General features: G+C 36.1%; 1 protein-coding gene across 1 annotated transcript; it reads right to left on the reverse strand.

The window, feature by feature from the left end:
* Nucleotides 1-12,653: 12,653 nt before the first annotated feature.
* On the reverse strand, nt 12,654-121,531 carry PTPRQ (protein tyrosine phosphatase receptor type Q). Its single transcript, XM_074901491.1, has 45 exons — nt 121,478-121,531; nt 120,916-121,027; nt 119,856-120,082; nt 115,827-115,896; nt 113,530-113,729; nt 111,996-112,245; nt 108,683-108,811; nt 107,762-107,908; nt 105,964-106,136; nt 103,359-103,569; nt 101,506-101,658; nt 101,205-101,384; nt 100,349-100,456; nt 97,564-97,845; nt 95,389-95,571; nt 94,613-94,714; nt 92,122-92,242; nt 88,180-88,340; nt 86,474-86,619; nt 79,617-79,782; nt 78,833-79,123; nt 78,273-78,548; nt 77,334-77,485; nt 75,379-75,520; nt 72,916-73,185; nt 62,615-62,947; nt 56,003-56,124; nt 52,040-52,226; nt 49,581-49,825; nt 48,881-48,947; nt 48,127-48,285; nt 46,665-46,887; nt 46,152-46,225; nt 40,437-40,536; nt 39,507-39,635; nt 31,773-31,799; nt 31,021-31,102; nt 25,795-25,885; nt 24,301-24,377; nt 21,893-22,027; nt 21,655-21,780; nt 19,320-19,468; nt 17,392-17,527; nt 13,598-13,721; nt 12,654-13,356 (listed from the first exon to the last, which is right to left on the reverse strand). The coding sequence occupies exons 1-45, from the start codon at nt 121,529-121,531 to the stop codon at nt 13,319-13,321; spliced, it is 6,930 nt and encodes a 2,309-aa protein (XP_074757592.1). The 3' UTR covers nt 12,654-13,318.
* Nucleotides 121,532-121,896: the final 365 nt, after the last annotated feature.

Consider the following 121,896-nt stretch of genomic DNA (forward strand, 5'->3'; position numbering starts at 1 on the left):
AGTTTTAAGCTGCTCATAAAGTCACGTATTTGAAGTAAGAAGAAAAAAGATGAGACTGGAAAAAAGCCATGTTATTTTCTTGAGATTTATGAGATTCTCTGACAGAAGATAAATGTGTGCTCACAGTGTCCCTGAACTGAAATTCAAGCAAGAATTTGATGGTCAATAGAGAAACTGTCTGAAGTGATCCAACTTTTTTTTTCTTTTTTTTTTTTTTTTTTTCTCACCAACAGGAGCTATCTAATAGAATTGCAACTGTGTTTTTATTTCTGAAAAAAGTCACCGAATCATCTTAGTTACACACAGCACGTTCAAGAAATGCATACATGCATTCACAGACCAACAGTCATGTCTGTAACTCAAACTGACACTGGTATATAGAGAGTTTTAAATAAGACTGAAGTTAGTCAAGATACTTAATGTGACTTTTCAAGAGCCCCAAAATTTTTGAGTAAGCCATGATTTAGAATGGTTTTATCAATTGTACCAGGCAAGGAATTGTACCTTGCAAGGAATTAGCTTTCTGACTGTGATAGCTTTTGGTTTTAAATCCCTTGAGATTATTTTCATCACAAATATCCAAGGTAGTAACATCAATTCTTCATCACTTGTTTGCAACTTAGTAGTATTAGAAAACAGAATTGATTTGTGTTGATGAATCCAAGTTATACCAATAGCTTTTTCCTCTGAGCTGTCATTGCACACTGCTGATCTCAACAAGCAGTCATGCTGAACTAAGACAACCAGAAATTCACTACGGGTATTCTCAAAAGAGATTGCCCGACAAGACTTGCCAAGTTCTCATTGTCCTGCATAGCGCTCCTTGTCCAGTTTACGATCATCGGTTCAGCAAGTTGGCATGTTAGTTCAGATCTATGTGATCTTAACTCTATTGTACCTGAAGCAAGGCAGTACTAGCAGGAACAGATTGGATTAATCTCAGCCATCCTTACATTCCTTTTTGCCATAAGAATTCATATGTGGTAGAATCTATTGAGATGAACCAAATGGTTTCCTTCAGCAATTATCAGAGTCATCAGACCTGTCTTATATATAGTCTATGTCCATCATACTTGTTCTTTGACACGGTAAGTTTACAGAAGTAGTTAATAAATTAGTGTGACTCTTCGAACTTTTAGTACAACTGAAAAAATGTCACATATAAGTAATATATAATATGTGAGAAATTCCCTGATGAGTCAGCCTAGTAGTCCATCTAGCAGAATATTCTGACTGTTCAGAAAGTGCATGTGAGCCTGGCCACTTCTGGTCATCCCCTCCCTTTGTACTTCCTCAGTATCAGGAACTGTCTAGTCAGGGATGTTACAGGGCACATACCTGCCTAGTTCTGTTAGTATCTGTTTACAGACAAGCTGCCCATGAATTTATCTAATCCCTTTCTGAATATCCCAATAGTGTCTCACCTCCCAAAGTATTTTTTGCAATTACTTACATCTGATAGTACTTGCAGGATCAGGTCCCAAAGGACAGGCCAGTGAAGGGAAGCCTAGATAGATAATCCTTCTTGGACTAACCATGAGAAAGGTGTCAGAGCTGCCAAGAGACATCAGGAAATGCATAGGTTAGCAAATGCCACTTAGCAGTAATGCCATCAAGGGCCTGATTCCACATGGGACTTATGTGCTTGTGACCCACTTTGGGTGCCTAAATTCACAAAGTAGACTTTCAGGCCTTACTACAAAATCTTGGAGATGTCTGAAAAGTATATGTGCCAAGTTTTTCTTCAGTAAATTTCCAAAGGTATCTAAACATTCTGGACATATGCAGAAATCCCTCACTGTTGGCACAGCACAGCAATTAGGTGCGTTATTTTTAACATGCTTCTGCCTGGCATATTGACAGGATCTAGAACAGATGGACTCAGAATACACTTTCTAGATTGGACCTTGAATATAGTTTAGCCAGGGGCATTTTATGTAGCAGTTCAGGACTTACTAGAATGTCATTCTTCTTGACAAGACTGTAACTACCTCTTAGTGAAACCACAAGATAAATGGCCATCTTGACAGAACAAGATCCTGAGTAACCTGATCAAACTTTGAAGTTGGCCCTGGTCTAGATGACCTCCACAGGTCCTTTCCAGCCTAAATTCTAAAGCTGAGAAAGAGTCTTTGTGAATAAGATAGAAAAAAGAAAAAAAACCAACCAACCAAACAAACAAAAAAACCCAAAAAAAAGACGGCAGAACTGATGCTGGGAAAGAAAAGATAGCATAAGCATGTTAGGACAAAATCAGAAAGGCAAAGAGCAAAGCAGGAAATCACTATCAAAAGACGTAAAAGGTAAGAGGAAACTTTCAATAAGTATTGCAATAGTAAGAAAACTAAGGAAACCTGAACAGAAAGCCATTGACACATGACTCTTTACTTAATGCCTCTGTCAATTCAAATTACAATTAAAAGATGGTTTAGCTGGTTAACAACAAGTAACAAAAGGAAAATGAGTCAGAATGGGACAGGAAAACCAAGAGGCAAAATAATTAGATTAATTTATATGTTAATACTGAGTTTGACCTCAGTGTACTTAGTTAATTGGCTGAACTGATTGCAGTGCAATTTCCTGGTATCTTTGAGAACTTGTGGCGATGAGTGAGATTGCAGAAGAGTATAGATGGGCAAAAGTAATGCATATTCTTTGAAGAGGGACTTGTAGCTGAGGAGTTCAACTGAAGCTTCTGTGAAAATACTGGAAAATCATGGAATATTTATGTGCACCTGGAAGAATATAAATTGGTGAATAATGCCAACATGGAGTAGTCTTGTTCCTGTTAAAAAATCTTTAAGACTAAGCTGTGCCAAATCAATTTATTGTCCTGCCATAGCAGGAGAACAATTCTCGTGGTTATGGGATAAGTGGAAGTCACTTACTTGATTTTAATGAAGTTTTTTTATACAGTTTCACATGACATTCATATGAAGACTAGGAAAATGAAATTCCTATGGGTATTCAACTCCTTGGTAACTCATAAAAGAAGAAATCTTAAATGAGGGACTTCCCAGGGTTCTGCTCTGGGAACTCATGTTTTAATTAGTAACTCAGATGATGAAATAGAGGAAATGCTGATCAAGTTTGCAGATATGACAGACATGGTGTGATTTATCAGCTTGTTGGAGGACATGCTTAGTTTTCAAGCTGCTTGTGATGAATCAGAAATATGGTCTTTAATAAGTTTCAATTTGATGAGGACAAGGACACCAATGATCACTTAGGCAAGGCACATCACTGCAGAAATATAGACTGAGTAACTAGGTAGGTGGTAATTCTACAGAAGCGGGAAACCGATGGTTACAGTGAATCGTAAGATGAACGTATATCATGCTGTTGAGAAAAACCCTCACACATCCTACTAGGACATACAATCAGCAAGGAGGCACATGAAGTAGTCCTTCCATCCTGTTCTAGGCTGTAAGACTTCAGCTGTAATTCTGTGCCCATTTTCAGGTACTGCACTGCATCTCAAAGCAGATACAGCTGGTACAACTAGAGAAAGCACAGAATGCTAACAAGAATGATGAGAGACTTAGAAACAAAGTAAATGTTGAATGGATGCGGTGGTATAGATTAGAGAAAAGTTAAGAGAAAGTGCTGGCAGTGATCAAGCAAACAATAAACAATTGCTGCAAAGAGAAACAGAGTAAACTGATGCTGGCTATTATGTGGGTAGAAAAAAAAAAAAATCCGTGAGATTTGTTACAACAAGGATTTAGGTAAGTGTCCCGATGGAAGGAAAAACACCAGACTGGCTCAGGTGCAGAGCAGCAGCTATGTAAGCCTCAGTTAGGAGTGATGTAGCCTTCAAGCAAAATATGACAGACTATGGGACTTCCTAAGATTTATTTTTTTTCCTTATTTTGCTATGAACTGCACTGTCACTGTTCCCTATTAGAAAGAATTCTACTTTGTTCATGATAACTGAGGAGAATTAAGGATGGAAAAAAGAAAGGGAGTCTAGGTATCGGAGCTCTTGCAGCGAGGGAGAAGATCCAGCCAGGCTCCTGTAATTTTTTTAATACTGCACTTGGGTGTTTGAACAGCTGCCTTCCACATTTCATGTAAGAGCCTGCCCCCCTCAGGCTACATTCCGTTCTGAATGAATATTTGGATATTCTTGAAGGCAGCACTACTGGGGCAAGACGGATAGTGCCCATGTAACTCCCTGGCAGCCTTAGCCCAGGGATCAACATATTTGCGTGAGATGTGATAAACAAGAATAAACAGATCCCTGTTCTGAATCAAGCAGAGGATGAAAATAAGTCAGTGTCTCCTGTGTATTATTTGACTGCTTAAAATACAAGCCTAGAGATTTACTCCCGGATTCTTTTTAGAAGGGAAAAGTAGAATTGGCAATTCCAATTGAATTAGACAAGAATTAAATGATAATTAGATGATGATTCCCTGACAGGAGGGTGTGACAATCACAAAGCTGTGTAGGCACATATACTTTGCCACTGTTCACCTGCACCATCAGTCCCTGTTGTCTCCTTTGTCCCATTCATAATTTATGAGAGTGCCTTTCTTAAGTGGCTGGTTTTCTACATGCTTTGAGTTTGAGCACTTGTCAGCTAAGGATTCTGCTGAACAACAGGATGTCCAAGAGTGAAGCACTGTAACACTTAAAATTCTCTAGCACAAGCCAACTCCTATTCTATGCCATCTCCTTTCTCAATACCTCTGTCTTTGATCTTCAGACAAAATTAAAAAAAAAAAAAAAAAAAAAAAGGCAAAATAATTTCACACACAGAAGAGCTTCATGGAATATGGAGTGGATTGTAAACCATCTGTTCTGAATACTGAAAATTTCCTGTGCCCCAGAGCCACGTGTGTTTCTGGTACACAGACAGGCAGGAGAAGAGCAGACATTTGGAAAGGCTCACATGCAGGAGGTGGCATTGCTTGCCCTGTGATCTCACTGCTCCATTGTGAAACAGGATTGGGCTGAGCATCTGGGCTATTTTGATGATGTGGGCCTCCACAGCTTCCACTGGCTCACTTCCTCCCAGAGTCAGGGGTTTGGATTACCCAGCAATGCCAGCAGACCCTCACTGCCAGTCATGTGATATTTCTTTGGCATGGAAACTTTATTTGAATTGCGTGTAAGCTGTGCGCAACACAAGATTAGCCTCTGCTGAAATATAAAGCCTAAAATTATTTTTGCAGTCCTTCTCTAAGAAGAATGATACATAGTTCTTTTACAGTGTATATACAGCGTGTTTGAAAATATTCTATATAGATCATAAAGAACTATTATAAAATAGTAATAGAAAATCTTGTTTCATTTGGTTTGTAATCTCTTAGAAATAAAACCACAAGGGATTTCTCACAGATTCGCTTCTTTGGAAAGATGAACTTTTTACCAAAAAAGTTCTTCAAAATACTGAACTCTGACTTATGGTTGGAATTTCTGTCTCAGGAAAAAGGGAAACACATCATATGATGTTGAATATCAGTGGAATATAGTCTTTCTATAGTTAATTGATACACTATTCTTTTCTCCTAAGCACTTTAGTACACGCTGTATGAAACACGTTGCTCACAATGGATTTTTGTTAAGTACAAAGTTCTTTTCATACAGATATTGGCTCTATTGACATGTTTTCTTCAAGCTCGTGTCTGAGTTTTAATCCTTCTGGAATTGACACCAACTGTCCATTTTGACACTTGTTCATTAGTTTTCTATCAATGGAAGCATTCTCCTTCTTTCAGCTGTTGTAGCAATTTTATATTTGACAAAGTCTCCGTACTGAACATTTTTCTTGGGTTTGGAGAACCAGATAATAAGACGGCAAAAAGTATTTCACAGCTCCATTAGAGCAACATGCCACTTGTTCCAGTGCACATTCAAAAAAAGAAAGCTTCAATATGACCCCTTGCAAGTTCTTTTTTTAAAAATCAGAATCAATTACTTCTGTATATCAAGACTTAATGGTTATGACTATTAATCCAAGTCATGCTTCCTTTTGCTAACTAGAAGCAAGCTAGTCAACCCGACCTGACTGATTTAGATGTGCCTATATTTTTAAGAGCTTGAGTATCTGCTTTGCATGCATGTGTGATAAAGGATGTGTGGATGTGGTATATCATAACAGTGATCACAAGTTAGAAAAAATGTTGGCATCTTAAGTTAATTCTTGTCATTTTTCTATTATTATAGACAAAGAGCCAAGAGATTTTTGCTCAAAGACTGAATAAGGAGGAAGATGCCTTTTGTGACAGGTACCTGCTGTGCTCCTAGGGTGCTCACTTGAAACCTTTCCAGAAAGGTGAAGTTTGCTCTCTGCAAATGCTGTCTTAGCTAATGCCCTCCATACTGAGAGGCACTGCCTACCACTAGTTCTTTATTGTCAAGATGAGAGAACTGAAGGGATGATGAAGGAAAGCAAAGCATGAGCACTGTGTGGCAATGATGTTGCCCACTGTGGCTTTTGACAATCTACTGGCCGTTTGTTTGCTTTGGGGTGGCACTGATAGGAGAAAGAATTTATTAGTTTGACAATATTTTTAGTTGTGATAGGAAGTGTGGAAAGGCATTTTGGGAGAAACTGCTTTCCTGACAGAGCTTCCAAATATAAATAGATAGGACACATAAATGTTAGGAAAAAAGGTTTAATACAATTGTTACTTTTTGGTGTTTTTTTTGTGGTTTTTTTTAAAAAAAATTTTTTTTTTTATTGGCTTAGGGAGTTGAGATACACAGAAATTAAGTGATTTGTTTCAGACATACAAAGTTTGTGAAAACTTGGAACTAAGGACAGATTTTTCTCCCATGCTAGCACAGGACCATCTTTCTCTGACTGCCAATTAGCTCTGGTAGTGATGTCAGGGATCCCTTCTGGTTTCAGAGAGAGCACACCAACATGCAGGAGAGGAATGTTTTTTCATCACATTTTGTATGGAGTCAGTATAACTGACACAATTAATCTCCATTAACCAACAACCTGATAGGTCCCAAAAAACAGGAGTTTAGGAGTGCCAGTAAAGGGTAAGAGGAATTGGAAGAGCAAAAAGAATGGGAAAATCAAGAAGCGATGAATGTATCTGCCTTCTTGAGCATTCAGTCACATTCTCAGTGTACAGTAATGTTCTTACAATAATGGCCAACCCACAGGAAGGAGGCATATTTTTGAGAAACTGCAATAATATGGCCATTATAGAACATTCTTTATCAAAACATCCTCATTATGGCTGTTTTATCAGGATGACTCAGTATTTTCTTAAGACAACCTGTAACTATTCAAAAGTCAGTATTTCCAAATTCTCATTGTGAAAGATAAAAAAAAAAAAGATATAAAGGAGAAAAATGTGTCAAAACTTTAAATGCGAACCATGAAGAGGGCATGTGTCTGTAAGTTTAAGGTGTTATTAATACCAATTAAACAGAGGTTTGGCTTCTTACTGTCCTAAGCAGCAAAGATGAGTTGTTGAAAATGGTGACAATGCTAGCTCTGAATTTTCTTGTTTATCCGTAGCAGAGGAAGGTTCAGATTAAAACTCTACATATAAATGGCAGTCAGCTTTGGGAACATTTTCTGGACTCCCTGACTGGGACAGTGCCTTGTCAGATAACTATCCTGTTCTCAGAAGGGAGTAAGATTACATGCTAGGCAGCCAGTCTCCTTGGGTCAATTCCTTGCCCATGCCGGGAGTGCAATAATGTGTTATTGCAGCTCATCCAAGAATCCTGTCCACAACATGCAAGCCCAGATTCACACTCTGTGTACTGTCTCTGAAATACTAACAGAGAATTAGTAGAATTCTGTAAGAAATATAGTTAAATGGACCTATCATGAATCCCAGCAGAAGACTGAGAAATGAAAAGGCACAGTTCTGTAACTGCTACATTCTGGATTCCGAGAATTACCAATATATTAAACAAACTACAAGTCGATAAACTTTATTCATCTGCAGTTATCTCCAACGGGTGAGCACATGCAGTCAAGAGACCAAGGGAGAGAGAGGGACATACGGATTTACTGTTTATGCCTCCTTTAGTGGGAGCAGATCCTCTTCTCTGCCTATACTGTCTGTACATGTTCTAGACTTGCAGTGTTAAAATAGTTGTTTATATATTTGAGTGAAAGCATTGACTAAATAGGAGTCCTTTTGTTCCTAGCACTAACTTGAATCACAAAGGATGTGACCAGCTGCCATAATAGGTGTTTCCTGTATTTGTTTTTTTTCAAGTGAGCTAGGGACATTTTACAGTAAAGCTTGTTTAAGTGCATTCTGCACAGATGGCAAGAGTGTCCTGTATCTGCTTAAAGGATGTGTCACGTTGTCCCAACTATGCTCTGTGCATTCTAGGACCTACTTCCTGCTCAGCAGGCTGCATGGTATGTAACAGTGAGTGGTAGAGCTTTACCTGCATCCAGTATCCAAGTATTCTTTTCATATAATTCAGAACTCCATCTCCTGCAACATATTTTAGAAACTTCCTTCAGCTCATTATTGACTGTAAGGAGTATTGGAATGGTTTATTCATGATTACAGTGGATAGCTGAGTGCAGCTGTCATCCTACAAAAAGATCACCCTGGTAACAGCAATCAACAAGCGGAGTAAGATGATCCAAATATAACTGAAATGTTATATTCTAAATGTTGTCTTTCAACTGAAATACAAAGTCACAACTTCATCACAAACTTCGCCTGATGGTGTGTGAAATGTATCGTACACATTTTTATTCAGTGCTGAAAAGCCATAGATTTTCGGTTTTCTTTACATAGTGGAATCTGAGAAAGGGCCTACATGATAAGGGAGCTGTGAGAATAAATAATTAAAATAAGTAATTAGTTCAGCATTGTTTTGGGGAAAAGTTATTGGGAAAAGAGAATCGCCATGCAAAAAACCAAACACTGGATCCATCTCACGGTCTTCAACTGACACTGAACAATGACTAGTGCAAAATTTGTATCGCAATTTATTATAGCAGTAAGGAAAACTTCTGGATAGGAAGCCAGTTTATCCTTACAATTGCACACAGTGCCTGTGCTGCAATGACATGCAACTGATACCACAGTTCAGCTCTGAGACCAACACAGAAGTAGGCTTGCACTTGTCTCATACCTCGTAACCATAGCCACATAGAGGACAGGGCAGAAAATGTATTCTGGGCAACTGCCAGCGCAAAAATGCAGCTGATATTCCATGATGTCATCTGGAAATCAACTCATAGGGGAAGGGATAGAGAGAAGGTTTGAAGTAAGACCACTACACACCTTACTCGAGAACTATGTATGCCTGCCTGTAGATCATGCCTGCAGTATTTGAGTTCAGGTGATTGTATTACTGTTTATCATTCCTTTGAATAGAGTCGCATACAGACAAGCAATACAGCATTAGAAAACAGAACAAAACATGGAGAACAGTGTTGGGAGGACTTGTCTTTTCAACATCATATGTAGAGTGGTGACATAACAGTCATGGAAAAGTCATGAAACAGTGGGTCACCTTTCAGTACATTTTCTCTCATTTCCTTAAAACCAAACCCAACAAAGATATGTCCACCACCATGTGCCAACAGTTCCCAGTTACAGTCTACTGCACTCAGTGCACTGCAGGTTTTGCAGCACTGAATGGGCATGTAGCTTAATTATAAAACAACCCTAAATTCATTATTACCATATGTATATCCCTAAAACAAAGAGCTAATTGGATACTTTTCATAGTTCTTAAACATTAATTTGGATCTATTTTTATTGTTTATTTCCATGGATAGACAATGATCTGTGTAATGCTTAATATACACGTAATACATAGTCTGAAACACTTTTTTCAAGTGTTCACTGAAACGTACTTTTCAAGTTTTATTGTAACTTGCTGTCAAAATATTTTCAGAAAAAATCTCTTCACAGGGCTTTGTGTCTCGAATCTCTGCAAATTCATGTCCACATCTAGGAGGATTTGTGACTTCCGTATGCAACCAGGAAAGCTCAGTAATGTCACCTTAGTATGAAACACGATTTATTGCTCTTTGCTACTTTGTCTTAGTAACTGCATATGAGCATCCTTTGTATTGCAGCAGTACACAGATTAATACACATAATTAATCTTTCACATAATGTTATGAAATCAAATTAATGAATAGTCGCATGTATACAGTAAAAGCACAAGTTTGCACAATTATTTTTATCAACTTCTTTAATAGTATAAAAAAAAGCTTTAAATTCAACATGAACGTGATGTTCTGCTGTCTTTCTATTACTTTCGTAAATAGAACAGACCAGAGATTGAGGGCACTGACAGTAGCTTCTTCTAATATATCCAACAGAACTGGCTATAAATATATATATGAAGAATGTTTCTCTGTGTATGGAGATATATCTGTCTCTATAGAAATTGCCTGAATAATTTAATACAATATGGCCTAATTTCAATACAATTTAATCATTCTATAGAATTTGTGTATTCTTCTCCAGTTTTTATTCATTCAGTTTCTAATTTTTAGAGTACACTCTTGCTATATTAGTAGCGCCAAGCAACTAGAAAATTGTGACAACATTTAAAATGAAAATGGTGTGCTGCTTTATATACATATATATATATAGATATAAATATATACATATATATACACACATACACACATATATATTCTTAAAATAGCAACTGGACAAATTCTGCTTGCCTCCAGCTCTCCAGTTCTGTTAGTAGCACCACCATAGGTGTCACTGCATAAGGGAAGGAGGGCTGGAAGATGAGACTGGAAATTCTTTCTTCATGACTGAACAGAGGTCTAGGGGAACTCCTGATATACAGATGCTCCTCTATCCCTCTAAATCATTGGCAGGCACACAAGGTCAGTGAAATACTGCTGTATTTATACTGAAAACCAGTTCTTGGAGAGAATTGCTTGGAGACACTTCTTTCCCTGACCATGTATCTAATGAGTTGTGGCCAGTTTACACTGAATATTGGCTTTTACCCTAAAGACAATACAAAATGTGTCAAGGTAGCATGTATCAGATTGCTTATATCAAATTGTACAATGAAATACTTTCTTTTCGGTTTTTCACTTTGCCTCTGCAGTAAAGAGAGTCACATTTTCCAGTACCTTACTAAGTTGCCAGATAAGCATGCTACTGAATGTCATGTTTAACCACAGGCAGGTCTTCTAAAGGAGGATGTAGAAATCTTTAACGTTAAGTATTTTATAAAACAGAAAACACTTAAGCACATCTGGAACTTCTGGATTTCATCTATAAGTTGCATAAGGCTTCTTAGCTTTTTCCTCCAATTGAAAGATGAATGACACACATAGAGATATTCCACCATCATGGATATAAGATTATACAAGATTATAACTCTATAATGTCAATTTATCACAGTGCTGCATGTACTGCTACCAAGTACAAATACAAATCATGAAAAACATCTGTAAGTCCCTATAAGCAATTTGTCAGAATACTTTAAAGTACATGTATAATAAATGAAGAACACATGTTTCATAGGAACCAAATGAAACTAGAGCTGTACCGAATGCTTTGCCAGACTCGAACAGCTGTGGACATCACCTCTCTCTCCCTCTATCCAGCTTTAAAAGGCATTGTTTTCTTTTTAGCTTGACAGGTTATGTTTACAATACCGTCAGTCTTCCTGAAAGACAGATTGCCCAAAATATCTCTGTAGATGATTTCCATCTCTTTAAATGCTGTCTTTTGATTTTCAGTTTAGATATATTGGCACTTTCTGCTAAATTACAAAAGGTCATCAATGAACCATCCTTGCCAGCTTCTAAAAAGACATCAAACACCTACCGTCATTTACTTATGAAAAAGTATCAGGTTACATACTGTACAGCATTTTCTGTGTGGTAGCTACAGTTAAGGGATGGAAAGTTTTGCTCATTTACTATTCTGTTCAGAGTGTGTGCACACAAACATACCCACACATATACAAGTTTCAAGGTTCTAAAGACGTTTTTCTGACTTCCCTGAGCTTGATGCCTCAACAAGGCTATGGATTTCTTCTGTCTAAACAGAATATAAGATGGCAACTCCAAAGTCTCTTTGCCATTATGTTTTGCAACTCAGATTGAAGTCAAAGCTTTAGCATTATTAAGAATGATACATATCTTTACACAGAGAAAAACACAGCATTCAGTCCTTCCCCCCAATAATATCAGCTGAATACTGTCACTTCTGTGTGAAACCAGGCCACATCGTTTAATTATATCTCTAGTCTTCCTACTCTACCAGTTTTTGATTTGCTTCTCAGATAAGAGCTTCCTGCTTCTTATTCCTGTTTCAGATCTATTTCTGACAATGATAATCAGTGGGAGTGCAAGATGTTTTCTTTTATCAAATCTCCAAATATTAGTTCCCATACTTTTCAGTGTCTACAGTGATTTCCCAAACCTGAGGAAGGAGCAACAACTTCTTTACTTGACAACTCTGAGTTACAAAAAAATATATTGTTATTAAATTTTGAGTAACTGTTCAAAATATGAAATGTTGTTATATGCAAGAAATGTGAATGAATTATAAACATTCTATTACTCAGATCAATCTAACATGCATTTTGATATATAATAAATTTATAGTTTTACTTTATCTGCTTGAAAATGTAGCAGGAATGTAAAACACTTTCCTCAGCACTGAACATATGCAATCACCATTGTATATTTAAAAAAACAACCCACTGATACTAAGATAGCTTAAATAGCCCCAAGTGTCCCTGAAGAGCTACTGTGTGCTGTGAAAAAGCTGAATAATCCTCCCCATGTCAGAAGGTGACTCTTCAGCTGTTCAGGATCATGAGCTGATATGCTACCACTCGTAAAAAAAGATTCAAAACACAAGAACATACAGTTAGGTAAAGATCATTGTGATGGTATTGGAATTAATCTGCAAGAGCTGACAACACTGAAACTAATCTAGTAAGAATGATTCAAGGAACTGTAGCTTTTACTTAAAACCAAAACACAAAGAACACAGCAAATTCACACCAAAATAAGTTCAGTGGGAGTATGAAATTTTTACATCATATTTGGCTTGTTCTTTTACAAAGAGAATTGGAAAAATGAATATATTCAAACACACTTTCTATTTAAATATGTACTGAACGCAGTATTCATATAACACCAGAAGTGCAGTCTGTGCAAAAGTACTCCAAATCATTATTGATCAGTGATCTGAACAAAAGACTTTAACATATTTATGAAGGCACATTGATAGAAGAAAAGGTATTTCAATCATCTGTTTTTGTTTTAATCATCAAAATAGGGGAATTCACTTTGGCCCCTGTGCTTAGAAAAATATGACTTTGACTTTCAAAATCTCATTATCTTTAACATTTAGTCAGTATTTACATGGTAGTTTCTTCCCATTCAAGCTCCACATCACCTACAAAAGAAACAGATACATTATGTTAACCTTCCTTGTAAACAGATAGTAACTACTGACAGATAACTATTTTAGCAATGACTATTACTTTGAGGGACACTAAAGAGCAGCAAAACGCTAAAGATTTACACTTCTGAAGCTCAAAAATCCATGTCAAAGTATTTTTTTCTGCTTCTTAGTCTGGACAAGTCAATGCACCTGCTATGAAACAATAATTTTGAGACAGTGTGTATCTCCTTACCTTCCATGGCATCCAGTGAGTCCATCTTTTGCAGTGCTGAATAATTTACAAAACATATGGGCTGGCTATTTCCCTTGCTTGTCAACAGATCCAATACACATTGATGCAAAAATATATATTGTGCCTGTATGATGTGAATTTAAAGATGTTTGATTAGGAAAAAAATGTACTTCCAATTAAAAAAAAAATTATTTAACATCTCAATGTTTTCAAAGTAACTGCAGTTTAAATAGCAATCTCGATATATCAGTGACCATATCATATATGCCTGATCTGATTTCATTCATTATGAGGCATAATGCATTAAAATTTGTCAAAATATGTTAATCCTTATGTCCAGTAATATATATGAAATTAGACTAATCATAACTGAGACTTATTAGTTGTTCTGCAATTCTACAATAAGCTGTTCCACAATTTTCTGTAAAGGTTCTATGAAAAGATGTTTGATTACTTTTTTCCACTAGATTCAGACTGAAGAAACTGAACCACACGAATATAATATTTAGATAAGAAAATATTTCTCTTTCTAGCATAGAGAAAACCAGCAGGGTGCACTCAAATGCCAAAGTTAAGTAAGTCTAAATCTAAATCTAAATGTTCTAGGACCATGCACTATTGCTAAGAGCAAAAAAATCACATTATTTTTAGTGATACTTCTTGAATTGTAACATCATGTTTAACAGACTATAATGCAAAGAATGAGCAACTAGAGCACTTCCAAGAACATGAAGTAACTCTGGGTAATGACTACTGAAAAGAGAAAAACAAAGTAAGTACATGTAAGAATGAAATAATGAATGAAATAAAAGCATGAAAACATAGAAAGAAAATAAACGGATTAAGTGTATCTTCACATAGGAGAAGTAGTGTGCATGCAGATGCAGAAAATGAGCCAGATCACAGTATCGCAGATTCATTCAGACTGAGAGACCTCTTGAGATCACCTAGTACAGCCCCCCCACTGCTCAAGCTGGGTCAGCTAAAGCATGTTGCCCAGGACTTTGTCCAGATGGTTTCTGAATATCTCCACAGATGGAGGTGACCAAAATAACTTTAACTTCCTTGACTTCTGCATGGGTAAACACAGTACTGTAATTTTTCTGCTCAATAATTGCTATTTTGTTTCAGAACTGCCTCAATTTTCAATTCAAGTGTCTCAGATTTACAAGAGAAATTTGCTTACATGGATACGTTTTAGGGTCACGGCTCCAGAGCCATAGGTAATTAAAACAGACTTTCACAGGCCCCTGAAGTACTCAGTACCATTATGCTCTTCAATAGCTTGCTTACTGAAGCAATAGCATGGCATTACTTCGAACTAGCCTTTGCACTTGACTTGGCAAGATGATAAACTTTAACAGATCCACTGAACAAATGTGGATTTCTAGAATGAAGGTCTTGGGCTTCAGCAGAGCTTAGACTGGTTATTCCAATGCAGAAGGCAGACTCTGAAAGCTCCATAACCTCCTGCATTCATACAGTTACTTGTGAGTATGCAGCAATGAAAATCTTTCTGGGTTTCCCAGGGGAGAATGAAGCAGGATACCAGTGGAATGACAGGTTATCTTCCCACTTAGAATTAATGACTTTTTTAATTGTTTGAAAGTTTTTTTATGATTGGAAGTGGGAGAAAAAATAAAAAAGTTCACTAAAGATTAGGTTATGTACTTTAAATGTAGTCCAAAGGCAGGCCTTGGTAATGTACAGACCACCAGGCAGAGTACCAGGATACTGAAATAGATTTCTCTACAGAATCTACATCAGGGAATTAAACAGTGTCTGGGTACATCTCCAGGTGGTGGAACTGGATCATCCAAACTACTTCAAATTGTTTGGATAGTCCCTTGCATAGTTTTGATCCACATGAATCAGCACTACCTCAAATAATTTCCAGGTAATTTTCAGGAGTCACTGCAGATTATGGAACATTCCCTATAAAGAGCCTGTGGGTGTTACATTAAATTGCACAGATGTGGGCCATTCTGTGCCCATTATCTACAGTAATAGGGAGTGACTCTGTTGGCAAAAGGAAAACTATTCTGAAGCTATAATCATGCAAAAAACAGGTCTGAGATCAACCAGGTTTTATTTATTTTACTCATAGATCTTACAGACGGTTTTACTGAGGGAACTCTAAACTGAGTTCTGGGAAGGAATTGCTCCTTTCTTTATGTTTTTTTGTGCTGATTGCATAAAATCTGAATCATAGTCTACTAAACTGTGTTTTATAACAGAACTGTCAGAACAGCTTGACTACTGAATCCACCATAAAACTTTACAAGATTTGGTTCCCTTTGGGGAAGTTTTGTTGCTATCTGCCTTTTGTAGTCCTGTAAACATGAACTAGAAATGACCTGGACAGAGAACAACCTGTCTCAGGATTTTGCAGACAGCATATAGATCAATACTTGCTCTGTTTGGAAATCAGAAATCTTCTATTGCATTTTGGAACATCTTTTCCTAGCCTCTGTCAAAATATGCAAATGAAGAGGTACACAAAAATGATGCACATTTTAAAAATGTACACTGATCTTATCAAATGTCTCCCTCTTTTAAGATTTTATTTTGAGGGTGCTCCCATTAAATTGTCTTTCAGCCTTTACCTTGTTTTCAGATTATTTTATTTCTAGTCAAAAGTGTAAAAAAACAACAACAAAGAAGTAGTCCCAAAATTCATCATCACAGGATACTGCTGGCAATTGTTTATCCGCATCAAGACTTTAAAAGGAAAAATTAAAGCAATTGGTAATCAGACAGCACCTCACAGGAAACAGCATGACTATCACCAGAAGGTCTCACAAAATCTTCTGAAGTGCAGTTGGTGTGGAGAGAGGTTAACCGCTCTTTGTATATTCTGACACGCTTTTTGTATATTCTGACATGATATAGAACAGCAGAATTGCATCCCTAATGGAACAAGTCTCCTTACATTAAAATAAGTTTAAATCTGTCAGTCATGTGGAAGTTCATCTTGAAAATGCTCACCCATACTGAGAAGTTGGTAACTCATGATGTACTCAAAGGCTTCAGGCAGCAGCCTGGGGTTAGATGTGGCCTGCAGAAGGCTTATGCCAGAAGCCTTATGCAAACACATCTGGATTTCCATTCCACTGGGCATTTAGGATTAGCTTTAAATTCTGCTTTACATACACCTAGATGTCCAGATACAGCAGAGATCGTCCTTACCAGGAGGTCATCACTAACTTATATCCATACTCAGTAAGTCTGCCAGAAATGCACTTTTTTAAACCCCAAAACCAACATTGCCTTGATTTTGCAAACTCTGAAGTCTGTGCTTAATTCTATCCATATGTGTAATTTTATTTGAAGAAATGTAAAAAGAATTAAGGAATCGTTAATGAGCTCAAAGGTAAATGAATATTTAAAAGTTTGGAGGACTATGCTACATGTACATACACAAAAAAATACAGATAAGTAGTAAATAGTCAAATTAAGTAGTACATGAGCAAATCCATTTTTTATTTAACGACTGTTCTTCACCCAAAACTTCAAAAGGAACTTGCTCAAACTCTGAGAAATTAGGATTTAGACTCTAAAAACTAAATATCTCAGCACTCTTTTCAGCACTTGTCAAGACTTTTTTGGTCAAATATACTTAAATAGGTACAAACCACCATGCTTGAAATCCAAATTTTCTATCAAATCAGGGTTTGGTAGAAAATATATTAGACAGCTGATTGTTTTGAGCTTTCTAGTCTTGTTTTGTAGGAGATCAGATGACTAACTTTTTAAAAACAGGAAAATAAAATAGATAAATATATAAAACTTACCAGATTCTGTACCATACACATTCTTTCACTTCTTAACTCAGCTACAAGTCCATAGATATCCACAAAATCATGGTCATTTACATGTTGGGTTAAATGGTCAAGTGCAATATAAACACCTGTTCTTCCAACACCAGCACTGAAAACATAATATACAAGATAAAATAAAGTTATCATGTTAATTTTTTAGGAGAAAACATTTTCTTAGAATATTCTGGTTAAATTAATTGTGAAAAGAAAACTTTGTGGAAACAAATCTTTTTCAGCATTTACTTTTGTGTTTGTGTGTGTCTCCTTGTTGAATGGGATCAAGTGGAATCTGGATTTGAACCATGTTCTGATTTTGATTTTACAAGGGGTTGCATTGAAGAAATGAGATATAACTAAAACAAACCCATATAAGTGGAAAAATGGTCCTGCAGCTTTTCTGTGAATTTTCTAGAGCTCACTAATTCAAGGAAAAAAAAAATCTCAATATTTTGTGAAACCACACCTGGATTCTCTGATGCTTTTGGTATCTGGGACAAAACAACATGGGATCTAGCAAAACATTTAAAAGAAAATACTTTTAAAAGGAGGATGAGCGTGCAAGACATGCTGGTAGCTAGTGTTGTTTTATTTAAAGGTTTGAAAATTAACAGGATTCTCTCAAAATCACTATCAGACTTCTCTGCAATTGGAGTAATAAATGCAGGGTACATCACTGCAGATAATCAGGAAATGTATAGCAAAACCCTCTTGAACCTGCAAAATCTCATGAGCAGAAAATAATGAATGAGTTTTCTGGATACAAGAACACATAATTCTGCTTTATAACCATCAGGAATTTGAGCACAGGTGGAGTATCTGGCCCATGCTGGCCCCTTTACATATCTATGTTGTGAAAAGGGGGATAGGGTTTGTTGTAGAGGGGCCCCAGAGAAAGTAGTGTCCTCAACACATGAAGACTCCGTAGTTCTCTCCTGTAATAGCCTCTCTGGCCCCTGCAGTAGAGTGAAATGTCAAACTGTCAGTGACAACAATACCAAATAAAATGATGCTTTATCACCCATTGCGGGTGGCACCTGTAGGACACTGAGGATAAATAAAAAGAACTCCCATGAATGATAATCTGATGGCTAGGGAAGATACTTGTGTCACCAAAGCCAGGTTTTCCTTCCACATATTTTCAGACTCACATTGAGTGAGAATGAAACAAAGAATCATTCGCAGACCTTTGAGTTCAGATCACTGTTTTGGAGTGTGCCCACTCATCCAGAGGGAACACTGACCTGTGTATAAAATGCAGGCACACATGACTTTCCTGAAGACTTAACCTTCCCCACACACTTACTCTTTGAAATAGCAGTTTACGGGTGTCGAGTATGAAATCAATGGGAACTATGACAGCTGAACACCTCTAATCACCAGACCATTTATTTAAGAGACTAAATATAGATTTTAGCTGTTTACAGGCATCCCAGCCTGAAATCTGGCATATGCAAACCTATTCCTATTCGTCATTCCCTGTGGCTCCCAAATAGTTTCTTCTTTTTGATATGACACATACATTTTAAATACAACTTTTAATCCTTATGTCTTAAAAAGAGCTATAATTATAATAAAGTAATTAAAACCAACATGTCATTTTCTATTCATCTTCTTATGATAAAGAGAAAAATTGAGATAAATCCAGCAGTACCTTATGGTTATTGTTGAAGTAACTATTTCACTGACATCATCTCAATGGGATTTCCATGAATGGAAGAACAGAAACACTTTGGCAGTCCTAGAAAGGACTAAGGAGCACTTCCAGAGAAACCTTCACTGCTGTCTACACTAGAACCACACCTGTGCATTCAGTTTTCATTGCTTTTCTGGCAACTTCCCTGAGCATTAATATGCACCTGAAATTCTAAGATAGTAAAGGATGATTTGGTGAATATGCTTACCTGCAGTGAACCACCATTGGTGTATTATCATGTGCTCGACTTGCACGGATAAGTTTTACAAAATGGATAATTGGTGCAGTAGTTTCAGGAACTCCATGTTCTGGCCAAGAAGTAAAGTTACACTGCCGCACCATCATGCAGTCTCCATGCTGAAAAATACAAAATAAGGCAGTTTTCACAGAAGAAATGTGATGGTAAGCTAGATGTAGCCTTCTCAGCAATTTCACTTTAAAAAAAAAAAAAAATAAGATGTACTTGTATCAAGGGATAATTTGTTGTGCACAGATCTTATGGCAGTTTTTTTGAGAGATGGCATCAAGTCCATCTTTCAGAAAGCATTAATGACTTCAGCAGTCCCTCTCCACTTGACTTCAGTCACTAGATCAATGTCATTAGCAGATTACAGGTTGAAGCTTCTATAGCTTGTTTAGAAGTTTAGTGAACTAAAATCACAAATTTATTTAGGAAAAAGCAACCATTCAAAGGCTGATCTAAGGTAGTGAAGGTAAACACACGTATGTTGGTAAACATGGATATATTTTCCAGGTGTTTGATGCCCTCTCAATCAGAGCAGCAGCAATAGTAACTCAAAGAAAAGAGCAGGTTATGATCTGATATCTAAATTAACTAGGGAGGACGTAAGAATAAAAGCACAGGATCATGCCAAAGGCCTGTCTAGACGAATATACTGTTTCCAACAGGAGTCAAGGAAAAATCTTAGGGAAAGTGATAAAACATTACAACAATGTACCTATAGTTCCACAAATTATCATTTCCATTAATAGTGTGTGACTTGTGAACTGTCTTAGTCAGAGATGGTATCTCAAAATTTAGTAGTACTTGTTGGAATTTTCTTCCACTAATTTATCCAGATTTTATGAACCCCTGTAAGTTTTAAGCATTCACAATATCATGCAGCAAGGACTACCACAGTTTAATCTGCTGTTGTGCAATCAACCAGTTCCTTCTTTTAAAAAATAAATTTTGAACCAACCACTTACGCTTTTCATTTTGCAAGAAACACTGAATAACTGTGAACAATTATGCATAGCAACTACTTTGGGTCTACGTTTTAAAAATTGATCAACATAAAAACAAAAGATAAGTGACTTTGGATGCAATGTGGCAACAATTTTAAATCATTTGCCTCACATATGCTTTTCACCTTCAATGGAAGATCATCAAGAATCCATCCATTTGTGAATGGAAGATAAAGCCAGCTATATGGCACATTTAATCACATGCTTATAAGGGACATAGCTTCTTGTGCAGGGTAGTTCAGCTATTGTAAATAGATCATTTAGCCAATTCAGGTTATGTTTTCTTTTCAACCTCACCCTGGTTTATACAGGTGATGTTGCATTTTGGTGGCATGTATTTTTACTCCAAATTGTTCCCCTTTCCAGTCTTGTTTACCCTATGTCTTATTTTACATGAAAAAAGTTTATCTTCTCTCACTCATTTTAAAATGTTCAGTTGTTGTGTACTATGTGCACAACATATCCTTATGGGGTGACCACTGAGACAATCCCCTAGCTGCTGTGTTCCTTTTGTCACATGCATGTGCCACAGGATGGTAACGCATCTATTTGGACAGCTGAGTTCAGGTTCTAGGATGTGGCAGCACTACATACAACACAGGTCAATGTTGAGAGTGCAAAAGAAGGCTGACTTCATCTTGCGTCATTATGCTCAGACTGCTTTCTGAGCCTACCTGCTGGTCTGACTTAATGCTAGGTGCTAATTTTTCCAAAGAGTGGAAACTATAGTTGTGGACCATGACAAAGAGGAACATCTATGCTGTACCCCTCAACCCCCTTACCAGCACACAGAGTGGGAGTAATACTGATGATTCTCATTTATATTGGGTGAATCTCCTGGGGGTGGAGGCCAATACAGCTGGTGGTACAATGCAAAACAGCTGCGCTGCGCCAGAGAATATTGCCCTTTAATCTGAGAGTGATACATTCAAAGGGATTTGTCTGATACCAGAATGGTTAGGATTACTCCTTTCTGGAAGAGACAACTGAGGTGTCCAAATAGAAACTTCACCTCCCACCAGACCAGAGGTTCAGTAACCTTGATAGGCCCTTCATAGCATGTTGGACAAGTATCTGAGCTCTTTGTGATAGAAAGTGGAGAAAAATCTCAGGAAAAAAAACCCCAACAAACAAAACAGGAATGAAAAAAAAATGCAGAAAAAACAGGCAGTATCATGCATACACATTACAAGATTAAAAGAATACTGAGGGGTAATTGGGTGGGATGGGGCACATCTCATGTTCTTTGAGGTGTTGGATGGGTTTTATTCAATCAGCTTCCAGTTCTGGCTTACCCTTTCGATTTTTAGATCTCTAATGGTCCAGTCTATTTGAATGTCTTCCATCAATTTAGTAATCACTATATCCCCAAACACAGTCACTGGTTTATTATCTTCTGGCCAGTACTGATGACATCTTATCTGCAGGGAGATGATTACTAATTAACAACTATCATATTATAATCTTGACAGAAACTACATACAGAAATTCCAAGTATATCAAATGCTGTTAATTGGTACACTGGTAACTTACCCGTCCTTTTTCAAAACATTGTGTAAGCATCACAAGTGTTTTTGATCTCGTCTCCCACACCATTCTCCAGAAATCACCCACTGTTCCTGGTAATGGTCCCTGAGTCGCAATAAACTCATTTGGACATAAATAACCCTAAGAAAAACAAAATATTTAATATGTAATGGTTGGAAAGGAAAAAAAAGTTGGCATGTGACTCAGAGTTGTGCCTGTAGCTACCATGCCTAAGGCTAAAACCTTGCCAGAAATACTAAACAAATTAGCATAGGCCTGACTAATCACTGCACGGCAGATGGCCTTGGAAACCTAAGGAAGTAATGGCATTTTTTCCACCACGTAGATCAGTTATGAACCGATGCTCTAATAAAGTTTGGGAGCCAGGGAAACAACTAACGAGTGGTCTGAGAGCTACTGCAAGATATACACCACATTGATGGCCTTGTCCTTCCTGTGATCATCAGGGATCTGCTGTAACTTAGGGATGGAGCTTACTCAAACAAATGATTTCTGATTAAAGGTCTTTGAGAAACCTACTGTAGGGGCTGACTTTTATTTTAGTGTGGCTTCTGCTGTTTAGTTAATTTATAAATCAATGTAAAACCTGGGGAGAAGAAAGTTTGTTGAAAAAAATCTGTGTAAATGCTGTCATTGCATGGGTTCTCATGGATTTTTTTCCTCAGAGAAACTAAGCATACCCTACAGGAACTCTTATGTACTACAGAAAGTCTAAAATAACAACAATAGCAATAATAGCAATAAATTTATGCTGTAGAGTTGCAGTCTATAATATCACGGAGTTCTGCTTATTGCTCAAAACAACTGACACAGTGGTTTATAGCACCACCGAAACTCCGTGTTGGAATTATAGCCCTATAATTCACAGCTGCCTGTTACTTACTCCATCTATAATATACAGAACAGGTGGCAGTGAGAAACTATGTTAATCCTCCCTAGTTTAAGAGTGAGGTGAGAAACTATAACTCAGGGGTGCAGAGCTCACAGTTCAGTTAATGGCTTTTTCTTGTTTAACCGATGAAAATAAAAGTAGCAGCCAAGTTCCCATTTGATAAAATTATATACAAGACCTCTCCTTCCCTCTCATTATATGTATGCATATGTATATACACCTAGATAAATAGGTATGTAAACACACACACATACGGTATATTTACATCTATATGCATTTATGTATTTAGAAATACACAAATATGGAAAGTGAGAGTGTATAAAGGGCAAAGTTTTAGCCCTGAGAAATGGTAACATTACAATTGTCTATTCACTGATGAACGGTGACCTAAAGTGGGATGCCTGCATGCAGTAAAGACATGCAAAATCTCTGCAGCTGGCTTTTGCTGCAGCTTTTGGAAGTTGCTGTTAGTGTTCCCTGCCTAAGCCTTAGCATGTCAGTTAGTGACAGGAAGGGTGAAGACTCGGCCATGCTCCAAGCTGTCTGGTCTCCTTCTCATTGGTTCTGTGTATAGTCCCAGAGCCAAGTAACAACACGGCATGGCTCTCCCTATCTGCTAACTGTCAGAACAAGGAGATTCCATATAAGGGGAATGAATAGCTTTTACTAATGAGAGAGAAAGATGTGCTCAGCTCTATTGCTTATTCTCTGTGAATGTCTCTTAGTTCCCTGGAAATAACTATTTCTACTTGCCTTTGTGCCACCTGCTTAGACCACAGTCTGCATGTCTTGCTATGTGTTTGAATAGTGCTTAATGCAAATCAAGTTTTGACATCAGGTAAGACCACCAGCCACTGCTACAACAAATTAAATGCATGTCACACTTTGAGCTTCAACCGGACAAAAATGAGATAAAAGACAGATGAAAAATTTACTGAGAATGCAGTTAGAAAATGGGTCTAGGAAGAAAGCTGAAGATGAGAAATACAAGATTAATTTCTTCTTCAAGAAGCCTATTAGAATTTTCCTCCATCATAACTTTCACAAAATAGTAGGGAGCATACCAATCCTGCTCACCAAAATGATTAGCCATTTCTATGAAACTTCTCAGTTCAGTTATCTTGACGTTGTCCTGTTCATATACAATAGCTCCACTCCTGAATGAACAGACCAAATAACGCCTGTCTAAACAATTGACCTCAGTGGGAGTTTCACTATTGTCTTTAATGATAATGGTATGAGACAAATTTATAGAAAATAATTTGCTGGACACAGTTTTGATTTATTCCTGAAAATCATTGCTTGGGAATGAAAATGGGATCATGTATATTTTTAACTAGTCATGTTCAATGACACAGGAGTCACTTGAACAATGCCATGGCAGCAGTAGCTGTAGTGAATGAAAGAAAAATTAGAATCCTGGTCTTCTTGCAAGTTATTTTTTGACTCTCTCTTCTACCAGAAAACAAACAGTAAAAAATGTGAGAGACGTTCTACTTACAGACACATAGCTGGCATTAATGTAGTCAGATCCAGGAATACCAGCATCAGGCATCAGCTTTACTCTGTTGTTGTTATCTATCATGGAAATAAAGTCTAGTGAACTAAAAGATTTGCTCAAAAACCATAGATGCATGTAACAAGTGCTCTGGAGTGCTAAGAGATCAAAAATACTGTTATTGTTGCTAATCTAGCAATATTTGACATTGTAGAACACTAATTACAAAGGGAATTTAACCAATTTCCATTACTGTATGGTCATTCTTTCATGTTCCAGACATATTTTAATATAATACTTCTCAATTAAAAGGATGAATGTGCCAAAACCTCCAATTTGATGTATGTATGGGAGGCTCCTGTGCCTAAAGGTAGCCTGTGTACTTTAAGCTATGTTGTTCTAGCACAGACAACCTCCATGTGAATCACTCAGCAGGGACAGGGCTCTGACAGTCTTTCCTATATACTTGCTGCCCATGTTACAGATTTGAGCCAGATCCTGGCACTTTTACATACTTTTTTTTTACATAAGGTAAGCTCATTATTAAAAAAAAAAAAAAAAAAAAAAGATTGAGTGTTTCCAATTTGGGCCCACAGTATGCATGCAGAAATGACAAAATCCAGGAAAGATGTCAAATGTAAGTAAATGCTGGAACCAAACATTCCATATTTTGATGTTTGGTCCTCAACTTAGAAAAAAAAAAAAGAAAAAGAATACAAAGTTAAATATTTATGGAACTTATCTGTTTATATTTCATTGTGTGTTATGAATATCAATTTTTAGTGACTGTAACTTAAAGTACGTCTTGAACAAGGCAGTAGATAGCAGGAACAGCTGCTCTAAAAAGTTAATAGCACAGAATATAGCATTATTAACCAAGGAATGCCATGCTTACCATCTCACATCACAGCTAATGCCTAAAATAATAATGACATTTCTTGTCTTACTAACTGAAAAATGAAGCAGTGTTGAGTATAGAGAGACAGACTCCTGTCTCCTATGATAAAATCTAGCCTTGGCTTATAAGTTATCATACAGTCACTCTGATCTTCTGTGGAACCTTTGCAGCACACGTACACATATCCATAAGAAAGCATACCCAGGCTCCTGAAGTAGCTAAATGCACAAACATGTGGATTTTATATATTTTAAAAAATTCTCACTAAAGGGAAAAAAAAAAACGAGGAAGAATGTTAAAGAGTTTGCTACATGGCTTGAATTACAAAGCTAAGAAACCATTGAGGCTACAGTTTCTTGCACCTGCATATTAAAGCTTGTGAGAGCAAGTTGAAAGCTACTTGCAAATAAAACTGTCTTTAAAAAAAAACACAATGAAAAGACCGATTACTTGACAGAAAATTATTTCATAATGTGATCATGATTGTACTGTCATTTCAAAGGCAGATCAAACAAAAATACAGTTGCGTTCCAGATATATATACTGCCCTATCAAAGGCAGAGAGCAAAACAGAGGAGTTGATCAGTAAAGATACATACATGGCTTTATGTTTGGGAAACGATTCTTAGACCTGTTCCAAGGCAGATCAGCATCAGTTGAAGCAAGGTCCTCAAGAAACTTGGGAAGCTCCTGTAGAGGTATAAATGTTTGTTGGCAAACCTTTGCATTTCACCTTCACTGAATATAAAAAAATGACACAAACACGCCGTAATAGGAGGAATTCTTTAGTTCTGCAACAGAGTGCATTTCAAAGAACAGCTGGAAGCATTACAGAGCATTCCACCTCACTGTCAACGCCAGTTAAACCAGCAACTTTGCAGCACTGCAGACAATGCTGTCAAGTTGAACAATTAAAGCTTACATAAACTTTCACCTTTACAAGTCTGGATAAAGTCAGCCTATCACCTTCAGTAGTTCTTTTCTGTCTTTCCATGTAGTCACATGCTTGGTTACCATGCCCTACTGACTCAGCCTTACTCTTGAATAATGCCTTTTCCTGACACCTGTAGCTTGGCAGAGTTCTTGCCACAGCATGAGAACTGATGAGAATTTAATAAGTTGAGACAACTGGCAATTAGCTATTGTTCACGGGACTGTTTGTGAAAGGGGTGGGAAGAGTTATTTTGGGTTGTACAGCAGTTTCATAACTGGTCATTAGTTCTATTACTGAAGGGCAGTGATGGATAAATCATTTATATTGAGGAACTTATTTGATGGGGGTGTTTGTGTATATAAATAGGTATAATTTCCAAAGCTGAGTAAAAGAGTGGAGACAACTTCATAACTTGTTAATGGAGAACACATACTAATGTGATGATCTCATAGTGGTGATAAGAGAATAGAAAACTCAGAAAAGCCAGAATTTCCAAGTTAATAACTACATTAATTGTAATAGATTTTCCCTTTGTTTGACAAATGTTACATGATGCAATTCTATTTCAACATCTAGCTAAGATACAAATTAAGAGATCCAGCTCTTGCTTTGAATGAGTAAAATACAAAATTTTGCCACTTGGGCTGAGTAATCCCTTCAAATTTGTCTTTTAATATTAACGGTTACTCTCTACACAGGCTACTTTCAAAAGTGGGGCAGATAGCCCTACTATCTGATTCAATGTTAATTATTTTCAAGTGCTCTTTTGCCCAGGTATTTGAGACTGTTTGTCTTCTATAAATAAAATTTAATGGGCAACAAGCAAATAAATAAATAAATAAATAAATAAATAAATAAATAAATAAATCCAAGAGGTAATGACAAATGGAAAAACCAGAGTGTTTTTTATGCCAGTGTTTTTCTTTCAAATTCAAATATTTTTAATTCAAATATTTTGCCAGCCTTATTTGATGGGTTCAGATATTAAGAATAATTTAATATGAGCATTAGAAAAATGGGATAATTTAAAAACTGATGTAATAATTCAAGTCAATAATTCATCTAATCTGATATCCTATTTTGTTCAATGGTTGACATCTGACATATAAGTGAGAGCTCAAAACCCTTGAACTGTGTTATATGCAATATTATCCCATGAGAAATTGCTTTCACCATCTGACAAAAATCCTATGGCCTGAAGCGTGAGGACTGCTTCACTTCTATAATTACATCCTTGATAATATATAACTGCCGGTGCTTCTGAACAGAAGGGGAAAGATGGTTTCACAATAAAAGCAAAGGACTTTCAGACAAGGGACCTGACTTCTCTTCCTAGCTCTGGCACACATTTCCTTGGGGAAAGAATTAGGGGAAGAATTGCAGAGAACAACTAGATGCTCATGTCCCTTTGAAAATTAACAAGGAACTAGATACCATCCATGCCCTTCAAAATCTCTCTAAATATCTATGTTTCCTAGGGATGAAAAGTCTATGATGATGCCCTTTCTAAAAAGGAAGTTTCTGACTTAAAATCACCTTATAAAGAATGGCTGACTTTACATTTATATCCATATGTCAAAGAATCTAAAACATGGTTAACAGACATGAAGTAAATAAAAAACTAAATGCAGGACTGTAGAAAAATATCTTTAAAGGCACTTGTTATTTTGAAATCTTGTCTTTGAATCAACCTCTGTCGTATTCAGGGCACATTTCAGAAGAAAATATGTTCATTTTCCTCTGCCTTTTGTCTCAATAATCCCTTAGAAAAGTAAAGCCCCAATCCTATAACTGAACCTAGAGAAAGATTCCTCTTCTCAGGCACAGTAGAGTGACTTCTGTGCAGTCCTGTCAGGATTTGGTAAGAACAGTAAAACAGTAAGGGTGGAGATGTTAAAATTCCACTCATTCAGAAAGCTGAAACTCTCCCACAAAATTTCTATCATTGAACTCTGCATGAAGGAAGAACATAGACGAAATGCCTATGACATTTTGCAAGTGTTATGGGCCATGGGATCCCATATCATATGCACATCATGAACTTTAACTTGCCTCATTTGCCTCATTCCTCTGAGTCTTAGCTTGCCAGTTAACTAGTATAGAAGTAGCACTGTTGTACAGTACTTTGTAGTAGAGAGGAAATAGAGAAGCAGATTATGTTATTTTTGTAATAATGCTTCCATATCTGAAAAAGTGCTCAAAAGCCTCATACCAATTCCCTGCATCAGTATGGATTTCACTCTAAATTATTATTTTCAGAATCTGGGAAAGAATTAATTGCGTGCCCAGATTCAATAATAATTTGTCATAGAAACCATATTCTTTGCACCCTCATAAAACTTTGAAATAATTAATTTGCACTTTGTTTACTGTAGTACTTTTATGGTACTGTGGTGACATCCAGAGGTATTTCCCTTTTTTATTCATGAACACATCTTATTGTAAAACACTTACAGAAGTATTTCTGTTTCAGTAATTTGTCAGTTACTAGAAAAACTTGATTTCCCAAAGGTACTGAGAGAGATATGAATCTGGAAAGCTGGAATTCTGAATATTAGCTAGATGCTGCTTGCCATCAGTTACTGTGGCTCCCTATGGTTTCTCTAAACTTGTCTGTTCTGACAAGACATTGATCCAGAACATATCCGAGGTCCAGATTCTTTTCTCATCATGTTTACACATGGTCATATTCACATGTGGACCAAGATTGAACCCTGGAGGTCTCCAAACACAGCAGCTTGGTCAATCCAGAAAATTAGATGATACCAGGAATGTCCCTGAATTCCAAGACTAAGTGAAATGGGAAGATGCACATTTATGCTAGAAAAATCTGAAACAGGTTTGTTGTCTACAAACTGCCTATTGTAAATGATCCCTAGACTACTTTATCTACCAAAACACATCTTGGAATTGTCCAGGAAGACTGCTAGCTAAAACAGTCCAAATTCAAGGCAGGGAATATACTAACAGTTTATTAGTGTAAATTATGATATTCTCATCTGCAGTTCCTCGTATACTTGAATTTACTAGTACAGAGACAGCCAGAAAGCTCAAGGAAGCCCAGCACCATGGTTTTAGTTATGTGTTTCAGATACAATAGCCCATGGGTTTATATCTTGAGCTCATCTCTCCTACACACGTTGTAGGATCCTTGAGTCACTTATGTGAAACTAAAATGAGGAATGCGGATGGAAACAAGCAGGTCACAAGGTCTGCTTGTTTGTTGTGTGAATTGCCTGTTTCTGTGCATTGTCATTTCTGATGTAACTTCAAGTGCATTGTTGATTCTATTATTTATCTGGTAAGACAAGTGCTACTGATACTATAGATATATTCTCAATCAGGGACTGGACCTATCCTGCAATTCTGCCTGCCCTTGGACAAGTCATCCGGGGAGATATCACTGCACTCTGAAGCATGGAAGCTGAAGCTCAGAGGGAAAAAAAATGGAAACCCAAAAGACATATAAAACTGCTGATTGTAAGTTGATTATATAATTCAGTTGAATGAGGCCTTAGATGCTTGTATTTTTCTAAATTTGAAATAGATCGACAAGATTTTGATTTGATAAAACACTGTTGTTTAGTTTTAAGGCATTACAATACTGTAAGGCTTATCCAATGTGAGTCACACCTAAAGAAAGTAATACTAGAAACTTTCCAGTGATGAACATTAATATGTGAAAATGTTATTGCCAGTAAAACTTTTCATCTGTTCAGTCATGCATAATATAACTATAATCACTCTTGTTCAAGTGAAATAACACTTCTGCTCTTAGAAAAAAAAAAAGCTCTCCTTACTTTATTGCTCAGAGAATTTTATGGTCCTTTTTATTATTAAATCCAGACCAATTTTACCTAAGGAGCATAACAAAAAAGCTGTAGGAAATACCATTAATCTTTTCACACTTTTGTTGGTTTTCCCTCAGAGGCTGAAATATTATAATCTAGCAAAAGAAAAGCCAATTGTTGAGTCTTCATTTTTGTTAATCCAACTGGTAAGCAATTTATGGTAAATCTATAAATCCATAATAATAAAGTCACTGAAGACTGACAAATAGTTTTTGTGAGGGCAAATGACTATGTGTTAAAAATTATGATGATGATGATAAAGATTCTGAAATAACAAGAGAAGATATTGTTGAGAAAAAAAAAATACAATAGCTGTAAAAATGTTACTTAAGGAAAACTGAAAATTCAGAGATTTAAATTTGAAAGTATCTATGCATTATATGTAATGTATATTTTGAAAGCTAGTCTCTTTTCAGAAGGGAAGACAGGCTTGCTGTGTTCATCTACTCACATAAGGAGATTGAGGCTATTCTTGAGAGCATGACAAGTATGACCTATTATTTGTAAAGGAACAAAAAGCAAAGTACCATGTTCAAACTGTTTACTTTCTGCACTGAAACCTATTAAAGAAAAAATATTTCTGAGTTCCATGACAGTATGACTGGGGTCTGAATGTTTCACAGAATAAATGTTAGCTATGTTTTGGGCATCATCATCTGTCAGAAGAATGAACTTATTTAAATCAATTAAATATACCTGTATATATGTTAGAAAACTCTTTCTAAACTGTTCTCAGGTAAACTACATATGCATCACTACATATGTAAAAGCATAAATATTATGGTGCTCTTGCAAAGATTGAAGTCTAAAGACGACCACCTTTTGCTGACACTTAAGTGAATAATTCCGATCAAGTTGCGGTGTAGACTTCAGAATCCAAATCAGTGTAATATTACTTTCTAAACAATCAACCTGGTAATTGGGTATTGATTATCAAGGCCAGAGTCCTTCACGGCCTTGCCTGCTTAAAATGGACATGAAATGTGACACATGAAACGACTGAGGGTCTTGCGATGTTGTGACAACTGCTAGCAACATACCGAAAATTCTTCCTGGAACTTTAGGTTGTTGTTTGTGCAAAGCTCTTCAACATGTTGCAGGAAGGATTTCTTGCTTATTGGCCTGAAAGTAATGACAGAAGAATTGGAAACCTATAGGGAATTTCTTTGTCATTCTTTTTACTCTTATTTAACTGCAGTTTATTAATAAACAATGTTTTTTGGTTCAATAGAAACTGATACTTACAGGCAGAAAATTATAAATTGCTTACAGCATGCTTATTTGTTTCATTTTCAGCCACTTAAAATAGAAGCATTTTCTCCCCTTGTTGTTCTACCTCACCAAATTTTTAATGTTGCTAATGTTAACAGTACTGGAGGGTAGGATTGTTTTTATAGGTAACAGCATTCCAAGGTGAGGTTTTGACACTGATGGAAATTTGTGAAGTTATCATTGCATTCTAAAGTACATAATACTTCTTTGTCGTGCAGAAAACATTTTATACATTGCAAGATTTTAGACATACAAAATATTGCAGTGACCTCATTCTCATAATGACATGGTTTTTAAACCCTGAGGAGTTTAAATATCCCTGTATTACTTCCCAAGCTAAAACACAGACATGCAGGCTTCACCCCAGAGAGAGAGAAAGCGTTTCTCCAGTTACCATGCAATTAGTCATGCTTTTATGATTTATACGCAGCTTGGAGTTTTTTTCTAATAAACATAGAGGAGGGAACCACACATTGAGACTCACCGATGACCACAATATAAAAATCTTTAATCAACTTACTTGATGGATTTTCTATAACTAAGTAACCTGCAACAGAGATTTTTGTTAAATATAGCAAGCTGAGAGTTAACTACTATTGTGCATGTTAATAGGTTTTAGATGAAATATTTGAGTAACTAAAGAACCAGATTTTTCTCTCATGGATTCAAATACTATTATGTGTCAGATATCTTGGGTGATTGTCTTGCTTAGTTTTTATCTCAGGTATTGGCAGATATGCACATGCTAGTTACAGTTTCTATCATTCTCTTCAGATCATTTTACAGTGCTCTCAGCTCATACAGCCCTGGGAAATCCATATTTCCAGCACACTTCATATACATTTACAGGCCTCAGTTTTTACACTATGTACTCAACATCATTCTTCTAAGAGCCATTTCAGAGCATAAAGATAGAATTCATCTGACTGAATACAGACACCTATTTCTGACCTAGTCACTGTAGTTTCCTTTTATAATCTATGAAGAGAAATAGGTGCGATTTCATCTCATTTTAAGCAGATAATCTAAAGTAAGTCATAGATAAATTATGCTATTGGTGTGCTTCTACAGAAACCAAACAGCTGTGTCTGTTTTTCTAAAGATTTTGAAAACAAATGCCTGTTTTCCTCTCATTTTTACATGTTCACTGCTCTTTCTGGTGCATTTTAAAAACTGTGCTACATATTAAATCTTTTATTTGATCCCACTGCAGGTTTCATGAAGATGTTACATCAGCATCTATACTCAGGGGACTTTCAGATGGCCTTGAAACTTGGTCATCATCATTGGCTCTGAACCCATTTTAAGAATGTCTTGGCATTATGGATTTAGAAGCCAAACTTTGGAAACAGACTCACAAAGCTTGTCTAGGAGACCAAGACAAGTAGTTTGAAGTAATATAGTTTAAAAGATAACTTGCCCCTTCAAAAAAGTTCTAAGTATACCTTTTAAGTGTCTGGCTCTCCAAAAATCATACATTCTTACATACAAATATTACAAAAACTATTTTATAATACAAATATAAATATCTACTGCTGCCATAATTTTAGTAGAAAAGGCAATTTGCTTTAAAAATCCTTTGGTTTATGAAGTTATTCCTAAATATTTAAATTTTAAATTAGATAATAAAATTAGATTAATACAATAATTGAATAATTTATTATTAAGCATCAGATAAGTTAATTTCAAAGCTACGGAAGATGCCTTTGTGATACATACTTTGTTATGACAGTTCTCTTCAAACAGAACAAACTGGCTATGAAAGCCTTGGGTCAATCTCACTAGAGTAAAAAGAAGTGTAAGGATTCAGAGAAAAAGGTTCAAAGTGCTCACTAGGACAGCTGAAGGACAGCTTCAGAATGAAAAAGAAGGCAATAAGATGGCAAAGCATGCAACTCTGCAGAATGTTTAGACATCTAGCTAGTGCTTATTGTATCACTCCTGTTTGTATTACTTGGCAGACAAAACTACTTTCTAGTAATACTGACAACATTATAGAGCTAAAGTTTCCTGAAGAAAACGTATTTTTAACAGTTGTGCCAATGTACTGCACACAAATAGATTCGTCTTTGAGCAGAAAGTAAACTTTTTAAAGGTTTTTTTCAGGACAAAATTATCAGTAGTCTCTGCAAAGAAATTACACTTTTTTTTCCTTTGAATCCACCTATCTTCACCACAGCACAACAGAAAAAAAATAATCTCCCAGTTGACACCCCAGTAATTTTTTGAACACTGTTGGCTTTCCTCTTCTCAAATTGATAGCAATTAGGGGCTTACTGCGCTTAATTTGCAGTAAGCAAATGCAGTTCATCATTAGGGAATAAAAATTTCATCTGTGCTGTATATAAACAACCTGGGTACATCATTTAGTGCTACAGTTGCTGAAGGTACGTGGCTCCAACAGCAAAGAAAAAAGGAGACCACCAGCACCATTAACACCACCTTACTGAACAATATATCCTTTTTTTACTTTCACTCAAAGCAGGGAAGTAAAGCACTGAAATAGCTCAGGAAATGAACTAAACACAGTGTTACGTAAGTGGCTTTCTAATTAATTTTTAATATTAATAACAGGTTTTAAAGACATAACTATATATTATCTTTCACAAGCAGTAAACATTTTTAAACAAGGCACCTATAGATTGACACTTTAACCTATCTGTGGGCATTTAAGTGAAGAACTTGATTTTTAGAACTACTGAAATCTCACACTTCTGTTGGTAGCAAGTGCACACTGCAGTGGTTTGGCAGCTCAGAAAATAAGATGATCTAATTTAAATGAATATATGAGAACTAATGTCTAACTTGAAGATCATGGCAAAGGTATTGTCTCTGTTGTGCAAGAATTTTCAGAAGGGATGAATTTTGTATGCTCACTAAAGACTTACGGCTATGCACAGTTTCAGCATTCTAAGGCTTCAAAAATTAGTATTTTTTCCCAGTCTCTTGACTTGGAATATGTAGTAATAATCTTACAGTATTTTATCAATGAACAAATACTCATCTACCTATAATCTTGTTCTCCACATTTCCCAGTCTTTTTTATAAAGCTTAAGAATATAAATATCACTAGAACTTGATAAGCACAATTTAGAATCAAACCATAAAGTTGCAGATTTCTCTATTTCAGCTGGACAATTGCAGATTGCCACTTCTCTGACTTTGGAACCAGGAAAGAAAAACATTCTCAAAGAATGCTTTATTGCCTTAAATCTGATTTTCTTTTAAAACAGTGTATTGTTTCATGTGTGGGATTTTTTTAAGTCTATCAAAAATCTGAATCTCACTCAGATTACTTATGATAGAGCTAGAAAGAAGCCATTTATTTGTGTTGGCAGTGGTAACTGAAGACCATATTGTCACACAGACTCAGCTTTCTCTCTGGGTCAATCATCTGAAATCCACAGGGAATTAAAACTTTGTCCAAATAGAAAAAGACAGCAATGAGTATGTAGGCAAAAGGCTTAACTCATAAGCACCATTGACACTTCCTAGGACCAACAGAGGAACTAATTTTTAGCAAGTTAATTGAAAGCAATATGGAGCTTAGCCCTTCCTAAATATTAAAGACCTAAGGAAAGAGAACACATGGTCATTTCTTCCGTTGTACAAAGACACATACATTCATAAACCTTGTACTCCTGGGTTACAAAGATCAGGAAGCCTGTTTTTGATAGTTGATTACTAAAGGGAAACTTGTTGAAGAAAAAAGCAAGGCAGGACCCATGCCTATCCCCATTTAAAGAAAGAAGAAACGGGCTGGTCTAGAGAAAGTAATGTGTGTGCAGAAGTGTCACCTCAAATACAGACACCTACTGGTGAGATCAGACAATCATTTTATACACAGTACTTTTCCATAAAGAGTCCTAATTACCTGGTATTTGCAAGGGTTACAGTGTCTGTAATTCAGAAACATTTCTTCTGAATCTGTGCTCCCTTTGCTTGACAAGCTGTCTCACACAGAATGAAACAAAAGCCTCAAAGCATCTACCACAAGGTGCAACTTCTCAAGGAAAGATTTTAAGAAATGGGGACCGACACGGCTTTATCCTTGCTGCAGAAACCACTGCAAAAGTAGGGTGTCAGAGAAGTTGTCTCCTAGGTAAGCACCTGGAACAGGGGAGTGTTACTTATCTCTCACCAAACCTGGTGCACTCTGAAAATTTAGTGACATAATCTATTCACAGCAGATGAATGTCTGCTTTGAAAAGTGAATTGCCAAACCCTATGGACATGTTACAAAAAGTAAGCGATGAGAGGCCCCAGTATATGTATACTGTGTTCTTAATGAACCCGTATTTAATCCAGTTTAGACTGATGGGCTATGTATGTTTTAAACAAGTGTTGTTTTTTTCTGTTATTGCTTGTCTCATATCATCTCCATCATCATGGAGATGAACGTATGTCCCAGACATTCAAAGTTAGCATTTTGGCTTCATAAATCAGATCTCATTTTCCACTTAATTCAGTAGGACTTAATTCCCTGCATGCCATTAATAAATTGCCTAACAAAGACTTGCTGAGAGATGATGCATGTGTACTAGTTAGTATTAGTAATTTTCAGACTCTGAAGTTTTTCAAGTAATTTTTTTTCTGATAAACATTATATTAAAAAATTATTACTGGGAACTGGAATTTGCCATGAATTTCCTGATTTCCAAAGAAGTTTCAAAATTGGCAAAATGGGATATCTGGCACTTTTAAATCTGATGGTTTTTTCTACTTAAACTGACTTTTGTAAGGCAAAATAATTCATAAACAAAAGTTATAAAAATGTGTAAAATAAAATTTTTTTATTAACTTATACTGAACATTTGCTGAGTTTTGGTTCATTAAACTTTTCAAGCTTTTGAATTTTTGATCTGCTAAGAATGATAAAAAAAAATTATTTCCAGTCATAGTCTCACAGAACAGAAAAACCTTTTTCTACTTTTTATTTCTCATGTGATACCAGCTGCACAAATTTTCTGAGAATATGAGCCAAGATCATAGGCCACAATCCACTAAGTATGAGAGAATGTCTGAAGAGACAATGTATGAGAGACAGACAAGAAGGATCTCATAGAACAGGCTAGAATATCTTGATTCTGTGGATGAACTGTGTCAGCTGCAAGTCCATGCCTTTACTGATTTATAGTAGCTAACATGATAAATAATATACTGGCTGAGAAATGACAAAACACCTGGTTTCCAAAGCATCTCCTTCAAATGAATACTGATTGGGATGATTAGTAGGTACAGAAAAAAATCTATACTGCTCTTTTATCACATAAGTTTTTCACACAAACTCCCCATCACCCTTTCAGAGTAGAAAGTATACTCAGCTGGACCAATTTTCAGCTGATTTACTGCTATCCAAGAAATACAGACAAGTCAGCCTGGAAAAGAAGTCTGCCCATCTATGTTTTTCTCATACAATTACAAGATGCCATGAACTAAAACCAGCATTCTGCAACACAACAAGCTTTGCAAATCACAACTGAGATAGCTGACTAAATGCAGCCAAGGTATGGCAGTTGGTTATGCAGATGCAGTGATGCACAGTCCCATTCCAAATGTATGGTAAATTTGTGAAGGTTACACTGTAGTCATCAACATGTAATAGAATAATTTAACATGCCAACATGTCACTGCTTTAACCACAAATCATGAGAATGATAAGGACAACACAAGAACTGGGACTCCAATTGACTTGTACATAGCTATTCCCCAAGCAACAGATATAAAAGTTCTTTTGTGGTGTAACTGTGGAAGTCTGAAAACAGGCAACAAAAATATTTTAGATGTTAGGTTTTGCAGGAAGCTGTTTGGTGCATGTTGCCATGCTTCTGCCAACTTCTTGAGAAAACACATCATTACCAGGAAGGATGAATCTATATGAAAGACAACATTAGAGACACCTAAAATGTCTCTTTTGAACACTGACATTACCAGAACAGGATGTTATGCATATTGAAACATTAGTTAAACCCTAAAAAAAAAAAAAAGCATAATTAAGACATTTTGAGCAGAGAAAGGATATCCTGCCCCTCATTACTATATGTATGTTATCTAGTAGGGTCCCACAGTACATTTACTGACTTTCAGTTGAAAAGGTGGCATAAATCCTGACCTGAGGAACTCAGTGCCTGCACTTCAAAATTCTACAATTTGTTGTAATGTCCAACAAAAGACCTAGGCAAGGAGCCTGCTGTAGCTTCAGTGCCGCTACTGTTTGAAAAATAATAATCTAAAATTGAACAGCTGCATCATGTACCTTACAAGAATGGCAGAAGAAAGTCTTTGCTTTTGGCCATTAAAGGAGTGGGGAAAGAGGAAAGAGAAAACTACAGTTGGAAGGACATGACAAATTGCAAACAAAATGTGAGACTGACTCATTAAAGTAAGGGTGATATAACTAAAACTGCTGAAGCACTGTTCCGTAAAGGCCTTGATGTGCATAAATCACATAATGAAGTGCACATAAGTATGAAATATTATCGTTTGCAATTACCCTGTAGAGTTTGAGACTGTACAAATCTAAACTACACATAGACAGAAAAGTGGCAGAACAGTACTCTGCAAACTGATAGTGGCATAGCACAAAACAGCTGCAATGTGAGTACAAAAGCAGTTGAGAAAAAAAGAGATCTTAAGTACATTCATTCTAACTGACAAAGGAAAGAAACAGCATGTTACTTATGTACTTATGTTACTTATGTACATTTCCTTCAAGAACAGGTTGATATGTTGTCATAATGTTTTATAATTTCCAAGTAAAAATTGTCCTGATTTATTTCAAAATAGTTGTGGAACTGTTGTACCTTAACATTAGGGACTAAAAATAAGCATGATTTCATGATGACAAACACCCCTGTTTGTCACTAGCATAGATGCAAAGATTGACATTTCATCTTATTTAACTATATCACTCAATATAGTACGGTAGCACACAGAGAAAACAGAATGGAAAATGTTGCTTCAATAATACAAAAACTTACTGGATGACAAATATCTCCTTGCGTCTAAAGAAAAATGAAGAGTATCTGGAAGTAAAATCCATTAACACTTTAGTATATAAGCAAAATTAGTGTTATTCTTATTCAGCTAACAGTTTGGAAACAAGGCCATTTTGAAGATCCATCAAGATCATTTATTTATACAAGTCACAGTTACCACAGTGCATTGTCAATTGTTCTGTCTTCAGAGAATGCTTTCTGCTGTTATTAGCAGGTACTAATCAACACTCTGAATAACATGTGCTCCACCCAGAACATACCACATCCATTACATCAATGATTTTCAGATAACCCATAGTACGTTTTCTCATCTGTTACAAGCAGCCATTCCTGTCTGCACTATTTTGAACAGGTTTGTACATACAATCAACTTTCTATGTACCACACACATAGACATACACACACTCAAACAAAACAGGTCAACAGCTACGTTTCATCTTCCAGCTACTCCTAGTCAGCAACAGTAGGATACCTGACTGCTAGGGCAAGGCTATGTTAGGCTTCTCATCTTTAAGGAGACTGCCTACCACAGTGTTTCATGGGTGACACAGCAGGGAAAATACAGGCAGGTAAAGAATGTTCACCAAACATTTCTAACTGAGTTGGATGTCACATATTATTGGGAATCATAATTCAATTTATTTGGTGAATAATGTCCATATTTCTGACAGTCAGAAAGAGCACGTTTCCTTCTGTGACAAGATTCATTGTCAGACAGAAAATACAAATTTTCTGGAATTGCTGCATACACCTTAAAGGAGCAGATGTCAAGACAGGCAGTGTTCTGAGCTCCACGGAAACCCAGATATTATGCAAATCCCTGTATGAATAAAAAGCTTTCTAAATGTCAATTAAACAATGAGAGATTTGTTCTTGAATAAGTTGATCAGGACTTCTGGGAGTCTGACTCTTTCAAAATGCTTATGTATGTTTGCAGTCTACGCAAAACGCTAGGCCATAAAAAACCCTCAGAAATTCTGCATGTTTAAAAATATGTATCTCTTTTTTTTTTGCTAACACAATTAAACAGTGATTTGCACTTAGATCTTTATCTTGTTGTAAAAAGAGCTGAAGATTAAGTGATTTTCTAAAAGCTAGTGAGAAGTGTCTTGACGATAGAGGTCATTCTTTGAAAGAGGATCTCAGTGACCTGTGTAAATAAGAACACCACAAACACTTCCAAACAAGCAAAGGTCAGAAAGGGGTCATGGCTACAGCCCCTTTGGACTACTGTTTTGCCTAAGGAGTATGCTTACCGTGTAAATCTCTCATCCTTCAGTTCCAGGTCTGCCACTGTGATGAACTGATCCAGTTTGAACTTAGTGTCAATAATTTCAGCATCTCGTGGGGAGTATGTGCCTCCCTCTTTTTGCTTTTGGCGAATTCTAAACAGAAAATAATAGTGAAAAATAAACTGGCAAAAGATTTAAAAACACATATGTCGATACTTCGCTTAGACAGGCTGAAACTGAAAAATGGTTGCCAGGAATCCCTTCTTGGCCTGCATTCTGCTCTCCCTTCCAACAGTGTAGTTTAGTCAAATCCAGCAGTTACGTTGTCTAAAACTAATATGGAAAGAATCTAGCCTATATATTCTTTTAGTTTTCTTATATAAATTCTCTGGCAATGTTTGAATGATGCAGCTGAGAAAGAACGGAACTTCTGATAAATAAGCAAACTAATATCATGTATGCAGAACTCAGTCTGCTTTTTTACATGGACATTTTGTTCACAATTTGAATTAGAAGTTGATTTCTCTTTCACATGTGATACTTCAATGTATTTACTGATAAATTTATTAGTAAAACAGAAAACAGAATTTAGAGTATTTACTTCATATCAAGCTGTCAATAGGGTTAGCCATCACACTAATTTCAGCCAGTTGATCTGTATCCTGAAGTCAATGGAGAAGTGTCTCTGAAAGGTTAAGATAGGCTATTGCTCTGATTCACCCTGTGGAAAAGTTGGTTTTACTCCTTCATCTACGGAGGATACCCTCACTAGACTGGAGCCTTTGTGAGTCCTTCCCTAAATTTCTAAATAAAAGACCAAAAAAAAAAAAAAAAAAAAAAAGCAATGCATTTTGAAATGACAGATTGGTTCCATGTATAGGAATGTTTCAACTCTTCTTTAAAACAGTTTTGAGTGCTTGCAAACATGGTGTGGCAAGGATACATAAATCTCACCTTGCAAAAGCGTATACAGCAGCCACCAAAAGAACAACTGAAAGTATACACAAAGTAACAGCAAGGATAACTTCTACAGATCTTCCTGACAGTCCTTCACCTGAAACAGAAAGTGGAAATCTAGTATTTCATAGATTCATTACAATTTTTACATTTCTGACAAGGCTAAATCAGGGAGTGACGAGAGACTGACACTCTTCTTTCTGTACAGCTGCATCCATTTTGTGTCAGTCAAAGAGCTGCTCAGGAAAGAAAAATGTAACAAAACCAGAAACAATTTATGTAAAGGTCTCTACGCATTGCTGATCTATGTAATACATAATGCTAATAGTATATGTCTACAGCTATATGTACAGACATCCCCTGGTGCTTTTCAATTTTACCTGCTAAACAGGTTAAGGTAGGTCTACACTGCAGTAACAGTCTGAACATTATCCTGAGCTGAGCTCCTGCTTCAGTCTCTGTGTGGCCAAGAACAGACACATTGCTCTAACAGCTAGGATCAATCAAACTCCAGAAGTGGAAAAGGAAGAGCCACAACTCTAAAGCTATGACGCTTGCAGCCATCATTCACCGGCACAGAATAAAAGATGCTTTTTTTGAGATAACTCTCCTCAGGGTGCTGAAGGAAGCCACCCAGTGATCAGGTAGATTTCTGGATTAATCTGCCTCACTGACCATTATCTCATACTCTTTATTTATGTAGAAATTGGTGATATTGCCAGAAATAACCATCAGCAGGTCAAAAGAAATCATAAAGGTCTCTATGATAAAAAGGTAAAGGTGTTGGTATGCTAATCAGTCCTTCCAGGTGAGGATGAAGGCTCATTCAGAGACATAAACCATTTAGGTTAGTAGTTTCTAGACCTCTTTTTTAACCTCTCTGATGCTAAATTTCTGAGAATTATTTCATTTACCACCCTTCCTGGTAATCCTGTCCCTACCTCAAAAACCGCAGCCTCTGTTTTCCTTAGTGAAAATAAGAAAAGCAAGGCATTACTACTGCTGGTATTGTTCACCTATGCTGACATCTACCTCCACTTGCTGATCCAGTGTAGAAAACCTAGCTCCTGTTCAGCCTTCAGGAAGGAGAGAGAAAGGTACTGCTTCCTGCCATATGATACATTTCCCACTCAAGGGACAGTATCTTCCTAAGGATACACTGGTAGACATGGAAATCCTGGCTTTATTTCTCTCAAAAGGCTTTGATTTTTGGATTAGAGAGTATATTGCAGATGATCTGGACTGAATGTACATGATTAAAAGTCAAAATTATCCTGATTTAGCTGAAGAAATTGTCTTAAACCAGCAGGATGCAGTTTAAGACAATTTTTTGACCAGTAAGATCAAGTGCATGGTTCTCATGTAGACAGGAATAATCAGCTACAATAATACACCACAGTAAACAGTAGGTTGGGTAGAAATTTATTAGAAGAAAGTGTGAGATTATTGTAGACCAAAACCAACATGAATAAGCAATATCATGCCTGTATGAAATAATAGACAATGGAATTAAGTGTAGTTTATGAACCACCTGAAATAATTATTTCACTGCATTAGTAAAGTTTCAGAAGCAACACTGGACACTACAAGGAAAGAACAATTTAGGCCAAGGAAAGACAATAGAAAAGGAAAGCAAGTATATAAAAAAATGTTGCAAGAAGAAAAGGATGAAAATGTCCCTGCCACTCGCTGATATCTGTGATAAGGCACAAATGTTAGTAATGTGGAAGGAGAACAGAAGAATCTCCAGAAGAAACTCTGTAACAGTTCTATACATTTTGCGCTAAACAGTGAAGTCAATGTTAAACCCTAAAGTTAACGTTAGTCCAAACTTTGACAACATTAAATAAAACAGTGCTGGCAGAATACCCATCAAGAATTAAAAACATACATTTTCTCCTACTTCTTTGCAACAGGGAAGGACTACACACGTCTGTAGAGATGATCATGGGTAAGGGAAAGGAGATGAAACAGAAGACATCATGTTGTATAATTTTGAGGTGCTGCAACCCAGTACATGATGATAACAAACTGCAATAACAGAATATCATAAGGTAGGTTTCTATGCAAAAGGCAGGGTCAGGAGATCCCATTTTGATTACTTCTGTCTCATTAGCTTTGTATTCCACATGGAAAAAGTCTACACTTACACAGGACTACCAGCTGTCCCACAATGATTTGCTGAACTAGTTATCAGAGTTTATGAAAGGTTATAAGCTGCCTTGATGTATTAGGAGTTTAAACAGAATTTGTCACCACATCTTAATTATCTCATGGAAAAATCCTGACCTTTCATTGCAGTATGGACGTTATTTTGCAATGTCAGTCATGGGTTATACGGAAGAAACTACTTCTCCAGCTCAAGAGGAGAGTTGTGGTACTCCAAGTATGGTTGAGTGGGAGCATCATATTAAAATGTATCCTTTACTATAATTAAAAAAATCATTATTGCAGCTGTGTATTCCAATAATTTCTGCTTCAGTGTTCCTCCCTAGCAAAATTCCTATTGTTTAACAAGAGCATCTGACGTCTGTCACAGAGAACTCTCTCATGGGTTTTCCACATTTTTTCTGCTTCAAACATATTTAACATGCAGTATTAAATTGCAGATACAAGGTTAGCTTTCCAGATCAAAGACCTGCCTATTCTATAAGTAGACTTAGAAACCAAAATAATGTAGGATTCTTCGAACTGAACACCTCTGCCAAAATTCAAGTTAGTCTTTTATATAATAAAATGAAAGTGTAATTTTGGAAAAACACAAATTTAAGTGATTATTACAAAAGAAGATAATTGATTTAAAACTGAATTGCAATTCTGCTTTTAAGCAGCATAGATTTCTTCTGAAAAGATGCTGTTGTTACAAGTGGAATAGAAGCAAATAGTCACAGAGATACCTAACAGATACTGATCTTTCTGGTATGTTTTCTGGGTTGTGCTCCTAGAGCAAGTCTGCAGTTCATATAATGAAAAGATATTCTATAAGAAAACACTTGGGCAAGGTTCCTCAGGTTACATGTCTCAACAGAAAATGTGTCTGAAAAAATCTAACTTCCTTTATTCACTTAAGATGACATTGGTAATGACATTGCCATTTGCTGTATCTTCAAGGCCACTCAACATCAGTACCTGCATCCCTTGCGATACATGAATTTGATGTTGATTTCACATCACTTGTAAGAAAGCATAGAAGGAACTTTTAATTATCTGTTCCACTTCAGTTTTGTTTCTTGTTGGATAGGCTCTGAAACTTAGAAGTTAAGGACACAACAATTTTCTGTAGTGCCCGTTTTAAAAGCAGTGCTTGAGGTTAAACTTTAGCACAGAAGGCACTGGATGGGTATAAGAAGACATGGATATCTGAGGTTTATTTTTAACAGGTCTATTTTTTTTCCTATTACATTTTATTCAGCATACAAACAGGTCTTGCTTCTTTATGATCTACACCAAATAAGAATGTGTCACAAGTTTTCAGTAACAATACAGAAGTGAATGAATTACACTATCTGCCTGCCACTAAAGCATGATTTCTTTAAACATTGCAGACTTTTCTGTTAGAAAGGAGAAAGTTGCCCAGTGGACTGGATACAGTTGGACTCATTTCCAGTAGACTTCTTTTCCCTGACTGGACGCACTGGCTTTCCCTTACTGGGCAAACTATTTGCTTCATTGGCTTAGAACTTTTAAACTCAGAACATATAAAGACAATTTTGTGTTGCACTTTCCAAAACATTCAGAGCTAGAAAAATAGTGCCAGATCCTTTCAGAATATTCAGGTAGTGAATTAGCATTTCAGTATCTTCAATATCAGATCGTGTAACAAATTTCTAACATGGATTAGATGAATAAGGGAGCTCATATCACAGAAGATGAATGCCAAATGAAAAATATGTGCCCACTAAAATTCTTCTGGGTACTTATCCAGTTGTCTTGGGATCCCTTTTCAGAAAGTCAGGGCTAATGCTTAGCTAAGCAAGTTTTGGCTTACCAATATATTAAAAGAATTTACAGATCTTATTGCGATCTGCTACGAGAGTCTTCATTCCCAACTTTAGGGGTAGATCAACACTGCCATGAAGGAATTTACTCTGGATTTGAGACACCATAACAGCTGGCCTATTGGCCAGTGACATCAGAACCATACGGATTCTATTAGACAATATTAATTAATATGGAGCTTTGTCTGAATCTGAAGGATGAAGGGCTAAAAGGGTCATGTCCTCAGATGAATGGCCACTAGGAGAAATGATCTGCAGTCAAGAGGTTTCCTACACTAGGCTCACTGGAATAGAACCACAGGATCAGAGAATTGTTAGGGTTGGAAAAGATCATCAAGTCCAACTGTTAACCTAACACTGCCAAGTCCACCACTAAACCATGTCCCCAAGTGCCAGATCTACAAGTCTTTTAAATACCTCCAGGGATGGTGACTCAGCCACTTGCCTGGGCAGCCTGTTCCAGTGCTTGACAACCTTTTTGGTGATGAAATTTTTTCTAATATCCAATCTAAAACTGCCCTGGTGCAACTTGAGGCCATTTCCTCTTGTCCTATCTCTTGTTACTTGGGAGAAGAGACCAACACCCACCTTGCTACAACCTCCTTTCAGGCAGTTGTAGAAAGTGATAAGGTTTCCCCTCAGCCTCCTCTTCTCCAGACTAAACTCCCATTCCCTCAGCTGCTCCTCACAAGACTTGTTCTCTAGGCCCTTCAAGCAGCTTTGTTCTCCTTTTCTGGAAGCATTCCAGTACCTTAATGTCTTTATTGCAGCGAGGGGGCCAAAACTGAACACAGCATTCAAGTTTTGGCATCATCAATACTGAGTACAGGAGGATAATCACTTCCCTAGTCCTGCTGGCCACACTATTGATACAAGCCTGGATGCTATTGGCCTTCTTGGCCACCTGGGCACACTGCTGGCTCATATTCAGCTGGCTGTTGACTGTTGACCAACACTCCCAGGTCCTTTTCTGCCAGGCAGCTTTCCAGCCACTCTTCCTCAAACCTGTAGCATTGCATGGGATTGTTGTGACCCAAGTGCAGGACTTGACACTCACCCTTGTTGAAACAAGGGTGTCATACAATTGGCCTTGGCCCATAGATCCAGCCTGTCCAGATCCCTCTGTGGACCCTTGCTACCCTCAAGCAGATCAACACTCCTGCCCAACTTGGTGTCATCTGCAAAATTCCTGAGGGTGCACTCAATCACCTTGTCCAGATCTTTGATAAAGATATTGAACAGAACTGGCCCCAATATTGAGTCCTGGGGAACACCATTTGTGACTGACCATCAACTGGATTTAATTCCATGCACCACCACTCTTTGTGCCTGGCCATTGAGCCAGATTTTTACCCAGTGAAGAGTATGCAATACTAGCTCTACATCCAACACAGAGGAAAACTGCACAAATGGTATAGTTTTTGGCAGTTCACCAAGCAAGATGAGCTATCCTGGCAAAATAGTATTTTTATTGGTATAACAATCTCTGCTAATGAGCTTTGTCAATAACGCTTCTTCATGTAACGGTCCAGGCTGAGGTGAGACCTCTTGACAACCTTAAAAAGACATACAAGGATACATTTCCTCAGCCATTCTGGTCCAACAAAAATAGAGATTATTTACTTCAGGGAAATCACTGTAGTAAAAAAAACATGGGAATTGTCTAGATTCTTTGGAAATAGAGAAATACATTAGTAAATGACACTTTTCTTACCTAATGTTTTGACAGGGTCAGAATAGTCAGAATCTGTAAACTGTCCTTTAACGTTAGTTGCTCTGAACTTAAATCTGTGAAATAAACCCAAGAAAACTAATGAAATAAAATTTTATGTGCATTTTCTTAAATATTTCACTCAGAAACTAAAAACTGTTTTTCCATTTTAGTATAATATAAGCTGGAATCATTATTCACTTGCTAAAGTGACATTATGACAGACATCAAGGACTTGGTGTCAATATTTTAAATTTATAATCAAACTATATTAATTAGTTAAATTTGGGCTTAATTCATTTAATACTCAGTAAGCAGCTTTTGTTACTTGAAACATTTAAAAAAACATTTGTCTCCCATATTTATGCTCAGACAAAAAATGTAAAATTACAGACACATGAAGTTAATTTCCATCTCTGCATTTTCATAATTGAACTACATGGGTTTTATGTTTGTATAAATGTATATTTCACTTAAAACTTTCTCTTGGACAAACATAGAGATAAATGTACTCACAGGTACTGCTTTCTTGGTTTCAGTGGGCCATTACATATTTTGTCTTGACTGCCTGGTATCATACATGTAGTATCAGCACCTATGACATAAATATCTTCTTTGCCACTCAGATCTTCTTTTCCTTCTATACATGGTGGGTTTGGAAAGCCTTCATTTGTAAAATACAGCCTCGGTCTGTTGAAGTAGGCATCATACCACTTAGTAACATTCCCATCATGCTGAGCTATTGTCAAGAAAAAAAAAAAATCAGATACAATTTACATTTTAACCAAACTGTAATTAAAGAAGTTAAATAGGAAAATAATTTTTTTAACAGCTTAGCATGCTATGGTTTCCATTTACACAACTAAGTCTATAACTAACTATATTTGCACTTGAACACAGATTTCCTCATTATCCACAATATCTGTATTTTGTTAACTCAGAATAAATCAACTGAATCACAACTAGATAATTCCAGAGTCAGTCTCACATATGAGCTCTGCCTGTAGAGGATATCAGTTGTGCAAGCCACTTTGAAACTGGGTATGGGTAGCAAATACAGTAATAGTGTTTAGTCTAAGACTTTCATAAATGAAATTATTATATTTCTAGAAGTCGACAGTACTCAGCAACTCAGGAGAAAAAATCTTAACATGGTATTTGTGTATCTATCAGTTCAAGAGAATCTTCACAGCAATGGCTATGAAGTAAATGTCTGTAGGATTAGTGCTAAAATGCAAAATTCAGAAAAAGGTGAGAGACTTGTGAATTCACTTAATGTGAATGCTTTACTTCTATACTTTGAAAGCAAGCAAAACAGGGGAATTAAATACCTGGAATTTGTCCTTCTTAGGTAAATTAAGCCTGATCATATGATGTCCTATCATGAAACTCCCACTCACATTGGTAGGCAATTACTCAAAAGAGTATCATGGCACTGTTCATATGAGTAAATGTTCATCAGTCCATACAAGGGAATACACATTGTAACCCACAGTCTACACAAGGGATTTATATAAATCCCTCTGCCCCCGTTATGAAATGGAAATATCAACTGCACATGACTGCATTCTTTTACAGGCAACACTCATTGCAACAGAAGAGTAACCTTGCCAAAAAAAAGTTTCAGATATATTTACCTTTCGCAATGCCAAATCTTTTTTTTTTTTTTTTTTCCATGAAAATAGGAAATAAAGAAATAGAATGGTAACAATAGAGCCAGAATAATATTGGTGACTTCAAACAGCATGGATGACTCTTTGTTGGCAAGAGTTCCCAAAACCCAGTACGCAGGCCACAGGTATTATGAAAGCTAGTTTGCTCTTACTACTGTTGCCACAGATAAAGTGACTCCGTTAGCTATTTTCTAACGTTAAATTACTGAGACCAAAAGAAAAGAAATAAAAAAGACAAACAGACTGAAAATAAAGAAATAAAAAAAACCTGAAAACAATTTTCAAAAGAACTTATAAAATTCTACCTCCGGCTTCCACAACAAGAACTTGTATCTTCTTGATAGGGCCATGATCATCACTGTAATAACAGATTGGCATTCTGATTGTAATTGTTGTAGCTGTCACGAGTAATGCCCCATTAGTATCATAAACTGGTGCTGGTTTCTTTTTAGGCCGTGGTGGTTCTGTTTTGAAACAAAGATATATCACAGAATTTTGATTAGAAATGTTTTCACTACAAGTACTTTGTTCAGGCACATAGCTGTGTTATGCAAGACAAATCATCATATTTTCAGGGACAACTTAATGTTCTACTTAACGCCTTGAGCCTCTAAAAACTGTATTCTGATAAATGCTTCTGCATATCAGTTTTCAAATTTTCAATTTTCAAAGAGAAAACAACAAAAAGACTGAGTCTTAGTTTTTTAATAAATTTCAATCAATCACTGTATTTATTTCCACAACTTTGATACTGTAGACTTAGCTATACCTCTGTGATATTCCTCTAAGCTGTTTGCTGATGGTAACTAAAATACTGAAGTCAAGTGATCACTTCACTGAGTCTGCACATGTTTACAGTATCAAAAAGAAAAAAAAAAAAAAAAAGCAAATGATCAGTTATATGCAGCAAAATTGGGCACTGCAATTGAAGTTAATGTTCCTACATTATGTGGCCTCTAAATAATAGACAAAGACACACAGCTGTTCAGTCACAGATAGAACAGTAATTTCCTCAGCATTTATAGATATTTCAGCTAAAGGGTACTTTATGAAACATACCTTTGATATCCATGGTTATTTTCAATTGAATTTTTGGCCCTGCACCAGCACCATTAATTGCATACACCTTAAAAAAACCAAACACTTGTTTTAATGATTATTTGTAATAGCTTCAAGATGGTCAAATCTGGATATACTTGAAGCAACAATGAATGCTGAAACACTCCTTTTGCCATTCACACTTTGCTAGAACTTCCTTCGTATTTCTTTACAATCCCAAGTACAGCAACACTTCATCACTTCTAATGTAGCTCTTACAAAAAGGAGAAAACCAAGCCCACTTTAATAGTTATGTTGCCTCCTCTCACGTCCTAGTCTCTGATTATTTGAAAGGACTTCATGCATGTACTTCGAGCAAGCTCACCCTGCAGAACTGGACTTTTCATCTGAACCAAATGAGCAATGCAAGTAGCAGAATTAAGGGATTTAGTCTTGTACCTGTGACAATGTGTCACAGGCTGCTTTGCTAGCACATGAACTGGTGGTCCAGAGTACAAAGCTAACCAGTAGTGATGTGTCCTGTTCCCACTCACTCTACAATCTTCATTGCTCCCTTCATTCCTCAGACTTGTCTCTCTTCACACTGAAGCTAACATTATCAGCATGAAAATCTCATACTCAGCCTAGGTTTGTGTCCCTATTCAGACTGATCTCTCACTCATATCAAAGAAAAAATGCAAAGAAAAGTATCAGTTCTTACGCTGACATTATAGGTATGTCCTCCTTTTAGTCCTTCTATCATGGCAGTTACTGACTGATCTGTTTTATCAATGACACTAAGGTTGTGGATCTGGATGGCAGCAGGGTCATCTTCATTGTAAACCATAGCTTGATACACCTGAATATTTCCATTCGGTTCAGAAGGCGGCACAAAGGTTACTTGGAACTTTGTTACTTCATCTGGTATCTTCTGAAATGTTATGTTGTTAGGTGGGTCTTCAGGCACTGAAATAAATATTTCAATGATCCACTTAATCAGTTTACTACTGTAAAACCTGAAAAATTACAAATTCTATTTTTTCTTATCAGTATTATCTCATAGGTATTTTTCTGGTTTTATCTAAAACATTTCAAATACTTATTGCATATGTAAATATTTATAGACAATAAGAAGATAATTATTTAGTGAAAACCTACTCTTAATGATAGCATTTAATGTTACAAATACTAAAAATAATGAATTGATGGCTTTCTTCTGATTTTCTACTCAGAAAGCCTGAAGGCATCATTATACCTTGAAATACATCCAGAGTAAACAAATCCTTGCATGGGTTGACAAGCAAGAAGCAAGTGTTAGTCTTGAATATCCCTTTCTGAAATCCCTCTGTCAACAGCAAGCTCCCTCTCAACATATAAACAAGCCACCATGCTCCTAAGAGTCTCTGATTATCACAGCTAACTCTTTAGGAAAAAACTTTCCACTAGCCAATGCCCAGACACAAACGCAACATGCTTTTTTCCCAAAGACAGGTTTTTGTCAAACGCTTATTCCAGTAGCTTATTCTCAAGACAGCAAAGGTATAAATCATTTCCTCCATGTCCCTATCTGAAAGAAAAGGCTGTAACATTCTTTCCAGGCAGCTGAATATTTATTCCTCTACCTTGCAGATAAGTACGTAGCATGACCTCTAAATAGTGAAATCGAGCAACTGAAGGTAAACACATTCCCTCAGCCAAGGATTTAGATGCAGCTGTCACACCTTCCAGGTTTTTTACACTAGCCAAAAAATGCTTACTTAGGTCTCTCTGGAGTAAATTTGTGTAAACTGGTCCTAACTCAGCCATGTGCTAGACTGGACAAACTAGATAAGACAAGATGAGATGGTAAGAATAACTCTTCTTCTCTAAGGTTACTGCACCTCCTAACATACCACATTTGTAGATAAGAAAAAGGGCTACCAAAACAGATAGCTCATAGGACAGACCCAGCTACCACCTAATTTCATTTTCTTTCATTTTTCCACAGTAAAAGACCACATCAACCTCCAGGAACATAAACAGGTCATGGAATCCTTAGAATTTAACATATTAAAAGCATTAGAGAGATATATGTACACACACACACACACTCATATCACATCATTAGGGACCCTGGATTTTCATACATCAAAGGAAAGATAAATGATAAACCACTGTGTAGTATGTCTAAAACTGAAATTAACCTGAGTACGAAGCTAAAAAAGCTGACCTGCAGCTAACCTCACTAGAGATAAGGTAATTGAAATTTATACACAGTTGACAATTAGTTTGAATGAAACAAAACTTCAATATCTTTTCAGAAAATATTTTTAGTTGTTTTGTTTGTTTGTTTGTTTGTTTGAATATCTTCAGTGAACAATTCAAAACCAGCAAAGATAATAGACATGGCATAACCAGGAACTATGTATGTGAAGCTAGAACTATATCTTCCCCATGTATATCTGTTTATATTTTCCTAAGCAAATGCTATCTACTTTTCTGTAACGAAGCCTCTCGGTGTCTTGAGGTCCTTACACAGTTCCACACTCTCATCTCTCAATATTATTTGTCTGAGTAACTTAATAGCAGCAGCAACTTTTGTCCCCATAGTATCTACTTCATTCTCCAGATAGATTTGAATCCGTGGAACAGCTGACTCAAACACAGATCCCTGTGGGCCTTCACTAGCAACCTCCTTCAACAGGATAATATAAAGATCGTGTCCTCAAGTCAGTACATGTACCATTTATAAATGGTAGGATTCACTTAATTTTTATATGTTCAAATTTTGCATCGAGACCAAGGATGTTGTATAGGGTTTTCAATAGTCTCTTAAGGGAAGCAGGCACCTGCACAGGGCAAAGTCATCCCCTCCTAAGACAGGTATCTTATATATATGCTCATAAAGATAGGACCTCTTTTCATTGACTACAGAAGTAACCTAGATGGCTGTGTTCCACACATTCATATTGTACATGAAGCAAGTTAAGATCTCTGCATTACTAAAGGTAAATCTTAGCATTTATTAACACCATCACTTTTTTTTTGTTGACTGCCACCTATATTTAAATACTAAAGACAAAACACTGTGAGAACAAATCTTCATTAAAAGTGCAGCATGTGTTCAAAATTCTAATTTATATGTCAGATGAAAGAAAAACTGCAAAGTTTGATCCATATAAAGTAGATAAAAATACAAACCTGCTTCAAAAGTTGAGACAATTACTGGAGAACTAGCCTTGCCTTCAAGGAGCGCAGCATTAACATCCCCCGTAAAGGCAATTATTACTACAGAGTACCTTGTAAATGCTTTTAAATCAGAGATTTCTAAGACTTTACCCTCATCATTTGTCTTCAGAAATTGAGCTTTATAATTGTCATTATCTACCTGTAAAATAATAATAATATTAAAAAAACAATCACAAGACTTGAAACAGCCAAAAGCAGGACATTATTAGTTGAATACCTTATTTAACTTTTATCTTTCTACTTTTCTAACCATTTACATAGAAGGGTTCACAAGAAGTCCCTAGCTACCAAGACTAAAAAGATGCACAGGGGAGTACGCTCCCATCTCACCCATGTGTTGCCTCTTTATTACTTCACACAGTATGGGATTAAGGAAATGGGCTGTTTGCTTGGTGCTGTCTTCCACCAAGCAAACATGAACCAGTTGGCAGACCCTGCTACTACTGGGCCAGGGGAGCTGTAGTGACCTGAAATGGGAATCAGACTAGGCAAAGACCCAGAAGATGAGCAGCTATATAGTAGAAAATTGTTTGGAAAACAAAAACAAAAAGAAAGTTGAGCAGCAATATATAATGTTGTACGACTGCAGAAAGTGCAGTTCCTCTTGGGATGTATTAATAGAAGCACTACTTATAAGACAGTGGGGAGGGAGTAATTCTCTCACTAAAAAAGCTGGAAAGCAGAAATAATTTGAGTTCAATCTAGAAAAGGGAGGATGGTGGGAGACATAGCAATAACTTCAAAATATAAAAAAAGACATTAATAAATCGAATATAATCAATTGTTTCTAGCATTCATGAAAACACAAACAGAAATTTTATCTGCAACAAAAAGAAGATCAGAATTAAAAATTACAAAAACTGCAATCATATACCTAGATATGTAACTCAAACTATAAGTTTAGTTAAAACATAGAACAATTTATTGAGGGTTGCTGACCAATTTTCAGCACTGGATATTTTTAAGAAAAAGATAATAAAGGAAGACTTTATGTACATTTGTTTCTGTGTTAGAGCAGGATATGGACTAGATTACATCTTGGGATCCCTATCATCCCTACACCTCAAATAATCTGTAGTTCTGTAGAAAAATCTACAGTGTCGGGCTTTATATTCTATTAATCACTTCTAATGTTAGCTTAAACATGGAGAAAAAGATAAAAATATAAGCTTTTCTAGTCTTTGATCAGGTATCATTTACAAAATTCTTTTTATGTCTATTCCCACCACTTCAGTTAATGATGTTTTCATTACTGTTTCTTCAGTGTGTAATTTGAAAAGAGGATTAGGTAGCTGTACAGTAGTTTTCCCACTGGATGAAATCTGTATTAAATGCAGCTGCTAAAACATTAGAACAGTTCAAGCATACCTTTTATTTGATAGATATGCATCTATCCCCACTGAGAATTAACCTGAACTAAACTTTCTGATGGACTAAACAGACATTCATTTCCTGGGATGGCCATCAAGAGCTGAAACACTTTTTCCTATATGACTATCAAAAATCTGGCATATAAATATTTATACAAGAGCCAAAAGACAATCACAGCACTACATCATTAAATGAATTTATATTCTTCCTGAAGTTTAATGGATCAGTTCCATCTTCCTTCATCATTTTCAGCAATATTTTATTCAGGACTATTTCTAATTACAGTAGGCAGCAGTACTACTTTTAATTATAATAGGCAGCAAGGCAAACTACAATATGACTTGGAGGAATAATAACGAGGGAGTACTTTTTAGTTTTTCCGACCTATAAAACCTCAAGGAACATCCTAGCAATTTAAACAGAACCCTAATACATTCACTAATGAATACTAATTACTACCTTTTAAGAAGAAAAACATCACAGAGTAGAAATCTGCAATTTTTCTGTTTCTGTGAGACTATTTTCATAAATCCTTAAAATAATCAGTTGAGAATTAAAATGAGTAAAGTTATACATACAGGAAGTTTGTGGAATTTGAAGACTTCATAAAAATTTTCCCACTGGGACAATAAAATATATACTCAAATTTTCACTGAAAAAGATTGTGACAACTTTATTTGCCTTTAAGAAGGAATAGATTTGTCCACTAAGATGATTATCTACAGAACTGACACCTGTAGTTACTGGTCATTAGACAGACAACATCTGATTACAAGTAATCCCTAAATATAATGCTAGGTATCTGAAATTTGGAAAAATATTTGGAAAAAATCGCCACTTTGTAAAAACAAAACCAAAGCCCTCCAAAACAGACATTTAAAACAGGTTTTTAAGTTTCTTCCAAATGGTGGCAGGCTCACAGGAAACATTCTATAGTTCATCTAACCTTCAGAATTTTTCTATTAATTATATTGATACGGTACTTAAAACATTTTCATAGTGTAGAATCAGATGACACTCTATAATGAAGAAATTATCAGATAGGGGAGAAATTGTTTAAATACAAATTGATTAAATATTACACACTAAAAAAATCCAGCTCTGAAAACTGAATTTGGAAGTTTTATCAAAAGCATGAAAATATTTTTTTCTGTTGGTGCACTATAATGCTGTTTAGCCCAAAGTGTCAGGAACTTTTCATGAGGAAAAAGTCTTCTAAAACTTTAGTAAAGGAGAAATAGAATTTGCTATGTAGATTCGAGTGATTTACACTGGGCCAAGGAACTATTCCTTCCCTGTTAGTATTCCCCTTGTTATTGTACATGCTTCATCCTGTCATACTAGTGCTGTGGTAAGTGTCTTCAGAACAGATTGCACTCTACATATTGTACAATGAAGTTAGAGGAAGAGAAAATAGCAGGACTACATATTACTCTCTCTTGTAACTTTACTGAGGCGCTTAAAAATATCTGGTATTTTTTACTGATCTTAGAAATTCTGATTGCAGAAAAATCTCAGCATTAATATTTGTATATATTTGTAATCTTATGACCAATTCAGAAACACTGAAAATATACACATTATAGTCTTACTTGCTTCTCAGAAAACTGAAAGAACTTTCTATTTAAAGCCTTCAAATAGTTTGAAGTAGCCTTCAATTTTTTTCCCTATTGTCTAACAGACTGGTTCAAGATATCTGAAGCTGCAAACAGCATGTTTTACTGGGTTAAGCCTGGTAAACTGCTTTCCATTTTCACTGATAGCCCTGTTTATAATTTCTGGAAGAACAGGGTACCCATATCCTACTTAAAACTTCTCATGTGCTCAAATTTAGAAAGTTTCATATCTTGCCACAGGGCAGGAAATAAGGTTTATTAATGGTTGTTTTAAGAAGTATTGTAAGGGTAGTAGAGGATGAAAAGAGAAAGGCCACTAGAGCTTTTCTCTTATGTCAGCCTTTTTTTTTTTCTTATAAAGATCAAGGAGAAAGAAGTGTTATTGCTGTGTTACCAAAATACAGCTAATTTGATGGACAGAACACCTAGCAGAAAGTGGGAAATCTGGTTTGACTTTAAAGTTTGCCCTCTGATGTGGTGTAACTTTGCTAGGTTCTCCAGTACGGTTTGTACAATCATGACAATGAACCTTTCCTACCTCTGAAAAAAAAAAAAAAAAAAGTCATTATTATTATTTTTACTGGTAAATAGCATCATTATTGTTAGAAAGAGGTACACCTCCACAAAGCTCAGCTACTGTTGTCCAGTATACATTCATAGCTACACTTAATTTTCCTCCGAGACCTCTTATTAGCACACATTTTTTTAATACCAAGTAATAATTTATCTCCTATTAGGAAATTTATAAATGTACAACTAATTCTTATGTGGAGTTTACATGGAAATTGACACAGTCATATTGCTTTTCAATATCTTGTTTTTCAGTCCAGTTTATGTCTGTTCTGTAATTTCTATAAGAATATCTGCTGTGGTATTTTTAGCACCAAACATCTGTATAATTGCCAACAACAAAACAGCGTTGCCTTACTGAGGTAATGTCTACGAGGTAGCATGTTGGTCCAGTAATGATAACAGGTTCACTCCAGCTGATATTAATACTGTGAGGAGATGTAGCTAAAACGGTCACATTTTCTGGAGGACCGTCTGGAGCTGTAGAAAAAAATATGTATGGGAATCATGACCAGAGAAGTTCACAAAAAAAACCCCAGTAATTTTAGTGGTCAGTAGAGATTATTTTTCAATTTGAAAATAAAATCTTTCACACATTTATCATTATATTCTGCCTAAATAATGATAACACTTTTTCCTTCTCATATATAAAGCATACAGTGTGATTTAGAATCACATCTTCCATTGCAATTACTATAACTTTTCTAGAGTATGAACTGCCTACAACTTGATCTTAAACTGAAATTATAGGGGTTTTTAAGTACAAGTTATTTATATGTATTGTAGATGACACAAGCAAAATATATACAACTATTTAGACAAATAGAAAAGCATAATATATTTGTTTATGTCAAATGAATTATTCAAAGAATAAGAAACTGTGAAAACATAAGGTCTTCTGCAAGCTAGAAAAAATTTCCAGCAATGTTGGAAAGTATTAGTACAAATAATTTTATCCAGAAAAAAAGAAATTTCAGGTTTCATTTCAACTTTTTCTTAACATGTTGAGAAACTCTGGAAAACACACACCAAAAAGTGATAAGAATTGTAAGCAGGCAATAATGTTCACATTAAGAAACGGGATTTTCCTAAAATTTCCTTTTGTCAAGGTGATATGTGAATTGACATAGTTATTTCTTATTAATGAATAAGAAACTAATGAAAACATAACAACAACACAGCATTTCTCAGTAAGTAGTATTGTTTTTTCATAACAACTGTGGTAAATTTCAGCAAAATAAAATTTGGAATAAGTGAAAAAGTGACAGCATATTTGTAGATAATGCCAGGACTTGGCTCCATGATGCCTTTTTTTGGGGAGGTCTACTACAAAAAAAGACAACTGTGATACATATCAGTGAACAGCCTGTTACAGAAGCCACAACAGATTCATACATATTCCCAGAACCTGGCTTCATGATGCCTTTTTTTTAATCTACCACAAAAATACAGCAATGATTAACACATATCAGTGAACAGTTATAAAAAAAAAACTATAAAAGTTATCATATCTATCCTAATGAGAAGATGCAGTCTCTTTTCTCAAACGTGATTAATGCATGAATATGTATTTTTTACCATCAATCATTAGGTGAGAGGGCTTACTGAGGAAAACTGAAGTGTATCCAAGGCTACTTAGTTTTTTAGGTAGAAACAGGTTAGGAAAATGAAAATGGAATGAGGTATGTAACTGTTGAAATTATGTGTGAAAGATTAATGAGGAGAAATCATAGAATCTTGCACTATGAAGGTGAAAATTTTGCACCACGGTTGCAGAATAAAACAGGAAGAATTGGGAGTTGATAGGGTGCTATGAAGAGTTTAGGATGTTGGGTAGAAGAGGTAGATTGCTGTGCTGGGATTAGCAGGAATATACTAGACTTTTTAGGCAGGATTAAATTAGGTCCTTGGAAGCAGTTCCCAAAAAAACTGAATAGCATGGAACAACTGAATGAAAAGTGTTACTGAATGAACTATGAAAGCACATGGGGAGTGGTGAAAGAGGAGACAGATCAGAGAAGGCTGGCTGTTGAGTGGGGAGCTAGAATAGATAAAACAAGATACAACAGCACGCATGGTCCCTAAAAACCAAAATTAGCACAAATTAAGTTTATTGTACAGGTAATGTGTGTCAGACTTGTTGCTCAGTGTCTTTTAGTGTAAAAAATGCTTTCAGTAATGATGGCAGTAGTATTACCTTTATCACCAGCTGAAATTTCTGAAAAACAGTACAAAATGACATATATAGCTTCTTGAGCCTTAGTTTCCAAATCAACCATTTCCAAATACAATTTTCCATTACTTTTTTTATAGCATCAATGAAGCATTTAATCTCTCGATATTTTTTTTCAGAAGCCACTTTACATTTCTTCATTAGACAAAGATGGTGTGAAATAATTTTAAAGCATAATCTAATCTACCAGTTATCCAACATGAAGTAATTTATATGGATAATTTCCACATGCAGTTTATATTTGATGCCTTTTTAGAACTTTGCAAGAAAATTCTAATTGAATATGCTGCATTTAAGATACTTATCTAAACTACATCTAAGCATTAATACCTGGTTTATTTTCATCATGAAAAGTACAATATCAGACATTAACTGAATGATACTGAAATTTAGAAATATTTTCTGAAATAACCTGTGCAATTAGAAACAAAACTAGAAAATGAAACGTGTCTATGTGTTCCACGTCTTGCAAAAAAAATCTTTCTAAAACCTGTGTTTGCTTCGGTGTGTTACTGCCACGTTCTGATTTAGGTTTGTTTGTGAAATGAATCTAGTCAATATGAGGCCATGATATCACTATACCCTTTCCCTTATAAATCACAGCAATTTACTCAGTAGAAATGACCTAGTCTTATTCTCTCATTCCCCCATAATCCAATCACTTCCTCTCATAAGCACTTTTCTCCTGGTTTTCACAATAATGCATTTTCTGTAACTAATAACCATCATTTCCTGATTATCATGCTTCTATCCTTGCACAGGAATGTGGGTCTTATGGAGGTCAGGGTCATCTTTCCCATCCATCTGTGTCCTGATGCTAAGGCAGCAGTTAAGTGTGTTAGCTTGAAGATAAGTCTGGATAGCCCATCATTTAGCATAACCCTCAAAAATAAGACTGAATATTCCAGTCTTCTAACAGAAATTCGTGCTTGCCAGTTTGGTTAAGACCAACTCTTTTATTCTTTTTCCCAACAAAAATTGTGTGAGGTTCAGGTATTTCATTTTATAATTACCTAGGTTACTTTTACCTATATTTAAACATTTATATCTTATATTAGGCCATATTTACTTTCCAATGTTTAGTTCTGAGAGAATGAAAGGAACAAAGTAAAACAAGTTCTCCCAGAAAAAACCTGCCAGAAGAAGGGGCATACAACAAGAGATGAAATCTCATTGCTTTTCACCACACAGAAACATTTCTTTAAGTATAACAAGCAACTGGGTATCAGCATGGATTGTGAAAGAAGGTGCTGAAAAGAAAAGCATAACCCTCTGCCCCATGCATCTATGTCCTAGCCTTCATGGGACATTCGAACATCTGGGATTTTCCTTTGTGTCCAGTATATCCTGGCATTAGGAGATTTGGCAGTTTACCAAAAAGCATTGCATTGTGTAACTGCACAAGATCCAAAATAAGGTCAGTGATCTCACTGCCATTAATTTTCCGCGTAACACTGACCCTTCAAAATGTTTTTTCTCTTAGAAAGCACAAGTTTGGCCAATCTTATAAATGTAAAAGTAAAACTTGGGATAAGTGCAGGTGTGAGGGAACAAAGTTTCCCTAGCTATGGAAAACATCTCTTGCCCTTTCCCTTATTGTGACACAACACTGATCTTCTGTACTACTAACTATACAAATCTAGGTTATGTTGAAAATATTTCATCTTGCAGTGTAGATTTGACTCTTGGGTAATCCATCAGCTAAGTAATAACAGTTCCATCAAACTATTTTATGAGTCAGTAGGACAATTCCTGTGAGGATAATCTGCAAAACAGAAGGCTGAATAGTTTATCTGTGCGTTATGAGAACTGGACTGTACTGAACAACCTATAACATTTTCCACAGAGTAACACTATAACCACACAGCCATCATTTTATCTGAAGCTTGCAAATGAGCTAAAGAATCTTTAAAAGAATTCCTGTAGCCTTAAATTTACTTTCATAATGATCAACTGAAATAAATAGCTAAGAACTTCACCTTAGTCACTGGATATTCAGAATTATTAGGTATTTCTGCTTTAGCACACAGTCAAATCCTCAGCACTTATAAAGAATATTTAGGGTTTCTGTTATGTAATTTTTGCTGTTATTGAAGTTTCATCTCTTTATATTCTGGGCAATGAGTCTAACAATTTTCAACTTAAATGCTGCAACTTCCTGAATATGAATATAATAACTGTAATATTTTCTTTAGGCTTGACAGAAGCACAAAGTACTGAGGACCCAATTATTTCTGAAGAAAAATCATTTGACTATTATTTCACAACCAATGTAACTTTCCCTTTGGCAGAAGCAATGTCTTACAAAGGTATTTCTTGAAAATCAGAAACAGTGTCTAACTTCTGCCCTCAAATCTGCAAACACAACTCCCATTGATTTTATAGGCTAAGTATTCAGGCTATTTTACATAGCAGCTAAGCACCCTTAAGCTCTAACAGACCATGTATATTGGCTGTGTACCAGCAGGCTAATCGAGAAGATGCTTGGCCCTGTCCATGAGGGAAAGGAGAGGGGGATCGACACCTGTTCTCTGGATACACTCTGCAAGGCTGCCCAGAGTGCTGGGTCAATTTTTCGTGCATCCTGAATTTCTCTTCCCTGATACAGGCAGTACCCTTTGCAAAAGAAAGAGGGGAACTTAGGTTTTTAGTCTGTAAAACAGTATTTCTAAAGACTAGTCTTTCAAAAGTGTCAGGTCAGACCTGTTCTTGCTAAAAATCAGTCACTGCTCAGGAAGGCTCCCAGCACTGCTGAAGCACACTGGAGCTGCCAGCTGGCAACTCAGCTGTGACATGTCACCTTCTTCTTTTTTTCCTCCTCAGCTGACTGCCATTACCCCACAAAAAAGACCAGCACAGCCATGATATCTGGAATAGTGCCCATGTTTCTTTGACTTCATGTCAGTGTGTTTCATAGGCAGCTCATCTCTTGATGTGTCACTGATTTAGCTCACAGGAAATTTGTTGCTGCCCACTTCCCTCACCACAGACATAGGCCAGCAGCCCCAGACACTTGGGCTGGAAGAACTGGTGGAACTTTCTAAACTACTATCCCACCACTGTTTGTTAAACCAGCTAATAGAGCACATAGGACATACTGCTGAGAACAACATCATCCCCTCAGTGGGACTCATAAGAAACTAGTTCTCACTTAAACCAGATTAACACTGTCCAGAGAGGAAATAATGAAAAGCATCCTAACTTTATGTGATTATATGTGTTTTCATGATCTGCCTCACCATCCAGTTTAAATCCCTAACCTTCCTAAACTCAGCAACAATTTTTTGAAAATAAGTATTTGTATATGTCAGCACCTGAGATCTATCCATCTAATAGTAAGAAATCTCCTCAGAGCTGTTGGCTCAAGAATTGCACAACTTCCGTTAGCTATTTTCTGCTCTACCTGGGGTTACATGGTTTTCTGATATTTTTTGTCACTTTTATTCAAAATATTACATTAATTTACAGGCATAGTATCCCCATAAGAACCACTGGACAAAGAAAGTTAAGTGCACATGAAAATGTCTCTGCAGCTGATTCCAGTAGTTCTCAGTCCAAAGGACTGCTTCTGCGCTTTATGTGAAAAAATGGGCTGTTGTGATATTCACTATCACAGTGTTCAAATCTCTTTGCCCTTTGGGGCTTAGCATGTCTCTATTGCAATTTGTCATCTGCAAATGAATATGACAATATTTCTTTACCTAATAGAAAAATTGTGATACATTTAAGGATAAATGGATGTATTACTGTACAAAGAGTGCACAGATACTATGTGTGGCATTATATAAACCCCTCCTGAATTCATATCACACGATTGTGAAAACATGAGTGGAACAAAATAAGTATGTGGACCACTGAAGTCCTCAGTACACAGCTGTTTAAGTCCTTGGTATCTCTATCATGATTACTTTGAAAGGGGAAAGGAGTGAAGGACCTGTGATTTAGTCAGGCCACTTATGGTCATTCTCAGTTGCTCTACATGGGGCAGAGGCTGGATATCAGATGTGCTCTGACCTTGGCTGGCTGTGGACTGGGAGGGGTCATAGGTCCCCATGACAACTGCCTAAATAATTTATGTTTCACATCCCTTTCTCTCAAATATCTAGTGATGACTTATCTGTGACAACCAATTCTTCTCTTACTTGGAAACTGAAATCCTCAGCTGAAGCATGGCAGTTCTAATATGTGTCATGGCAGTCCTGTAGGTGTTACATGGCTATTCTGATTTTTAATCACTTTAGGTAGATATGGTATTGGAAAGAAACCTTAATTTCTCTGAAACTACTTCTTAAATTCTATTGCCAGGAACATACACCTGAATTTCAGGAAACTGTTATGATGTTACTGAAGACTTTTAGTCAAAGAATTAAGAAAAAGACTGCTTTTCACTGACACACCCCACATGTGAAGATGTATTGAAAGTGGCATATCAACCCAAAATAACCAAAATTTAGACTTACCAATTCTAGACTGGGAGTAGGGCTGAGGAACAAGATTGTTGTTGGGTAAGCATTAAATATAGTAGAGCATACAAAAGGCATTAAAATCTGAAGCAGTGTCAAGCATGCATAGCTACAACATGATTTATATCATTTCAGATGTGAAGAGTTACAATAAATCCTTATTCACCACTATTGTAGGTCTATGAAGAAATAACATCTACTAAGTGTTCTTGCTTATTTAGGTAAATATCACATTGTTATAGCATTATGACACATATCAAACATCCTTACTTACAGCCAGGAAGTGTTTGCGTAGAAATCCAAGGTGAAGAACTGCCATAACCAACATTCGTACTGGCAGCAACTGCAAATCTGTACCATCTGTATTTTTTCAGTCCATATACTGTCTCTTCTATATGGCCATCCACCACATTTTCATATAAATATTGATACCTCTCATATTCAATACATTCCTTAGTTTCCCAGTCACTGCAGTAGATGGACCGTAGCTGTGTGGTAATCTTGTAGTTTTGAAAGTAGCCAAGGATAGATTTCGGTGATCTCCAATTCAGGGTCACACTTGTTGATTGTACATTGGAAAAAACAATATCCCTGGGAGCACTAGGAACTACAAATTAAAACACTTGTAAGATATCTTCATTTGAATGAAAAGTGATTGCAACTATAACCCTTTTATTCACGTTGAAAAATTATTTTAATAAGTCTGTTCAAAGACCAAAATTCAATTTCCTATGGTTAATAAGGAGTAATTCCTCTGGTGTAAATCCCACTGTACATATGTAGGTGGCATACATTTACTATAGCTTTTGAAATAAAGAAAAATACTTCTAGGTGCGGCATGCAGGGGCAGTCTTGAGAGGTGTGACATTGCTGTTGCTACATTTGGGGCTATGTCTCAACTGAGGGCGGGAATATCAAGCAAAGTTATTTTTGGCCAACCCATAGCATCTTCTACTGCTGTTGATTACTGGGATTCCTCACCTCTCACTTTTAAATACCCATTTGTCTCCTTCTCTCTTGGTAACACACAAAATCCTCAAGCAACACCTCAAGGTTTCATAAGCGTCCTGTTTCACCTTCTGTATGGAAAGTATCAATATATGTGATATGTGTGTCTATCTTTTATATAAGTGCTTTACAAGGTGTTGAGCAAACAACAAATTAAAAGAATGCCAACAGGAAGAGCTAAATAATACGGCAATACAAAGCAAAAAAAAAAGAAACTTCCCATGAACTTTGCTTCCATGTATTTATATACGTATGTATATGTGGGTATAAAGAGGTTATATTCATGTGCATGGAGACAGACGTAGTGCATGTATGTACATGCATACACATACGTGCACATTTATCCAGATCTATATATTAAGGCAACAGTGTACTCCCAGCTCTCACAGACTGGATGGAACATATGGTTTTGTGCTATATCACATAGTCATACAGTAAGCTAATATTATCCCTAAGACTCTGTAAGATAATACTAATACTCTCTATAGCAAAATCTGTGTGGAGAAATCAGCTCAGAAATCATTTTGTGCACTTAGCTTTAAAGAGTGCTTTAGAGTCTTTGGGGGAAGAAGTATTGCTGGTAAAAGAAAAACACATGATATATCCTCAAACTGAAATTGAAGATGCCTCAAGGTTTACATAAAGAATAAAAGGATCCCAGACCAACGTTACTGGGTAAGAAAGAGAAAACCTTCCATTTTCTTTCAGCCCTGTGGGAATATCTGATCTATGCTTTCATCTGTAACAATGTGTTTATAAAAAAACATTATAATATTAAAAGCTGAAGTCTCTCCACTAAGTATTTCTGTTTAACAAGAAATGTGAATTCTGAGTCAAACCAAGGTGTGACAACGAAAAGGTTGAGAAATTCAAATCCCTTCAAATGAGCCCAAAGCAGGTGGAGCCTTCAGGAGAGGAGCCAGGCACAGGAATTGTGGATGCTTCCCCTGTCTTTCTGCTCAGCTCTCACACACGCGTACACAACTGCGCAGCATGCAATAACCCCATATGCTCCTACTCTGCTACACACTCACCAGACACAAAACAAGAACAAACTGTCCAAGAAAAAAATCTTCACTAGAGACAACTTTCATCATCATACTCCATGCTATCAAAATTAAAGTTGTTTTGTTGTATTGTTATTAGTATGAAGAGAAGGACAGAAAGTAGTAAATAAAACCAAAACAGGAAGTAACATTCCTGCTTGATCACGGTTTTGGAGGTGTAGTACTCAATTTGTCCACTTTCAAAAAAATAAGCACTAAAATATTTTTGTAATAGCTGTAATAGCTCTACAAACTGTATTTGCTAATTGTGTAAATTACAAGAAAGGGCTTAGTTTGACTGTTAATTAATGGAAAATAAAGGCAGAAAAATGTTCGATAGTTGCTATTAAAAATATATCTATTTTTCCTTAAAAAGTCCTCTACTCTGTTGTAAAATAAGCTATTAGTATCTGTTAAGATACTGCAAAGAATATGTATCCTACACACTCAATTATAATGAGTGAAATAAAATTTAGCACCCAGTCTCACTCTGAACTTGAATTAATGCATTTTTAAGACCCAGTATTCCAGGAATTAAAAAATAAGTAATTCCAAAGACATTACAATACATAAAAATTAAAATAATTTAAGAAAATTCATTTCTCCTCCTTCTCACTCAGAAGAGATTGCTCTTTTTTTGATAAGGGATATGACCTCACCTTCTCAGGCACACAACTACAGAAACTCTTGCTGCAATAGGAACAGCCAGCACTGGCAGATTTGGAATAAAAGTGTGAAAATATGCAATATGGAGATGATGGAAACAACTGGCTCTAATGCCTCTTAGTCTACCTTTACTAATTTCCATCTGCTGAAAAGTGATTATTAGACTATACTCCAGTTTAAATGAAAGACTGGATCAAATACTGAAACAGGGGCTTGGAATAAAGTAGATAGTAGATAGCAAGTGGTTGCTTGCTGGTGCCAAGAGGAAGGCGGAAATATATAACTTCACTTGCACAACTGTGCAGCTGGCAGAGCCATGGCTGGCACAACTGCAGTCTGCACATAAAACAAGGCAGGTTAAAGACACTAGTCAAAGGTAGAGAGAGCAGTGCCCATGTTCTAGCCTGCATGGTGAGCTTCCCTTCTCAAGGAGACTACTCTCTTGCCCCAGTTTCAACATGGATGATGCCATCAGAAAGAACTGAGAGTTATAGACTGAGTCCATACACATTACCCCACAAGGCTGAAGATAGTATCTGTGATTATCCTGGTGAGTATCACTACATGAAAACCACCATTTTGAAAGATAAATTTGCAGGTACCATGATAACAGACAGATTAGACAAGTACTTCTTCTTTCATAGAAAAGCCTTTATTACTAGTTAATGTTGTCACTTTTCCAGTTTACTAAGACTCATATAAACAAAGTATTTCTAACCCACTAAAGGGTCAGCTGGCAGAAGACATACAAATATTTTCTCTGCCAGTGCCTAGACAGACCTTTAAATGGAATCAGCGCCTTAAACGTTAGTCAGTTTAAAATCTAGTCTCATTTTATCTCATTGCTTACAGAGACAAATCACATATAAGCGTAATCTCTTTTAGAACAAATGAGAAGACGTGATCTGAATCTTGAGCAAATCAGGTTTGCTCTGAGGGCCTCAGTGAGGAGCAGTGACACCCAGTGGCGCAGTGTCTCTTGCACTTGATGACTGTGTTCAGTGAGACAATTTCAAGACAACTATGCTATTGGATTACAGATACAAAGAGGATTACAATTACTCTAGCATGGAGAATCAGATTTCCATTCCTCAGGAATGACTAAAATTCCCCTAACTTTTTCTGTCCACAGATGGTACTGATTTGAACAAACCATTCCATGCTTCCTAGAGTAATCATGCAGCTTGTTTAAATTTTCTAAACATGACTCAACGATGATGAAGTGATCACTGTTCACACTAAAAACAATTAAGCCAAAAATTGCATCTTTTTCAATTATTTTTCCGATTAAATTGGAACTGTAACAAAGACTTATGTATCTGCTTTCATATACTGCTGCTTTGGTATGTGCCTAACAGGAACTTCATTATTATTCCTGGTTTCCAGAAAGGTGCACTTTAAGAAAGGGCATGAAAAAAGCTGTGTTTGTGGTGGTGTAGAACACTAATTGTCTAGGACTGTTCTCTGATTAGCTAGCTGGCATTCTAGTATTAATCTCACATTTAAATTTCCCAGGAATCAAGGGTAGGACCCCTTAAGTCTCATCATCATGTGTCGACATAGCACCTAGGCATATGGTGTAGTTGGGACTGGTCAATGTTAGGTTAATAGTTGGACTAGATGATCTTCAAGGTCTTTTCCAACCTAGATGATTCTGTGATTCTGTGATCACATAACTGACAGTCTTTCCCTGTTTAATTATATTGCATTTGCTGTAATTCAGCTAGCTCTGGGAGTAGGGAGTTTTTCTAAGTCTGAAATTTTTGATGCAATGTACTCCATAATTTTTCATTTAATAGCTTTTAATTCAGCTTCTGAAAGCCAGCCAGGGAGCTTGCAGGAAGGCTGGCTGTGAAATGCTGGTGAATTCAGGTTCAGGACTGGAGGAGGAATGAGGTATTTTCAGGTTCATCCACCATTGTTCACATGATGGCCAAACTCCAACAAAAAGTGCCTGAAGGCAGATGCACATGAGATTTTAAGCTCCTAAAGCCTATTTACGTGCCTGAACTCCCACTGAAGTTGACAGGAAGCTAAGCACCTAAATAGAAGTTACTTTCACAGATCTTGGCCCCAGTTCCCTATGCTTGTCTGGCTGCAATGCTAATCAGCCCTTCCAAAGCTGATGGACTGCTCTCACATTAGGTTTTTATTTGAGAACCTAAATGAAAGGAAATTCCTGGTAGAAAAAGAACCAGGACTGTGCAAGGACTCAGACCAAGTTGAACTGGGCCAGTGAAACTGGTTTAAACCAACAGAAATATTTGGTAGAAAAAATCTTATTCGCAATGCAAAGATAACCTAAGGGCAGCAAACACAAGCAAAAAAAATCTACTGAGAAAAGAGAGAAGTTACGGCTTTCTGTAAAGACCTCTCTGGAAAGCAATGACTACAGCTGCACGGGCGGGAACAGAAGACGGTAATATGATACAGCATAGTTCCTAACAAAGTTAATAAAAAAACCTCTGCCTACAGAACAGCTGCTTGTAGCTGGAGTTTGGATTAAAGAACAGCGACAGCCTAGAAGTCTGTTGGGTAGTATTAAGAGCATCAATAGGAGGAAAGTGAGGAACAAAGTAGAAGAGATAGCAGTGGGTACACAACAAAAAGTCTTCAGAAAATGGAGGTATCTTAAAAATAATATTCTGTATTGAGTATCTATATTAATTTCTGAAAGCTTAGTTACCAAAGGAGTTCCCTGGGTTAAACTGATAAACCTGATCATGACAAACAGTACTCTAGTAGAGACTGCTAACTTCAGGGGGACTCATCATGATATAAAGTCCTGCTCAGTATGAATAAGGACATCAAAAATAGGTCCCAAATGATTTTACTAGCATAAAAATGTAAAAAACTGTAGACTTTTTCCCATGACTTGGGACTGATACTATCAGACATGCTTTAAAAGAAATTGCACAGTTGAAAACATGTCTTTAAACAAGCCTCTCTGGACTGTGTTTCTTAGTCCTTAGCACATTAGAAAAATCAGTCTCTAACCATGGGATCTAAACACTGAAAAGTCAAATCCTACACAGCTAGGGAGAAATGCACACCTTTAAGCTAAGCTTAGAAGAGTAGGAAAAAGCTGTCAGTACTCAAGTCTTAAATTAAATAAGAATACTCAGCCTTCCAACAAACTTGACTACTGTCTACTTTTCAGTAAACAATATATTTGACCTGTAAATGCTTTCAATGTCAGCTTTCTTTCTATATGATACCACCGTTTCTTATACAATAACGCAGAGTTGACCTACTCCTTACAAAAAAAAAAATTGCCTTCATCCTACACTATATGATTCTTCTATTTTTATCTACCTGCTTATAAAAATAACATCAATACAATTTCATTGGCAGCAACCAGGTGATCACTGCATTTGACTAGTGAAGATTTACCATCTACCTCAAAGCCATTAATTTACATTGACACAGCAACTAATCAGAAACTCTAAAAAATCTACTACATTACAGAAAGAAAACTGAAGTCTAGAAAAATTCAGTTTTAGTAATCTTGGAAAAAAGGGTTTCAAAGATTCTTAGTCATTACTGGCTTCACAACTTCTGAATGCTTTTACTTTAATAGTGTTTGGAAACAGGAACTTGCAGCACTGATGACCACCTGAAACACACTGCTGTTATCTGTAGTGGTAACAGGGGACATTGAAGATCTTCGGTTTCCAACTCTGTGGCTCTGCAGAAGGTTGATTCCTCTGGATAATCAGGCCAACACACTGTACTGCACATCTCGCTTGGGGCCCTAAGGACCACTTTAGGGTATGGGCTTAAATATTTCTTCCAGTGGATTACAGTCATCTGTAGTCATCTCTTCACAAATTACTGAGGAAATTCATGTAACTCAGAGCTGCCATGAGCTGACACACCCTAAGAAAAGGATTTATGGTGAAGGAAACAGAGCATTTCCTTGGATATGAAGAAGGCTTTAAAGCCCTGTTATGTTTTGTGCTCCTCACAGGCCTGGATGAAAAAAAGGTCCACATTTTCCAATGGCACCTCCACCCTGGAGATACAAACCCAGAATCTTTGAAGGTTCCCCTGTGCAGAGAGTAAAGACATTTTGTGCACAAGTAACAACTTTTCCATCACCAATCCTTTTAGGTACTACCCTCCTTCATGCACAAGGCATACTTCTGTGTATAGATGCAAGTTAGTATTGGCCAACAATTAAAAAATGTTTATTGGAAAAATTTACAGGCATATTTATTTTAACTGTAAGTTATGAATAAATCTCTATTTAGCAGAAAACAAATGATAAGGACTGTCACCACAGTACAATGGGGGCCTCAATCTGTCCCAAGACTGTTCAGTTATAATATTAAGTAGGACTAGCAGTAAGGAAGGAAAAATTACTCTGTAGGTCTTAATACTGTAATCAATATGATTGATATTTTCAGAGAATAATAAAAAGTTTATCAAGAAAAATCTAAATTAAAAAGATTGAAAGCAGGAAAAATTTTCCTATGATTATTCATGCTCTGCACCCCCAAGTGGCTTTTTAATTGTTTTGGTTTTATTCTTAACTGGATGACTACAAACACTTGTCCCAGACCTGTGAGTTAACCGAATTTTCACAGCTTTAGTGTGCCTTTTGGAGAAGTTTCCTACCATTTCATGGCTCTTTCTCCCTTCTAAAAACTCACTCAACCTTAATGAAATTTAATTTTAATATGTGAATTGTCTTGAAAGTAATCCAAGGATACCTATTCAGTCATAAAATCCTAACATATTTATGCACTCTGTACTTGCTATGTTATCTTTCATATCCTTTACAATATATTTAATCACAAAGTAATATTACCACTACAAAGCTGACAGCTTTTATAACATACTGGCAGGGGTGGTTTACCATGACAATGGAGCTAGATTAGACACAAACCACTACTAATCTCCTCATAAATTTAATCTTCATGATTCATGTTTAATTGTACCCAGATATGAACATATTTACCTCAAAAAAAGGGCAAATAATCTTGCTAAGAATGTAAAGGTCAAACACTATGCAGCGAGACACTGAGCCAAATTCATTTTCACTTTATGTCAGAAATAAATGCATTGTCAGTGACTCAGTGCTGGCTACATATTCTGTGACTAATCTTAGACCACCATAAATAAGAAGCTGACAACAGCTATAAAACTGTTTCCATTCCCATCCATGAATCTCCATTTCCCAGTACCCAGTCACCACAAAACAATTCATGCAAACACACAGTTAAGGAAATGCCCTAATAATAACAACTTTGTTGGAAATATGACTAAGCATCAACATGTAAACCAATGCTAAAACAGTAAGAAAGGGTCTGTGTGGTGTATGTGGCAAAAAAGACAGATATTGTAGTATAAATCCTTCACTTAGGAAAACTTCCAGTGATAAGACACATATTACAAAAAAAAATGTTTGGATTTTTTCTCCTGCTAGTACAACTCTATGTAACACAGACCCACAGACCACAACAGACTAGCAGTCTGTCTCCCAAGTGGCTTAATACCACAGCTCCTCCAGGCTTTTGTCAAGCACTAATTAATAGGCAACACTAAATTTCTCAGATATCCCAACATTAACTTTCCCAGGTGTCAGACTTCTTTAACATTACTAGAAGCTTTCTCCCATCCTCCAAGAAGTGAGGTGCCTGGGAAGCCTCCTGCTCTTCTCTGTACCAGAGGGTATCAAGTCTCCCATAAGACTATCTCCAAAACCTTTGTGTTTTGAACAAGATCAGTTTTAAACAGCATCAGCACACCTGTCTGCATACCCATTCTCAGTCTCATTCTTGCTCAGGCTCTGAGTCAGGGTTGGCTGTTCAGCAGCCCTGATTTAAAAGAAAGGGTAGAGAGTTACAACTGCAGTGTACTTAGGTGCACTATCGCATGCATCCATGTTCAGCACAGCAGTTAAACTCACTACAGTATTTTCAGCCAATGCCGTAAGACAAGAGTATGCTCATCTCTAATATTTAAACAACACTTCCTTCAAAAGTGGATTTTGAACCCTGCTGATGGACAGCAGTTTCTGAGCGAACAAGAGTGCGGATGACTCAGGCAAAAGTCTTAAATCACCAAGGAGCCAGACAGAAGGGGACCAGCAGGGATCACAAAACAGAAGAACTTGCAGGGGAGCTGTTGATGACAAAGCCAATTTAGAGAGAGCATTTTTACCAGAAACAGGTATGAATGTGCCACCTTATTGTTCAAATAGGGGATGTGGCCAGGCTTTAGCGGGATGGACTGTATTACAAGGAGGGGCAGTCATCAAAGTACAACCCTGACTATTTTCACAATGTTGTCTGCATTACACCATCAAGGGACTGCTCTGCTTGTCTAGAATGAAAGCAGCAGTAGTTAAGGGGACAATATTGACATGGTCTAGATTCATTCAGACATGCACATCTGCAAGTCTAATTTTAAGAAGCATGGAAATCAAAGCTCAGAGTGGGGCACAAAGGCTTTGTGAATAGGAGAGATCCAAAGGCTGAACCTAAAGAGGTGCATGCCACTCAGAAAGCTACCAACAGGAAGTCTAAGGGTATTTCTGATGTCCTCCAAGTTTAGATGTCTGAGTCAAGTCTGCATAGTAGAGCTGCCTTAGCGTACATATAATCCAGAACCTAAATCCTGTTGCCGACACAGACTCTTGTATCTATTATTTGACAGAACTGAGCAAAACTCACTCTTTGGGTTGAAATATATATGAGAATGAGTGCTGCAACTCATCTTTTAAGTTATTCGATAACTTAGTAATTCAAGTATTACAAAAGCTAGGTTTGGTTTCTAAGCATCAGGGGATACAGTCATGCTCCTCCATCCCACTCTCATGCTTCCTAATGATTCAGCTGTTCTGAATTAGAGAGCTCCTCAGCTCCACTGCATGAATTGATGTCACTGAAGAGGAAACAAAAAAAAGAACTAAATGCAGTGACTGCTCCTCTAGTTCAGTAGGAAGGTGAAGTCTTTTTCTGGATCCTGTTCTCTGAACATTATTTTTTATTTCTATATTAAACTATTGCTGAAGAAGAAAAAACCAAGAGGAATAATCCCCAAACCAGAAATCACCCCTAACTGGGGAAGAGAACTGAAACAGGCATTTGCTTCCTGGACTAGGAGTTGGGCTTCCCTCCACTTCCAGTTTAGAAGCTAGTCATATAGCTACTTACACAGAAGCAACACTGTATTTTGCATAGAATTTGATCTCCGAGTTTCAGGTGCCAAATGAAAGAACAGTCAAGATTAGGTGAAGTGTGAAGTGTGCATGGAGAGAGAAAGGAAGGCAGACTGTGGGTGACAATTTCTTATTCCAGTGCCAAAAAAAAATGCCTATATTCTTCTTTGGATTTAGCTTACAATTTTCTTTCTTGTTAAAAAATCCTATCCATCAAGAGTTATGACAAAGTCTGCTTGAAGAAGTTAAATTCTTCTCTGTTGCACAAATTCTGAACAGCTTTATCGACAATCAGTGAAGTCACAGCATTGGCCACTGGCGGAAAAAAAACAACAAAACTTTTGCTCCCCCCAAATTTTTCAGATTTACAGATTAAATATGCTAAGGGCAATAGGAACAAAGCAGAGATTATCAGACAAAAAATAACAGGTGATCAGAAATGAATAAAATAACCATTCAAAGTCAACATAGAAAAAGGTACTCTGTGCTTTTTTAAATGGCAATTGATTCTCATCACCAAGTGTATCCTAAAACATAAGGAGGAAGCCCTAAGCCCTGTCTCTCCTGATCCACTATTAGCAAGAAATTTAAACAAAGAAGGATTTAGTTGCCTAGGTATTTCAGGCTCACTTGTTTCATAGTCATCCTTTAAATTAAACAAAAGAATTAACTTGAATAATTTGTTACCTTTTTCTGGAAGTGTACTGGCATTGCATATCTGTTCTTCACCATCACCAGCAGATGTTGCAGCTTTTATTTTAAACTGATAAGTAATATTGGAAAGCAGGTTTCTAAAAGTATGCAGTGTATCATAAGATGAAAAATTCACAGAATTTCCTTCAACTGTTACAATGTAATGAGTAATTACACCGTTGGATGAAGCAGGAGGGTCCCACTGCACTAGGATGGATTGCCAACTTGTTGCAATACAGTGAACATTCTGGACAGCATCTGGTACTTAAAAGATACACATGCACCAAAGATTAACATTTCCACACAATTAAAATGGTAATCACAGAACAATATAGTCAGAGAAGCAGATCCAGTGTTCATAGAGAGGGTCAAACATTTCAGTGGCTGACAAATTGATAAAAGAAACACATTGAGAGAACAAAAATATGCCTTTGTCCTCACTAGATGGTTCACTTCCAACTACTATGAACGTGACTGAAGAGGCCACCTATCTGGCTTTTTACTCAATTTCACATCTGCTCACATTTTCCCCATGTTTTTTTAATCAAAGTGTAGTAAGACATACCCAACAGTGTGAAACCCACATACATACTCCACAACAGTATCAACAGCAGAAGTTCCCTATTTGTTAGCTTTGTTTCTTTTAGGCACTTTATCATATCTCCCTGCCCTTTCAGCAGAGGCACAACCTGCACAGAAATCATTCAGCAGGTTTCAGAGCTGTCACATCAATGCTATTACCTTACTGTACCTCATCGCCTTGCTGGTTCCAGTAGGAGAAATTTTGTTTAATGTTCTTAAAAATTTAATAAAAGGTAACAATTATTATACTCATGCTGAAAATAGAGCAATTATCTGTGAACAATTAATTAAATAGAACAATGAATTAAAGTATCTCAGAAAGGGTTAAATTGCTGGCTGTACCAACTAAGAGAAAATGAATACATAGTGAGGGGTGTCCCAACCTACTTCCTCTATTGAACCATGTCCAGGAATCCATAAAATAGTGAAGAGACTGTTTGTCTGGGACTGTCCCCCAGAAATAGAGGGAAACATGTTCATTATCTGCACAGAGGCAAACGAATCCCTTTAAAATGATCAATTTTCTTCTCAGAGTTCAAAGAAAAACCTTGTTTTAAAAGGCCGCATCTGCAGAAGACAGATTAACTGGCACTTTTAACAAAGACTAGAGACAGAATCCTTAGAGGAACTCAGTGATGAACCTATCCAGCAACTGCCAAAAATCTGGGTTGGAGGGAAAGGAAACAATGCTGCAACTAGCTGAGCATAAAATCTGAGAAAAAGCTGTAAAATGACTAGACAGTGCTCCTGTGGGCAGTGTCTCTCCAGCATTTCTGAAGATAGTGCCATGAGTATGGAATGTCAGTGATGAAATGAGACAACTGATGGATGACCACAGCTCTTGGGCAGGACAATCTCCAGCTGCAGGGATCCAACAGCCAACCTGAATCAGTTCAGTGATGGTCCTGATTTCTCATGGTGTTGTAATTGCTGGGTACAATAACTGCACAATTTTTCCCCAAATCCCTGTTTTATCAGCTCTGGAAAGAATATTTTACTGGAAGTGTGGTCTTGAAAACTGTAGTCACCATATGGGATCTTTTGATACTTCCTTTGTCTGCTCCCATTGCTGTCAGTATAAAGGAACCTGGGAGTTCAGATACAGCCTCCAAACCCATGCTAGTCCCCCAGCACTGACAGCCCTTATAAAGTATGTGAGCCTAGGGATTGCTCTGGCCTGGCAAAGGAGCTACAGTTTTGCACAGAGGCCAGTTTACAAACCCACAGAGCTCCTGAGCTCTTTTTAGGGAATATTGAATATTCACTTTCACATGATACAATTTTTCATTTTGAAATAATCTGCAACTTCAAAAGATATATAGAAGGCACAAGACAAAACTGAACATAATTAAGCCAGCTGTATTGCGTAGTGCTCCCCAGTTGTCAGGAAGAATAAGATCTAACAAATTAGGATATTTAATTAGTGGCTAGCTTCCCTTCCTAAAATAAATTATTAAAAATGTTAAAAATTTGTATTTGTTTAATATAGTTCATTTGCCAATCTTTGTCCAGCTGCTTTTGATACTGCTAAAGTTTCAGTTATTTTCAGAGGGATCTGAATTATCACTTTGATCTGCAAAGACTGATATCTATCTAATTTTCCTCCCTTTATCTGTGATGCTATTAAAAGATTTATAGTAACCATATAAGCCTCTCATTTCAGACGAGGACATTTCTAATTCTACACTTCCGACATCAAACTTCAAACCCAGCCTATCCGGTACAATAGGAATGTGAATTGGTGTTACACAGGCAGAAGACAATGAGATAGTGTTATGTTACCTTTTTTTTGGAGAGAAGAGGAAGGCTGTTGTTCAGCCATACAAGGAAAATATATATAAACAGCACTGCAGCTTAGAAAAAGTCACATCTAACCTGATTCCATTGTTGTAAACTGCACAGCATTACTGAACTGATTGCCATTCCCAAGCTTGGTAAATGCAGAGACACTGATAAAGTAGGGGCTGAATGGCTCTAATCCAACAAGGTTTGCCTCATGGTTTGAACCTGAAATGTTCTTAAGGAAGGAAAAATTATTAGTAAGCAATTAATCTGTGTAAACATTGTGGGCCTCACTTTGAACCCACTGAAATGAACAGGAGATTTAGAGCCACAGTTTCAAAGAAAAATAACATAGGGTCAAATTCTTCCCTTCCCTTCTCCTCTCCCTCTTTCACTGTGACTTGTGAAGAAGATATGCCAAAGGATGGCATCATAATTACCATAGCATTGTTAGAACAGATTGACTCCACATATGCCTTTTTTTACCCGTACTGAAAACTCTTGTCACCTCCACACCACCACATCAACCCCCTCTCACCTTCTACTTCCTTACTACACCTCTGCAGTGAAAGAGGTCATGGGTCATAGCTTCTCATTTCTTTTACTTTATCTAAGCCAGACACACAGACTGATGAAGAGCTTCAAAAAAAGCTAAAAACCACAGTTCAGTTCCTGGTAGCTGTTTTTCCAGAGCATGTAAGGCATATTTTGTGCACATGTTGAGAGGAGTATAATAACAGCAGGGAAAGACCTGAATTTCAGCAAGAAAACCTGGTAAACATCTTGTGGGATCCAAGTTATCAGAGAATTACAGTGCCTAACTACAATATTTCTATGTGGATTTCTCTGCCTGACTTGCTGCCACAATTTAAATCTAATTTCTTGCCCATATAACATTACAAAACATGAAGAAATGTAAGGCATAGCAGATGCATTCAAATGCTCCAGCCAGTTTCTGTATTCTAATTGCATTTGAATCTGCCTTAGATTAACAGTGGAGAATAATCTTTGGTGGTCTCCAAGTGTGCCCAAAGAATACGTTTCCAAAGGCAGATGGCTGTAGAAACCACTGTTTCTCTTTTGTATGTGCATTGTGCTCCCCCTCTTCCAAGGATTATGGAAGACACTGGGGTGATGCCAGCACTTCATTGCACAATGGGGAACAACAGCACACTGAATAATGGGTAGCACAGTAGGCCACCCCATGGGGACTGATTTCCACAATGCGTATGTGTAACAACAGCACAAGCCGTTTCCTTGCATGTTAAGTCCCTGCAATAAGAACAGTATTTATTGCTCAGGAGTTGTAGTAATGAAACTCCTCACAGTCCCACACCTACCTTACGCTGCATGTCTTAAACTCACTTCTCACTACAGCAATGTCTTTTCCCTACAGCTTTTCCAAGTATCTCAGGTGAACAGAACTCACTATATAGTTTCTAAGCCTGAGACGCATCCCTGGCCCCAGCTTGCTGCCTTTACATTTTGTGGCGCAATTCTTGATGCCATTGAAGCAACCAAATTTAAGCAGATATAAATGCCTTGATCCATTTTTCTATAGAGTTTTAGAGCATTTATTTCAGTTAAAATTTATTCAGTTATTCTTATACTGCAAAAATTAAAAAATGCAAACCTCTAAACAGTTTTCAACCATTTTTCAAGATGACTAGGAATGTCTGTTTTTCTTTCTGAATACTGAAAGTCTGCAGATACTAAATAGCTAAACAAAGGTAGCCACAAAACAAATAACTTCTGTCATTTTCTAACATCAAGCTTACACTGAAATATTAACTAAAGATTAATAAAGCTCATCATTACTGAAATATTAGCAGCTCAAAGCAAATTAAAATCTAAGAAATTTTCTGATTTTAAAAATTGAATTACAGGCATGATGTGAGAGCAAGTAAAGTGTTTTAAGAAATAAGAATTTAAAGGAGCTTCACAATACTAGAAGCATAACAGACATTTAAAATATTTGTCATATATTTTGTTCCTAAAACATGAAAAAAGTATTTTAAAAAATTAAACACTGTTAATTATAAACATACCTGATAAAACAGTTTTTCAGTGCTGTTTTGATAGATCTTAAAACTGTATCTCATAATGACACCATTTGGCTGAGGACTTGGATCCCATTTTAGCCACACAGAATCTGCAGTGTAGTTGGTAATGGTCAAGTTCTGGGGTGGAGCTAATGGCACTGCAAAAGAGAAATGCTATTGAGTTCCAAATTACAAATAATTCAGGCAAAACCAAACACTCTGGAGAAGCAGAAAAACATACATACTTCCGTTACCATTTGTATCTGAACTCAACAAAACAGTACTTCATTGATATTTTAATATTTTTCTTTGTCTTTGACATGAAACAAATTGTATTAATCTGGAAGACATGTTTAGTCAGCAAGGGATCTTAGCGATCTAACAGATCTATTCATCACTTAAACATCCCTATTGTCAGAATTAAGGCATTTAACAAAACTCGTATTACATATATTACTGGAATGTGATATACTTCGCTTCCTACATCATATATTGAGCGCAACTCGGTATATATTTACAAGATATGTCATTTACCATGCAGGTGGGAGGAGGTCCATATATAGGAGACCTGTGTGAATGTGTCAGAAATATAAATGTTTTACCATTTTTCAATTACATGGGGGAATGAAGAGAAAGGTATTGTTGCTCGCTTCAGAATCCCTGAAACTTGGCAAACTGTAACACATTCCAAAGGGAAAAGCCATTTCTCCTTGGAGGTATTTTTGTAATTCTATGCAGAATATGACCTCCTCTTGCAAGCTGTGGCTGGAGGAGCACTCAGAAAATACTTCACTTGTAGTGTTTCCTTCTTCTGAAAACTCTTCACAAACCAATGGCAAATGAGTCCTTCATTTCAACTGTCTCCAGAGCTGATGTTCAGACCTAAGATGGATGCAGTGACACAGGGCCAATATTTTAAACTAGGTTACAATTGAGTTTGCTCACCCGACTCATCTGTGTAGAACTGAAGCATGGCAGATGGACCAGGTCCTTTTATTGTTCTTGCAGCTGCATAAATGCTGTACAATGTGAATGGTAGAAGGTCTTCCAATATGATGAAATTATTGATGGTAGAGAATGAGCTATTCCTTTCTGGCCCAAATAAATTTAAATCATAACATATTATAATACCATTTGGCTTAACGGGAGGGTCCCATGAAAGCATAACTGAAGTAGTTGAGAGATTTGAAAATGTTTTGATTATAGGAGTTGATTCTGGGACTAAATGAGGAAATAAGAAAGACAAAAACAAGTATAACCTCAGAAAAATTAGAGTTACAATGAAAAATGTCTTTTAGCTATCAGTTAAAAGTTGTGCTATGAGTAGAAAATTCTATTTCATGGTCTCAATACAGAAATATATAGCAGTTGTTTTTGTCACTGTATAACAAAAAAGCTTTAAGTAACATGAGAAAAATAAACACAACAGTATTTTTTTCTTTTAGAAAGCTATTTGGGTTTTTTTCTGCATTTCCTTAGGAATGAATAAAATATCATTATCTTACCATCTTCATCAGTTCTTATATGCAGATTTAGAGCATGCAGTTCAGAAGATCCTTTATCAGTGGCTGGCGTAATTTTCAGAATGTAATCAGTGTATTTCTCCAGATTGTCAAAAACGATGCTTGTGTTGTAAGTAAGGAAAGACAGTATCTTACTGGTTCCCAGTTGCAATAAACTTAGGGAAACATGAAAGAAGACTAAGCCATTTGGCTGGGATGGTGGAAGCCAGCTTACATTTACAGAAGATGAGGAAATGTTTTGATAGACCAGATTTTCAACAAAACCATCTGGGACTATGAAAGACAATAAGCAAAAAATAAATGCATGGATTACAGTAATAAAGCATCCAAAACCAAAGTAGAAATAAATGCTCGAAGTATGATTAGTCTGTAATTTGTAATATTTTCTGCAACTTTAAAAAATCATTTATTATCAATAAAAAAAATCATAAAATCATTTACTATCAAAAGCAAAATATTTTGAAGGTATATATGAACAATCATTTATGTTAAATTTGTTTAATAGAAGAGTTTTAATGATGGTTTAAGACAATATTTTTATTGCTCATATCTGAAGAAAAAGCTTGAGATCTACATTCCTAGTATTATAAAGCAAAGACTCTGATCAAAATTCTTCCTTGCCAAGAAAAGTACTGCAGTACTGAAAACAGTACATCCTGGATTTTTTTAACTTTGTCATCATAACAATAAAATCATTTTAAAGTTAGAGAATATTTAATAAATGGAAGCACTGATATATGCTGCATTAAAAAAGTTATTAACTTACTATCCTGATCTGTATACACGTCTATTATTTCACTGGTTTTGTTTCCATCTCCAAAAGCTGTGCTTGCAGTTAACCATAGAGTATAATGGCTGTATTTTGCCAAGTCATCCAGAACTGCAGAATGGGACATGCTGACATCGCTGTCGTTACCGTAACTTGTGAAATTCTAAAAAAAAAAAAATAATAAAAGCATCGCCACTGAAAGTGTTATTTATTTATCACTTTCTCTTTCTAATTTCCTATTTAGCCATCATCACCACCAACAGATATGATTCACCATGGTGTTCACGAGAAATAAACTTACATGACTCCTAACAAGTCCTGATTTTTACTGAAAAACTCAAGTAATTTATTGTATATTTATTTGTCTGTTGTTACTCCTTATAAGTACTACAGAGTACGTAATTGATTACTTCTGTTGCTTGTAGTTGTTGAATGCCAATCCTTTTACAAAAACAAATGAAATCTGTAATATTGCAATGTGTTTATCCATATTGCATCAAGAAAACAACAAAGTATCTGCTAATTGCTCATAGATTACACGAGAATCACACATGTGATTGCCTTGCCTGATCTGCATGAAGTAAACCAAAGGACTTCTCTCACTTTATTCCATTTTTGAGAGTAGATCTTAGAGAAAATTATCTGATTTTTTAAATTTAAAACTTCCAGTGGCAGAGATCTCAATGCAACACTTGAGAACTTAATTCTATTAGTTTTCCTTTCCATTAAAAACATGCCATTATTTCTAATGCAAACATTTATACCCAATGGATTGCATTAAAGTAAAGGAACTGACAGAATTTCTTTTCTTTTTGCAGTTACTTGCTAACAAAAGGATTGCAACAGAACAAAATTCCACTTTTTTTTGAACTATAAAAAAGGCTAGTGCCCTAGATCAGCCCATCTAAGAAGTTTATTCCTGTTTGGAATGAACAATCCTGGAATCTAAAAAGAAAAAAATCATACATCAGATTATTTACATAAGATCAGCTATACCTCATAACTGATTGTGCCAAATCACCCACTGCTTTACAGGAACCTGACTTAGATGATCCCCATAAATTCAGCTCCAGCATTGGGTAGGAAGACAAAGCTTCTGATTCGAAGAGTCAGTATCATTCCTCTCTGGCAGCCACATTGCCCCATTGAGCAGATGGCACGGGCAGTGCTTCTCAGGATCAAACATTGGTTTTGTCCAACATTTTCATGGTGAGTTGGATTTTGCCCAACCCCCTGACGAATTGCCAGGAACACATTTCAGTTATTTGGCTTGCCCACTATTTTCGGTGTTAGACCTTATTCGCAACTCCATCTCCTTAAAAAAAAAGCTGGCTTTACATTAAATGCTTTCTTTAAGAAGAGAGGCTGTGACAGCAGACTTACAAGAACAGGAGGAAGGTGACTGCAATGTTTGCATATTTAAATTCAAAAATACCATGTATAAACACAGGCATACTAAAACTGCATGCTAAAAAAATGGGTTATATTTCTCTTGAGGAAAGTTCATACTGAAGAAGTCACTGTGATACACTCTACCAAACAGTAACCAATTTAACAATTTTTTTGTACAGGCAAAATTATTTTATTTCTGCAAAGAACAATAGGTGGCACTCTCATTCATTTCCCTGAGATTTTTACACCATCTGCAGATCTAGTTTTGCCTACAGTCACTAGTGCTCACGTAACCTAAATATGTAAACAGTTTGTTTTATAATGAAAATGTAAGCCTTTGTTTTGAATGCAGAACAAAAGCTGCACAAATTGGCGGTACAAATTTCTATATCCACTCCTATTAACAAACTTAAAGCAGACTGTTATGTTTGTCTGAAAGATTAGGTTAAATCAACATCAGCCAAAATGCTTAAAATTTCCACCTTAATATATGACTTCTAAATGTAGATGGAAGCTTATGCTATCTTCACATAACTAACTGAAAAAGGCTGGGAAGAGCTTTGCTTTACACTTGAATAGGGTAACATACAGGAAACAGAGGATCAAATTCTAAGGTAGTTAATTAAACTTTCTGATGCGCAAGCACAGTATGACAAAAAATAGCTTCTGACTCAGAAGTGTCATTCTACTACCCTCACGCTGTTATTACTATATTTTAATTATTAAAAATTAGCAATTTATAATAATAATATCTAATAATAATATCAAAAAAAGACCTTAAATAATTCTCAGAGTTTTCAAGGTAAAAAGTCAAAGGTACCACATCAAGTTTTGATTCTAGATTTAAGGGGAGTATGAACATCTGAAAATCCAACTCTTAGTTTGTAAAGCATACCTTTACAATTTAGTCAGCTGTCTGGCAGTTAAGGGCTCAGTGAACCAGCAAGAATGCTGTAACAACAGGCGTTTCGGTGGTTCAACAAAAACCGTTTTAAGAAGTAGTCCCCTTACTATGAGGAGCCCAATGACTGGGGATTACCTCAAACTTCTGATATGACAAAATGTTAGAAAAGAATGAACATGTAATTAAGAGTAAGGGTGAGCAGGAAGAACTGTGTGGGTAAGGACTGAGAAAAGATGAAACTTGCACTAATTGTACCCTGGGGATAGAACACTATAGGAAGTTTTACAATTAACTGTGGCTGCAGATGAAAGCAAACAGCTTAGGATCTTTGGCTACAGCTGAAGAAATTCTTTCTTCTGTCCCTTTCTTCATCCATACATGAAAGAAGTTTTGACATAGCAAAGTATCAGATTATTAAAAGCAGCTAAGTGTAAGCAATACACACAGGCCATGAAAGTGTCAGCAGAACGTAGTATCTTCTTCACCTCAGGAAGTGGCAGAAATTTCCAGTGGCATAAAGCTGTAATTAGTTGTATACAGATAACATAGTGCTACTGTTCTTCATCGTTAACCTTTTTCCTCTGTTCTGTTTCCTTCTTTAGGTTCATTGCATTGCATTGTTGTTCTAAGTTAGAGTATCATATACTTAACCATAGTAATTGGGGGAGAGTGGCAACACTCAGGGCTAATCCAAGCCATCCCTCCAGGAGCGTGACATACACTGTTCCAGTACTAACCTGAGTGAAGATATTTCCTTTTTTGTGTGCTGTACCATTCTGAGGCCATCTTTTAAAAAATTTGCAGTGTATTTTAGGGAAGTTTCCTTTTTATCCCTATTTTGGTTATACTGGTGAAAGAAAATTATTGTTAAGTTAATATAGCATATTTCTTGCATACCTTGTCTGCATCCTGAGGGCAGACCAAGCCTAATTTCACTCTGAATTGTATCCAGCCATGTTCATTTAAGTTGGCTTCAAGTACAGGGGTTGGGTGATTTGGGTTCTAATGTTCAGTCTCTAGAAGGGCATCAGGCTTTTTTCCCTACATACCTCCTGGTTCCCCTGTCTGGTTTGGCAGAGCAGAGTGGTTGTCATCTGTACTGAAATTCCTACACTGGAGAATCTTCTCCAGGCGACAATTTAGGTTTGTAATTAGCACTTTTCCCACTTTCTTGCTAATCAAAGCACAAGTATAGAGAGACTGAATAAAAGAGTTTATTCAAATCAGTGATATCTCTTACAGATCAGTATTTAGCAATAAGACAACTACTTCCACAGATTCTTTTACTTATTTCCTTGATAAGACTGAGGCATTATGGTTCACACACTGGGCAGTATGATTCCTTTAAGCACCATGCCAGGCACTGTGGAGCAAAACCTGCAAAGCTGCTATTGCAGTGAAAACTCGAACTGTAGGAATCCAGCAGTGTCACAGAGAAGTGATATGAACAAGTGGTACAGTGCCATGTCATCTGTGTATGACATGAACACCATCAGAATATGTGCCGTATCTTTTCTGCACTGGGGCAGAGTAGTGAACATAAACCAAAAAGTAGCCTTCTGCCTAGACCTATGGCAGCAGGAGATGAAAGATAAAGCTGAACTTGAACCCAGCCTAGTGCAAGTGATAGCTGCTTCTATTTGGCTACCAGTCATTGCTCCCTCTCTGACACTTTTTCTTTTACAACCTGTCAGCATCCCCATAGAAACAGCCCACTCATCCACTAAAATCCTCAAATTTAATCTCCATCACTAAATTTTTCCTTCTGCTGTTTTGGTTCTGAATCCTAGGTCTGAGCATCTCAGGCCTTCTGACTGGACAGCCGCAGCATGATTTTTCATGTAGACCTGTAAAGCAAAGAAACTATACATTATTTTTCTGTACTATGAAGGTATGTAACTTTTTTTCTTGTAAAAGAAAAACTATTTTTCCTGCAAGTTTCTGCATCATATCAAGGAGTAAACTGCATCCTTCATCTCAGGTCTTTTGTATTTTTCCCCCTAAACGAAATGCTTTACTCTACAGGTACTGATTTCCTGTTTCTAACATACTCGTAATCAGTGCTTTGTCATATTTAGGTTTTCATATGCCTGAGGAGTTTGAGAACATGTGAGGAGAAGTGAGAACTTGAGACAACAGAATAGCACCAGTTTTACTATGACTTTTATATCCATTTCAGATTATGACAGCACTGGAAGATGTTAATTTGCCTGAAATTCTTCAGCCATGAATGCCAAGGATGGCTTTTCAGGCATCTAGAAGATATGATTTCAGATCTGAACTTCTGTTATTGGGTCCTGACAAAGAAGCAGATGAAAGACTGGCAGAGAATGGCAGCCTACAGCAGTGTGTCTGAGAAGGTGGGGTTCCTAGAGATGTGAAAATATAATTTACTTTTAAATTCTCCTATATCACTTCCCAAACTGAAAACCCAGTTTGGATAATCATAAGCAGAATGGTGACCTAGATGCAGAGTATCCCAACCAAGGACTATTTCTTTCCAAATGTGTGCAATACAAAACTTATCAACAGACCCTGCAACTACATGGTTATACTTCAAGTTGCTCATAGTTGTAAGCTGTTTGTGTGCATGCACTCATACAGCTTACAACAGACTGTATATGGCACATATATATTATATATATATATATATATACATATCAGGCTGGCTTTCACATATGCATTTCTCTGTTGTAAAAAGAGTAATATAAAATATCGGACAGAAGTGAGCAGGGGAGAGTTGGGGTTTTTTTCCTCTTTGAAATCTGTCTTGCACCCACAGGAATGCCAAGGTACACAACAGGAGTGCAATGCAGATACAGTAGTTGCCATGTCAAATAGTGAACAGAAAGGCATGTGAAGGGCAGAGGGGTTTAAAGGGAGCAGACAGATTAGGAGTGGATCATGATTTGAGAGATTAATGGTGATCTCCCATAGCTAGTAAGAGACAGATGCAACAGCAGCTGAAACCTATCTTCTGATGGCAGAGGGATGGGTCAGAAATCAAAGCTGAAAGGATGAAAATTGTAGTTTCCACACCTAGAAGTGGAGCTACTGTCAGCACTTTTCTGCCATCCACCATGTAACTTCCACCCATGCCACCATACTCTCCTCACCCAGCTACATCACATGATAATGAAACTGGACCCTCACCTTGCTGGGCCAGTGCTACTGAGCTCCATCTTCCCTATACTGGTCCTTCATTTCCAGAGTCCTGGTCACTTCCAGATGGATTTTAGCTCTCAGTGTATCAATTTCACCTTACTCTTTCCCCTCAGAGTTTCCCCTTCCTAAGGGCAGGAATAGCCCAAGTCCGTAGTCCTCCTCTAAAATCACCTGAGTTGTCCAAGAATTAGATAAATGTAGACACTCTTCACGGGATGGGCTGGTTCAGGTAATGCACTGGAGTAGAGGTTTCTCTGGGGATTTATTTATTAGGCTAAGAAAAATGCTTTTGGTATAGCAGTGTGTGCAAGCAGAATCTGAAGCTCTGAACTGTAGCCCTGATTTTAATCTCATCAGAATGTGAATTCATGGCATGGTCCTGAAACTATGCAGACAGAGCCTGGAAACCACACAGCTTCACAGAAGTTGGAGACGTGTATACACTGAAGTATGTCAGCAATTATTTGGTCCCAGGTATTTGTAAAATTTGTGAATATTTTTTCTAGATATCCTTAAACACATGCATAACTCACACTAGTCATATCTTGAGCATAAATTTATGCAGTTGAGGTAATTTTTCATGCACTAGTTTCTTCATAGATTTATATTTCTTTCTTTCCTTCCACATGAGTAAAGCTTGCGACCAAAACCTGTAAAGGAAGCTGATTTCTTCTTATTATATTTCTGTATCATAATATATTCTTAGGAAGGAGAATAGAAAAACTATATATACAATTAATAAGTGTGGTGCATAATTAAGGATGAAAGTAGCAACAAAAAACCCCTACATGGAAATGTGCAGATTACCAAAAAATTATAAATAACATTTTATTTGTCTTTTATCCTTTAATTTAGGATTCTCAGTACCTTTGTTTCAACATACTAATCAGTAACTTCCTTTTGAGAGCAACAAAAATGATATAATAATGTTTCACTACTTTGACATTATCTTCTTATTTTCAGTACTGTACAAACATGCATTAAAAAGTAAAAACAGAACTGTTACACAAATTTATTCACAATGATAGATTAAACTAAAATAAACAGTCTAAAAGACGTGCAATGAATGTAATGAGTCTTGTGTCTATGTTGTGCATATATATGTATTAGATGTATGTGTGTGTATATACATGTACATATAAACTGCAATATGGAGTATTACACAAAACTTGTTTGCTTTAATGCTTAATGATATGAATGCCCAACGAGATGCACAACACAACACGTATGATTACAAGCAGTGCTTCTTTCTTTGTAAGTTAAAAAGCTGCCTTGTGCTAACAGAAATATGAAAAAACAATATATTGATAACTATAAAATTGTTTTAAACTTTAATGAATTATTAGAACACTTTATTGATTTATACAAAAGAATAATATAAAAATAAGCTTACCTGCATGAATATCCCTGAATTATTTTTGAAATAAACTGAGTAGTACAGTATATTTCCATTAGGCTTTTGAGGAGGAGACCAGAACAGCACTATCGATGTGGATGTAAGGTTTCTATACACAACATCTTTCGGTGGATCACTTGGTGCTGGAAAAATATTAAGGTTTAGCATACCTAACTTGAGGTTATGTACATTTTAGTGCCTCAGAAATATCTGCTATAGATTTGACAACATCTTATGTCAAATTAAATATATTTCTGACTATGGTATAAAAAAATGCTTCTGGAGATTATGAAATAAAATAGTAGATGTAAATAAATTTTTTAAATGTTATTTTTTCAGACACATTTGTATTTAGCTGTAGTTGTAAACGGATACTCTTTTCTTATATAATTTGTCCTGTACTTACTGCTTTGGGTACATGGAAAGTCTAATATGGAGATGTTGAAGGTGACTGAGTTAGGTCTTGATGCTCCATATATAGTCAATAGGAATAACAAGGATTTGTTTTAGAAAACCTAAATTAAAAGCCTTGTTCTCTCTTTGCTGATTATAGACAGAATAGGTAACTCAGATGATACTCATGTAGGTAAACCAGATGATATTTAAGCTTGCACTTAAGCAGATGATATCTGCTTTTGACTCTTGTCTCAGCCTATTAAACATACAGGAAGGGCTCTGCAAGCCCTCAATTATCCTCTCCTCCTATCCTGTAAAGGATAGCAGCATATGGTCCTTCTCAGTAGCACAGTGATACAGGAGACTCAAATTCAGTTCCTTAAATCAGCTTAAGAGAATGTAAATCTGTAATTTTTGTCATCCAAGAAAGTGCTCTACACAACATGCAGTAGAGTACCGAACACTAAATTATCTTATTTCTCTTGCTTTGTGCTGTTCTTGTTTGTATAAAATACTAAAATATTAATTGGAAGGGGAACTCCAGTATCAGTTCCTAAAAATCCTGCCCTAAAAGGTCAGTTCATGTTTCCATAACAGCTTCTGTAGCAAAGACTGGGAATACCTATGACCTGGTGATTTAGACAATCTTCTGAGGGATGGCTTAGATAGATGCTAATCCTGCTAGTTATTGTGTGTTGGGAAGTCTGTTTATCTATGCAGGATGATGCTGAAATATGTCGGCATACTATCCATTTTGGAACAGATTGTAGCAATATAATTGATGGGAAAACCAGAAACAATAATTAAACTGAATGACTTAAAAAGCACAATATGTAGTATGATCACTTATAAAAGTCATCTATTGTGTTTGAAGTATAACAGCATTAAAATAGAATAAACAAATCAGTGTTACAGATTGTTACAGATTCAATTTTCAAATTAAAACAATTTCAGATTTGTGAAAGAGACTCTAAAGAGTATTTCCCTATCAAAAGTTGTGTCACAGCAAGATAAAACAAAGAGTTGTTAAAATACATTATAAAATTATTCCAAAATTTTAAATTAAATTATTTTAATTTGACTGTATTAAAGGGAAATGCAAAGTTTTGCTCAATAAACTAACAGAAATACCCATCGTAATTTTATAGATCCATAGACACATGTACACATAAAGACAGACACACAGACAAACAGACAAGTAGAATGTCTCTTCTTGACCAGTCAAATGCCACTTCTACTTCAGTAGCTTTACAAACTTAAATTTAAAGCTGAATGAAATTAAAGATTCATACTATATATAAGCTTACCTCCTTCAGAAGTTCTGAATGTTATAGTATCACTTTTTATGTTGCCATCTCCAAATCTTGTACTTGCTGTTAGGTAAGCATTATACTCATAGTTATTTTCCAGGTCTGTGAACTGCAATGATGTTTCTGTTACATTAACACTCCTTTTAGACATTTTATTCCTAAAGAAAAATTATTTCATTAATTATATATACACACCATTTCTGTATGTATGCAACTGTGGCATACAATATAAAACTGAAAAATGCAATATTGTGGTAAATTCAAATTATTTTAGGCTTTAAAAAAGACGGGGATAACTTTATCTTTTATGTTGAAAAGTTCACTTTTGTCCTGTTGCATCACAATAAGGCTCTTAATTTTGCTTTAAAAAAAATCCAAAACAAGAAACCCACAGAAAGATATTTGTAAATTACATCAGCAAAGACAATGATTATATGGAATATCAAGAGGACCATGTCCATCTAGTAAGTGCTATCAAATAGTTATCTGGTACCCTTGGGAAGGACACTGTAGGGCATAACTGAACTGTCTCCCTGGACAGGAATAGCGAAATATAAAAAGATTATAGCAGGGAGCATGCCCTACTGTGACTCTGTGAAATTGGTCAGAAGGCTGAAGTTATAAATGGAATAATAGAAGATGATATGGAACAGGAATTAGCTGGTGCTGAGTTAATTCTGGTGGAATGTAGCAGGGGATCAGAATGGAACTCTAGTCAGGTCAAAACGCGCCTAGAAAGACTGTAAGATGTAACATTAATAAAACGCTGGTATTAGCATAGGTATGAGATGTTTATCAGAAAGTAAGATAAGATACAGCAATAACTAACATGCATTCAAAAACTCTGCTTTTCCTCATTAAATTAAGTTAATCTTTTAAGAAAAAAACAGCAGGAAAAAAAGCTAGCTAATGTTCCATTCCTGCAAAGATTTCTATGTGAGTGGGTGCCCTGTGTCTTTAACGGGATTTTGTACAGGGATGATAATTTGACAAGTAAAAGTGAATATCTTGTTCCAGGAGCTCTTCACAAACAAGAGAACAAGTTATAATTCCAAAAAAAATAAAGGGAAAGGCTGATTCAAAAGTATTAGATGGGCTGATTTTCATCCTTTGATAGATGAATTAATGTCCCATTAGCAAAGATCACCAATCACTAATAATTAATGAAGTTACATTAACAAACAATTGGAATGAGAAAATATATGAGAATGAAAAAACTAAATTCTCCCTATCCCTTTCAGATTTTGAGTGGAATGTCTCTTGACATGGGAAAGGCTCTTGGTATGAGAGAAATTTAAGAACATTTACATATTTCCCAAACTTCTGATATTTTGAATAGTCAGTAAAGAGATCAAAAGGTTGCATCTGCAGTTATCAAAAATTCTATACAAAGAAAAGACAACTTTGCCCAATATATTCTTAGTATGGAAAAATATAGCTGGTTATAATTTAAGCAAGATGAAAATCCACAGCTTAGTGCTGAAAACACTTCTACTCTCACTAACTACATTCTTATAACATCTTATTTGCCAAAATATGTTTCCACAATCAGGCATAGTTAGGAAGAAGAACAAAAGCTTGGGGTGTTTCAGGAAAAGTAGTTTTTTCTAAACAGAAAAACAAAGATTGCAATCAAAATAATAAGAAAACACTGATCAAAGTGCATGCAGTCTTCACAGACAATGAGAAAGAAAAGTACCTACCAGAACAAGATAAGCCAAGGAATTTTAATGCAGAACAGTAAAATTGTTTTAAATGATGTCTTTCAGAAATCCAGATAAAAGAGGTTCTAAGAAATCATGTACTTTCACTTGACAAAGACAGGAACTATATTTTCTTAAAAAGCTGTACCTCAAAGTAGATTTAGTCAGTAATTATCTCACAAAAATTTGCTGAAGAGGATAATGCCAAAAGACAATAGCTATATACAAGTTTAGCAATTTTGTTAATATGCCTTTAATAGTCCAGAATTGCAGATTCCGGGAGTATGGGTTTGTAGACTCAAGGCATACAGAAAGTTGCTTTGCTACCTGCTAACGCCCAAAACCACCTTGTCCTGTGACCATAAAAGATAGCAACAATGAAAACATTACAGACATATTTTCTATTCTAGTAGTTGTGGATTCTTGTTCCCAACCCATTAAGGAAAAGTTACCAAATTCTCTACAACTGTTACAATACATTTAAGAGAAGGAACATCTATTATATAACGTCTGTATTAGTCTTCTTTCTGCTTTATTGAGAAACTCTGGGATTAACAATCTTCCCCAAAATATATTGAATGCCTTTCAAAAGCAGCAACTATGGCATGGCAGTTTGCCTTGTCAAATCTTGACAATTCTTTTAGATACTTAAAATTGCCCTCCTTCTCTCCCCGCCTCCCCCCCCCCCAAAAAAAAAAAAAACCCCAAACCAAAACCAAAACCACCAAAACCCACAACCAAAAACCTAAACCACAACCTCCAAGGAAGGAGTGAAGTTGTGGCCCCTTTGAAGGCAATGGAAGTTTTTCTCCAATGTCCTTGCCTCAAGATGATACCTAATGCCTCTCTAATTTTAGATATGGCACAGTAAGGACAGATAAGACAGAGCAAGGAGAATACGGAAGCAAAAAGGACAAGGATTACTGCAAAAAGTTATGTGGATGCTTAATTCAAATATTTAGAAAGAAATTAATAGTTTTTAAAAAAGAATTCTTACTAACTCATTTGTCATAATAAAAAAGCAGTAAGCTTTCAGGCAATATAAGGATGAAAAGTTGTATGACCTCAAGCCTTTGAACAAGCCTGTATCAAAACCATAATCCTTATCATGAAGTAACTCTTTCCTAGCTAGAGCACAGTTTTGAATATAATGTTTTCTGTGGTTGAAGAGCACCAGACCTTGACAATACAGTAGAAGTAACGAGACAAGCCAAATTTAACTTTTCTGGATAGAAGAGCTCACTCCTGTTCACTTTATCACCAACTTAACTAGAAGCTATAATTTAAAAAAAATCAGTAGGAACTGAGGCTAAACCCTATCCCAAAACTGTCAAGTAACATTAGAATAATAAATGTAAGCTCAATAGAAGTGTGTTTATAGCAACTACTGATTGGCATATCTGGTTCACATCTCATAACATGCACATTAGCACTTGCTTCCTGCACCTTAGTAGTGGCAATAAAATAGTACAGCATAAATGTAATATACTAAAAGTGATCAATAACAAAATCTTTTAATTCCCAGTAGAAGTTATACATAGGTCTCTGAAGAGATGCCACATCATTAGACCAAACTGTGTTATGCAGAGAATAGGACAGAAGTTGCAAGTTTGTGACAGAATTACTTTTTAAAGGTGAAAAAAGATCCCAAGAGAGATGACAGAAAAAAAAAAATAGGGAAAAAGAAAGGGCAGATAGAAAAAAACCCAGACCACAGTAAATGAAAAATATCTGCTAAAAATACTTGTTTTCTATGAATATAACAAATACAAAATATAATAGTAGACATAACTAATAGCACATACAAAGACTCTTAACATTGCTCTTGCACACTTTCTACAAAAGAAAGCAATCTTTCTCTATTTTAAGACTACTTCAAATCTCCTTGACAATTTAGCATAGGCTTTTGCTCTGCCTTACAACAGGCCTAATCAGAATTTAATGAAAACAGTCACCATGGTCTAATTTAAATTTGAATTCATTTACTGTAACATAACCTGTAAAAAAAGTTGAAAATGCTTACAAAATATTTAATACCCCAATTTTCAGCTACATTGCAACTGACTCAGATACATTATATCTGAATTTGTATATACAAAAGGCTAGTATTTTAAATACTGGATGAGTATCTGTTCTCGAAAAATGTGTAATCAACACATTGTGTAAGAAAAACCTAACATTCCTGATAGGTTACAGATTAATATTTATCCTCAGAACTACTTCCAGAAAATCTTACCAGACGTAAACTGTGTAATAGAGGATAATTCCATTTGGCTCCAGTGGAGGTTTCCATGACAACTTCACAGTGACACCCGACAACTGTTTTACAGAGAGGGATTCTGGAGGAGAAGTTGGAGCTGTAAAATGAGAGAATAGGACACAACATCTTGTTAAACAGCTAAGATCGATGGGATAAGCAGCATTCTTAAATAGGTTTTTAATTATTTGTGATGGAAAGTGAACTTTGTACTACGCTGGCATAGTATCCGTCAACAAAGGTAACACACAGCTTCTTTTCCTTTTTCTGACAGATGATAAAAGAAGATTTTGCATGGTGGTGTACGAACATCTGTTTCTGTGATTCAATGGAAAAAGTACTTCATGAGAAAACAGAGCAATGGGTAGGTCACAGCGATTCCCCTACTGTCCAAGTACATTGCTGTAACTTTTTTTTCCCCTTCTAATAAAAGCATGAGCTTTATAGGTATAACCACATGTAAAATATAGCAAAATAGTTCCCCTGAGGAAAAGAAGATGCTCTAAAGAATTATATAAAGCACCAAAAGGTGGGAAAATGGATAAGCATGGCATTGAGAGATGATAAAAATGTGGGATAGTAGGCAGTGGTGAAATCTATTTTCTGCATCAAACAAGGACCACATTCATACATTTAAGATGTGACAAGGGCAAATATAAAGATAGGCATTGACTGAGACCCTTAAAATTAATTTTATGATGAACTCTACATGACACCATGTCACGACTGTGTAAGGAAGCAATGTAAGTAAATGTAAAGGTTAGACCATATTTGATTTCATTCTGAAGTTCATATAAATATTGCTGAGGAAAAATATACCCTTGTATGCATAAGTGATACTGCTTTGTAATAGCATGTTGTTGAGAAGTAAATCTTTTTCTTTATCTTGATTCATGGATATATGTATCAGGAAAAAGTTATATTAGAATTACTTTTGTTTTTCTCAAATTAAACCAAAGAGCATCATGCACTAAATATTCAGGTCATAGCTGTAGTCATGCATGAAAATTGAGAATATGAGCATAGCTATTAGCAAATCTATGAAACATTTGGTCTGGACCTTGGAACACTGTGTTCCTGTGAATAAAGAACATGTGGTGTATTATAAATATTGTTGTTTTTCAGTTGTTGTTCCTTCTTTCACTATCTCAAAAGCTGGCATAAGGGTTTTAGAACTCTGTACATTTAAGAAAAAAAAAAGATTTTTCATGAACAAAGGTTCACTGAATTCAACGAATGTCTGTATTTACTAGCGAAAAATGGCGACAGCTGTATTTAGTGTTTTACTTGTTACATTATCCTCAGTGGCTATATAATAAAAGATCTGTCATATCGTGAATGTCATGTCTTTTTGGCATGCCTAGTTCATTCTAAAGTTCTTATTCAGAGGATATTTTCTGCTGAGGAACAGTATCTATATTTCTCTGAATAAAAATACTCTATGCAAAAGATGGACTTGTCAAAATTAGCTGTTCCCAGTGTTCTCCAGCAACATTACTCTTGAACAAAGGTTTATTACAATGTGAATGTAAGCCTGTCAACATCTTGGCAATTTGCAAAGATCCATTATCATCAAAAGCTGGATCTTAGACGATCAGTGATCCCTAAGTCATGAAAAGAGACTTAATTTGGGAATGGCTTATGGGATGTTTGTCGTCTGTTTAGTCTAGGTTCCCAGAGACTTCCTCCCTAAGCAATGGAGAGGGACAGACACAGACTCCTCCAAAACATGAGTCACAGCACCTAAGTTAAGATTCTGCTTTGAATTTTTTTCAGGATTCCCCCTCCAGAAACTATAGAAGGGACTAATGATAACTTCCCACAATTAAATTGGGTACAGAAAGTACAAATACCATTTTGCGGTTCTTCTGCAGTAACCAGCAAGGGATGCAATGACTGTTCTACCCTCAGTCTGCAGTGCAGAACACTCCCCTGCTCAATTTGGAAGTCCAGTACTAAAGATAATGGACTTTGAGCATTTTCATATTAATAATTCTACATCTATATATGTGCATCTATACATGATTTTATTTAGAAGAATCAAAAAATCTCCATAAGAAAGAACAAGAAAGTCCCTGAACCATTCATGCTGCCTTTTGGTGGTTTTCCCTTTTTCCAGCTCTCACATGTCTGCAGAACCAAACACAACATTTAATTCTACTATGTGGTGTATTAGATTAAAATAATATTAGTAAATCAAGATTCTTCAAATTCATAAGATATTAGTAAGATCAAATGTCCATGCACAGCAAGCATGCCATTTCACATAGTTTGTGATGGTAAATACATTAAATAACAGATAGATATATAGATAGATTGATGAATATGTTTGCATGTAGATAGATATAGACATCAGTACACAGATATAATTGCAAAAAAAATATATAAAACTTATATCTGACCTGATGTATAAGATTAGTTTAAGGCTACAGGCAGGAAATGATACATTTCAACTTCTGTTCTGACTTACCATCTTCATCAGTCAGTATATGCAGAGGTGAACTACGAAGTCCCTCCCCCACTGTGGTACTAGCAGACACTTCTACAGTATATTCTGTATATTTCTTTAAATCTAAAGAAAGAAGAATAATTCAACAAACAAACCATTCAGTGGGCCAAATTACATTTTTTTAATGGAAAATAAGTAGTTCTGAAGTGCTGAATAAGCCCATCATTGACATGGATCTATGTCTTTAGAGACTGAATTAAGCATTAGGAAAACCTGAACACAAAGCATTCTGCATGAACAAAAGGAGGAGCAGAGCCATAATTATTAGTTTATATTTCATATTCCTAGAATACTTTACAGTGTGTCCTTGGCTGTACTCTGATAATTTACTGGTTAAGGTACTGAGCTCCCAGCATCAACTGCTGTATCATGCCTCAGTAATAATGACAGAATATAGAAAAAGATGCAAAGGTGAATGCAAAGGAAAGGATTTATTTTTATTGAGAATAAGATCAGAAAGATATGTAGGTGGCTCAAGTGTTTACTTTGTTACAATGATGGATATGTAAAGAAATCTGTTAAAGTTCCTTGTAATTTAAACACCTAAAATACAATGTTAGACTCTGCCGTTTGTGGCCCATTCCAGCACACTACAGCAGGACACAACAGGCTACTTCTCAGGACAGGTAGCGCATAAATTTATATAAGAAGGATCATGTCCAACCAATTAACTAAGTGTTGATCCTGTCTCAGAACAATTTACTGTTGCATTAAGTTCCAGATCATTTATTACTGGCCTGTAATATGTAGAGTCAGAAGGGTAGTGTTTATGACTCTTTGCTGGGTTCCATTAGCCCTCTTGAGATATATTGTATATGCCTGTATGATTCCATTGGGAATGGATGGTGGGAAAAATGATAATTCGATTTCCATGGATGAGATGTTCCTATAGGTTATGTTTTCTGGTGCAGAATCAGGAACTGGAAGACAAAATTCAGACTCACAGAAGATTTCAGTCAGTTTCATTGATTTGTTAAGCATTTTCTTAAACTGGTTTAAATTAAATACACTGTAAACATTTGGATTGTTATCCTATTTTTTAATGAAATAAATTTTAAAAGACATTGAATCGGAAGATCAAAACCACATGACAGACACATAGTATAACAAGGTATGGGTCATTTAAAAATAAAAACATTATGGAAATCATCTTAACATGCCAGACAAAAAAGGATCTGGAGCATGACACGAAACTTTCCTTCTAATACCCTATAATTATCACTGCAATCCTCCAAGTTAGCTATTGTTAGGAGATTTTGATTAAATTCTTCATTCAAAAGGCTAAATAATTTATGCTTAAGCAACATCCATAAAGGGGATAAATGCCGTGAGAGACAGTAAAATCAGCCCACGATTCTGCCTAATTTCATGGTAGAAAGGTAACAGAGAACTCCCAAGAGCTCTTCAAACACACCAGCCCATTAATAGGTTGTGTTTCACTCAAAATGCTCTATTCTCCAGATTCTCCCTTGGTTTTATTCTTCTCATCTCAGAAGACATTTTTTGCAGCTTCTCATCTCTATCACAGGAATTCAAATTTGTGTTCTGAGCATCAGAGGAGTTAGGCACTGAGAAAGAACTAACTTCCTTAAGAATAAAACTTGGACATAAGATCAATGTCTAAGTTAAAGTGAGCGATAAAAAAGGTTATGTCTAAGGACATTTTATCAGTTGGGCGGGTGCCTACATACCTAAGGTATCTGACCAAAAAAAATCCTCAAAAGTACCACCAGTGCTTCTATTATGACTACTGTTTCATGCAATCTGAAAACTAGGTGCTTGTGTCCCCATTCCTTAAGAGCTTGACTTGGTAGGCAGGCTTAGACCACAACTACTTCACACAACAAAGATCAAAGATCATTTCAGAAACAAGGAGAAGGAGCTCATACTAATTCCGCTGTGTCTTAACAATTGAGGAACCAGAGTTATCTCCCTGCCACAGCATGTCTTTCCTTACTGAAAAAAATGTGATAAACAAAGCATGTTTAGTTTCAGGGCTAGCTCTAGGTATAGACAAAGTAGGCAGTTGTCTAAGGCAGCAAATTGGTGAACATGGCAAAAGGCCCCCCAAAAAGGATGATCATCACACCAGTGCTACCTGGATATAGTTGAGTCCTAAAGGAAACTAACCTTCATGTCTGTCTCCCCAGCCACCTTTCATTCCTGAATCTACAGCTTAACCCAAACATCTATTCCTCTATGTAAACCATTATCCTGTTTTTCCTCCAATCTCTCTCCTGTTGAGCTTCACTGAAAATTGACTTTCTGTTGATGTTTTATGTTCCCTTCCCTACCTTTTCCTACCTCACAGCTACTTATTTATTTCAAGTCTCTTCCTATGCCCTGTTACACCTCCTTAATGCTCATCCTTCCCAATCTTCACTTCTAAATTTACTTTTGTTTCATAGAAAAACTTCATCTACTCTAATCCTCTGCTATTTTGTTTTATCTGTACCTTCTCAAAAAAATTTCTAGTAACATAAACAACTTTGCCTGCTACAAAATAGCACCTGTCTGCAAATTCTGATTTTCTAAAACCATTAGGACTGAATTCTTATAAAATTTCAGTTCATAACTTGAATTTCAAATTGCACTCACTTTCTGAAAGCCCTCTTTTCCTATAAAAAATTATTTTTCTGCAAGACACAGGGAATCCCCAAGGACAAATAGTAAAATATATGAAGTCCATCAGGCATAAAACTTCCCACTGTCTTCTTTACTTCTCAATCTTCCTTCTGTTCTCTTACTTTTGCTTTGAATATAAAAGACAAAACAGGGTTCAAGCTTATTGCTTTGCAAAGGAAACACATACTTTTAAAATTAATTAAATTGATCTCCTGGACAAAGGTCACCATAAAGCAGTTGACTGTGGAAAATACACATTTAAAAAAACCCCAAAACTATACACTCACCAGTTTCAGAAGTTCTCACTAGAAGTGGAAAAGATGACTGATTTCCATGGCCAAGTCTGGTGAATGCCCTTACAGAGATGTTGTAGAGAGTATATGGCTTCATTTCATTTAGTGATATAGTTGTAGATGAGGCATTTTTAATAAATAAATCATTAGAATCATGGTACAGAACTTCATAGTGAGTTATGAGACCATTAGGCTGCTCAGGTGGTAACCATCTCAGATTTATTTCTGTTGCAGTTACATTTATTAACTCCACATTTTGGGGTGGGGAGTCTGGTTCTGTAATACAGAAATCAAAGAGAAAAAAATAATCTCTGAGACTTTCAGTTAATTGAATTAAGAATGATCTCATCAACCTATTGAAGCTAACATTTACATTAGCTAACTGTACCAAAAGGGCTACACTCACTCATTCACTCTCCTTCTCAAAGCCTTACCACTTTTTATCATAAAGATAGTCTTATAACTTTTTATCAAGACATAATTTCAGTATGTCTTCTTTTTCACTCATAAAACCAGGCATCATTTTGCATCCCAGACACTAGGTTTTCTGGATTTTCTTTTCTCATCAACTTACAAATCTATCCAAAACTGCATTTATTAAGAAAAAAAATAAATCTTCCGTCTGCTGCCCTCATGCAGATTGATCCTTCAAATACTCTCACTGTCTTCCTCAAATTCAGGTTCTTTAAACTTAGCTGAATACCATCTTACTGCTTTCTTCTTAAATGACCCATCTTACCTCACTCAACCAACCACTGAACCAAGGCACTGTATGCACTGTAACTAAATTCCCTTTAGTTTACTGATACAGCTGCTAATTCATGACCATGAAGACCCCAGTGTAAATCTTGCGTGCACTGGTGTGAAAGTCATGCACAAAACAAGCCCAGTTTCAGGGTGTTGGCTAAATCTACTTGCAACATATGAATTCACGTGACTCCAGTCAGCTAATAATGCACAGAAGTGTTGAAGGAGTGAGTGGGCTGCACTTAGGAATAAAATCATCTCTGAATGTCAACCTTGATTCCTCTGAAGGCTTCATCACTTTACCACTTAAACAGTCTGTCTATAAAATTTCAAAAAAATGTACTAAGAACCCAGGATTATGAGATTCAGTTTGTGTACAAATACATATGTCCATGAAGGAAAAGTGTTAACTGTAGCAGATCACAACTCTCTGGATGACAAGACTGTCCACAAGGATATTTCCCATGTGAAGAAGCTTAATTTTCAATTGAAATGCGTTTTGCAATTTACCTGGCATGGTAAAATATTTAAATGCAACAGCCTAGTATCTTCCATCCTAACACAAGTTATTTAAGACAGATGTGAACCTTTTATTTAGAGATATCTCTTTTTTCAAGAGTCAAACAAGCTGTCACTCCTAGGTTGCCTAAAGTTAGGAGACATGAATCTCAACCTGAATTACCTCAGCAAAGCCAAAGAACAAGAGGAAGACAAGAGTAATTACAGATAGCCTTATAAAAAGGCAGGAATTATTGGTGGTTTTCTCAATAGCTTCCTCAAGGTTTGCACACATCTCTTACCAATGGATAAACTGTTGGCCTGAAACTCCACTCTGAACAATTTCTGTAATGCTCAAAGACAAGGAATTACAAAGTTTCAGAGAAAAAGATATTTATATAGGTAATTTTCTGTTCTTGGGGTATGCCTTTCCTCCACAAAACACTAAGCATAAAAGCACACAACCTTTAAAAATTTACAAGCATTTTACAAAACACCTTTTACGAGTTTTGCTGTTTAATTTGGTATTTTGGTTGGTTATTCAAATTATCTAAGATTCATAAATCCCCGTGATTTTTAATCCTGTAATCCTTTGCTCTTTTATTCTCAACTAATTATTTTTTCCTGTATTGTACCATATTTGGCAATGAGAGGGATAAACGACAACTGGACAATTACCTTCTTTATTACTTTGGCAAAAACTTGAAATGACTTTGCTGAAACCAGTGAAAATATAAACCTGATACAAATGAGAAAAGATTAAGGTTTAATACTCATGACTCTGCTCTGTAAATCAAATTCCTGTGTTCTCTTTGCAGAGGCCAATGGCAACTCCAGCTACTGCCCCTGTGCCTTCATGGGTGGAGACTGCTTTGTAAGCAAGCAAGGAATATCCAGAAATCTTCATAAAGTAGTATTATACCCTACACTAAAACTACTGATTGGCCTTAAAATTAATAAAGGGCCAAACCTGTACAAAAAAATATAACATCATTCAGTATAAAAAAACCCTCATTCTATCAGAAGCTCTGCTTATAGACAGCAATATGGCCTCTGAATTGTTGAAAGTTGCTATTTCCAGATGCTTCAAAACTAACCTAATTTCCATAACAGAAAGAAAGAAAGAAAGAAAGAAAGAAAGAAAGAAAGAAAGAAAGAAAGAAAGAAAGAAAGAAAGAAAGAAAGAAAAAAGCTGGAGTCCCAAAAATAATTGATTCTGGTTTAGATGGGGTCTAGGGACCTAGGGACACAGTGTTTTCAGTGAAGGAACCTCAGCTTTGCAGCTTTCTTCTCATTTGTCTATCAGAGTTGAAATTAGTTGATTGCTGATCATGTTGCAGCTTTCATCATTATTTCTAGCATTTACCTAAAAACAGGCTGAATGAAGTCACAGACTGATAGAAGACTAATAATTTCAACAAACACTGATTTTATTTGTACACTTTCTTCCCCTCCTTATGTATGTGCCCAGTCTTCTGAAGAAGTGCAAACTTCAATACAAAAATCAAATCATCATTGCAAACAATGTATTTACCGTCTTCAGGGGTTCTCACAAAAACATCATTCTCTTCGGACAAAGCACTTTCTCCAATTGCGGTAGAGGCTGCAACTCTCATTTTATAATTTGTGTACTTTTTTAAACCTAAAAAGATGAAGTAAAAAAATCTTGACAGTTGACTTCTTAAACATATTTTTTTCCTCATAGCTACTTATAAAACTGTAAAAATGGTTACTGTTCTGAGAGTTTTTGATACACATTTGTCATCTAAAAGACAGAATATGTTAATCCTATTTATTTGGGGAGAGTTGAATAAGCACTCAGTCAAATCAACAGATTTTCAAATGTCATCCAGCTTCAACCCTGTAAATAGCTTTAAGAATTTGTCAAAACAAAGGAAGTGCCTGTGTACATCCTAATATGTGCTTTCATTCTATATGCATTAATCTGAAACACCATGGGGGATGCATTTTCTTCAATTACTATCAAAATTATCACCTTAAAAGAATAAAATTATTAATGTCAGACAAATACTGAAAAATAATTCAAGTATGAAAAACAATTAATTTAGGAATATTTTCTTATGGAGAGGCTGAGGAAGAAATTCCAAGGAGGAATCAATTTCAAAAATTACTACTTGCCACATTTCACAAACTACTGCTCACCTTACCTAGTCCTCTCCTCCCATCTCACACTCCCTACATACCCCTCCACAGTAGACAAGTCTGACAGTAGTGTCCCAACCTGGCCTTTGCATGCAGCTTGGGGGGGGGGGGGGAATAGGGGAGATTTGGACCACCTAACTTGGAAACATTACATAAAGTCAGAAAAAATAATTTTGTATAATATATTTGTAATTTTTTCTACTTTTTAAAATCAACTGACACTGTACCTGTCATAAGTAAGCTGTTGTTTGAAGTTGTTGTGTGGAATGCTCTATTTGTATCCAGTTCCATTGCATAAACAGTATAGTGAATGATTTTCCCATTGGGATTTGCTGGAGGATCCCAATACAGCAAAACAGATGAGGAGCTAATATTCTTGTAAGATATATTTTGTACTGAGCTTGGAACTTAAATGAAAACAGAAAACTATAACAGTAAGTAAATAAATGATTTTTTAAAAATTTAAATGTTCAGTGAAAGAAGTCAATGTATGTCAACTTTCAAAATATGAGAGTTACAACATTTCACCTTGTTCACGTGTCCTGACTGTAAGAACTGATGGTGGTCCTTCTCCAACAACAGTGAAAGCAGACACACTGATTGTGTAGTCTGTGAAAGGTACGAGGTCCTTTATAACATATGACAGTTCTTCAGACAAGATGTTAATAGTATATTGATTATCTGTGATTAAATGGAGAGAAATAGTTACTTACTTGTAAACTCATTTTTAAATTTTGCATTCTAAACTCACTGTGACACAGCAACCTGGGACTATTTTATTGTAAAAGAATGAACTTTCATGGCAATTACAAAAGTAAAGAGTTTACACTCCATTCCTTCACTCAATCAAGGAAAGGCTATTATAGGTCCATTTTCATGTGTACAATAGATAGATTAGCCTAGATGAAAGAATGAATGGGCAAGAACTAAAACCACGAGGCTTTTTCTGACAGCTGTCTCCAAAAAGAATTGAGAGAAATCCCCTAGGAACTAGGAAAAGGCATATTTGTATATGGCCTAGTCTGTCCAGTAACTGCTTAGAACCACGGCTCCTAGGTTGATGGAGTTTTTGGGTTTGTTTTCATCTTTTTTTAATTGAGAAAGGCAGATTCCCTCTTCCTTTCCCTCTCAATGATGCTATAATATCTATACTTGAAATGGCTCTCCTCACAGATCCCTTCACAGTGGTATTTTTAGCAGAAGAGTTGTGGTCAGCAGAATGAAGAAGTCATACATGCCCAGACAGTCTTTGGTGCATCTGCAGTAAAGTTCAAAGGCAGACACAATCCAACTGTGCTAGTCAAAATCATCTTATAAAGCAGCCATTATGCCACTGCAACATGAAAAAATGTGGGTGCTTCACATATCTGTGTATCAGGCTCAGAGTTTCACAAGACCAGCATGAAAATGAAAGCATCTAAAAATCAGCAGACCCTGTTGAAAATTTAGCTGTCAACAGCTTTAACTACTGCAATTACTATAAAATAATACTCTTATGCTAGATTACAACAGATGCTATCTGAAGTCAATTCTTCAGCAACACAGACATCTTTTAGCAACTCAATACCTCAAGCTGAATGAGGCCGTAAAAAGAAGATTCACATTTAAAGCACTGTAAGTTTTCTCGTATGACAAAGAAGATTCTTCAGGATTAATATAGTACAGAAAAGATCCACTGTAGTTTAAACTAATGGATTAAATTCTGGTTTTAGATACTGGTGTACATGGAGCATTTGGTGACTTTAATAAAAAATTCAAAACATAAAAAATTGACTTTCTCCCCACTGTTCAAAATTCACTGTAAAAATTGACTGGTATTTTAAGTCCCTGCCTGTCAGCTGAGGTCTGCTTAATGATTTGCAAATATCCATACTTGGTAAAGAAACACTGGTCCATTGATAATACAGAACAAGTGTACACACTAATGACATCACCATGTCATGGGGTCATCTCCACCTGTTTGTCACTCATATAGCAAAGTTGTAACTTTTTGACCTATTTACCTTCACTGACATTTGAAAACCTATTAGTCAAAAGGCTTAGAAAAATCAAGGTCTCTGAAGGGCTTGGAGATATGTTAATCCCTGACAATCACACCTGCTTTGGCAACTGTAATAACTGATTGTCTATGCAGCTTGGCTGATGGCTTTCGGGTGCTCCTTTCACTAGGAAGAAGGTCAGCTAGGTGACAAGGGGCTAGTTCCTGCCTGTGTGGCATTCCCATTTGCTTCAGAAGGTTATTTGGTAGTAAAATAATCTGACTCCAACAAATGACCCATTTATAATTTGCTTGAACCATGTGCTAAAGATCATATCTGGGACAATGATGGAGGTCCTTCAGAACAAAGGAGCAGGTAGAAAAATACCCTAAAATATCTTACCCATAGCAGAATGTAATTTTGCAGCTCCATTTATAGGAGGCAAATTATCACCAGATACACTTGTAAATATTACTGGGGAAGCTGTCTGAATGCTGGAAAACATTTCAGCTGAACCTTCATATAATTCATTGGCTGTTTCCATTGAATTCCATGTGGGAGAAGGTTTGATGTTTTCATTTATCATGTATGGTTGCAAAGAATCAATCAAATACTAGAAATTAGAAATATAAAAATAAATCACAAAACTTGTAATCACTAATTTAATGACATTTATATACAATATAGAAATAGTGTTTGTGTGTTTGTGCATATATATATATATATATATATACACAGACTACATAAATGTTGGCATGCAAACATTATCTTTCCAACAGTAACTTTGCAAAATACAATATTTTCTAATGAAAAAGACTCAGCTGCCAGTAGCCTACAACCTTTTATTAATTTTTATTGTTCAAATAAACACCACATTCTTTTTTTTAACCTTTTAAAATATGTTTTTTTATAGTAAAGTGGCAATTTTAGACCAAGGTCTTTAATGCTATGTCCTTGAAATTTTATTGAATAGACACACGTTTGAGCTTAGGAGATTCCACTTGTACATGTTCTGAAACAGGGTTGCAGGCACTGAAAACAAGAGGGCTTCAGATGCCCCTACTAGGCCCTGAAGAAAAGGAGTAACAGGTTGACTAGATCACTGAGAGGGAATAATGGGACAGAAGCTAATGAAATAAGGGGAGAGGGAAAATAAGGGAGTATATATGTGAAAAGGGAAAGTGAAAAGGAGGTAAGTGATATAGAGGTCCATAGGACAGAAGGAGCAAAAGACAAATGTTGGAAAGGAATGGCAGTAGGTATAAGGGGAGCAAGAACTACAAAGGGAGGAAAAACAAAAGCAGAAGAGAAAAGAGAAAGCGATTAAAGCATAGGTACAGAATGGTGTGTAACTCCTAGATCATTATGCCCCTTCAGGATCTGGGACAGAATCCAGCACTCCAGTGTCTCTAAATTGTTCTGCTGTCATCTGTGAACACTCCCCACTCACACATACAGCCCACTTCACTGCCAGAAAGAGATGCTTTTACAGTGATGTAACTAATACACATTAGCTCTCTCCCTACAGACTCTGGGTGGAGAGAGAGCAAAGCAGCTTTTTTACTGCTTTAACTATGGGGGGGTGTTAACCACAGGCAGAGATATAGCATCGGTCTGACCTAAATACCAACAGGCAAAAGCTATATATGCCTCATCCTCACCAGCATTTTAGAGCAAAATAGTAATCCATGTGGAAATACTTTTTGGCTTCTGAGGCTTTTCCAGATATAAGACAACAGCTTTTTATTGCTACTAGTTATTGAGTACTGTTAGCACTGTGGATCTGACAGTTCAAATCCTGTAGATGTTCAAAGCTTGTGTTAATGGGGTTCTAAATAAAGTAATATTTATTATGATTTGATTTGGTTTTTAATTAGAAAATTAGATTCATAAACTATAATAAAGCAGCAATGATGCTACACTAAGAACTTGAAAATTAGGAAATCCCATCATTAAAACATGTCTGTGCAGACAACTTCCCTTTTTTCTGTGTCTGTACTATGATACGATCTTTAATTACAGAGTTATATACTTTCATTTTCCAAGGATGTCTGCCTGGTTTAATGAATGGATCTTTATCCTCATTTTTTTCCCCGTTACTCCTTATTTATTGTTTGGCTCCAGGGCTCTATTTAATGTATACCATTCAACTTGAAAATTAACTCCTTCATTCAGCTCTACATCAAAAACTTAGATTCTATGTCAGATCCAGAAAAAGACACCATTATCTGAAAAAAGGAATTTTGCAAACTTTGGGCAACCTATGTTCAAAGTTCAGACCAAAAAGCCCTACCTCAGAAAGCACTCAATCCTGAGTTCAAGGTTTGCTAGGGGTCTACAGTTCCGTACTGCATGCTCAGAGCTGCCCCGTCTAAGCATGTAGAGCATATTGGCACCCAAAATCCAGAAGCTAGACTGACTGACAGCATACATCCTCTACAAGATCTGATCCAATAGATGTGCACAGATTTCCTTAGTATACAACCATAGCATGGAGTTCAGCATGTAGTGTCAGACGTACATTCAGGGATACAGATGGGGGCAGAAAGTCTAGGGCTGTTTGCCTTGCAAGCAGAGAATTTAACCAGCCTTGGGAGACTTCTGTTGAATTGACTTGTCCATAGGATTCATACCTGCATCTTCTAGGAGTCTGCCTTAGTGGCTATGTATCAATCTAGGCACCTAAATCTTACTGCTAGGTCACCCTATGCTGCAAAGAACTCAAGGGCTAGAAAGCACAAGACTGGGCTATGGCTTCTGTCTTCAGTAGCTAAGACAGTTTGGATCATTCTACAAGAATCATTTATTGTTTTCCTGTTGTAGAAAGAGCATTGTTGGAACCTCTTTAAAACCCAGCCAGAGAAAGAGGGTAGGGTGAGGAAGGTGGCTTTTGAAAGCATTGTCAACTCCTCTGTGGTGGCTAATTCCGCATTCTGTACCTATCAGATAAGGCAGAGAAGCAAATTTAATCTAGCAAAGAAATCCATATTAAAAAAACCCTGAATACCTTATTTTTTCCTTCAAGGACAGTGTTTTCCAGAATCACTTCTGTTTCCTGCAGATGTACTTTAACTCTGTACTGGGTAATGATTCCATTAGGTTGTCCTGGCTTCCTCCAAGCAATTTTTATATATGTGGCCTCCACTTCTGCTAGATGTAAATTTGATACAGCACCTGGGACTGAATATTCAAGAAAAACTTGATTTAATTAAACATTTGTGCTTATTACAAACTTTTTCAGCACTGCATGCAAAGTACAATAAGCATTTAATCAAGTTTCATGTCCTTATCTTTTGAGTTAGTCCTGTGCAGGTAGACAGTTACTTCACATGCTTTCTAAGCAAACAAGTTACACTTCTAAAAATAATCACACAGATTTTTTTGACATATATGACTTATGTATGAATATGGTCAGATCCTAACAAGATGTAAATCAGGATAGGTCCACTGAAGTCAGTGCACTGGAAGCAAGCAGACCTTTGCTAGCTTCCTATATAGAATCTCAAGTATACCAAAAATGAAAGCTTAGTTCTAAATTCATCAAAACCTGAAGTAAAAAGCTGGAAAAAATAATGAACATGATACATCTTGCTCACTTCCCTTTTATAACAGATTTTGGTTCAATTTCTTCTTTACCTATGCAGTAATAATGATAGTGTACTTTGCATAGGACTGCCAGAGACTAGATACATTTATATTCAATAGAACAATATTCATATTTGATATGAAAAATATTCTTTCCTAATATACCTCAGAAAAAGACAAACTTGAAATTACTTGTATAACGAATATTTGTAGATTTGGCATTAAAATGAGACATTCTATGTCACTCTAAAAAAAATACCCAAACCCACCAAAATCCCCTTTGGCTTCTGCCAGTGAGTTTAGACAGATGAGCATGATTGTACTGAGGCAGGCCATCCCTGGAAATTGTCTCTGAGAGCCGAGAAAAGCAGATACTTCAGGAAAGAATATGATAAATAAGGATAGGTGTTCCTCCTGCTGCTACACCTTGACAGCAAGCATTGCAGCAATCACTGACTGAGAGATTTTCTAAATTTGTGCTGTGTGGCATAAACATAATACAGAAATAACCATCGTGAAACTGCCTGCCTATTACACACTGACTCTTAATTTTTTCTGGTTGCATCCTCAGATGCAGATCCTGCACAATCTCACACACATGTAACATAAAACTGCATTTCAATACAGCAAAGGACTCACCTGGTGAGTCAACTACTGGCAGCCAAAACTCCCAGACAACAGAGTAGATGGCTCAGGGGCTGAACTGCCCCAAGACAAGATCTTGATGTTGGGTCTGCCTCAGAGCTGTGGTCCCTGGTAAAGGTGGCTTCATTAGAGACTGGTGTGGGACCTTGGATTTGGTGAAAATTAGTCAAATGAGATGTTTAATAAAAAAATTTGGGCTGAACTAACGAGCCGTGGGGAATCGTGCGCTGTTGTTTCTTTTCCACTTGCTGCCATCTAATGGGTACTGGCGGGACCTGCAATTTAATTACCATATCTAAAAATAACTACTTTCATTCAGGCAGAAACTACGTTTCTTTCAAATCTGTGAAGGCTTCTGATAGCGAGTAGTTTAGTGACAGCATATGAACTCATCAAAAAATGGAGAAATAAATCGATGTGATAAATTTTTAGCTAATTTCTTTCATTAGCTTTTTATTTCTCTCTTATAACACACCCCTTCTTTCCTTTGCAAAGTACCTAAAAGCCTCTGAAGGGAAAACTGAAACCAGTTATCATTTATAGTCTGTTTACTTCACTTCTCTTTGCTTACTTACCATCTGCAGGAGTGAAAACTGTAAGGTTAGTCTTTGGCCCCACCCCAGCACTTGTCTCAGCACTGATGTACACATCATATGTTGTAAACGGCACAAGGTTACTAAATGCAAATTTATGATCTTTTGTGCTGTTATCCAGAATATGACCTGGAATGAAAAATGACGATATTTTAGCTCAAAAATAAAGAATCCACAGCTACCTTCCAGGATGATGAACGATGAAAAGCCAGATTTGTTTGTGAAAAGCTAATTTGGCATCAACTTCACGGAAATAGTACTGAATATCTGGGGGAAAAAAACAAACAAACAAACAAACAAAAAACAAACAAAAAAGCCACCTCAAGAAGGCACAAGTTTTAAAAGGAAGGGGAGGGTGTGTGTTTATAAATTAATTTCTATTGCTTTTCCTATGTCGTCCCTAAAAACATTACTATACAGCTCATTAACTTCTTATGTAACTACAGGCAATTATATAATTTCTTTATACATATATGTCTGAGTTAAAAAAATTACAAAACCATCAAAACAAACTCATACAGTTGATTATATACTACGCAGGAATTAAAATCCTCCAGAAATCTTTAACAGGAGAAAAGAGTAAAGGTAAGATACAGAATTATTTGGATAAACACCCTCATTCAGCTGCAAGCTTAGCCTGTCATCTCTCTGAAAGAGTGAGGAAAGTTAGCTTCCTCCACTCTTCAGAATATCCCGTGTGAATTTAATTGCATATTCTTCCTCACGATGGACAGACTTTTCCCTTAAAAGTAATCTAAAAACTATTAAAAATTCTAATAGTAAAAAGTATACATAGCACTGCTTTCAAATATTCATTTTTGATTGGCAGGGACACTAAGAATGCAAGCGTAAGGAAATAAGCACAAAAAAGAAAAAGAAATAAAGACATTAATTCAGACTTACCAGATGGTCCATACAGCTCAACTCTGTAACTAAACTTTCCTGTTACTATGGTTGGTGGGTCCCACATCACTGCAAAAGACTTTGCTGTAATGTTGCTCTTGGCAAAATTTTGTGGTGGATCCTCTGGAACTTAAACAATATTGGAAAAAGTCTATGAACATAAAATAATTTATATAGGATTTCCAAGAACCACATATCATATAATTCTTTTTAAAGATAAACATTAAATATTCTGAAGGGAAGCTACATTAAAAGCACATCCCATCAAAAATGAATTAATTTTATTTAATTTATTTTTTAAAGTAATGCTCACAAAAGGTATCAAGAGAGCTGGTAGTATGCAAACAGTCCTTAAAAGACAAAGGCAGAGATTCTACCAAGTTTAGCATGGAATTCATCATGACAGCCATTACATATAGATGATGTTCAAATATGACTGTGAGGCTTAGCAATACAGAGCTCACATCAGGTACATTTTTTCTTCCTTGAATAGGTTCTTCTTTCACATAGACAATATTTCATATTGAAGATTTCTGACAACAATAATGATATACATTGCTATCCAAAAAGGTAACCCTGGAACCAATTAAGCTTGCAAAAACATTACATACATGAGTAATTTTCTATTTTCATGAAACTATTCACATATATTAAATTACTCCAATACTCAAGTGATTATGCAATCCGACCCCTGCCCTTTCTAAAGTATACCTTACTGCACTGATAAATTAATGAGATATTATCACAGAGATTAAAATCTGAATCCCAAAACAACTAAAGGAGGGGGAATTTTGTACATCCATATGGAGTAAAAACAAACCTGATTTTAAAAATGCTGCATATGCAAGTAAACTTATGGGAACTGCTTGATACAAATTTCTATGAAAATCAGGTCTTGATATGTCATGTGTGAGATTTAAGCCAATATGGAGATATAGACTGACCCTGTAAACAAATATGTAAGTTAACTAACATATTACTCTTTAAAAAGTCCTACAGTCTTTTGTAAAAACTAATGTACAAATGCGAGAAATGAAAAATCTGATCATTCCTGAAAGATATGCAATAGATTGGTCAGTAGTGACTACTTATGCAAATTGTATCAGCTACAATTGCACACAAGTATTATCTTATGAGTCCACTTTTTTTTCAAGTTTAAATCTTTTTCTCTTTGTAGAAGTATCCTCCCCTTGACAGTCATCCCTGCAAAGGAAATACCTGCATGCTGAGGTATTTTTTCAAAAAATATTTTATATTTCGTAAACAAATACATATAATGAAGCATTTTAAAATACTTTAAATAAATAGCCTCTTTTTCAAAAACCAAAGGAAGAAAAATATCTTTGTCAGGAACACAGGAGAGCTTCAGCATATCTCATAAAATTCTGGCTGGAGGGAACAGAAATAATTGTAAGCATTTTTAAGTGGAACATCAATGAGCTATACAGTAAGGACATATATCATCTTCTTCTGTGTGACGAAATGGGCATGACAACAACTCTGTGTCATGCTCCCATGTGAGTAGGAAAGTGATATTTGAAATAAATGTGCTCTCCATTCTCCCACCTGCTATCACAAACTATATCAGTTCCTCTCCCTCAAGCCTCATCTCAGACACTCCAGTGGAGGAATGAAATGTGAGGTTTTGGCCGTATGAGAAACTGGTAACTTGGAGGGGGAGGCTAGTGTGGCACTAAAAAGACTCTTGTAAGAACCAAGACATTTGGAGAAGGGAAGTTCATTTCAATAATCACAGAGACACTTGAATGATGGTCCTTGATACTGAAGGAGGAACTGTTCACAATAATTGCAAAGCAACATTCCTAAATTATGATTCTCCTATATAGTCTGTATAGATAAATACAAAATTTAGCATGTAAAAACACCTTTCCCACTGAGGCAAATGAAAGGTAAAAAAATAAAAATAATGAGGAAAAACATCTATTAACTCCTAATGCCTTCCTAACAAATCACCAATCAACTCTATGGCCAGGCCCAGAACAGGGTTCTTTGGCATGCAGGCATACAGCACTCTCAAGGGAACAGTTTAACAGGCACCTAAATGCTCATAAGGTGAAGATCTAGTAGAGGTGGATCCAGAAGCTTGGGTGTACCAGTGTGGTCCTAAGAAGAAGGACCTGCTACGGCTTGGGCCACGAGGGCTGACCGTGCCGGTGGCCCTGTGCACACCATGCATCCGCCCACAGTGATCCCTAAGCCAACCTCCCTCTTCCCAGACCCTGCTTTAATGGACAAACCCTGGGGGTACAGGCACCCAATACACAATGACTGAAGATCTTATCTTTCAAACAGTTGACATCTTCCTAGGTATGTGGCAGAACTAAATTCCATTGTGTAAACTTTTCATCACTTACCAGTGCATTTATCCTAGGATGTTAACAGGGTTAAAACAAACTGGAAATTAGCCCTGAGACCATTAGAACAGAAACTAGACAAAACTTTATTAGCCCTAGACAGAACAGCAAACTAAGGATATTTTAATTCTAGCAAAGCAATTCAAATGAACAGTGCTAAGAGGCAATTAAATTTCTTTCAATCTGAATAGCGCTATGAATTCTGGATGTATGAAAGGGGAACCCAGTAACATCAAACTGTGTCAGGCAAAAGAATGATGCACTAGCAAATGGAAAGCCAGAATAACATTCCTTTAGAACACCTTTTTGGTATGGCTCCACTATATGATGTTTGCCCACTACCTAAGCCATTATAGAACTCCTGCTCCCGGACAACCTTTGTTTCCAATTCTAACTTCTCAGTGCATTGCAGATAAACCAAAATCAACTTTCCTAGTGTTTAAAGATTTCTTCAGCACTGAACAACTTTCTGCAATAGGTCCAGATTGAGGAACCACGGGACAGGAGTTTTCTTTATACTGTTTATTTTTCCACAAAGGCAAAGAAGCTCTAAGTGTACACAATACACCTGCTTTTTGAATACTATGCCTGACACCTTTTCCCTGAATCTGTACTTTTAATTCTCCTTCCATTAATTGCAGTTCTTAAATTACCCTCAGTTTTTCATAAAATTTGATCTGTCCTGAGCATACTTTGGTATCTCTGACTTTTAATAAAAACTGAACTTCCCCTCACTATACATTATTAGATATATTAACAGTTATATACACTTACAGTTGATTCCCGCAAGTAAAATTAAGTAATTATGCAAGTACAAGAGCATAATACAGATAAAGATATATTCAGACTAAAGTATCTTGCAACATAACTGCAAACTGGTATTCTGAAGTTACCATATAAATCAGAGAACTTTATTTCCATTTGAAAGCAGTATATACCTGATTCTGGTGTCCGGACAATTGCACTGTCAATGTAGCCTGCTTCAGTGGTAACTGCAGAGACTTCAAAAAGATAGGTAGTATATGGCCTGAGGTTAGTTATAACAAAACTAATTGGTTCATTCCAAACAGAGCTCATTTGACTCAGTGCCTCTGTAATTGGTGTAACCGTAGTCCGTGAAGGAATTGTGGATTTGCCAAAAGTCGTTGAAGGAGTGGTAGTACTCCACAAAAATGATTCACTGTTATCCTACAAAAAGACAACATATGAAACACGATAAGCTGCATCTATAACCTATAACTGTAAATATACATAGATCAAAAAAGGCAGACCATCTCTGAAATTAAATTACCCTAAATTGGTTCTCTTTTTATACTTCAATCTCCAAATTTAGGTTACCTTTTCATTAGTTGACATTCTTAGTACAGTTAGTGAAAGTATTACAGTTTCTTGCCTTATCCTGAAAGATCTCAAATCTGACTGAACAGAAGTAACTCTCTATGATTCATTTAATTATTCCCAGATATCATTTTCAATGTTCAGTCTCTCTCTGAAGAAGTCCCTGAGTGAGGTCCTTCTACATCACATGTACATTATATGCATGCACATGTGTATACATATATAGCATACATATATCCAATTATCATGGATAAGACCAGAAAAGTGTTTCCTCATCCATACTGTCAGGAGACACACAGTAACCAATGCTTATGACTCAGTAGGTGCCAGTCTCCCTTCTCAGTGCTGAATTAAATCAGCCTGATGTTGGGAACCTCTATGATGTCTAAAACGATCTTCAAAATAAAATCTTGACATCCAAGTAATCATAAGACTCTGCTCAGAATAAAGAGGAAAAGGAAAAGAAATACCAGAAAATTTTCTTCAAGAAATTCTGAAAGGTATAGATTGGTTACAGGTTTGAATCCAATGAATAGTCAAAATTCAGAAAATTTTCAATTAATGCTTCTTGTAAGAACAACTCAGACTACAAACATCTTTTTAAAAATCACTCTGCTAATGACGGGTCTTTTTATTTTGATATGAAAAGTATTTAAACAATGTTGGAATGTGATACACAGAATAAAGCACACATTTAAAATATAAAAAACATTATGATACTATATATAAAAATATTAACATTATTATATGTCAGCACTGACAAAAAAACCCCACACCAATTCTTGCTTTTTCTAACTGAATGCTGTATAAAACAAAATGTAAAAATCGAAAGCTGAAAAAATTCAAAATTATCTATTTCATTATTTTCTGTTAAAAACATATCAAATTGAACCTTTTTTAACATTTTTACTTTGATTAAACTGAGCTTTTCAAGGAAAAGCATTCCATTTAAATTATTTTGAAGAGAAATGTTTTTCTTCAACCATTATATCCTGCCTTGGGCCTAAGTGTGTAAAGTATTTGTGTTTGTTCTGAAAAGCAAGCCTCCAAATTTTTTATGTCTTAAAATTCAAATGTAAAACTATATTATGTGGCTTGAGTCTATTTCTAATTTAAAAGGTTTATAGCACTTACATTACATTCTGGTAACCTCCCAGACAGAAGGTCCTCTACTTTAACCAAGACATCTTTCACTACAATTCCACTTCTTGCATGTTTCACACTAATCTTGAAACTAGTTATCTTTCCATTTGGTTGACGAGGGAGAAACCAGATCAGATTTACAGCTGAATAATTTAAGGCTTCAACTGTGAGATTCACTACTTTACCTGGAGCTTGAAAACAAAACAAACAAAAGCAGTGAGACACACTTTTCTTCTCAGCACTGGAAAAAAATAAAATCCCTTTTTTTGGTAATGCCATTTCTAGCTTCCAAAGCCTGAAGCAAATAAGTAACAACCATTCACAAACACATGTGAAGTGTTGATATGCAACCAGCTCATTTCCAACCTAATGTGAGAAATACAATAATTTCAGTCTCGTAATAATATAGTAATTGGTTTGGTCAACTTAAAAATATTATTCCTAGAAGCAACTCATCTACTGTGTCAGAAGCAGCAAATTTTTGACCATTTTTGTTTGTTTAAGATCATGTAATAGCATGGAGTGTTTTCTTTCACTTCACGTGTGTCATCTTTTCAGCTGGATATCAATTTTGGTAGCTTTAATAGATCAATTTGAATATTCACTATTACTGCAGAAATTGTATTCTTTGTATCAGTGATGGTTTCCAAGGCCTTTTGTCAGAGCATCTGTACTAATTACAGAACAGAGGAATGGGATGCAGCATCTAAACAAGTTTTCACATGTTGTCTGAACTCTCCTGTGAATTAGAGCACTGTGGCTCTCTCTTAGTCCTGTCTGCATGGCACAGTCAGCAGCAGTTCCTGCAACAGCTAGACTTAGTACTAAGTAGAAAATGGTTAAGCTGCCTCAAAAATATACAACTGTCCACAATTACAGATCTTCCACAGGTGAATTCAGACAGGTCCTCCAAGCCTCATACTTAGTTCTTACTTAGGCCCTGCTGAATCTTTTGCTGACCTTTCAACTCCTTCCGCCTCCTCCCAGACTACAGCCTCTATATTTAAATAATCATATCTTCTGGCTAACTTTCCTACTTTAAACTGCACCTCTACATGTTGATCAAGATGTTGGGCTTTCTTTAACCATCAAAGCAATAGCTTTTTTAAAAAAAAAAAAAAGCTGAGAAGGTAAAAGTACAAATGTAGTATCAGTGACACATAACTCCCACCTAGAATTCGAAGCAATCTTCCAATTACATTTATAATAAGGGATTTTAGCTTTAATAAAAATCTAAACAGAAATGCATCGAAAAGTAAAAATCTAATGTTCTCATATGGAGAAATGTTAGTGTTATCCTCTGTCAAACATGAGTAAATAAATTTCATGGAAATACGGTTCTCTACCAGCAACAACGTACAAAGAATAATGAAGGATAATGACTTTCCATTGCTCCATGTGGCAAGCTTACTACCCCTTCTTATATTTGTTTTCATAAATCACTGCATTATCTCAGAAATCTCATGCAGAGTGATGATTTCCTGGTATTAACTGAGGTGTGGCATTCTGCAGTTTGCACAGCTACAGAAACCAACCAGGATTCCTAAATACAGAGGGACAGTCACTGCCATGGCAGCCCAAATACTATATTCCACTGAGACTGATTCACCCTAGCATAACTGGCCTGGTGCCAGCTCTTCAGCCAAGGCACAACTGCTCCTGAAGCATAAGTGAGACTACAAACACTAAATTAATAAAGATTATGCAAATACGAGTGTAATTATTACTTTTTAATCTTCAAAACCATAAAGTAAAATTTTCATTTCAGCCATGTATTACTTTTTTTCTCTTCAGAATTAAAAAGTAAAAACTTAGTAAAATACATTCTGTGCTGGGCCTCTTAGAGAAGGCAGTTGACTCCAGCACTAAACAAATATGGTTTGACATAAGTAGGTAGTGCCAGTGTTGATCGCACAACAAAGTCTGTCTCGTACTGCTGCAGGCAACAGCAGATGGGTCCATATGATAGGTAGCTCTGTTCAACCTGTGACCTTGCTTACTGGAAGCAGCCTACCTACAAACTGGTACAGGAAAACCCCAACAGAAACAGACTTTGCATATAAGAAACCCTCATATGTGCACACCCTAAATGCTGTTATTAGCAAATAGGACCTTTAGCAAATATGAGCAAATTGCACCTTTTCCACTGAGTAAGAGAATAAAAAAATAATTAGGATTTTGTTCTAAATGCATCAGAAGTTGTTCAAGAATAAAATGTGCATGGATACTTTATTTGAACAAATTAGAGCAGCTTTAATTAAAGTAAGTAGCAGCCTTATTAAAATTACCACTTTCTGCAGTCTGAAAAAGAAAAGGATCACTATATACTCCAACACCAGCACTGTTCTCAGCAGCAACCTACAGAAAAAAAAAAAAAAAAAAAGCGCCACATTAGAGAATCTATAGGATATCTAGTTCCGGGGACTATGAAAATCTTAAGGATACACAGAGATTCACCTTCTAGCTTTAAAAACTATACACACGAACATGCCTTTTATAGCTGTATTGTTTAATTCCTACTCAACATATAAATGTGAAAAAATAAAGTGGAAAAATTATGAAATGGTGTAAGAAATTGAAAAAACCCTGTGTGAATATCCACACTTCAAAAGTGCTGAGTCCCTATTTTATGCTAAAGTCAACAGCAAGAATGACATCAGTAACACTCCGTTTCCTTACCACAATTCACTTAAACCAGCTTCCTCATTCCTATTATACTTGTACTATAACTTAAAAGAGCAAAAAGGAAAATAGGTTCTCTTTTATTTCTTGAACTCCTGAAGAATAGCAAAAGCAGGTCAGCCTCCTTCGGAGCAGAAACCTGAGGAAAGCATGTCTTTTGGCAGAAAGACAACAGGTCACAGAATTGTGGATGCACTTTATGGTGGATGTGCCTCAATGCTCATGATCATAGCAGAGTCTTCCCGTGAAAGGGCAGTACATTGAGACTTTTGTAGAATTTATGGAGATAAATGCAATAACAATGCAATTTACTCTGCAATATAGGACTTACTGACAATTCAACTCAGTGATGGGCCATGACATGCAATACTTACAAAGAAAGAAGAATGAAGCCTGACTCCTTATTTTGAAAAAAAGTGACAGAGACAACAAAAGTAAAACATAAGCAAAATTCCAACAGTGATGGTGAGGGGTGTGTGAAAGAAGCAGCAAAGCGAAAAGCTCACCAGGAACGTTAAAGCTGGCAGAGTTGTACCCTCCCATCAGTGTCAGGTAACAAAGGCATGATGGAGGTGCTGAGCTGGTGGTGCAGTCTATGGGGAAAGCAGGGTGAAAAGGGGCAGATATGCAAAACTATGTGTGGATCATAGTAAAAGCAACAGACAGCATGCAGGTGATAATGAAGGGCAAAGAGAGTGGAAGAAGCCAGCAGGCCAGAAAGAATTGTTCTAATTACTTCTCACGACTAAACTGGGCATCTTTCAGAAGACTGTAAAGCTATTTAAACAAAAGTACTAAGCCACAGCAGACAAACTACAGCAAAGGTAACATTGAAGACTTAATCTAGGATGTAAAAGGATGTATATACTTATGACCACTTCCCAGGGCAGTGCATGCTCTGCTTGGTGAAGGAGAATCTGTACCACTGGGCATCTCCTTCCCTTAAGCCATACAACCACCTCCTCCCCAGAACCCTACCTACTTCTGTGTCACAGAGAGAATAACTTGAAACATCCTTCAGCACTGATGAATTCTACAGTAATTGCAATAGCTGAGGAAATTACCTGGAAATCTTCAGGTGCTTGACAGGCAATCAGAAAATTCTGACAGTATTAAAATTGCATTATATACATCTAAAAGTATGTCCTCACCTGAACACTGACATTTTGTTATTTCATCTCAAAGTACATATTGTAGAAAGGGTCCAGAAAGGAAAAATAGTATTAAGACAGGAAATCCCTGTCTCATACGTGTAGTTTCAAAGGATCTTAAAGTTACTCTGACATAAGTATGCAAAAACTTGCATGGTAAAGGTGTCAGCTACACACACAGATTAGCTTTGAAGATAAATCAAAATAAATGCTTACACAATATACTGTTAGCTTCTAGAGATCACTGCCACAAAGAGCCATTATTTAAAAAAAGCTTGGAAACATTTAAGAAGGACAAGATTATTATGCAGATAACAAAACACTATCCAAAGTTCAAGGAGCAGCAGTTCACATTTGGAAGGAGTATTAATTTTTAGGCTCTGAAGTATATGGCCACTAACTATTTAAGTTTAGGAAAAAACCTTGAATGCATATTTTTACAAAAATATCAATGATAAGATGTTCAAAATTATTCATAACTCTCCAGGATTTAACAAATTATCACTTGTAACTGCTATTTCTTTAAAAATGCTTTTTTCATTAGACGTAAAGAAATTAAGACTGGGCTGTTACAAACAGATTGGAAACCCATATTCAAAGCTTATAGGCTTTGTTGAACTCTACTGTCACAGTATTACCAGAAAGAATTTCACAACAGGACCAAGCCAGGTACCCTAAAACAATAAGAATTTTCACCTATGCAAAAATTAAGGACTACTTTTAAATCACAACAGAGTGAAAAAAACAAACAAAAGAACCACAAGAAATTGCTCATGAGAAGGAAAACATGTAATGTTTCTTTTTGGTCACATCTGTGACGTAGAAAAAGTGTTTCCACCTCAGTTGTTATTGAATCTGCAAGGTTGCTCGTGGGTCAGACGGTCAGGGCGCCCACCAAAGCAGTAGGTAATGTAACAACCCTTAGCTTGCCAACAGATTTTTATTCACTCATGAGAAAAGCCGTGTGGTCCCTGCTAGACAGAGGTTGTTGGGTCACAAGTAATTTTCCTGAGTCAAATTCTGCTCGAAGATCAATGTGTCAGGCACCAGCCATATATTTATATATATACATATATATACGTATTTGCCCATATATACCAAAAAGGGGCAAGTTATTGCTAAGTAAAACAAATTACTTCAAACATTCCACAGTTTTCCCGGGGAAGATTCGTATATGGAGCAAAGAATGAAATTTGAAAAACCTTTAATGGTGAACCCCACACAAGTGCTACTGATCTACTCAGAATTGCAAACTGAATTATCTTAATTAAATTAACAAACTTCATCTGTCTGAAGAGATTAATCTGCTTAGAGCCTAGGTGATAATTCTTTTCTCAAATAGTAGCTGAACTATTTCTGTGTGGTGCTATTTTTTTTTTTTTTTTTTAACAGATGACTGGAGGCAGGACATCAAAGGATAAACATTTCTCCAGCTGTGGATATACTGGCTTTTATCAGCATGGTCATCACAACTAGATTCACAGTGAGCAACTTTCCCACAATGGCAGGCATAATTACATTTTTCCTTTCTTAGACACAAATACCCCCCACCTTTACAAAGAGTCACTGCACAGCCCGATTCCTAGTCTGGTCAACTTCAGGTTTTTTTATAGCTTTGCACTGTATGGTATTACATAATATGTAATAAAGCAAATCAAACACATAATTTTATTTCATTTTTGATACTGAGAGGAAGCACCTCTCTTATGAAAGAGTAAGTCAGGTGAAGACAGCTTGGCAAATATTGCCAAAAGGACAGCAGTTCCTTTCTGTTCACCTGAAATCATTTATTGTTGAAAAGTTCAGAGATGGATGAGGAGTGCCTAAATGTAAACAAATTTCACACACAGAAGCCATGAAAATACATGTACTGATTTTGGCAGTAGATACTCACTGTGAACATCTAGGCATTTAAATCTATGGAAAAGGAATGGAAAGGTATGCCATTTTTTATTTCAGGAGATAACACTAGGTAAAACTCCCAGTGCTTAGGGAAACTAGGCTAGGTGTTTACAGGCTACAACTAAAAAGATATTCAGGCAAGAAAACTCCTTCTTAAACTAATCAAAGAAAGAAATATGTACCTACATGCTTTTCTGGATCTGGTTGAGATGATTTAGAAATCTACACATAATATCCAAGGTGCACCATGGATTTGAAAGATTAAATCTCAATTAAGATGAAAAAGGATTTTAATTATTTTGAAAATTCTACTCTTTGCTTTTTATTTTTTACCAGATAATGCCATATGTCAATAAGAATATCAATAGAAAAAGCTACGTTTTGTACAAAATTTTGATTGGTAATTATTTAAAGTAGACATAAAACTACTACTGTAAACAAATACCTGGCTAATATATTTTGTTATATGGCAACAACAATTAGCAATGTCCTTCAGAAAACACTATATGGACCTATCCTAAACTCACACGATTTAAATAAATCAGAATTCAAAATATTAAAAGGCATTTGTAAAGCTTTTACCGTAATTTCATAAGTTGTTCCAGGGTTAAGACTGGTAAGAAGAACTTCCAAACTATCTGGCTTTGTTGTGACCTGTGTATAAGCTGTTTGCATCCATGGGCAGACCTCTTTATATTTAACGATATAGGAGAGAATTCTCCCATTTGGATGCAGCGGTGTATTCCATGACAGAAGAATCCCAGCAGAACCCACTCTTTCACCTGCAAGGAACACAGGGGGCCCAGGATCTAAAAAAAAACAAAACAAAAAAACCAACCAAAAAAAAAAAAAAAAAAACCCAAAGTAATTGGTTTTGGTTTTTTATATATATATATACACACACAGAAAACAGTTTTTAAGTTTCCACATAATGGAGACACCTTCACAGCTTCTATAAAGAAATTAAATCACCTGCCAGCATAAACCAGTAAAACTACAGAAAACTAATGTACTGTTAAATGAAAAACTTTTTGCTGGCTAGAGTCCTGTTACAAAAATGATTAAATGAATTTTGGAACACCAGGAACATTCTTCTACAAGAATGTAAAACATGTAATGCTCAAGACCTTCATGGACAAAACAAAGTTTAATGCCAATTTAATATTTGAGATATTTTAGCATGCTTAATTTCAGCTCCTTTCCCTAAAACCATTCAATAGTAAACTGCACTCTTACAAAAACACATCTGATAAGGCTACATTTTTTAAAAATGTATTCGAAGTCTACCACTATACATACAAATTGGGGTATGAATGTACATGACACAGTAGCAAATTTTAAAAATGCTTATAAATTGTTCTCCTTTAAGTCTTTTTCTTCTTTTCTTCTTTTCTTTTTTTTTTATTTTTTATATTGTCAGGCTGATGGATGAATACAACTACAACTCACAACCAGGGCTGCTTCTTAAAAATATCTGATAGAGAAACTCTCATAGAATACCTGTATTTTTTATGGCTAACGAAAAAAAAAAAGGACAGTTCAAAACTGATTATAATTTCTCAGATACTACTGTGCATATAATACATACAAAAAAGCACCGTCAAAAAAATCAACAAGATTTCATCAGTCATTATTAACTCACTTGTCACGTTTGTTGTCACTGTTCTACTCGCAGGTAAACTGTACACTGAAGAAGAAACTGCAGAAACTGTAACATTGTATGTTGTTCCAGGAGTAGTATTAGAAAAATCAGCCTGAAATAGGACATAGATTTATTTAAGTCTTTTACCAAGAATCATGGAAAGGAAAAAAATCCCCAAAAGTTTAAGCACTGCATTATTGAAAGTGATCTATTAATAAGCTTTTAGAAATACACAGTATTTATAATAGTAAAAATAGTAGTTTACATCTGTTATCTACAGTACAGTATTTTGCCATCTTATTTAACTATCCTCTATAAGATTTGTATAACATTCAGTATTAAAGAACAACAAAATTAACAATTTTATCTCCTATCAGTGTATCTACAGAGGTTTTTCTGTATTATCCTTACCAAAGCAAATATGAAGCATTATAAAATTCCTTTTTGAAAGAATAAACACAAAAGCAACCTAAAAAACCTACAGGTTTTTGATGCTTAAGCTACCCCATCTTTTGAAATAAACATAATTAACAACTTTTTAGCAAGCATTTATATAAAATACCTGTATATTAGCAGTTCCAATAAAGAACAAAAGCAAAACAACCAGAACAACCATTATTTCTGTTAATATTATTATATTTTCAGACAGCAGAATCAAAAAGTGCTCCTATTTCTTTTTGATGGCTTAGCAGTGAAATGTTGCCTGCATTAATGATTTAAGCACAGATCCTCCTGGCAAGTGCACAATTAATGAGTCTGTATTACTCAATAGCTCTGCCCTTCCTTTGTTAAACTATTCATGAACCCCTGGATGACTGGCTGTATCCTTCTAGCAGACTTAAAAAAAAAAAGTAAATTCACCACACGCTCTTAGGTAACAAACTCTGGACGCTGAAATTTGCTCTCACCAATTTTTCATTAATACCTTCATATTAGTATTTGCATTAAATAGCTAAGGAGGCAAGCTTGGATTCCTCATCA

Source organism: Athene noctua, chromosome 3 (genome assembly GCF_965140245.1).
Source record: "Athene noctua chromosome 3, bAthNoc1.hap1.1, whole genome shotgun sequence".
NCBI classification, from domain to species: domain Eukaryota; kingdom Metazoa; phylum Chordata; class Aves; order Strigiformes; family Strigidae; genus Athene; species Athene noctua.

What these genes read in the sequence shown, in the direction of transcription:
- PTPRQ (XM_074901491.1), bottom strand. Translation starts at nt 121,531, where the DNA reads ATGGTTGTTCTGGTTGTTTTGCTTTTGTTCTTTATTGGAACTGCTAAT. An exon ending in GACATACCTATAATGTCAGC is followed by an intron (nt 48,948 to 49,580) that starts GTAAGAACTGAT and finishes GGTTTTTTTAAG; the next exon opens with GTGTATGCAATTAATGGTGC. An exon ending in CTCACTGGATGCCATGGAAG is followed by an intron (nt 13,357 to 13,597) that starts GTAAGGAGATAC and finishes TTTCTTTTGTAG; the next exon opens with GTGATGTGGAGCTTGAATGG.